Here is a 121,896-nt window from a genome sequence, read left to right on the forward strand (position 1 = left end):
ACTGACATGCCTGGAGTGGGGGATCTGGCTGCTCTGGCCTCCCACCAGCTCAAAGAACAAAGGGACCCATTTGTTGGGAAGGCCTGCATCTCTCTCTCAAACTACTTCATAGATAAGGATTAAGGTTAGGGTCAGGGACAGGGACAAGCCAAAGCAATGCCCTGAATTTTCACAGGCTGAGGTGACTCCCTACTTGCTGCTTCCCAGGAAGCATGTGACTGGCATATGCCAGACATGCCAAGCCCTTCACCCACCACCCAGCAGCACTAGGCCAGGAGTGCTCTGATTTGCGCTCTTTCCCAGGTGTAGAAAAGGAAGCTCAGGTTGGGATGGCAAAACCAGGCAAGCGGGCTCCGGAGCCCACCACCAGGTCCCCCACAGGTGTCTTGGGCCACTGGGTAAAATAATAGGGAAGATTATTCAATCTCGGAAGTCTAAAAACTTGGGGAAAAAAAAGGGAAAGCCCAGGGCAGAGGACCGAGGACCAAGAAAAGGGCTCCGTGTCTGGACCACATCCTCTTCCCACAGGGCCTCGGGAAGGGACATAGCGGCTCCCAGACCTGTCTTCAAGCTACCATCTGAGTCCTCAGACACCCGAAGAAGAAGCAATGTGACTAAATCTAAATTTCCACATTGTTTTTGGGCTGCTGAAAGCTGAGAAGGGTCTGCTTCGGGAAAATTAAAGAGTTTGTCCCTGGACATGAACTTGGTAAGAGAACAGCCGGTCCTCTCTTGGGTGTTGAACTTGCTTCCATCAAGCCAGGACTTCCTGCCATTGCCCCACCTCTGCCACCAATGAAGTCCTCCTTTCTTTTCTCCTGTCTGTCTCCTTTCCTTCTCCTTCTCTACAATTCTTCACTTACTTGACATTTTGAAATATTCCACTGCTTGCGTAGTCATACCATCTAATACTTTCTTGAGCACTTTGATAGATAGACAATTAAATAGTTATTGGCTCAGTAATGAGACTATGTCGGGCTGAAAAAGAAATACTGTTTCAATGCATCTTGCCCCCACAAATCACCACTCTTTCAAGCCTGCAACAAATGTCTATGATTAAATGTTCATTGAATAAATAAAATTTCTAAAAATTAAAAAAGTAATTTTTTTCTAAAACATCTCTAATTTTTAGAGCAATATAAACTATTTATGTTAACAATATCCCTGTAAAACTGTTTTCATTTGTCTTAATATGTATTGCATTCAACTAAATATTCATCGTGGGTTCATTTATGAGATAAGGAGACCTTTAATATCTCCCCTGCCAAAGGTTCCTCTGAGTGATCTTAGGGATAATGTGCATCTCTGGAGAATTTTTCCATTAGCCATGGAGCATCACTGTGATAGCCTAATTTGTGCTAGCCTAATTGACTCCATCTTAGCTTCTCCCTCCCTGCCTCGGCCCCCTCAGGTGCATTACTGGGTCACGCTGCACTCAAAGCTTTGAACCATTAAGAGTGGTTCACACTGTTCACAGCACCTGTAACCACTGAAACCCCATCCTGCTTGGCAAGTCTACCTGCTATTGTGAATACCCCCCTTGGTAATTGATTGTATGGAAAGCTCCCCCTGCTACCCCGCTTGATGATTGTACGGAAATACCCTTAGAAACCAGCAATCCTGGGAACCTCCTGCCTCCTGGTTACCAGCTTCCTTATCTTACTTGCTTGCTCTGCTTCTGTAAAATTCTACTTCAGCTAGGCTTCACCTTCCCTACCTAAATCAAGGTATAAAGGGAAATCAAGGCCCTTCCTCGGGGTTGAGAGAATTTTGAGCATTAGCCATCTCTTGGTCACTGGCAAATAAAGGACTCTTAATTTGGAATTCAGAGTGTGACGCTTTCCTTCTAACTTGCTCAGATGTAACATCATCACCCTCAAAATTTATTGTCTGTCTCTGCATATGACTCTGTAAGTGGGAGCAACATAAGGTCTTTGGCATTAAGGAGGCCTGGGTTCAATCCCTACCCAGCAATTCCACATGCCCACATGTGTGTAAGGGGACATGTACCTGGATGAAGTTTGCAGCATTGCTTTTAATAGAAAAACTTAAGAAACCACCTAAATCTCCATCCCTAAAGAAATGAATGAATATGATGGAAGGTTATGCAAGGGTTAAAAGAAGTAACTGAGATAAAGTCAGTAGCTCACATTTAGCAAGAGCTCACAATGGAATAAATGGACAAATTCCGTTCAGTAGCTAATGATTTCAAGTTCACCTTCATGCACCAATGTTAGTGATGCTTGCTAAAGAACAGAAGAATTCAGTGGAAATGAATATAAACAATTCAACATTTGTCTTACAGACGGACACAGGGCCATCTTTAAAAACAACAGCAAATACCACTTACTGACTGTTTCCTGTGTCAGGCACTGTTCTAACTGTTTTGCATGTTTTTAACTCAATCTGCTCAACAACCCAATAAAGAAGACACAATTAGAATCCACATTTCACAGATAAAAGAATTAAGGCATAGAGAAAACAAGAAATTTGTCCAAAGTCACACGACTAGTAATGGTAGGGCTGGATTCAACCCAGCCAGGAAGTCTGGCTCTAGATCCTGTGATCTTAACCACTTTGTTGTCTGTTTCTCTATATGAATTAACAGGGAGAGATGTCAAAATAAAAATATGAGCAGATAAAAAGCAAGATGCAGAATTTCACATAACTATGAAAACTTTAAGAGCACATGTATGTTAAAATAAAACCATGTATTGTTACTAATGTACAAATATATTATGCAAAAGTATCTGTAAGTGGACTGGAAGGGGAAAAGAAATGACAAAAGAGATATAACTGTCTCTCTAATGTTTTATCCCTTTAAAAAGGAAAGCTAGAAGGCAAATATAAATTAGCACAGTTAATTCTTATTGATAGAAATACAGGTGTCTGGCAGGGCGTGGTGGCTCATGCCTGTAATCCCAACACTCTGGGAGGCCGAGACAGGTGGATTGTGAGGTCAAGAGATCGAGACCATCCTGGCCAACATGGTGAAACCCTGTCTCTACTAAAAATACACAAATTAGCTGGCTGTGGTGGTACGTGCCTATAGTCCCAGCTACTAGGGAGGCTGAGGTTGCAGTGAGCAGAGATCGCTTGAACCTGGGAGGCAGAGGTTGCAGTGAGCAGAGATCATGCCACCGCACTCCAGCTTAGGTAATAAAGTGGTTTCTGTCTCAAAAAGAAAGAAAGAAATACTAGTGTTTATTCTATTTTTCCTTGGACTTTTCTGAATTTTTTTAATTTCTCAAAAATAATTTAAGCGAAAAAATTAACAAAAGGAAAAACGTCACAAATTCCAGCTGCACTGTTCACTAGTTAGGATCTTGAGTCAGCTCTGAGCATCAGGGTCCTAATCTATAAAAGAGAGCTGCTAAGACTATTAAACACCTCCTAGGGCTGTTGCAAAGACTAAACAAGATCATGTGTGTAAAGAACTTTGTTTCAGTGCCAAGGAAATGGTAGCTACTATTTTTGAGACTAAGTCACCCAGATCTAACTACTGTAACATAATAGAGACAAAAGTAGCTGAAAGAGTGTGATGACTTTGGTTTTATGGAATTGCTTTCTTACAATGTTGCAACATGAGAAGCACTTTAAAAAGAGAGGAAAAGGTGAGGTAAGTGCTGGACTGGCTTTATCAGAAAAGAAGAAAGCAAACCTAAAAAAATTTTTTATTTTCATTATAAGTCTAAAAGAGAAGCCAGCCTGCAGCTGACCAGTCATTCAACCAGTATGTATATGGTCCTTGGAGCGACCATCAGCTGTTGTCTTTTTGGCCTCCCAGCATCTCAACCAGCTTCCTGTGCTTGGGAAATTCACCACTGTAGACGTCTTGACAGAAGGCAGGGCCCCAGCTCCCTCCACAGATGCCCAAAGTTGAGGTGCTTGTTCTATGGGACAGCTGACCTCTGGGCCACCGGCAGATAATCTAGGCTGTGACAACTGGGGCCCTCACTCTAGATTAACAGTTGCAAAGAGGCAGAGCAGTTCAGAGTTCACTCTGGCAGTGGCAGCTGCAACACCCGGCATGCAAAGGGACTGGCCAAACATGCAAGGGTGGTGGCGGCAGCACCCTGGGCGGGTGTCCTGGAGCAGGGCCCTCGTGCCTTTCCTGCCACCCGGCCCCCCTTCATTCCTGCCCATCTTTCAAGCCAGGTTCTCACTGCTCTTGTTAATGAACCCGATACCCACTGACTGAGTTGGCTTTCATCATTTGCAATCAAGAACTCTGACGCATGGTGACTATGGCTACTAACAATAGATGGTCTACTTGCAAATTGCTGAAATAGCATATTTTAAATATTCTCAGCGCAAAAAAGGTATGTGAGATAATGCATGGGTTAATTAGCATAAATTAGGTATTCTACAATGTTTACATATAGTCTACAAACTAAAGCCTTTTCAGTGCTCTGACTCCTGAGCTGATGATGCAACTTCAATGGGGAAATGAAGTCAGTGCACTGTTTTTTCAGTTTTCATAATAGTCTTAATTTGCCCAGTTTCCTCCTGTAATACGTATTTTCAAAGCCCAGAATCTAGAAATATGCTTTAATTTTAATCCTACCAATTAACATTTGTATTATTAGTAGAAAGCTTAAATGACATTTACCATTTTTGTTTTTATTATTATTCAATTTTAATATGTGTAATATAAAACTTTTTCCCATAGGCTATTGGGGCACAGGTGGTATTTGGTTACATGGGTAAGTTCTTTAGTGGTGATTTCAGATTTTATGTGAAAGCATAAATCTCACAGGACCTATAAAAAGGTTCTATTATGATGTGTTTCTGGATTTGTTTCAAGATTTACAGCTCCTTTTAGCAGTCTCATAGTGGTGACTTGGTAGTGACAAATTCTCTCAGCATTTATTTGTCTGAAAAAGACTGTATATTTTTCTTCCTATAAGATGCTTAATTTTTCTGAGTACAAAATTCTTGGCTGATAATTGTTTTGTTTTAGGAGGCTGAACATAGGGCCTTAATCCCTTCTAGCTTGTAGGGTTTCTGCTGAGAAATCTGCTGTTAATCTGATAGGTCTTCCTTTATAGGTTACCTTGTGCTTTTGTCTCACCGCTCTTAAAATGATTTCCTTCATCCTGACAATGTGCCTAGGCAATGATCTTTTTGCAGTGAATTTCCCAGGTTTTCTTTGTGCTTCTTGTCTTTGGCTGTCTAGGTCCCTAGCAAGGCCAGCGAAGTTTCCTCAATTATTTCCCCACGTATGTTTTCCAAACTTTTAGATTTCTCTTCTTCCTCAGGAATGCCAATTATTCTTAGGTTTGGTCATTTCACATCATCCTAAACTTCTTGAAGGCTGTATTCATCTTTTCTTATTCTTTCTTCTTTGTCTTTGTTGGATTGTTAATTTAAAGACCTTGTCTTCGAGCTCTGAATTTCTTTCTTCTACTTGATTAATTCTATTGCTGAGACTTTCCAGAGTATTTTGCATTTCTATAAGTGTGTCCAATGATTCCTGACGTTTTTATTGTTTTTTCTTTATGTTATATATTTCCTTGACTATTTCTCCCTTCGTTTCCTGTATCATTTTTTGGATTTCCTTGCATTGGGCTTTGTCTTTCTCTGGTGCCTTCCTGATTAGCTTAATAACTAACTCCCTGAATTTCTTTTCAGGTAATCAGGGATTTCTTCTTGGTTTGGATCCATCGCTGGTGATTTTGGGGGGTTAAAAGCCTTGTTTTGTCATATTATCAGAGTTGGTTTTCTGGTTCCTTCTTATTTGGGTAGGCTCCGTCAGAGGGAAGGTCTAGGCCGAAGGCTGTCATTCGGATCTTCTGTCCCATGGGTGTTCCCTGAGGTAGTACTCTCACCCTTTACCTATGGATGTGGCCTCCTGAGAACCAAGCTGTAGTGATTATTATCTTTCTTCTGGATCTAGCCACCCAGCAAGTCTACCAAGATCCAGGTTGGTACTGGGGGTTGTTTGCACAGAGTCCTGTGATGGGTCTCTCAGTCACCAGCACCTGTTCCAGTGGAGGTGGCAGCAGGGTGAAATGGACTCTGAGAATTTTTAGCTTTGGTGGCTTAATGCTCTATTTTTGTGCTGGTTGGCCACCTGAGGGGAGGTGATGCTTTCCAGAGAGCATCAGCTGTGGTAGTATGGAGAGAAACTAGTGGTGGGTGGGGCCCTAGAACTCCCAAGTATATGCTTTGTGTTCAGATCCCAGGGTGGATAGGGAAGGACCATCAGGTGGGGGCAGGGCTAGGCATGTCTGACCTCAGACTCTCCTTGGCAGGTCTTGATGTGACTGCCCTGGGGGTGGGGGTGAGGTTCCCAGATCAGTGGAGTTCCGTACCTAGAAGGATTGTGGCTGCCTCTGCTGAGTCATGTAGGTTGTCAGGGAAGTGGAAGAAAGCTGGCAGTCACGGGCCTCACCTAGCACCCACACCATCTGAAGGGCGGGTCTCACTCCCACCATGCCCCCTCTAATAGCACCAAGCCTGTTTCCAGGTAGCAGGCAAGCAGGGCTGAGAACTTGCCCCAAACTACCCATCTCCCAGCTGGGAAAAAGTAGGGTTTTAGTTCTTCCCCCATCTCCAGATGCACGCTCTCCCCTGAGATCTCACCAGGAGGCTTCTTGGCCAGTTCAAATTGTTAAAAAGTTCAACTGGAGACTTCCTTCTCCCTGTGACCTTCTTCCTTTCCCCCATGCCTCTGGCCGCCCTCCCAAAAGATTCCTGTGATGCCAGGCAGGAATGGCCTGCTTAGGGACCCAGTGAGCTCATAGAGCCTTTCCCAGTGCTTCCTCTACCCCTGTATTTTGCTGAGTTCTCTAAATTGACTCAGCTCTAGGTAAGGTCAAAATCTTCTCCCATAAGGTAGACCTTCAGTTTCCCCAGTGAGGGTGTGGGGTGGGGGGGCAGACAATCTCCCTTTCCCACTTTTACAGTTTGTGAACTCACAATATTTGAGGTGTCTCCCAGATTCTGTAAGAGAAATCCGCTTCCTTCAGTGGGTCTGTGGTTTCTCTCAGGTTTCCTGATTTATTCCTGCAGTTGTTCTGGAGCTAAAATTCACAACGCGAGCCTCCACACCCTGCTCTGTCCCTCATAGTTAGAGCTGCAGTCTCGTCCTGCCTTCTATCCACCATGACGGAAGCCATACTAAAAAAATTTTCATGAGATAGATTCTCACTCTGTTGCCCAGGCTGGAGCACTATCTTGGCTCACTTCAGCCTCCACCTCCCGGGTTCAAGCAATCCTAGACATTTACTGTTAAGCAAATTTTGTTAAGCTATGCATTTTAATACTGTGAAAGGATTGGAAGAAAAGAAACAAATAGGCTAAAACAAACAAATTATACTTTCTTATTATAATAATGATACAGATTCATTTTAGAAATTTTAGAAAATTCCAATAAGCAAAAAAAGTACTTCACTGATATTTCATTGATTTGCCACTGCTTACATGCCCATGTGTACAGTGTCAAGCTTTTTCTTTCTCTCCTTCTTGGTTTTGGTTGTTGTTGTTTTGAGACAGGGTCTTGCTCTGTCACTCAGGCTGGAGCCCAGTGGCACCACCAGAGTTCACTGCAGCCTCAGTCTCCTGGGCTCAAGCAATCCTCCCACCTCAATCCTACCCTTACCCTACCACCCCCTGAGTAGCCGGAACCACAGGTGCATGCCACCACACCCAGCTATTCTTTGTATTTACGAAAATACAGAAAGAGACGAGAGTTTCACCAAGAGGCAAGGTTTCACCATGTTGCTCAGGCTGGTTTCAAACTTCTGGGCTCAAGTGATCCCCCTGCCTCAGTCTCCCAAAATGCTGGGATTATAGGCATAAGCCACTGCACTTGGCCAGGCTTTTCTATAATTAAATATACTTATATAACTTTTGTAGAAAAAATAGCCTTATACTATATATCCAGCTTCGTAAACTACTGTTTTCTACTTGATGTACAGTAAATGCCTTTAAATATACTTCTGAAATATTATAAACAGTTGCAAATATATATAAAATATTTACAATATTTTAAAATATATAAAATATATACAAAGACATTATATATAATATATAAATATATTGTATTCTATTGACACACATATTGAACCAACTGTTATTGCACCCACGTAAAAAAGAAGATGAAATAAAGACGTTTTCAGAAAAATGAAAGTGGACAGAACTTGTTGCTAGCATATCCACATCGCCAAAAAACAAAAACGCTAAAGGAAGTTCTTTTGGCTGAAGAAAAATTATTCCAGATGGAAACTCAGATCTAAAAAAGGAATGAAGAGCGTCAGATGGCAGCTTTGGGAGTAAATATAAAATGCTTTCTTGTTGTTATTTTATACTTTTTTAATAAGATAATTTAAAGCAAACAATCATCACAAAGAGTTTTGAAGTTTATAACACCTGCAAAATATATGACAATAATAGCCCAAAAGATGGCATGAAACATGGAAACAAGCTATTGTAAGGTTCTTATAGTATTAAGGAGTAGTGTAATATTATTTACAGGAGAATATGAAAGGAACAACTAAAAAATATAACATAAGACAATGAACACATGAGTCAAAGCAAGAACTAGTATTTTAAAAAAGGATCATTGAGAGATGCTGTCAGAGTTCTCCAGGGTTTTCACCTGCTGCTATTCCAGGAATAGAAATGTCCTCTTACAAGCTGACTCTAGTCTAAATCCTTGGACCCACCCTTCAACTGAAAATATGGGGACAACAAAACCCACCTGAGAAAACTCCTAAAGGAAACGGACATAAACAAGTAGTCCGGATAGATCCAAAGAGAGAACTGAACTGTGTGAGAAATCAAGTATCTTCATTATAAGCCCACAACCTAACCAGAAACGCCTGAGTCTACAGCCTTGACACCAACCACCTTTATTTTCACTGGTGAAGAAATATGTTTGGATTTACTTTTTAATAGTTTCAAACACCAATAACCACAGGAAACATGCTGACACTTTCAATACCAAGGGATCATTTTTTAAGGTTCACTTCCTTTTGCATCCGTGTGTCCATAGTGACCAAAAACACAATAGCTTGGATTTGAATGAGCCCTTCAGGGAACACAGAACTCCAGTGACGGAAATCAGACAGACTTTCTGAATCATCTCATCCTGTTGCTTGGATCCAGGCGTAGCTCTGACTCTGTAACAAGTCCTCTTGCTCAGTGAGGTGCAGCTAGTTGTTGCATCCTCTGGCAGCTAAGATCTTTTCAATGGTCCTTGAATCCCAGAATATACAGATTATCACCCAAGCCCCAGCGTAGACTCCCTTGGTGGCTTCAGGCAAGCCACCTGTCCTAAAAACTTGCATGATTCACCTAGTAATTACTATATTAACAATAGCCAACAGTTACATAGGGTTCAGTATGTGCCCTACATGGGTTAAAAGTGATTGTATATAATATGTATATAAAATAAATAACATAATAAAAATGTGATGTAATAATATATTCACCTGATCCTCACAACAGATAAGGAGACCGGGACAAAAAGAGTTTGAGTAACGTGCCCCAAAATTACAAAACTAGAAAGTGATAGAGCTAGGAATTCAAACCCAAGATTCACTCTGGCTCCTTTTTTTTTTTCTTAAGAGACAAGATCTTGCTCTGTCACCCAGACTGGAGTGCAATGGTGCAATATTGGCTCACTGCAGCCTTGACCTCCTGGGCTCAAGTGACTCTCCCCACCTCAGCCTTCCAAGTAGCTGGAACTACAGGTATGCACCACCACACCTGGCTAATTTTTTATTTTTGGTAGAGACCAGGGTCTTACTATGTCACCAGGGTGATCTTGAACTCCTGGGCTCAAGCAGTTCTCCCACCTTGGCCTCCCAAAGTGCTGGGATTACAGGCATGAGACATCACACCCAGCCTTACTACAGCTCTTAACATGCACACCAAATGGCCTCTGGTAAAGAAATGATTGGACTGAGATGTCATAGAATCAACTCACTCCAGCAACAATTCCAAGGTGACAATAGACAAAAACTGGGGCAGAGCACAGTAACCTGACTTCTCGCTCATGTTTCTACCGCCACATCTGCCATCTCAGTCTCTCACTGACTGCTCCAAAGGTCCGTCTTGTAAGCACTTCCCCTAAAGAGTGGCTGGAAATAGACCGCTCTCCTACAGTCACCCCACAGAGGTCAATCTGCATACCAGGTAAGTTCTAGATGCTGGCATGTCCACCTAAACTGGCTTTCTTACCCTTAAGAAATGGATTTATTTGCTCATATAGCAAATATTTGAGCCAGGCCAGGCACTGTGCCAGTGACCGGGAATACAGCGGGAAACAAAGAGGCAGAGACATTGCCCTTGCAGAACATACAGCAACTAAAGGACAGATGTGGAACTCATCCTTACTACCTGCTGAAGAGAGAGAACAACGTAGGAAGAATTTAATAGAAGAGTTACCATTTGACCAGAATTTTGAGGAAAAGGTAAGAAGTTTTTTTGGCCATGAAAGGAGAATGAAATCCCAGGCAAGAGGAGAGCATCTGCAAAAGCTTGAAAGAGGGAAGCAGATTTGAGGGTCCCATGATGGATGGCTTGTGGACAAGAGATGAAATAATAGGAACTTAGGTTAAAGAGATAAGGTGGGCTTTGACTGAAGGCCAAATAAGCACAGCTATATGGTTCCTCACCCTTTCTATATGCCAATAAAATGACAGGAAGAAGCATATACAGAATAAGCTAATGAAAACAGAGCATAGGAGAGAGGTTGTCAGTATATGTACAGAAGAATTCATCAAGCTAGAAAGTGGTGGAAAGGATGTTGACCCACGAAGCAGAGCTGAGGAAGCCTCAATCTATACACAGAGCTCTTGACAGGTGTCCGAGTTTACAGTTTCCCAAAAGCAGACTCAGAAAAAAAGGCTTTTAAACATGTAGTTTATTTGGAAGGTGATCTCAAAAAAACGTAAGAGAATGGACAAAGTGAAATGGGAAAAAAAGGAAGAAAAAGCTAAGAGTCCATGTTAATATGGAGAATATTGCTGTGGGCAACTAGAGCTCAAGACCACTGGAAGACACAGAACACACCTCAGAGTCATCTCACAGCAAGACCAGGGAGGTAGAAGATTTATGCAATGACTTTCGTCTCTCACAGGCTAAGTGTTGCCCCTGGAGGCATTACATGCTTGCAATCCCAGAACTTTGGGAAGCCAAGGTGGGCCAGGAGTTCAAGACTACTCTCGTCAACATGGCGAAAACCCAGCTCTACTAAAAATACAAAAATTGGTCAGGCATGGTAGTGCATGACTGTAATCCCAGCTACCTGGGAGGCTGACACACAAGAATCGCTTGAACTAGGGAGGCGGGGGTTGCAGTGAGCAGAGATCAGCCACTGCACTGCAGCCTAGGAGATGGAACACGATTCTGTCTCAAAAAAAAAAAAAGTTCCCCAAACCTCCAAGCTGCTCTGCATGCTGAGCAAAGCTCTCATGCTGAAGCTGTATTAAATTGCTCCAGTATACATGCCATACCTGGAGAAGCAGGTAGAATGGAAGCTGAGCATAGGAGATAGCCTCCAAGCAGACTCCATGCAGAGAGAGGCAGGTACTTCAGATAAGAAACTGTCGATCTAAAGAGAAATGACCTCATCTCTACAAAAAATATGAAAATTAGCTGGGCATCGTGACCGTAGTCATGGTGACCTGGAGACTAAGGCAGGAGGATTGTCTGAGGCCAGGAGTTCAAGGCTGCAGTAGGCTATGAGCACAGCATTGCTCTCCAGCCTGGGCAAGACAGCAAAACCCTGTCTTTTTCTCTTTCTCTCTCTCTCCCCACAAACACACACACACACACACACACACACACACGCACACACACGCACATACACAGAATGGTGACTGGGGGTAAACTCAGAGGTGGGCTGCACAGATGTGGTGCCAGGCATAATCGTTTCTTCTACAATAGGCTCCAAATTCAGTGACCAGAAGGTGTAAAGAGCAGCAAGGAGATCTGGAACAGGAATCGGTTCACCAAGCAACGCTCTCCCACAACCCTTTACAGACAGACAATTCCCCTATTCTTGCTCTATTACTGAAAGGTTCCAAAAAAAGGTAGAAATAGCATTTTCTATTGTTTCCTCCAAAATCCAAAAAAAGCCTACCAAGTGTTATGCCTCTTCTTGTCAGTAGACACTGAAATGTACAGCAACCTTTCACCTTGCAAGAGGGTGTCCGAACTGAACAGAAAGTTCCCTGAGGAGACTTCGCGGAGGAGACAGACCCCTAAATTCTGATAGCTTCACAGTTGTCTTATTTAAGTATCATGAGTACTTTCTACTTCCTTCTTATCAGGTCTAATTAACATAGTCATCAAAATTAATGTTGTATGGCATGTCAAAATCACCAAGGCTTTTGTGAACTACATTATGACAGAAGCAGGACTCATGGTGTGGTCCTGAGAAAAGACCATGAAAATATAGTTGTTTCTGCCAGTTAAAAGCAAATGGCTTCTGGTGATACTTGCAAACTGGTAAAGAGAAAAAAAGCATTTTCCAGGTCAATATCTGCATACCAGATGCTAGGAGCTGTATTAATTTGCTCCAGTATACATGCCATAGCTGGATAAGCAGGTAGAATGGAAGTTGAGTATAAATGACCATTACCCATGGTTATTCTCCAAGATTCTTCTGCCTTCTGCAAGGGATATTATAACTATATTTGAAGGGAGAATGGAGAGGAGCGGGCGTTGACTGTGTAACTAAGCTCAAATTTTTATTTTTCATAGCAAGAATTAAACAGAAAATTTCTAAATTTGAAAAGCAATGAAATTGTAATATAGACATTCATATAGCGATATTGTAACCACCAAAAGAACAAAATATAGAAATGGTTAAAATTAGGTGTCTCTGAAATGGATTTCAAGACAAAAACTATAAAAAGAGAAAAGGAAGGTCATTATATAATGATAAATGGGTTAATTCAGCAAGAGGTTATAACAATTGTATACATATATGCACCCAATACTGGAGCACCAAGACATATAAAGCAAGAATTATTAGAACTAAAAAGAGAGACCTCAATAAAATAATAGCTGGACACTTCAACACCCTACTTTCAGCACTGGATGGATCATCTAGACAGAAAATCGACAAAGAAACATGAGATTTAACCTGCACTAGAGACTGAATGGAACTAATGGATATTCAGAACACACATTCTTCTCCTCAGTACGTGGATCGTTCTCAAGGACAGACCATATGTTCAGCCACAAAACAAGTCTTTAAACATTTGAAAAGTGGAAATAATATCAAGTATCTGCTCTGACCAAAATGGAATAAAACTAAAAATAAATAACAAGAGGAATTTTGGAAGCTATACAAACACACGGAAATTAAATAATGTGCTCCTGAATGACCAGTGGATCAATAAAGAAATTAAGAAGGAAATTAAAAATTTTATTAAAACAAATGATAATAGAAACACAACATACTAAAACCTATGGAATACAATGAAAGCAGCACTAAAAGGGACGTTTATAGCTATAAGTGTCTACATCAAAAAAGTAGAAAATCTTCATATAACCAACCTATGGTGCACCTTTTATTGTTATTATTATTGAGACAGGGTCTTACTTGTTGCCCAGTGGTACAATCACGGCTCACTGCAGTTTTGACTTCCTGGCTCAGGCAATCCTCCCAAGTAGCTGGGACTGCAGGCACAATCCACCATGCCCAGAAAATTTTTTTTTCTTTGATGTTTTGCTGAAACAGGATCTCACTGTGTGGCCCAGGCTTGTCTTGAACTCCTGAGCTCAAGTAATCCTCCTGCTCAAGTAAACCTCCCAAGTGATAGGATTACAGAAGCAAGCCGCTGTGCCCGGCTTGATGCATCTTAGAGAACTAGAAAAGTCAAGAGCAAACCAAACCCAAAATTGGTAGAAGAAATAATAAAGATCAGAGCATAAATAAATGAAATTGAAATGGAGAAAGCAATACAAAAAATCAACTAGATAAAAAGCTGGTTTTTTGAAAAGGTAAACAAAATTGACAAACCTTTAGGCAGACTAATAAAAAAAGGAGAGAAGACCCAAATAAATTAAATCATAGGGGAAAAAGAGGACATTACAACCAACACCACAGAAATTCAAAGGATTATTAAAGGATATTATGAGCAACTATATGCCAACAAATTAGAAAACTTATAAGAAACGGATAAATTCCTGGACACATACAACCTACCAATATTGAACCATGAAGAAATGCACAACCTGAACAGACCAGTAACAGGTAATTATATCAAAGCCATAATAAAAAATATCCCAACAAAGAAAAGCCTGGGACCCAATGGCTTCACTGCTGCATTTACCAAACATTTAAAGAAGTAGGAATACCAATCCTACTGAAACTATTCCAAAAAATGAAGGACTAGGGGATACTTCCAAACTGATTATACAATGCCAGTATTATCCTGATACCAAAAGTAGACAAAGACACATCAAAAAAAAAAAGAAAGAAAAGAAAACTGGCCAAGTACAATGGTTCACACCTGTAATTTTAGTACTTTGGGAGGCCAAAGCAGGAGGATCACTTGAGTCCAGGAGTTCGAGATCACCCAGGGCAACATAGGGAAGACCTAACCCTATATAGGAAAAAAAAAAAAAAAAAAAAAAGCCACGTTCAGTAGCTCACACCTATAATCCCAGCATTTTGGAAGGTCCAGGTGGGCAGATCACTTGAGGTTGGGAGTTCGAGACCAGCCCAGCCTGACCAAAATGGAGAAATCCCATCTGTACTAAAAAGTACAAAAAATTAGCTGGGCATGACGGCACTTGCCTATAATCCCAGCTACTCGGGAGGCTGAGGCAGGAGAATTGTTTGAACCTGGGAGGCAGAGGTTGCAGTGAGCTGAGATCTCACCATTGCACTCCATCCTGGGCATCAAAGGTGAAACTCCGTTTCAAAACAAACAAACAAACAACAGGAAAAAAAAGAAAAAAAAAAAACCTAAAAATAGAGCTACCATATGGTCTAGAATCCCACTGCTAGGTATATACCCAAAACAAAGGAAATCAGTATGTCAAAGCAATATCTGCACTCCCGTGTTTATTGCAGCACTATTCACAATAACAAGATTTCGTAGCAACCTAAGTATCCATCAACAGATGAATGAATAAAGAAAATTCGGTACATATACACAATGGAGTACTATTCAGCCAGAAAAAGGATGAGATGCTGTCATTTGCAACAACATGGCTGGAACTGGAGGTCATCATGCTAAGTGAAATAAGTCAGGCACAGAAAGTCAAACTTCACATGTTCTCACTTATTTGTGGTAGCTAAAAATTAAAACAAGTGAACTCATGTAGATGAGAGTGAAGGATGTTTACCAGAGACTGGGAAGGGTAGTGGGGTGGGGGGGCACATGGGGAATGGCTAATGGGCATAGAAAAATAAAATGAATACGACCTAGTATTTGCTAGCAAAACAGCGTGCTAGCCTGTTGTGACCGTAGTCACAATAATTTATTATTCAAAATTATTTAGTCAAAATAATTTAATTGCACATTTTAAAATAACTAACAGAGTGTCATTGGATTATGTGTAACACAAAGGATAAATGCCGGAGGGGATGGATATCCCATTTACCCTGATGTGATTAATACACATTGCATGCATGTATCAAAATATCTCATGTAACTCATAAATATATACACCTACTGTGTACCCACAAAAATTAAAAATAAAAAAGTGGGTGTCTGTGGATAAGGGACAATGTGAAATGTGGATTGGGGACTGTTTTGAGCCTCTTTATTTTTTAACCATTGGTAGGTATTATTTGATTTCCTGAAAATTTTATCAAGTTTAAGCCATGCTCAAAACACTCAGGGATGCCAAGGAAAGACATTTAAATTTTATCCTTAAGTGACTGGGAGCTAACAAAAGATTTGGTAGCAACCTAAGTGCTCATCTATTAAGCAAAAGAGAGTGGCATGATCAAAACTCATTTTTAAGAATGCCAGGAGGGTCTGCAATGTGAAGAGAGCATTGAAGGCCCGGGGAGGGGGCGGTGTGGAACACAGGACTGTGAGAGACTGGTCGGGACATGAGCCTCCCACATGCGTGAGTCCCCTCACCGAATGGCTCAGGATCGATTTCACCATGTGATTTCAGTCACCCTTGCTGAAGCTCCAGCAGTGAGGGTATGTAAGTGAATCCCTCAGACTGCTGTCAAGTAGTGGGACAGCTTGCTAACATGGCTTCTTGGATTCACATGCTATAGGTTACCGTCATTGCCTTGGGATATGGAGACGTAAATAACCCCAGATTGCACTGAACTCAATCTGGATGATTAGTGGGGGGAAACAATCTTTCACTAAGAACCAGAGTCCAGGGTGCATGCCTGGGGTTTAACAGCCATGAGATAAATGGGTGAACAGAACAGGTGTGGGGGGGAGCGCCCTTCAAAAGGCCTTCGTTGCTTCCATGCCCCTTCCCTGCTGCCATGCATGGGAAAGGTGTGGACAGGGAGATAATCAGGGGCTAGCAAACTCAGTGTTAAAACTGATCCAACTTGCAAATCATCTTTTAAAATATTCCCCCTCAAATTTTATCCCAAAATGTTTATGTAGAATGTATGGATAAAGCAAGAGAGGCGGGCTGGGCGTGGTGGCTCACACCTGTAATCCCAGCACTTTGGGAGGCTGAGGCAGGTGGGTCACCTGAAATCAGGAGTTCAAGACCGGCCTGACCAACATGGAGAAATCTCGTCTCTACTAAAAATACAAATTTAGCTGAGTGTGGGGGCACATACCTGTAATCCCAGCTACTTGGGAGGCTGAGGCAGGAGAATTGCTTGAACCTGGGAGGCAGAGGTGGCAGTGAGCCACGATCGTGCCATTGTACTCCAGCCTGGGCAACAAAGAGCAAAACTCCATCAAAAAAAAAAAAAAAAAGAGAGAGAGGAAGGAGGAAGAAAGAGAAGGAAAAAGGGAAGAATTTACCAACAGACTAACATAATCCTGAAGTGTTTGTTTTCTATGAGTTGATATGTCCCCAATTATGATAGGCTTACTAACTTTATGTATCACCTCTCCAAAAAATACAGACAGGGCCTGGCTTGGGGGTGGACACATGTAGTCCCGACTACTTGGGAGGCTGATGGGGGAGAACCGCTTGAGCCAAGGAGTTTGAATTCCACCTGGGCAACATCACAAGACCCTGTCTCAGAAAAAGTTTAGAGATATAGATCAAACATATTAGGCATAATACAGGTATATAGACAGTTTCTATTTTAAGAAGGGTTTTAGAGTTAAGTTCTTAAAAACAGCTTTTGAAAAACTTTTTAGAAAGTAGTTCTTTCTTACAAGAGGAGAAATTCTTTCCCCAATTCATTGCGATTACAGAATTTTTTTAAATCCTCCCACTGCTTTTGGGACGTATTGCTGAAAGCAAAGAGACATCAGTATTAGTAACAGTGCTTTTAGCTAAAGTAATAGAGAACACAACTAAAATGGCTCAAACATTGAAGATATGTGTTATTTCATGCAGCGTAAAGTCCAGAGATGCAGCTTCAAGGCTCTGGTTCCATCGCAGGATTAAGGAGACAGATCCCTCATCCTGCTCGGCCTCCTCAATGTTAGCTTCATCCTCCAGGTGGCAGCGACAAGGCTCCACAGACCCCAGAGTCACATCGCCACATGACAAGATCCAGGAGAAGAAAGAGATCCAATTTTCTGGCTTCTCCTTGGGGCAAGAAAATGCCTCCAACCACCCCTCAACAGGCTTCCCTCCATGCCAATCCCAGGGCCAATCCCTGCGAAAGAGAATGGGAAGTTTTCACCAATCAGGCCCACCTGGAGCTGTGGGTTAACTGGCTTCCCAAGCACGTGGATACATTTGTACGTATGAATAACAAAAGAAAAAACAACTGGAGTTCTGCAGGAGAGAAACAGGAACAGATGCTGGGCAGACACCCAGCAGACACCCACTCGATTATGACGCTAAATCCAAAAAATGGCTGTGAGTCCAGGAAATCAAATTATACCCGCTGATAATTTTGATCAAAATATGTAGAGAAAATATTTAGTTCTCAATTGGTGAAGGTGAAGTTAAGAACATGCCAATCATCAAGACATGAGACACACACAAAAAAGGTATTCCCAGTAACCTTACAGAAACCCGGGGAGAGTACCTGGCCCCTGAGAATGCACCATCATGCTCCATGACATTTACAGAGCTCTCGAGAATCCTCCAGGAGCACAGGAGGAGTAGGGAGGGTAGCAGTAGAGAGTTGATGCTTGTTTAAATTAATAACTTAATAAAAATCAATTAACAGCACCTATCTATGCTAAGTACTTTACATACAATAACACAACAAATACTCATATAAAAATCCAGGCACGGTGGTTCATGCCTGTAATTCCAGCATTTTGTGAGGATTGCTTTAGTCCAGGAGTTCAAGACCATTCTGGGCAACATAGCGAGACCCCCAACTCTACAAAGAATTTTAAAACTTAGGCAGGTGTGGTGGTGCACACATCATCCTAGCTACGCAGGAGGCTGAAGCAGGAGGACCACTTGAGCCCAGGAATTTGAGGTTACAGTGATTGTAACTGGGCAACAGAGTGAGACCCAGTCTCTAAAGAAAAAAAATTAAAACCAGTGAGAGGTTATTAAAAATGAGGAAATGAGGCTCAGATGAGTCATTACTTCCTAGCTTCATAATCCTAGTAACGGTGAGGGCAAGGCATAAACTCAAGTTTATTTTATTCTAAAGCTTATGCCCTTATGCTCTTGAACACTCATCTCTAACACCAAGTTTCTAGAAAAATGGAAGAATTAAGCTAATCTAATTAAATGTTCTACCCCAAAAGTTCTGAAGGATTCCTCTCTATCTTCAATTAACTTTGCTGAATACCCTCTCTAACCTGAGAGATCACTGAGGTCATCTGGCCTAAACCAGTATTGGAATCGCCTACTACAGCCTTCTACTAAAGCATAGTCCACAGCCTGGCAGCACTGGCATCACTGAAAGCTCAGTGGAAATGCAGAATCTCAGGCCTTACCCTAAACCTACTAAGTAGAATTTGCATTTTCTTTTCTTTTGAGATGGTGTCTCGCTCTGTCTCCCAGGCTGTAAGTGGCACAATCTTGGCTCACTGCAACCTCTGCCTCCCGGGTTCAAGCAATTCTCCTGCCTTACTGTCCCAAGGACCTGGGATTACAAGTGCACACCACCATTCCCAGCTAATTTTTGTATTTTTAGTAGAGACGAGGTTTCATTATGTTGGCCAGGCTAGTCTTGAACCTCTGACCTCATGATCTGCCCTCCTCAGCCTCCCAAATGTGGGATTCCAGGCATGAGCCACTGCCTAGCCTGAATTTGCATTTTCATCAGATCCCCAGTGAATTCAAGCATTCAAGTTTGAAGTACTTCTCTATAGCATCTCTGATATCTGGGCTCCTCTTTACTCCCAGTATTACTAAATTATTAAGAAAACTTCCCTAAACACCACACCTTTTCCCATTCTGCCATCTTAACTTACAAATAACAGTGCTGCAGAGATTAGAAACGCCCAATTTCATCTCCCCATGTCCTTTCCTTGTAGGCTAAACACACACTTCCTTCAGTATCTTTACCATCATGTCATTTATGTCCTCCAGATCAATGATACCCAATCTAAGATGTGCACTAAAATCACCTGAAAATATCCAGCGGTAGGTCCCAGGAATCTCTGTATTTTATATGCTCCCCTAGTACAGCCACGGTGCATTTCTTGGGCTTCAGAAACACTGCCCCGCATGTCCTCCAGTTGGTTAATATTCTTCTGGGAATATGACTTATAGAGCTGAAGGCAATGAATGATCAGCCCAAAGAATAGGGATTATTATGGCCCATGAGCAGGACACATTAACTGCTATAGTCTAAACTGTGGATAGCTAAGCTGGGTGTGGTGGCGCACACCTGTCAGCTACTCAGGAGGCTGAGGCCCTGAAGTTCAAATCCAGCATGGGCAACATAGTGAGGTTCTGTTTTGAAAAATTTTTTAAAAGGCCTGACGCGGTGTCTCATACTTATAATCCCAGCACTTTGAGGGGCCGAGGCAGCCAGATCACCTAAAGTCGGGAGTTCGAGACCAGCCTGACCAACATGGTGAAACACTGTCTCTACTAAAAATACAAAAATTAGCCAGGTGCCATGGCATGCGCCTGTCATCCCAGCTCTTTGAGAGCCTGAGGCATGCGAATCACTTGAACCCAGGAGGCAGAGGTTGCACAGAGCCGAGATCCAGCCACTGCATTCCAGTCTGGACAACAGAGTGAGACTTTATCTTTTTTTTTTTTAAGGGGGGTCGGGTGCAGTGTCCCATGCCTGTAATCCTAACGCTTCGGGAGGCAGAAGCTGGTGAATCATGAGGTCAAGAGAGCAAGAGCATCCTGGCCAACATGGTGAAACCCTGTCTCTACTAAAAAGTACAAAAAAAAAAATTAGCTGGGTGTGATGGGGCGTGCCTGTAGTCCCAGCTACTCAGGAGGCCAAGGCAGGAGAGTCACTTGAACCCAGGAGGCAGAGGTTGCAGTGATCACGATACTGCACTCCAGCCTGGTGACAGAATGATACTAGGTCTCAAAAAAAAAAAAGAGAAAAGAAATAGAATGAAAAAAAAGAGAAAAAATGGAAAAAGAAAAGAAAAATAAATAACTATCATGAGTCATGTCATCACAGCATTAACCCATGTCAAGCTTGTTGACAAAACTCCAGGATCATTTTATTTTTCCATATGAACTATTGCAAAGCCAGATTTCGCCAGTTCTGTTTGGAAGCTCTTTATTTTCCTAAATTTAGAGGTAGGATTCTGTACGTATTACTCTTAAATTTCATCTTGTTCTGAGCCCTTGATTTAATCTGTCAAGGGTTTTGAATCATCCTTTATTGGGAGGCTGTGAGTGCACTGGGGAAAGTGCGGTTCTGGAGTCAGACATACTTGGGTAAAATCAGATCTGTTTGAGACAGATGGCTCAAGGGGTTATGTGGAAGACGGTAATTGAAGAGACAGGCTCAAGGCCAGATGAGAAATGTTCATGCAGTATTTTTGTTGGATGAATTCATGACTTCAAGCATTCAAGTTTGAAGTACTTCTCTACAGCATCCCTGACATCTGGGTTCCTCTTTCTTCTTTCCTGAGAGAACGTGGTTCATAACCACACAGCTCCCAGTATTACTAAATTCTTATCAAAACTTCCTGGCGGATGACCAGAGAAACTGGTTAGGGAGCTCTGACACTGATCCAAGAGAGAATAAAGGCCTACACTGAGGCTAGTTCAGTGATAATGGAGGAAGACTTAAGGGAGCTTTTGGTGAGGCAGAAGCAGTAAGACTTACTGAGCAATTGGATGTCAGGTTAAGGGAGAGGGAAGAATCACAATGACCCTCATGTTTCTGGACTGAGCAAGTAAGAGGATACAGCTGGCCAGGAGCAGGACTAAATTTGCACGCCACCCCAGCCCATCCCCGGGACTTCCTAAAAGCTCCAGGGAAATAGCTGCTCTCTTCATCACCTGTGTGTTTGTTTAACTGATATGAGACTGACATCTTTATGGACCCAATTTAATTGTGACACAAATATATTTGATCAAAAAATAATCTGTGGCTGAACCTTGATGACATTAAACTAAGTGAAATAAGCCAGACACAAAAGAACAAATACTGTATGATTCCATTCATATGAGGTAGAATAGGCAAATCCACAGAGATCGAGAGTACAACAGTGGTTTCCAGGGTCTGAAGGAACGGCGAGAATGGGGAGTGATTTTTTTATAGGTATGGAGTTGCAGCTTGGGATTAGGAAATAGTTCCGGAGATGGATGGCAGTGATAGTGGCACAACGATGTGAATGTACTGATACTTAATGCCACTGAATTGTACATTTAAAAATGGTTACAAGGATAAGTTTTATGTTATATGTATTTTACCACAATAAAAAAATAATAATATCACGTTATCAGTCATCCATGTTGGTGATTAATATTTCTTATTTTATTTTTCACTGAGTCTCACTCTGTCACCCAGGCTGAAGTGCAGTGGTGTAATCTCAGCTCACTGCAACCTCCTCTTCCCAGGCTAAATGATCTTCCCACCCAGCCTCCCAAGTAGCTGGGACTACAGGTGAGCACCACCCCGCCCAGCTAATTTTCGTATCTTTAGTAGACACGGGGTTTCACCATATTGGCCAGGCTGGTCTCGAACTCCTGAGCTCAAGCCATCCATCCACCTTGGCCTCCCAAAGTGCTAGGATTACAGGTGTGAGCCACTGCACCTGGCCTAATATTCCCTTTTTTAAAAGTCTAGTCATGGTCGGTTGGAAATGAATAGACAAGAATCCTCAGAAACCTAAACCCTCTGTTTAATCCACTAAGAAGTTACAACAAATGCACCAGGGCAGAAATAAATGACTCTGGAGATGATCCTTTGGAAGCAAAATGCCAGCTGCTGTGATGGCCCATTATATAAAATCCTTCTGTCTTTGCTTGTTTTTGCTCTGATCTTATTTTTTCCATCACCGGGGATCTCATTGGAAACGTTTAGCTATTGGTACCCACTTCCAGCAGTTTGCCTGAAATGAGGTAGGTCAAGAAACCAAAATAAGGTCAACTTTTATCTACACTGTGAGCTCTATCTGGAAAAAATATACACAAGGTAAAATTTAAGATTTTAAATTCACAAAAATGTCTTGAAATAAACAGGTGCCCCATTTTGAAATCTGCTGATTTAGCCTTCCTCTCTGAAGTGACTCTCAGCTTCAACTGCACAGCAAAGTCACTTGAGAGCATTCTAAAAACTACTGATAACTCCGTCCTAATCTGAATAGGTCTATTTATTTCACCTGGCATGCAGCCAGGGCATCAGATTTTTTTTTTTTTTTTTTTTTTTTTTTTTTTTTTTTTTTTTTGACAGCGTCTTGCTCTGTTGCCAGGCTAGAGTGCAGTGGCATAGTCTCAACTCACTAAGACCTCTGCCTCCTGGGTTCAAGCAATTCGAGTGACTCAGCCTCCTGAGCAGTTGGAATTACAAGCATGCACCACCACACCCAGCTAATTTGTGTGTGTGTGTGTGTGTGTGTGTGTGTGTGTGTGTGTGTGTATTTTTAGTAGAGACAGGGTTTCACCATCTTGGCCAGGGTGGTCTCAATCTCCTGACCTTGTGATCCACTCACCTAGGCCTCCCAAAGTGCTGGGATTACAAGTGTGAGCCACTGCTCCTGGCCAGGATTTTTCTGACTCCAAGTTTCTCGAGTGATTCTAATGTGCAGCCTGGGCTGTGAATCACTGACCTAAATGAACACTTACTTACTGAGAAGTTAATATGCATTCACCCTTCCCTGAAAATGGGGGAGAGAAATGTACAATTACCTATCAAATATGCAAGAATGATAATATCACCAAAGCAGAAATGTACCTTAGGATCCTAAAATTTTGGAGCTAGGAAAGGATTTAGAGATCGTAGGGAGCAGTGGTCCTCAAATACACAGAGCATTCAAAGGCGGAGGGTTGCAGCTCCTCACCACCATCCCCAGGGAGGATGGAATGAATGTTTATTTTTTAAATTTAATTACTTATTGATTGATTGAGACAGGGGCTTGCTCTATCACTCAGGCTGGAATGCAGCGGCATGATCATAGCTCACTGCAGCCTTGAGCTCCTGGGCTCCAGGGATTCCCCAGACTAGAAGCACCAGTGTCAGCTGGAAACTTGTTAGAAATGCACGTTCCGGGCTGGGCGTGGTACTAGTACTTTGGGAGGCTGAGGTCGGGGGATCACTTGAGCTCAGGAGTTCAAGACCAGCCTGGGCAATAATTTCTTTATCATTCATAAAACCATCTCTGTGGCCTTAAAGCTATCCAAAAGCCACTTACTAACTAAGAAGTCACTACCTTCTGTCTGGATGTCTTTAAACTATTCCCCGTGGAAGACTTTCAGATTTTTAGCCAGATTTCCAATTAAAAGTAACCTAAAATCTTGCTCAGTAATATATTTCAGCGATCAAAACATTGCCATAAATTGAGTTTCCCATGTGACAATGTAAACACTTGATCCAGGAGTCCCACATGATGGCCCATGCCTGTAAGCTACTCAGGAGCCTGGGCAGGAAGATCCCTGGAGCCCAGGAGTTCAAGGCTGCAGTGAGCTATCTCTGATCATGCCAGTGCATTCCAGCCTGGGTGACAGAACAAGCCCCTGTCTCAAACAGTCAATAAACAAGTAAATTAAAAAAATAAACATTTAATCCATCCTCACTGGGGATGGTGGTGAGAAGCCACAACCCTCCTCATTTTGAATGTTCTGTGTATTTGAGGACCAAAACCCTCGGTTTACTCTTCTGGCTATACCATTGTTCTTTCGCCAAGTTTGCAAATACAGAGTGACTTACCGGAACCTCTAACTTGCAGACTGTGCTGTCAGGTAGGGTTGGTTGCTACAAGCATTGAAACATGAGTCCGCTAAATCAATCAATAAATAAGATTGTTGGAAGGATACAGATACCTCTGACTCATAGATTCTCAGTAATCAGGGTTATGCCAGGGAGCCTGGAGCAGAGATGAGAGAACAAACAGCTTCTCTGGGTCTGTTGAACTCAGGGTCATTCGACTTCCATCTGTGTCCCTTTGCTCATGAGTCAAAGCACTTGAGAGAGTCCACCCAGCCAAGCCACAATATGTGTCCAGCTCCTGGTGTCCAGGGCTCTTTGCTGGCCATGCTGGTCAAGACTGCACAGAACAGGAGAAGGGTAGTTCCCAAAGGAGAATGAAAGTACAGTTACCAAAAGAAGACAGAGGGGTTCCAAGAGGGTGAAGATCCCCTCGAGTCACTGTTCAGATGCTGCACCAGGCCAGGAGCCACGTCTTCTTATCTTTGTGTACCATCCCAAAGCCCGACACATAATCAGCCCTCGGTAAATATATGCTCACTTGAACAAAACAAGGTGTGACCCACTGGAGAATGGGTCATCCTGGTAAATGCCAGCACGAGTCCCACCAAGCCCTGCAGCACCTGCTTTCCTGTGGAAGAAGAAAGGCTCTCAGCATACTCTGTCTACTCTTCCCTCCAGTCCTCACCCCTCAGCCCACCTTCCCTAGCACTGTCCACTAGCAGAGAAAGAGGGAATCTGGAGAGGTGGAGAAAAGACTTGGGCACGTAAAAGGAGGGAAGGAAAACAACTTACAGGCCGAAAAAGTTGATCTTAATCCCCTCCCATCCTTCTCAGGTACACACAGTGCATTAGAAGCTGAACTAGAGCAGAACTGGTCCACACCCCAGCCAGTGTGCTCTCCGTGACCGTGACCTCCCATGCATTTATGCCCAGTCTTCACAACTCATTGCTAACATGACATGGTCACTTAGACACAGCTTTTATTTATTTATTTAGAGACAGGGTCTCACTCTGTCACCCAGGCTGGAGTGCAGTGGTGCAATCACAGTTCACTGCAGCCTTGGCCTCCTGGGCTCAAGTGATCCTCCCACCTTAGCCTCCTTTATTTTTATTTTTTTTTGTAGAGACAGGGTTTTACCATGTTGCCCAGGTTGGTCTCAAACTCCTGAGCCTGAGCAATCTGCCCACCTCAGCCTTCCAAATTGCTGGGATTACAGGCATGAACGCTGGTCTAGATACAACTTTTAACTTTTAACAATAAAAGGGAACACTGCTTTATGCTAAACAATTTAATTCTATGGGAAGTTATTTCTGTATCTAAAAACACCAGGTTCAACATTATATCCAGCAATACTTATATCATAATGTACACTTACAGAGCAAAACTTACCAACATGTCTTAAAGGTCTGCATATACTTTAACCTGTACACTTTTATCCAACAATACCATTGCTTAAAACGTATCCTAATAATCACAGATATGTAAAGAAACTAAACAGATGTTCACTGCCTCATTAACTATAATGTGGAAAACCAGAAATAACCTACACATACAATAATAGGGGAGTAGTTAAATCAAAGAGAGCATTCATGTAATGTATTATCATGCAACATCAGAATCACTGCAAAATATTAGGCCGAGCACAGTGACTCACGCCTGTAATCCCACTTCGGAAGACCAAGGCGGGTGGATCACCTGAGGTCAGGAGTTCAAGATCAGCCTGACCAACATGGAGAAACCCCGTCTCTACTAAAAATACAAAAATTACCTGGGCATGGTGGCGGGCACCTATAATCAATCCTAGCTACTCAGGAAGCTGAGGCAGGAGAATTGCTTGATTCCGAGAGGCAGAGGTCACGGTGAGCTGAGATTGCACCACTGCACTCCAGCCTGGGTAACAGAGTGAGACTCTGTCTCAAATAAATAAATAAATAATACATATGTATGGTTTCCTGTATGTCAATTATATATCAATAAAGTTGTTAAACCAAAGAATGTATAAACAAAAAATTATTGCAGAATATTAAATTTCATGTAAACAGTTCAATATATTTACAACACATTGAGTGAAAATGCAGATTACAGAATAACGTGGTACAGCATTTCTGCAAAAAATTCTTAAAGATAGAAAAAGATAGACTAGTATACAAAAAATATTAATAGCACTCTAGGTAGTGAGATTATGAAGCATTTTTTTCACTTTATTTTCTTTCCTTTGTCTTCCACAAATTTTCCACAAGTAACGTTAGATTTTTAAATTCCAAATAATTTTAAGACAAAAATTATTTCTAATTATTCGATAGAAATGGAAATGTCATTAACAGTGCTGTGGCTGAAAATATTGAATACGTTTTCTACAGAAACATTTAAAATTAACCTGAGTATTCTAAAATTCTACCTGTTTTTCTTCTAAGTTCACTTCTTACAATCAACACTTACTGAATTACACTTAAAAAAATTGTTTTCCGGCCGGGCGCGGTGGCTCAGCCTGTAATCCCAGCACTTTGGGAGGCCGAGGCGGGTGGATCACGAGGTCAAGAGATCGAGACCATCCCGGTCAACACGGTGAAACCCCGTCTCTACTAAAAATACAAAAAATTAGCTGGGCGTGGTGGCGTGTGCCTGTAATCCCAGCTACTCAGGAGGCTGAGGCAGGAGAATTGCCTGAACCCAGGAGGCGGAGGTTGCGGTGAGCCGAGATCGCGCCATTGCACTCCAGCCTGGGGTAACAAGAGCGAAACTCCGTCTCAAAAAAAAAAAAAAAAAATTGTTTTCCTCAGTTGAGCACGACAGTTCATGCCTGTAATCCCAGCACTTTGGGAGGCCGAGACAGGTGGGTCACTTGAGTCCAGAAGTTTGAAACCAGCCTGGGCAACATGGTGAAATCCTGTCTCTACTAAAACAAAAATTACAAAATACAAAAATTAGCCAGATGTGGTGGCATGTGCCTGTAGTCCCAGCTACTCAGGAGGCTGAGATTAAAGGATCACTCAAGCCCAAGGGGCAGAGGCTACAGTGAGCCAAGATCATGCCACTGCACTCCAGCCTGCACACTGGAAGGAGACCCTGTCTCAAAAAAAATTTTTTTCTTTCCTCCAGATTACTTCCTAACATCTAGTTCTGGATATATTTTCCCTTTGATAACTTCTCTGTGAAATCACCACCTTCAAAGACCTTATTCTCCCTCAAAGATGCCTCTCTCCCTTACCCTAAAAAGCGGCACAAACCTGTGAGTTGGGTCACCCTTGTGAAAGAGAAAGCTGCCAAACATTGAACCACTGATCTCAGAAAACTAACAGTTGGGAAATAAAGTCATCCCTGCCCTATGGTAAAGTCTCCTCTAGAGTCAATTAAATGTCTCCCTAGAAGGCTAATGCACACATATGACATGACTGGTATCACACTAAAGTCCATATTAAGTCATGAAGCAGGTATCTGAACTGATGGCTTCTAAGAATTCTCAAAAGCTGACATGTAGTCAACGTATTCAGTCATGATGTTACAGGCAGCGATCACACATCCCAGTTCACACTGGGACGAATTGGTCCCAGTTCAGACCTGTTTCCCAATGTAGTCATTACTAAGACCCCCTTTTTCTCACTCTCAAAAGCCCCAATGTGGATAAGTTACACAGTCAACTTGATTACAGGCCTCCCCATCTGGAATGTACATTTGCCTAGAAAGATAAAGGGGCCATAGAGATTTCATTCAACTTAATCCTCAGGATCCTCTGGTTCCAGTTACTAGAAAACTCGAAGCACATAAAATAAAAGCACTATTTATTTATCTATTTATTTATTTATTTAGTAAAGACAGGGTCTTGCTATGTTGCCCAGGCTGTTCTCAAATGGCTGGACTCAAGCAATCCTCCTGCCTCAGCTTCCTAAAGTGCTGATTACAGGTGTAAGCCACGGTGCCCAGCAGAAACCAACTATTTTAAGTGTTTAGTGGAAAGGCACGAAACTTTGTCAAAATGATTAAAATCTATGTCATCATTAAATATTAATTGTACCTTATTGGTAACATTTAAAAATGTTATTAATGACAGCTGGCTGTTATAATCTAGTTCATCTTCTCGCCATTTTTCCATATATGAAACTTCAGAAACAATCATTAAAAGATCACTAAGAAAAAATATCAGTAATACTCTTAGTGGAGATTTGACCTTCCAGAAAACCACCCTCAATGCATTTTAGAGCTAATGTGGCCTCTCAAAAATAATCTTATTAATGAAATCATTCCAAAACCTGCTTTGGTTTATCCCTGTGAAGGAAACATATGGTCTCTCTCTGGAGAGAAATGCACATAAGCTTGTTGGCAAATAATCAAGTGTCACTCAAACATTCAATGGTGCCTTCTGCTGGTGTAGTTTTTGTTGTTGTTGTTGTTGTTGTTGTTGTTTTTAAACAAATTCTATTTGAAAGCACAGTTCTTATAAACTGAAAAAATGGAAGTAATCTTGTCTTTTTCATTCTTTAAGTACCAGCAGGGGCAAATTTAGAGCCTAACTTGCTGCCTATTTCTTCAGATTCCAAGTGGCTCATAAATTCCTTGCTGGAATTCATATTTATGATAATCAAAAGTTTTTTTAAATACTACCTATTTCGGTAAAACAATTACAAATGTTTATTGTTGGATAAAATACACAAAATAGAGCAAAGTGTAGTGGTACGAGCTTGTAATCCCAGCTACTTGGGAGGCTGAAGCAGGAGGATTGCTTGAGCCCATGAGTTTGAGTCTAGCCTCAGCAACATAGCAAGATCCCGCCTTTAGAAACATAAATAAAAAGCCAATTCACTTAAATGTAGTTTTATTGATGACCAGCTTCTTCCCAGAAAGGCAAAAGGGCTCCTAAAATATCCATGAATCCTTGACTTGTTCATGGTTCCTACCAAAGGAATATTACCTAGTCTTGATATAGAAAATTCTTTTTTCTAGGCCGGGCGCAGTGGCTCAAGCCTGTAATCCCAGCACTTTAGGAGGCCGAGGCGGGGGGATCACGAGGTCAAGAGATCGAGACCAACCTGGTCAACATGGTGAAACCCCATCTCTACTAAAAATACAAAAAATTAGCTGGGCATGGTGGCGCGTGCCTGTAATCCCAGCTACTCAGGAGGCTGAGGCAGGAGAATTGCCTGAACCCAGGAGGCGGAGGTTGCGGTGAGCTGAGATCACGCCATTGCACTCCAGCCTGGGTAATAAGAGCGAAACTCCGTCTCAAAAAACAAACAAAAAAAAAAAAAATTTAATATAACTTACTATTTTAAAACACTTAATGTGTTTCTTCTAAAAATGTAACCTACAACTGTATTTGATCATCTATCTGTATACTCCCCAGAAAAAAATAAATTGAGGCCGGCTGCAGTAGCTCACATCTGTAATCCCAGCACTTTGGGAGGCCAAGGCAGGTGGATCACGAGGTCAGGAGTTGGAGACTAGCCTGACCAACATGGTGAAATCCCATCTCTACTAAAAATACAAAAGTTAGCCGGGCATGGTGGTGCATGCCTATAGTCCCAACTACTCAGGAGGCTGAGGCAGGAGTATCGCTTGAACCCAGGAGTTGGAGGTTGCAGTGAGCCTAGATCAAGGCAGTGCACTCCAGCCTGGGTGACAGAGTGAGACTCGGTCTCAAAAAAAGAAAAAAAAAAAAGCTCAGTTTACTTCCTCAAACACACTGAACGTCACTTACAAATGTGTGAAATGTTAAATATCACATACAGATGTTTGAAATATTAAATATCACACACAAACGTTTGAAATATTGATTTTATTAGGAAAACATTCGATAGTGCTATTCAGTCATATAATCAATCACCTAATTTTAAAACTATGTGGCCTGAGGACATCAGTTACAATATGGACTTTTCATTCATTCAACAAATATTTGAGCATCTACAAGTGCTGGGCATTGGAGGTACAGGGTAAACAGGAGAATCCTTGCTCTCATGGAGCTTACATTCTAGCAGGAGGACAATATTAGAGAAATGTTTATAGTAAAATGTTGAGTTTATGACAAAGAAAGTAGATAGTGTTTTTTTGCCGGGGGGTGGGGGGAATAGAGAAAGAGAGAAAGAAAGAGAGAGAGAGAACGGGAGTCTTGCTTTATTGCCCAGGCTAGAATACAGTCTAAAAATGGGTATTGAAAACCTCTTTATGCCAATAATTGTGCTTAACAATGGAGACAGGAAGGAATAAGGGAGGTAAATAACAAACAAGCAGCCAACCAATATTTCACTTGAACCCGTGAAATGCTATGCAGTTACTGAGGAGTGATTTAGATAGTGTTTTATAAGAGCATAGAGTAGGGAAGCTAATCCAGCACAGGGGAGGTCACAGAAATATCCCTAAGGAAGTGGAGTTTAAACTGAGAGATGTGAGTGCTTAAACTGAAGGATATGTTGAAGAAGGGAGGGTAGAACAATTTGGGCAGAGGGAACCTTACAGACCCAAGGTGGGAAGGTTCAAAGAACTGAAGGAGAGCTGGAACAGCTGGAGTCATTCTTCTGTGTAAAGAGGAGACAAAGAGGTAAGATTAAAGATGTGAAGATTAAGATCTTGGTGGCATTCAGGGACTGGCACTTCTATAAGAAATCACTGAAGGGAGTAACGTGACGTTATCGCTTCAGGATGGCCATTCTCACTCCAGCAGGTAGACAGACTGGACTAGGTAAGACTGGAGGCACGCAGACCTCTTCTAAGGCCTGTGACAATTAAAAAATAAGTGAAGAAACTCAGGGGATCATGAAAATCAGTAGGATTTGATGAGCAAGCTACAGGTTCCTCCACGACAACCAGTGCAGATGTCCAGTAGACTTACTGGATATGCAGGTTGCAGCTCAGGGGACAGCTGGGTTAAGAACTGTCAAGGAAGGAATCACCTGCATTTAGATGACAACTGAAGCCATGGCGGGGAGGGGGTGGGGTGCTGAAATGGCCCAGCAAGAATAAATCAAACCAGGAGAAACATATACATTTAAGAATAAGGATATGTGGCTGGGCATGTGGCTCATGCCTGGAATCCCAGCACTTTGGGAGGCCAAGGCAGGTGGATCACTTGAGGTCAGGAGTTCAAGACCAGCCTGAGCAACATGGTGAAACCCCATCTCTAATAAAATACAAAAGGTGGTGCATGCCTGTAATCCCAGCTACTCAGGAGGCTGAGGCATGAGAATCACTTGAACCCAGGAAGTAGAGGCTGCAGTGAGCCAAGATCACGCCACTGCACTTCAGCCTGGGTGACAGAGCAACACTCTGTCTCAAAAAATAGTAATAATACGTCATTCAGAAGCATGTCTAACTAGATTGACAGGGGACAGTGAATGACTGTAGAACTGGAACTAGAAACTACACCTGGACTTTGGGGTCAGATTTTAGTTAATGATGAGCCTGGGAACAGTAATACTAAGGCATCTTCTTTTGTAGGCTTAAGAATTTATCCTAATAGCCGGGCGCAGTGGCTCAAGCCTGTAATCCCAGCACTTTGGGAGGCCGAGGTGGGTGGATCACGAGGTCAAGAGATCGAGACCATCCTGGTCAACATGGTGAAACCCCGTCTCTACTAAAAATACAAAAAATTAGCTGGGCATGGTGGCGCGTGCCTGTAGTCCCAGCTACTCAGGAGGCTGAGGCAGGAGAATTGCCTGAACCCAGGAGGCGGAGGTTGCGGTGAGCCGAGATGGCGCCATTGCACTCCAGCTTGGGTAACAAGAGCGAAACTCCGTCTCAAAAAAAAAAAAAAGAAAAAGAAAAAAAGAAAAAGAATTTATCCTAATGGCCTTTATAGGACCAATGCTGATTTTTTTTTAAAGGTAGTTCCTATTATGTGGTAAAATTTTGTAAATAAATGATTATACAAAACAGTCAAAAAAGAAAATAAGATGTCAGGGGCTCGGAGGAGGGGAAGTGGGGAGCGCTACTGTTTGAATGAGTATAGTTTGAGTTTGGCACTGAGAATGAAGTCTGCAGCTGAATGGTGGTGATGGCTGCACAGCAGCGTGAGGGCACTTCCTACCACTGAAGTAACAGACACCTTCCAAAACTAAGTGCACAAATATCACAAGCAGAATCAGCAAAACAATCATCGCAGTGAAAGTACAACTTTATATTAACCATCTCAGTAATACAGATTACAAGACTGAGTTTACAGATGACAGAACTTTTCATACTTTGTGGGTCAGAAAGGAGCTGTAAATTAGTCTCAACTTTATGGGTGGTGAAACTGAGCCACAGAGAAATTTCTCTAAGAAAATTTAAAAGGAATTGATGTTCGTTAAATAAATACACTCATTGATTTTTGTAAGGTAGAAAAAAGCACAATGCACTGTGTTAAAAAAAAATTACTGTAATAGCCACATGTACAAAAAGTCTAAAATTTTAAGGCTATTACATGTGTTCACTTTTGGTACATGTCCAGCAGAAAACATCCTTTACTCCGGTTACATCCTGAAGATCCCAAAGTCAGTCTTCTTTATTGGTGCATTGAGGGCAGCACTAAAACTGAGACCCAAAACCAGTCTGGTGTCGGCTGGATCAATGATCCCATCATCCCACACCCTGACAAAAGAACAAAAACAGTTATGAACTTACCACCAAACTACCATTTATACATTCCACATGCAAAATGCCAAGGACGTTTTTCTTCAGGTATATGGATCCACTGATGAGCATCCATGTACTATGATCTCACAACAGAAACTATGTTCAAGACAGAGGAAGAAAAGGTGGGAAAAATGACATGACTTTTATCCCAGGCTATCACAGAATGTCATGTCAGGTTTAAGGCTTAAGGAACTGCTTTTACAAGAGATCTCAAAGTAACCCCTGGATGGACAATATGTTTACTTATTTCAGGAAAAACTTTCCTATTCATTTTCTGCCCACACAGATACACAAAACAACTTGGTGTATTCTGTCATTAATATGGAGAACCATATAAACCCAGGTAGTAACCTTAAATTTTACTGGAAAAGGTATCTTTCCCAACTCCCCTCTGAATTCTTAAGAAACTGTGAAAATCACTGAATAGGCTTCAGTAAATTTTGTTATTTATTTTTTTATTTTTTTGAGATGGAATCTTGCTCTGTCACCCAGGCTGGAATGCAATGGCATGATCTCAGCTCACTGCAACCTCCGCCCTCTGGGTTCAAGCAATTCTCCTACCTCAGCCTCCCTAGTAGCTGGAATTATAGGAATGTGCTACCATGCCTGACTGATTTTTGTATTTTTAGAAGAGATGAGGTTTCAACATGTTGACCAAGCTGGTTTCGAACTCCTGATGTCAGGTGATCCACCCGCCTTGGCCTCCCAAAGTGCTTCGATTACAGGCGTGAGCCACCGCACCTGGGCAGCTTCAGTACATTTTATTAATAAAATAGATACCTTCAAATGCAGGTCTTTATATTTTGCTACAATAGGAAAAACAAGTAATAACTTTAAACTGCTTGCAGAAGAAACTGTTAAGTAGAAATCTTAGTTTGCTTTTCATTGACAACCTCAAATGTATACAGAAAAATGACTGAGAAATATTACTTTTTAAAGGTTATTAGTAGGTGGCAGTCTGCTTTTTTTATACAAACTGCCTTTGGTATTTGGACCTGGCATCAATTATTAAACCATTCTTACATTGACAGACAGGAATCAAATCTTTGCTCATAAAACATTCATAAAAGGGACCCTAAAGTATCAACACCCAATAAAAAGAAAGCTACTCTTGTCATCTGCAATCAGGTGAATTGATTACACTCCCTTCTGAAGCCTGCAGCACAGCGAGCATGTGATAAAGGGGCTGCTTAATAATGTTTGTTAAAAAGACTGCCCCAGGTAAGAGGCGCTAATGAAATGCCCAATAAAAGTTTGATTATAAGAACAACTGAGCAGAAGTAAATTGGCACGCTACGTATGTAACCTATTAGGATTACGGAAAACACTGTAGGTTCCAGTAACTGATGATGACAAGCTCTGTCTCTGAAAAGACAGATCTAGCCATGTTCAAACCTAAGCAGCCCAGGGAATTTTATTGTGAAGCTGAGATTTACTAAACCCAAGGAAGGTACTAGAAACTGGCTTGGAAATCCTTTCATCTTTGAAAGAACGCTGCTGTCTCCATGCCACCAAATGTTTCAACAGAAGGGTTAAACATCTACAGATCCTCAGAAAACCTACTGTCTGTTAACATTTATTTCCAAAGATAAGTCTTTCTAAGCCATCTGCTCCCCTGCTTTGAATGTAGTCCATTAAAAAATAATAATAATGTTAGTATGAAAACAATAAAGGATGCAATCTTTCTGAAGACATGATTTATCTTAGCCAGGGCTGAAAAACAAGCTAATGGTTCACACAAAATACACAATTTTCCAAACTTTAATATTTCAGCTGTCCCTATGTGTTTCAATCAAAATCCTATGTGGAAAAAAAAACAGAAAAGCTTAACAATATATATTTTATATTTCATCTTAAACCTCTTATATGGTTTTCTATGGCTTCTTTCCATTTACTGACTATTCTATGTCTGTTACACGATGATAAAATCAGGAACATGTTTAGTTCTCAAATCAAAGACTAAAATATTTTGTTCTTAATTAAATGAATCAACTTACAACAACAAAATATATCCATAAATCTTTGTAAAAATATATATTTAGCAAAGAAAGAAACAGGCCTTTTAAAAATCCCAAATGCTGGCCAGCCACAATTACAGATGGCACATGCCTGTTATTCCAGCACTTTGGGAGGGTGAGGCAGGCTCATTTGAGCTTAGGTGTTCAACACCAGCCTGCAGTTCCAGCTTTGGAGGCTGATGCAAGAGAATCACCTGAGTCGGGAGGTAGACATTGCACCGAGCTGAGACCACATCATTGTACTCCAGCCTGGGCAACAGAGTGAGACTCTATCTTTAAAGAAAACACACACACACAAATGATACTGTCTGCTCAAACTAATTATGTTTTCAAAAAATCAGTATGTTTTGTCTTTGTATCCCCAGTGCCAAGAGCAGTGCCTGCCACCAAGGAAGCATTCAAATGATTGAAATGGACTCTAACTTTTGCTTTTTTTTTTTTTGAGACAGGGCCTTGTTTGTCACCCAGGCTGGAGCACAGCGGCATGATCTCAGCTCACTACAGTCTTAACCTCCCAGGTTCGACTGATCTGTTTGCCTCAGCCTCCTGAGTAGCTGGGACTACAGGTGCATACCACCATGCCTGGCTAATTTTTGTATATTTTCTGTGGAGACCAGGTCTCGCCATGTTGCCCCACTGGTTTCAAACTCCTGGGCTCAAGCAATCTGCCCACCCTGATCCCTCAAAGTGCCGGGATTACAGGTATGAGCCACTGTGCCTGGCCTGATTTTCTTTTCTCTCCCCTCTCCTCTTCAGTTTGCCTTCGCCAGCATAAATTAAAACATAAGCTAATTTTACAAGATGCAGAAAGAGTTACTCTCTTTTTTCCATCTGCCCAAGGGATGAAAAAAAAACATGATGCTTAGATCAGTCTTTGGAATGCAGAACACTGAAGCTGCTGAAGAAAGATGTGAAAGCAGGTACCGGCAGGTCTCCAGCTGGGACAGGCGTGATAATTTATTACTTCATTAAGTGGTATAAGAAACAAACAGAGCCAACAGCAGCAATGGTGTGTGAGGTAATTATTTGGCACTGACACACAGACCCGGTGGTGACTAATCACCTTTCAAACCTACGAGCATACTTGTCAACAAATGCCAGTAAGTGTTCAACCAATCTCATGCTTAAAATGGGGTAAAAACAAAGTGATCCAGGAGAGGGGTTTTTAAGCAAAAACTAGAACTAACTGCTGAAGTAACATAGCGAAGCTTATAACTTATGTTCGGCTCCTAGCATGGCCCACCTCGGGCTACAGGACCCCTCCAGGTCCCAGACACATCAACTAGGGGCAAGACAAGGGAAGGCAGGAATCAGACCAGTGGCGGTGAGTTGACAGCACAGGGACACTAGGAGGAGGGGTGGCATTTCAGCAGCAGCCATTCACATCATAAAGAAACAACAGCCGGGCGCGGTGGCTCAAGCCTGTAATCCCAGCACTTTGGGAGGCCGAGGCGGGTGGATCACGAGGTCGAGAGATCAAGACCATGCTGGTCAACATGGTGAAACCCCGTCTCTACTAAACATACAAAAAACTAGCTGGGTATGGTGGCGTGTGCCTGTAGTCCCAGCTACTTGGGAGACTGAGGCAGGAGAATTGCCTGAACCCAGGAGGCGGAGGTTGTGGTGAGCCGAGATCGCGCCATTGCACTCCAGCCTGGGTAACAAGAGCAAAACTCTGTCTCAAAAAAAAAAAAAAAGAAAGAAACAACAGTACAAAATTCAGTGTGTCCAAATGTTACTTTCCAGTTCCTATGAGTGCTGGACCATTCTGACTACATAGAGCTCTGTAAAGGTGCTCCCTGACCGCCAGATGCACCCATCAGGGAGTTAGTGATGTTCTGGCTCCCACCTTGCACTGGAATAGTAAGGGTTTCCCTCCTCTTCAAACTTCTTCATGATGGGCTCTTTTAAAGCTGCTTCTTCAGCACTGGAGAACTAAAAGAAAAGAGGCCATAAGCAAGTCAGCTTCAGTGAACAACTGGCCCTGTCTAGATCACCTCAACTCAAAAGAAACAACAGATTTCATCAATAATAATGTTACAACTAACATATGCATGGTGCTGTATAAATTACAAGTGATCATTAACATATATGCTCTCATCTAAGACATGCTTATCAAGTTAGTGCCCCATCCCATCTCTCCTAGCTGAGACGACATCCTGATAGTTCACGTAAGGTGAAAATCAAGGCTGCTTCGTATCACAGCAGGGTACAATAATGGATGTGAATTACACAACCTAACAAAAGGGCTGCATTTCACTTGGCAGCCTCTGGTTAAGAACATGAACAAGTATGAGATTTTCACTCAAAACTGGCAAAGTTTAAAACGTAAGCTTAAATGTTTAAGCTTAAAGGGGTAAAATACCAACCAAACCTTGAATAACCTTTTCAGTCAAGTTCCCAGAGAACTGAGAGATATTTTTCCCTAATTAAGAATTTCACAGCCTTCCCATCAGTATTACCAGGATAAAGTGATAATTAATTCAGATGTAAAAATCTTCAGAACTTAATTTGAAACCCTGAAAACTATCTTCAACTTAAAAAGCAACTTGACACCAGAAACAAATGACTTATTTCAAATAAACCCTACCTTCTTTTATGTAAATACATTAATACCGTAATATCATTATCTAGGTCACGAATTCTGAGGGACAACCATTAACACACTGGGCTTTCGTTTAATATATAAAAATGAATGAATTCAGGTACCTGTATATTAAAGTAATCAAAAAACAACTACTTAATAAGACATCACCATGCTAAGCTTCACAGAGTTTCAGACATGTCTTTGAAGTATCAGGTAGAATTTAACACCCCACCTGTCCCGCCCACACTCCCACACCCCAACCAATCGCACAAAAGCAAAGCTATCCTTTTCCTTTGATACTAATAGGTACTAAAGTGAATCTGAAACCTCAGTTTAAGTCTCCAGAGTTCCCAGTGCTTGGAAAACACAACTAGGGGTGTGAGGCATGGGTGGATGCATTGGGGAGGCAGAAACCACCCTCTGGCTTTACGATACTGCATGCCACCATCTAGGTGGAAGACCTGAGGATTCCTGCATGCAGCAGACAGGGCTCCCTCCATTCCATGCCTTCCCATAGTGAGACAAGAGTGCACCTAAGCAACTTCAGGAACTCACATTCGTCATCTTCATGCTTGGTGCTTACGCAAGAGTTAACAGTTAGAACTAATAAAAATTAATGCAAAATTTCAAAACAATCTCCAACAGAGTCAAAAACAAAAGAATTCATTTTAAAAGCAGCCGCTTGCTGATTTGCCTTTCATCAAGTTTCCACTGCCCTTTCCATTTTTCTTCATTTATACACAGGATAATGTCACTCAATTCTCAATAGGTGACGGAAACCTCCCACTCAGAGTATCCTTAACAACAATCTAAAAGTAAAATAGAAAGAACAAAATTCTGCTGCTTTTGGTCATAAAATCAAAATAGTACATCTGACTTATTTAAATCTCACTAAGTACAAATGACTAAGAATCAAACATCTTTATGCCTCAGATATTTACTGGCAGTTTTTTTAAAGTGTTTTCTTGGCTGGGCATGGTGACACACACCTGTAATTCCAGCACTTTGGGAGGTGGGCAGATCACTTGAGGTCAGGAGTTCAAGAGCAGCCTGGCCAACATAGTGAAACCATGTCTCTACTAAAAATACAAAAATTAGCCTGGTATGGTGTCGGGCGCCTATAATCCCAGCTACTCAGGAGGCTGAGGCATGAGAATTGCTTGAACCCTGGAGGCAGAGGCTGCAGTGAGCTGAGACTGCGCCACTGCACTCCAGCCTGGGGCGCACTCCAGCCTGGGGCGCACTCCAGCCTGGGTGACAGAGCAAGATTCTATCTCCAAAATTGAAAAAAAATAGAAATGTTTAAACAAAGTGTTTTCTTGGAAATTCTGAAAAAAATTTAAATGACCACAAAGAAGGTATCCCATATGAAATGGTTATAAAAAGATAAAAGATAGAAAACATGTGAGCCTCAATTGCTGGAATGATTTCCAGGGCAGCACCATCTAAATACGGCCAGGTGGAATGCACCAGGTCCACGAATACCAAGGGTTTCTGGGCACACTGCTCCTTGGATTCAGGGTGTTTACGGTGAGAGGCAAACCCAGAGAGAAGCAAGAGAAAACGGCACTGACCTGCTTTCCTTCCCGGGCTCTTTTGTCCTTTGCTACTGTGGCCAACACATTGGCTGCCTGCTCTCCTCCCATCACTGAAATACGTGCATTTGGCCAAAGGTAGAGAAATCTCGGGCTGGGGGGAAAAAAGAAAGAATAAACAAATTAAGTCAATATACAACCTAGATTTTCAGAGGCCCATGTGTGCCTTTTAAATTAGTGGTTCTTGATTATGGCTGCACATTACAATCATCTGTGGGGCTTTCACAAATATGCAAATAGCTGGAAACCCACCCCCAGACTAGACTCCAGAGGAACGGCCTGAACACAGATGCGATTTCTAAGTTCTCCACGTGATTCTGGGCATGAAAGTGTTCATGATATCCTCTCATGATCTGCGGTCATGTCCTGTTTTCCATTCCTGATAGTGGTTATATGTGCCATCTCTCTTTACTTTTTAGTTTAAGTGTAGGATTATCGACTTTGTTAACCTTTTTTCAAACCAACCAACTTTGGGCCATCCTGATTCTTCTATCTGATGTCTGTTCTTCATTATGTCCTTTCTGTTTGTCATGGGTTTAACATGCTGTTCTTTGACCTTCCCACAGCTGAAGGCTTAGCTCACTGACTTTCAGTCTTACTTCTTTTCCCATGTATGCCTTTAAGGCTTCAAACCTTTCTCAGAGCCAGACTTTAGCTGCATTGCACAGATCTTAATGTGTGGCATTTTCATTATCAACCACTTCAAGCATTTCTTGATTCCCATTGTCGATTTCCTCCAAATAACACCTTTAACATTAAATTTCATTTCACCCCTCCAGATGATACAATTACAGTATAATTGATTGGGATCTGGGGATGCCATTCTGTAACAAATAAACCTGAAATAAACTGACAAGTGTATTTTATACTTGAAGCGTGTCTCTTTGTCTCAGAGAAAATTATAACAACCTACCTATATGCTCTGCCACACATCCCATAGTTTCCAGCTCCATACGAGCCCCCAATGATGAGGGTTATCTTAGGCACTTGGGCACACGCCACAGCAGCCACCAACTTGGCACCATCCTTTGCAATTCCTTCAGCTTCATACTCTCTACCAATCATAAATCCTGAGAGAAAGATCAGAAAGAGAGCCTCTGGGTGACGGGATTAATATGCAGAATACAATTCCACCAAAAGGACATCTTGCTTTACTGATTTTACTAAACGCCTCTCACCTTAAGAAAATGTTTATATATGAAACATACTCTTAAAAAGTTTGCTTTAGGCCAGGCGCGGTGGCTCAAGCCTGTAATGCCAGCACTTTGGGAGGCTGAGGCAGGTGGATCACAAGGTCAAGAGATCGAGACCATCCTGGTCAACATGGTGAAACCCCACCTCTACTAAAAATACAAAAAATTAGCTGGGCATGGTGGCGTGTACCTGTAATCCCAGCTACTCAGGAGGCTGAGGCAGGAGAATTGCCTGAACCCAGGAGGCGGAGGTTGCGGTGAGCCGAGATCGCGCCATTGCACTCCAGCCTGGGTAACAAGAGCGAAACTCCATCTCAAAAAAAAAAAGTTTGCCTTAAAAGGATAAAATAAAATTTTCTCTAATCACTTTCTAAATTTTCTTAAAGCAGGTTATCTGGATGCAGACAGAAACCTTCAAACAATATGAGGCTGCAATCTATCTTCAAGGGATGATCTTGGCTGGATGCGGTGACTCACCCCTATAATATCAACAATTTATGAAGCCTGAGCAGGAAGATCACTTGAGGCCAGGTCTTTGAGACCAGCCTGGGCAACATCGAGAGACTCTACCTCTATTAAAAAAATTAATAAAAATTTTTAAAAAGAGACAACCTCAAAGCAGCAGCTTGATGCTGAAAAAAATGTGACATGGCTGGCTAAGGACAAAGTACTTGTAATGAGCCCAACCATGAGGGCTTCAGCATGCACTGACCTGGTTTAAAAACAGACTGTTCTTTCCAAAGTGATGCTTTGAAACTTTGATGACAAAAAGATGAATGTTTCATAGGGATGCTAATAGGCCCTGCCAGTGACTTAATAGCAAGGTTAAAAAAACTACTTTTTCATTTTAATACAGGATCCTTCTACTTTTTCAAGCCCCTGGCTCTGTGGAGGGTGCTCTGCAGCTTCACTGCCTTCCAGACCTTGGGTTCCTCCTTCTCCACCTTATAACACCGAGTTGGGCTTCGCTTGCCTCCTTCCCCCACCAGTCTCCAGTGAAGGCATTTCTTCCATCTGTGGACCTGCAGACTCACCTGCCTCACTGACTATCCCTGCTTTCCCAAACTCTGGTATCTGGACATCCAATTCAACCCAAACAGTTCCTCCAGAGCACATGTGCCTCCTCCTGCGGTCACCACACGAATGGCAGCACAGCTGCAGCGACCCTACTCAGCCAGGCCCTCAGAAAAGCTCATCTCCCCAGCGTTGACTCCCTGTAACATTCCCACCATATCTACCCCAAATAACAGCTGTCTTCAAGCTCTCACCCACCTCAACCTGACTTACCACCCCTCTATTCCCTGGAGGGGATCCTGCCTTCAAAAAAGAAGAATGAAGCATCTCATCTGGCTTTCTCAAATCCTTTTCCTTCCTAAGAAAACTGCATAATCATGCTCCCCATCTTCCTTTACTCTTGAAAAAAAAAAAAAGGAATAAATAAGAGATACTTGAAGACTGTCATTGAACCTTCTTCTCTTCTCTCAGGGATGTTCTTATCTCTTCCCACGGCTTTATCTCTTCCCACAGCTTTAAAGCCACCTCCATATTCTGATGATGTCTACATTTTCATCTCTAATAAATACCTCTTGTGTGCTGAGACTTATTCACCTGCCTATAATGCCTCCAGGTGAATATCCCACAGGAACCTCAAATGCAGTGCTGAAAAAAATAAACTCAACCTCTGCTCTCTGACCCTAGAGGGCCAAAACAAAACAAAAATATAGGTATCTTCAAACAACAGAGTTTTAATGCCTGGTGGTTAATAATCCAGGAATCATGATTAGAAACAAGAACTCAGGTATAGTTAGGCTCAGAACCCTTTCTATCTGCCCTTTTACATGGGTTGCCACACAGGACCTCCTTCGACTGTCATTTGGATATAACTCCTCTCAACACTCATCTACCCAAATATCATGAACCTAAGTAGCACACGGGATGAAGATGCTTTAGTACCAGTACTATTTCAAGCCCTGTTGACTGTCAAGAGCCTACTTTTCCTTCCCATAGAGGCCTGCCTGATCCCAACAACTACTAAGGGCCTCTCCTCCCTTTGAAGCTAAGGTAGCCTGGGATTGGGGAGGTAGTTTTCTGCTAACCAACACATCTGAGTGCCTTGTATATGTCAGACACTCTGCAACATACAATGAAGGATACCAGAGAACCCTAGAATTCTATGAAAGAGAACTCTCTCGAACCATAACAGATGTTAAAAATCAATTTATCCACCATGTTAAGGTCATCTCTGGAGTATGAAGTCCAGAGAGGTGACATGCTTCACTTTAGTCACACCTTTCTTTGGGGCCAAAACTCAAATCCTCAGACTTTGGTTCAGGGTAGTACACATATATTTTAAAATGCTGTTGCTTCAAGTAGAATTAACTGTACAATAAAAGGGAAGACCATAGCAGGTGCTTGAAATCTCGAGGAGTAACAGAGTCCTGGGAAAAGCGTAGCCCTCTCTGCGGTGATCAGATCGTGCTCCTGCTGCTTTCTGGGCGTATGATGTGCACACACAGGAGTAAAGGGCGGTCACGTGAATGCTGATGATGTACATGACTCAGAAATGGCTTCGCTTAGAAAATAAGGATAACCCGCCAGGGGCGGTGGCTCATGCCTGTAATCCTACCACTTTGGGAGGCCAAGGCAGGCAGATAGCTTGAGCTCAGGAATTTGAGACCAGCCTGGGCAACACGGTCTAATTGAAACTACATCTCTACAAAAATACAAAAATTAGCCAGGCATGGTAGCACATGCCTGTAGGCCAAGCTACTTGGGGGAAAGAAAATATGAGTAATCTCAGAATATTTACCATGCATGGAGAAAAGCGCTAACCCTTAAAGGGACTGCAGAAAGAACATGTCCAGTAGAATTTCCTGCTCTGATGGAAGTGGTCTGCATGTGTGCAAGGCCAATACATGAGCACACTGATGGCACGGCTCTGGAATCAATACAACCAAACTGATTAAGTTATTTTCTTACCAGTAATATTTTGAAGGAACAGCAGAGGAATATTTCTTTGACAGCATAACTGGACAAAGTGAGCACCCTGTAAGTAAATAACATAAAAATCTTTTTAAAAGGGAATTAACTCTAATCATCATGCATTTTACAAACACTACAAGTTCAGCCAAAGACAAGAAAGAATATCCCACTTGAAAAATTGCTCTCTTTTTATTATTATTATTCTAAGAAACATGGTCTCACTCTGTTGCCCATGCTGGAGTGCAGCAGCACATTCATAACTCATTGCAGCCTCAAACCCCTGGACTCAAGCAATCCTTCTGCCTCAGCCTACCAAGTAACTGGGACTACAGGTGTGTACTACCACTCCTGGCTAAGAATATCCTTTGTTTGGCTAGTCTTACCTCATATTAAGAGTAACAATACTAATATAGTAATATAGTGCTACTCCATCATCAATAGGCCATGTAACTGTAGGTTTGAACTATACTTGTTTTGCACAATCACCTGTCTGTATAATCACTAGCACATGGCTGTTAAGACTACTGTTGTGTCAAGGATGACATCAATCACTAACATTCTGAACAGCAAGTGAAACTTAAGTAACAGAAAAGAAAGAACTGATGCCAATGAGAGTTGCTGAACTCTGCTACCAGATAATTCTCTAGTTCTCCACTTGAGAAAAGCCAGAATATAAAAACCCTCCTGGGATATGAAAGCTGACATTTCCATTTTGATGATCATCTGAAATTCTTTCATGAATCGAGATTACAGTACATATATCTTTCTTACCAACATCCCCCAAATAAATGGGATTTTAGATTAGATGAGTGATAGAGATCTTCTAACCTTGAGTTTAGGAAATTATTTAATGATACAAAAATACAACTATTCCTTTCCTAAAGATTATATGAGTAAGGAAGCTCTTATAAACAATTTCCTTTATGTTTTATTCTATTTGAAGATCTCTTTAACCTCTGCTGGAAATGCCTTGTCAGGTACAAAATTGCAAAGTAATTGCTCAACTTCAATATGACTACGTTTACAGGAATGAGAAAATCACATAGACCTTTGGGGCTTATTTCAACAAATGAAATGTCAGGCTGAGGCCAAACATAACTCCTCTGGGGTTTATTTGTGCCAAATTGACAAATAAAATCAGGCAGAGTTTGTTTGGATTCAGTCTGACATTTCCGCTATTGAAATAAGTATATTATATATTCATTAAAAGTCATTATTTCAGGAATATTTACTATTTTAAGAAATACTGACTATAAACTATTAAATGAAAATAAGCAAAACCTATCCATTTACAGCATATCTTTTTTTAAAAAAAAGAAAATATTAAGAAAAAATAATAAAATGTTACTAAAAGCTATTTCTGGTATATAAGGAATCATAAGGGATTTTTTTTTCTTTACTTGTAATTTCGTGTTCTCATTTTAAAATCAAGTTGAAGGAGTAATAATAAATAGCAGAATACCAAAACCAATTTTATTGATAAAAAATTTCACCAAAGACAAATTCTTCCTCAATTAGGGTCTGAAAGAGCTTAAATGCCTGTTACCTGCCTCAATAAAGAGACCTTTTGGCCGGGCACGGTGGCTCATGCCTGTAATCCCAGCACTTTGGGAGGCTGAGGGGGGTGGATCACGAGGTCAAGAGATCGAGACCATCCTGGTCAACATGGTGAAACCCTGTCTCTACTAAAAATATAAAAAATTAGCTGGGCATGGTGGCATGTGCCTGTAATCCCAGCTTCTAAGGAGGCTGAGGCAGAAGAGTGAAACTCCGTCTAAAAAAAAAAAAAAAAAAAGAGAGACGTTTTACCCTGTTATTCCAAGAGAAAATGCAATACTAAACATATTTTTTCTTAAGAAAACACTTTATTTCCTGAAGCAGTTTGATGAATTAAAATTTTTTAAAAAAACATTTTTATATGAATTATATTTATCCAAGTTTAGGTAAATCTGAGACAATCTAGGAAATCAAATAATAACTAAACCAAAAGATATTCAAGAACTCTCTCTTTTTTCTGATGTCTTAGAGGACTGGATTAAATAACAACAAATAAGAACTCCCTCTTTTAAAGCCACAGGTCCAGTAACAAAGACCCACTATTCCCATTTCCAAAAGGCAAAAATACAATAAAGTTAAATTGATAATGGGATAGAAGAGAATAAACAGATCATGTCTCAGAACCACCTGAATCTTTGAACCATGAGACCTCTGAGTCCCTCCAGGACATGAAGCACTTTCAGGACAAGTATTTTCTATCATCTGAGAATATGTGCATGTCCTCTATAGCAATTATAACTCAAGTATTTCATGAGAATTTTTTTTAAATGAGTACTTCTTTTTTTTGACAGAGTCTTACTCTGTCGCCAGGCTGAAGTGCAGTGGAGTGATCTTGGCTCACTGCAACCTCCGCCTCCCAGGTTCAGGCGATTCTCCTGCCTCAGCCTCCAGAGTAGGTGGGACTATAGACATGCGCCATCATGCCCAGCTACTTTTTGTATTTTTAGTAGAGACGGGGTTTTACCAGGTTGGCCAGGATGGTCTCAATTTCTTGACCTCGTGATCCACTTGCCTCGGCCTCCCAAAGTGCTGGGATTACAGGAGTGAGCCACCACACCTGGCCAAAATGAGTACATTTTTAATAGTGCTCCAGATGCTTAATCACAGCACGTTAATGTAAACCACCATAAAAACTGTTTCAAATACTAACATACATGCACATATACACACATGCCTCCCTCACACACACACACACACACACACACACACACACACAAACACACAAACACACATAGTGTTCTGGTTGCTGAGGCACCTGATTAAGCATTTTAATACTTTTATGCAATACATTTTAATTCATTATTTGACCCTCAATGTTAAGTTAAACTAAAACAGAAAATCTTGAATTATTTTTAACAGTACTTGCCTTTTTTGCAGATTCAGAAAAGAGAACTCCGTTGTTTCCAATGATACCTACTGGGTATCCAAATATTCGAGCAAATCCTCAAAGAAAATTCAGAGAAGATTTATGTTATGTGTTTTTCCAAGGGCTTTTAATTCACAAGAAGAGGCATATTTACACATTCTTTAATTTCAGATCCAAGTTTAAAATGTAAATGTCTATGGTATAAAATAGCTCATGTCACGGTCTTCTTATTCCTAAGGTCCCTGAGTCTGGTTTCTTTTGCTTCTAGAAAGGGTCATGATTGTGCAGAGTTATCCTTTTGTCTTGATTGATTTGGTTACATGAGTGGCTTTAGTGTATTATCCATTTATTCATTTAATAATATATCTGAGTGCCCCTATGTACCAGACACTAGGGATATTAGAAAAATGTTTTTTGAATATAAAGTAATTATTGAAGAAAAATTAACAGATAAGGGAGAGCGTCGACACACTGATAAGCCAGAAAACTGAATTTTTTTTTTTTTTTTTTTTTTGAGACAGGGTCTCACTCTGTTGCTAGGCTGGAATGCAGTTAAGACAATCATGGCTCATTGCAGTTTCAAATTCTCGAGCTTCAGGTGATCCTCCTTCTCACCTCGGTTTCCTGAGTAGCTGAGATTACAGGCACTCACCTCCACGTCCAGCTAGTTTTTGCATTTTTTGTAGAGGGGGGTTTTGTTATGTTGCCAAGCTGGTCTCGAACTCCTGGGCTAAAGTGATCCTCCTTCCACTTTGGCCTCCCAAAGTGCTGGGATTATAGGCATAAGCCACCACACCCAGCCTGAATCTTTAAAGATGTGGGTTTTTTTTTTTTTCTTTACTCTGACTTGTCTAGATTTATGACTTTTTAAAAATCATCGTTTTTTTATTTAGAGACAGGGTCCTGTTCTGTCACCAGGCTGGAGTGCAGTGATGAGATCATGGTTCACTGCAGCTCAACCTTCTGGGCTCAAGTGATCCTCCCTACTTAGCCTCCCAAGCAGCTGAGACTACAGGCCCCAGTAGTCACTATGCCTGGCTAATTTATCATGTTTATTTAATGTGATACAATGAAACACTGATTTGATGGCCACCTAGATGTCTCTTTGTCTTTCAGTCCTAAAATCCCAGCCAAAAACCTATGCAGCACATCCTAAATGGCACTGCCACTTACAGAAGCAATTCAGAAAGGGGTAAACTTCCAAAAAGCCCAACAATCCATTCTTAGTCCTGCCTCTCTTACCTCACTGCACAAAGACATGGGAATGTAACACATCACTCACTGGGAAGATGCTACCCCTGCAAATGTGGAACCCTGTTAACCACTTAGATTCAACCCACACTAAGCCCCACTTAGGGATCTCCAGGCGCAGACAGGATATGCTGAGTAGGGCACATGTCCTCACACTATTAGGGACACCCACAGAGGGAGGGCCTTTGCCACCTGCCGGACCCAAACCTGAGTTACAATGGGAAAGCAGTGTCCAAGAAAGGACTAGAGGCTACACATGGCAAGTGGTGAAGCAGGAGGAAACCCTGAGGAGCTTCCAGAGATACCTGAGCTCCGGAAAACTCTGTCCTCCCCTCTCACCTCCTCACACTTTATGCCTCCCACCTTCTCATTCCTCCCACCCTTCTTATCCATCACCCTACCCCCACCCCCCTCTCATTCCCTTCTTCTCCTTCTCACTCCCCTTCTCTGTCCCTAAACATATTTGAACTCCAGCACAGTCAAGAAGAGATGAAGGAAACCAGGTGTGTATTCTAGGGGACAAAAGTACCACACGGCTTTTAGCAAGTACGGGGCAAATCCATAAAAGCAGATGACAAAGACAGTCCATCCATCTTCAGAGAAAGCAGAAACAGCTTTGACTTGCTTTAAACTGCTACACGACCATTACATCCTGAACAATTTGGTGACAAATCCTGTCTATATATCAAACAAAAAGCTTTTAATCACTTAAGCACCTAAGTACAAAAACATAAATTCTACTCTCAGTGTGAACACTTCTTTTGTTCACAAATCAAACTAGGACAAAGCACTGTGGTTTCTGCTTAAGCCTCAATGTATATTTGCAATTTGGATTTCTGCAGCTAGTTTTTCTCCTACTCTGATATCATCTTTGACTAACTACTGTATTTTCAAGCTTTTTATGACCAAGTAAAATTCACAAAATTTGTTCTTCCATTTGTTTTAAATAGATTATTATAGGTCTAGCATCTATCTCAAATACTGTTCTTCAAAGGCCTACAAGCACTTTAGATTTAAAAAATTAACTTTTATAAACATCCTTATTTTGTTTTTCCTGACCTGTTATATTGAATTCTCAATCTAATGTTTGCATGAATCAGCTTAAGACCTACACAGAGGCTGTGAGAATTAACTCATTCTATATTCTTCTGGGAAGCTAAGCACAACATTAATTTCCTTGTTGAATTGGACACTAAAGAATAAAGAAAACGGTGCTAAAATTTTCCAAATATTATAGTTATCCAGAAAAACAAAAATAACTACTAGTATTTTCTGCTAATTTTACTGTAAGAACCTTTTTATACAACTAATGTTACAAAGTCACAGATAGGGACCCACACCACAGCATCTAGCTATTACCATTTTAAACTATTTGGATCCGTGAAGCCATTAAGCTACAAATTGTCTTTATAAAGCAGTTCCTTTTGAAAACTGGCTCACACAGTTGTAGTGCTCTCAATGACAAAGCCCATGCCAAGTGTATCAAAGTCTTGAGACAAGAGATTCCTGATTTTCAAAGCAGCAGAAAACGTTCGTATTTTCAATTCTTCACCTTTATACCTGTAACTAATGTGTCTCCATAAAGGGCTTTGAATTCAGTGAATCTGCTTCCATCCACGATTCTAGCAATGACCTAAGAGGAAAAACAATAGCCCTGAGAAATTATATTACAAAAGAATTTTTATATTAAAGTTACTTATAGGAAAATAATTCACAGTGAAGTTGTCACTTTCACAAAATTTCACACTACACAGCAAATCGCACTAGGATTTTATTTGACACGCCTGGTTAATTCCCTGAAGTCATTCTGGGTTCTGATATTATACTTCACTTTGAAAGCAACAGCACCATGCTGTATGCAAGAAAAGCAGGAAAGGCTCCAAGGGCTGATTGCTAGACTTAGAGCTTCAAAGACCGTTTGAAAGCACCAGCAGAGATTCAGGGATACAATCAGAAAGCCAGTGGAAAGACAGGGTTCAGAGTCAGAAGACTCAGGCTCCAATCTAAGGTATCAGGTATGAATACCCTAGATTGGATCCATGGTGTGCCCTGGAGTAAGTCACTTCACATTTCTGGAAGGATGGAACAGAGCTGTGAAGATACGATCTACTTTTAAGGAAGTAGGAACATATAAACATCATGCTGAGATGAAGAGCCAGCTCTGACTCCTAGCTCTCCCACTGAGAAACTAGAAAATTCTCTAAGCTTCAGTTTCCTCATCTGTTTAAAAAAGGAAAAAAAAAATGTAAACAGTGCTAAACAAAAAAATATAAAAACTGCTATTCCTTCCAGCAAGAATAAATTAGAAAAAATAAAATAAAAGAATAAACAGCACTATTAGTTAACAGTGTACAAAAGAAATTAAAAGGTAAAATAAAATAAAATAATATGCTAACTAAAGCATACTGCCAGACTCTCATTAAAGGGCATATCACACATACGTTTACTGTGGCACTGTTCACAATAGCAAAGACTTAGAACCAACCCAAATGCCCATCAATGATAGACTGGATAAAGAAAATGTGGCATGTATATACCATGGAATACTATGCAGCCATAAAAAGATGAGGTTTTTTTAAAGGATGAAGCTGGAAACCATTCTCAGCAAACTAACATGAGAACAGAAAACCAAACACCGCACGTTCTCACTCATAAGCGGGAGTTGAACAATGAGAACACATGAACACAGGGAGGAGAACATCACACACCAGGACCTGTGGCGGGGAGAGGAACCAGGGGAGGGATAGCATTAGGAGAAATACCTAATATAGATGATGGGTTGATGAGTGCAGCAAACCACCATGGCACGTGTATACCTGTGTAACAAACCTGCACGTTCTGCACATGTACCCCAGAACTTAAAAGTATAATAAAAAAAATGTTTTAATACAAATAAAAATTTTTAAAAAGTATAGCTATGACTGTTATTAAGCCCTTAATAAAGACTCATTGATTCTGAATCTGGTATACTTGAAGGATCATCCACACATGTATAAAGGAGTGTAAATTACTAAGTAGTTTATCCCTGGGGCTTATCACTGTATACCAGGACTACTGCAAGGAGTTCAAAACATGAAACACATTTTCAATTTCAGAAACTGTTTTAAATAATATATACTATTTTTCTACATAGTTTGCACTTCCCTTTTTCTGTTTACCACATCAATCAAAATTGTTTTGTAAGATGCAAGGGCTGAACACTGAGAGAATGCTTCCCAACATCTTTTTCACCATCAGGTAAAAGTTTACTCTAAATTATTTTTTAGTTCTTTTCCTAAAAGATCCAATAATATAATGGAATATAACAGATACCTGTTTTGGGTGCTACATACCTCTAAAAATTGTACGTTTACCAGGCAATCGGCACTTAACAACTATCATTCTTCCACACAGAGATACGGCTGCACAAAGGGCACAAAAATCTAGGGCCATTTCATGTAAAACTATATTGTAGGCCGAGTGCAGTGGCTCATGCCTGTAATCCCAGCACTTTGGGAGGCCAAGGTGGGAGGATCACCTGTGGTCGGGAGTTTAAGACCAACCTAACCAGTACAGAGAAACCCCATCTCTATTAAAAATAAAAAACATTCGCCAAGCATGGTGGTGCATGCCTGTAATCCCAGCTACATGGGAAGCTGAGGCAACAGAATCATTTGAACCCAGGAGGCAGAGGTTGCAGTGAACCGAGATTGCACCATCGCACTCCAGCCTGGGAAACAAGAGTGAAACTCCACCTCAAAAACAAAACAAACAAACAAACAAAAAACTATATTGTATTTGCTTTACACTTAACACCACCTGGCCATATAAAATACATTCACTTATCTTCACAAAAAATCCCTAATGTTAAGAAAGCAAAAACAGCCTTGTTGCTGATATGGAGAAGGTTTGAGTAGTCTGGATAGAAAATCAAGCCATCCACAACATTCCCTTTAATCCAGAGCAAGGTCCTAACTCTCTTCAATTCCCTGAAGGCTTGAATAGTTGAAGAAGTTGCAGAAGAAAAATTCAAAGCTAGCAGAGATTGGTTCTTGGGTTTAAAAAATAAAACAGCTATTTGCATCACAAAAGTATAAGGTAAAGCAGCAAATGCTGATGTATTATAGAAGCTAGAGCAAGTTATCCAGAAGATCTACTTAAGATCATTGATGAAGGTGGCTACATTAAGCAACAGATTTTCAGTGTAGATGAAACAGCCTTCTGGTGGAAGAAGATGCCATCTGGACTTTTGTGGCTAGAGAGAAGTCAGTGCATGGCTTCAGAGGACAGGCTTACTCTCTTACTGAAAGCGAATGCAGGCTGGGTGTGGCAGCTCACACCTATAATCCCAGCACTTTGGGAGGCCCAGGCAGGCAGATCACAAGGTCAGGAGTTCAAGACCAGCCAGACCAAAATAATGAAACCTCACCTCTACTAAAAATACAAAAATTAGCTGGGCACAGTGGTGGGCACCTATAATCTTGGCTACGTAGGAGGTTGAGTGACAGTGTAAGACTCCGTCTGAAAAATAAAAATTAAAAAATAAAAAAAGGCTAATGCAGCTGGTGACTTTAAGTTGCAGAATTATGCTAAATATACTCTGCCTGTGCTCTATCAATGTAACAGCAAACCCTGGATGACAACACATGTATTTGTGGCATGGTTTAATACATTTTTAAGGACACTGTTGAGACTCAGTGCTCAGAAAAAAAGATTTCTTTCAAAATATTACTGCTCATTGACAATATACCAGGTCACTCAAGACTCTAATGGAGATGCACAAAGAGATGAATGTTCTTTTCACGCCAGCTATCATAACATCCACTCTGTAACCCATGGATCAAGGAGTCACTTTTAAGACTTTTAAGTCTTATTATTTAAGAAATACACTTCCAACACTGGGCACAGTGGCTCATGCCTGGAATCTCAGCACTTTGGGAGGCCGAGGTGGGTGGATCACCTGAGGTCAAGAGTTGAAGACCAGCCTGACCAATATGGTGAAACCCTGTCTCTACTAAAAATACAAAAATTAGCTGGGTTTGGTGGTGTTGGCCTGTAATTACAGCTACTTGGGAGGCTGAGACAGGAGAATTGCTTGACCCCAGGAGGCAGAGGTTGCAGTGAGCCAAGATCACACCACTGCACTCCAGCCTGAGCAACACAGTGAGATTCTGTCTCAAAAAAAGAAAAAATAAAGAAAAGAAAAGAAATACATTTCCTAAGTCTATAGCCACCATAGATAGTATTCCTATGACAGATCTGGGCAAAGTAAATCAAAAACCTTTTGGAAAGGATTCGCCATTCTAGATGCCATTGAGAACATTCACAATTCATGCGAGGAGGTCAAAATATCAACATTAAAGATATTTAATTAAATTAAAGATACTGGAAGAAGTTGATTCCAACCTTCATAGGTAACTTTGAGGGGTTCAATATTTCAATGGATGAAGTCATTTCAGATGTGGTGGAATTAGTAAGAGAACCAGAGTTAGAGTTAGAAGTAGATGGAGCCCGAAGATGTAACTGAACTGCTATAATTTCATGTTCAAACTTGAACAGATAAGGAGCTGCTTCTTATGAATCAGCCAAAAAAGCATTTTCTTGAGATAGAATGTACTCCCGCATAAACTAAAGAAAGAACAAAACAAAACAAAACAAAACAAAACAAAAGCAATTAAAAAAAAAAAAAAAAAGAATGTACTCCTGGTGAAAATGCTTTGAACACTGTGAAATGACAACTAAGGATTTAGAATGCTACATAAATTTAGTTAATAACATAGTTGGGTTTAAGAGGACTGACTCATTTTGAAAGTTCTGAGCCAGGTGTGATGCCTCACACCTGTAATCCCAACACTTTGGGAGGCAGAGGTGGGTGGATCACGAGGTCCTGGCGAACATGGTGAAACCCCATCTCTACTAAAAATACAAAAAATTAGCTGAGCGTGGTAGTGCGCACCTGTAGTCCCAGCTACTCAGGAGGCTGAGGCAGGAGAATCACTTGAAACCAGGAGGTGGAGGTTGCAGTGAGCCAGTATCATGCCATTGCACTCCAGCCTGGGTGAGAGTGAGACTGTCTCAAAAAAAAAAAAAAAGAAAAAAAGTTCTACCCTGGATCAAATGCTACTAAACAGTATTGCATGCTACAGAGAAATCTTTTATAAAAGCAAGAGTCAGTCAGCATTGCAGACTTCATCGTTGTCTTATTTTAAGAAATTGCCACAGCCACCTCAACCTTCAGCAACCTCCACCCTGATTAGTCAGCTGTCATCAACATCGAGACCCTCCACCAGCAAAAGATGATTCACTGAAGGTTCAGATGATCGCTAATATTTTTAAAACCAATAAGGTATTTTAAAATTAAAGTATGTACTTTTTAAAGGCAAGGTGCTCCTGCACACTTAATAGACTACAGTATACTGTAAACATAACTTTCATATGCTCTGGAAAACCAAAACAGTCACATGACTCACTCACTTTATTATAACATTAATTTTATTGGACTGGTCTGGAAATGAACCCACAATGTATCTGAGGTATACCTGTACTTGAAAATGTATTTCACACACAAATAGCACACAATTCTAACAATTGTTGACTCTAAAAGGTTCATATACACGTGATCATTGTATTATTCTTTGAACATCTCAGCATATTTGAAAATTTCTTAGGAAGAAGGGGGAAATGTTAAAAATTTCCTAGATTTATACATAGAATAATATATCTTTAGCTGAACTTAAAAGCTATGACTTTAATACATTTTTTTGAAGAATGTAAAGTTTTTAGCTGTTGAATGGGGGGTTAAAGGAAGCAGACAGATAATATGATACTATCCCTATTTCTAGAAGCAGAAAACAATGCTCAGAGAGATTAAATTCCAGGACTACTGACTGGGAGAATGAGAACTGGAACCGAGGTTTTCTAACTCAGATTCCAATACTGTCCCACAGCTTCATATGCTATTAAGACTTCCATATAAGGGGCTGGGCATGGTGGCTCACACCTGTAATCCAGCACTTTGGGAGGCTTTGGCAGGAGGACTCCTTGAGTGGTCTAGCATGGCTGTTTGTGTTGGCACTTTGGGTCTCTGCACAAAAACTCGCACAAATATGGGTGGCCATTTCAACAGGCACCTGGAATGCCTGGGATACAGAGCTGCCCATTCAACTGAAAAAAGGGGGCTGAAACAAAGAGCCAGGTGATCTGGCTAAGTGGGTCCCACCCCCAACAAAGACCAGCAATCTGAAACGCTCTGGATTGACAGTATCACAGCAAGCATAGTTGGACCCAGGACAGTCCAGCTCAGTGGGGGGAAGGGTGTCCACCATTACTGAGGCAGTCCGCCATTCCTGAGGCAGTCCACCATTACCGAAGCCATCTGTCATTACCGAGGCAGTTCTAACAGAAAGTTCACACAGCAGCTGGGCAGAGCCCACAGCAGCTCAGTAATGCCTCTGCTGGCAAACTGTGAGTAGGCTACCTCCTTGCTGGGCAGGACACCTCTGAAAAAAGGCAGCAGCACTTCAGGAACTTATAAATAAAGTCCACCTTCCCAGGACAGAGCACCTGGGGAAAAAGGCGGTTATGACCTCCACTGCAGTAGGCTTAAATGTACCTGCCCAGAAGCTCTAAATGGAACAATGGAGCTCCCAGCTCAGCACCTGCTGAGCTCCTAAAAGGGACAGAGTGTCTCCTGAAGCAGCTCCCTGACCCCTGTATATCCAAAGAGACACTCATAATGGAGAGCTCAGGCTGACATGTGGCAGGTATCCTTCTGGGATGAAAATAACAGAAGAAGAAACTGGCAGGAACCCTTACTGTTCTGCAGCCCTGCTGGTGATCCCCAGGAAAGCAGGGTCTGGAGTGGACCTCCAGCAGGCCCACAGCAGAGGGGCCTGACGGTTACAAGGAAAACTAAAAAACAGAAAGAAATAACTTCACCATCATCAAAAAGGACATCTGCTCAGAGACGCCATCCGAAAGCCACCAACTACAAAGACCACAGGTAGGTAAATCCACAAAGATAGGAAGAAACCAGCACACAAAGGATGAAAACACCAAAAACAAGAATGCCTCCCCTCCTCGAAGGGATCACAACTCCACACCATGAAGGGAATAAAGCTGGATAGAGAATGAGTCTGATGAATTGATAGAAACAGGCTTCAGAAGGTGGGTAATAGTGAACTTCTCTGAGCTAAAAGAACATGTTTTAACCCAATGCAAAGAAACTAAGAACCTTGAAAAAAGGTTAGACGAAATGCTGATGAGAATAAACAGCTTAGAGAAGAATATAAATGACCTGATGGAGCTGAAAAACACAGCAAGTACACAAGTTTCAATAGGTGAATCGATCAAGCAGAAGAAAGAATATCAGAGATTGAAGATAAACTCAGTAAAATAAAACAAGAAGGCAAGATGAGAGAAAAAATAGTGAAAAGAAATTAACAAAGCCTCCACAAAGACCTAATGTACGTTTAATAGGTGGACCTGAATGTGACAGAGAGAATGAATCCAAGCTGGAAAACACTCTTCAGGATATTATCCAGGAAAACTTCCCCAAACTAGCAAGGCAGGCCAACATTCAAGTCCAGGAAATACAGAGAACACCACAAAGATATTCCTCAAGAAGAGCAACCCCAAGGCACATAATCATCAGATTCACCAGGGTTGAAATGAAGGAAAAAATGCTAAGGGTAGCCGGAGTGAAAGGTCGGGTTACCCACAAAGGGAAGCCCATCAGATTCACAGCAGATCTCTCGGCAGAAACCCTACAAGCCAGAAGAGAGTGGAGGCCAATATTCAACACCCTTAAAGAAAAGAACTTTCAACCTAGAATTTCGTATCAAGCCAAACTAAGCTTCATAAGTGAAGGAGAAATAAAATCCCTTACGAACAAGCAATTGCTCAGAGATTTTGTCACCACCAAGCCTGCCTTACAAGAGCTCCTGAAAGAAGCACTTAACATAGAAAGGAACAACCAGTACCAGCCACTGCAAAAACGTACCAAATGGTAAAAAGCATCGACCCAATGAAACTGCGTCAACTAATGGGCAAAACAACCAGCTAGTATCAAAATGAAGGAAACAGATCAACAAAACAGAAAATTAGGGATATCCAGGACTTGAACTCAAATCTGGACCAAGTAAACCCAATATGTTTCTACATAAACATATATAGAACTCTTCAACCCAAATCTACAGAATACACATTCTTCTCAGCAGCACATCACACCTACTCTAAAATTGACCACCTAATTGGAAGGAAATCACGCCTCAGCAATGCAAAAGAATGGAAATCATAATAAACAGTCTCTTAGACCACAGTACAATCAAATTAGAACTCAGGATTGAGAAAACAACTCAGAACCGCACAACTTCATGGAAACTGAACAACTGGCTCTTGAATGTTGACTGGATAAACAATGAAATGAAGGCAGAAATAAAGATGTTCTTCAAAACCAAAAAGAATGAATACACAACATACAGAATCACTGGGACACATTTAAAGCAGTGTCTAGAGGAAAATTTGTAGCAATAAATGCCCACATGAGAAGCAAGGAAAGATCTAAAATCAACACCCTATCACCAAAATTCAAAGAGCTAGATTAAAATTGAGGAGCAAGATTTAAAAAAACTCAAAAGCTAGCAGAAGACAAGAAATAACTAAGATCTGAGCAGAACTGAAGGAGATAGAGACACAAAAATACCCTTCAAAAAATCAACAAATCTAGGAGCTGGTTTTTGAAATGATCAACAAAATAGACAGGCCCCTAGCCAGATTAATAAAAAAGAAAAGAGAGAAGAATCAAATAGATGCAATAAAAAATGATAAAGGAGATGTCACCACCGATTCCACAGAAATACAAACTACCATCAGAGATTACTACAAACAACTCTAGGTACATAAACCAGTAAAACTGGAAGAAATGGATAAATTCCTGGACACTTACACCCTCCCAAGCCTAAACCAGGAAGAAGTTGAAACCATGAAGAGACCAATAACAAGGGCTGAAGTTGAGGCAGCAATTAATAGCCTACCAATCAAAAAAAGCCCAGGTCCAGATGGGTTCACAGTCGAATTCTACCAGACATACAAAGAGAAGCTGGTACCACTCCTTCTGAAACTATTCCAAACAATCCAAAAAGAGGGAATCCTTCCCAAATCATTTTATGAGACCAACATCATCCTGATACCAAAACCCGGCAGAGACGCAACAAAAAAAGAAAACTTCAGGCCAATATCTATGATGAATATAGATGTAAAAATCTTCAATAAAATACTGGCAAATCAAATCTAACAGCACATCAAAAAGCTTATCCATCACAATCAAGTAGGCTTCATCCCGGGGATGCAAGGCTGGTTCAACATACACAAGTCTATAAACATAATCCACCACATAAACAGAACCAAAGACAAACACCACATGATTATCTCAATAGCTGCAGAGAAGGCCTTTGACAAAATTCAACAGCACTTTATGCTAAAAACTCTCAATGAACTAGGTATAGATGGAATGTATCTCAAAATAATAAAAGCTATTTATGACAAACTCACAGCCAATATCATACTGAATGGGCAAAAACTGGAAGCATTCCAATTGAAATCTGGCACTAGACAAGGATACCCTCTCTCACCACTCTTATTCAATACAATATTGGAAGTTCTAGCCAAATCAATCAGGCAAGAAAAAGGAATAGAGGGGATTCAATTAGGAAAGGAGGAAGTCAAATTGTCTCTATTTGCAGATGACATGACTGTATATTTAGAAGACCCCATCGTCTCATCCCAAAATCTCCTTAAACTGATAAGCAACTTCAGCAAAGTCTCAGGATACAAAATCAATGGGCAGAAATCACAAGCATTCCCATACACGAATAACAGACTGAAAGAGAACCAAATCAAGAGCAAACTCCCCTCACAATTGCTACAAAAAGAATAAAATAACCAGGAACACAACTAACAAAGGATGTAAAGGACCTCTTCAAGGAGAACTACGAACTGCTCCTCAAGGAAATAAGAGAGGACATAAACAGATGGAAAAACACTCCATGCTCATGGTTAGGAAGAATCAATATCATGAAAATGGCCACACTGCCCAAAGTAATTTACAGATTCAACACTATCCCCATCAAGCTAACTATGACCCTCTTCACAGAACTGGAAAAAAACACCTTAAACTTCATATGGAACCAAAAGAGAGCCCACATAGCCAAGACAATTCTAAGCAAAAGAACAAAGCTGGAGGCATCATGCTACCTGATTTCAAACTATACTACAAGTCTACAGTAATCAAAACAGCTTGGTACTGGTACTAAAACAGAGATATAGAACAATGGAACAGAACAGAGGCCTCAGAGGCAATGCCACACATCTACAATCATCCGATCCTTGACAAACCTGACAAAAGCTATGGGGAAAGGATTACTTGCTTAAGAAATGGTGTTGGAATAACTGGCTAGCCATGTGCAGAAAACAGAAACTGGATCCCTTCCTGACACCTTACACTAAAAATAACTCCAGATGGATTCAAGACTTAAACATAAGACCTAACACCATAAAAACCCTAGAAGAAAACCTAAGCAAAACCATTCAGGACATAGGCGTAGGCAAGGACTTCATGACTAAAACACCAAAAGCATTGGCAACAAAAGCCAAAATAGACAAATGGGATCTAATTAAACTCCAGAGCTTCTGTACAGCAAAAGAAACAATCATTAGAGTGAACTGGCAACCTACAGAACGGGAAAAAAATTTTGCAATCTACCCATCTGACAAAGGGCTAATAATCAGAATCCACAAAGAACTAAAACAGATTTACAAGAAAAAAACAAACAAAACCATTCAAAAGTGAGTAAAGGACATGAACAGACAGTTTTCAAAAGAAGACATATATGAGGCCAACAAACATATGAAAAAATGCTCATCATCATGGGTCATTAGAGAAATGTAAATCAAAACCACACTGAGATACCATCTCACGCCAGTTAGAATGGCGATCATTAAAAAATCTGGAGACAACAGATGCTGAAGAGGATGTGGAGAAATAGGAAAAATTTTACACTGCTGGTGGGAGTGTAAATTAGTTAAACCATTGTGGAAGACAGTGTGGCGACTCCTTAAGGACCTAGAAATATGAATTCCATTTGACCCAGCAATCTCATTACAGGGTATTTATCCAAAGAATTATAAATCATTCTGTTATAAAGACACACGTACACATATGTTCACTACGACACTGTTTACAATAGCAAAGACCTGGAACCAACCAGATACCCATCAGTCATAGACTGGACAAGAAAAATGTGGCCCATAAACACCATGGAATACTAGGCAGCCATTAAAAATGATGAGTTCGTGTCCTTTGTAGGGACATGGATGAATGTGGAAACCATCATTCTCAGCAAACTAACACAAGAAAAGAAAATCACAGGCCGGACGCGGTGGCTCACGCCTGTAATCCCAGCACTTTGGGAGGCCAGGGAGGGTGGATCACGAGGTCAAGAGATTGAGACCATCTTGGCCAACATGGTGAAACCACGTCTCTACTAAAAATACAAAAAAAATTAGCCAGACGTGGTGGCACATGCCTGTAATCCCAGCTACTTGGGAGGCTGAGACAGGAGAATTACTTGAACCCAGGAGGCGAAGGTTGTGGTGAGCCGAGAATGCGCCATTGCACTCCACCCTGGGCAACAAGAGCGAAACTCCGTCTCAAAAAAAAAAGAAAGAAAATCACACACCGCATGTTCTCACTCATAGGTGGGTGTTGAACAGTGAGAACACATGGACACAGGAAGGGAAGCATCACACACTGGGGTCTGTTGTGGGGGACTAGGGAAGGACAGTGGGGGTAGGGAGGTTGGGGAGGGATAACATGGGGAGAAATGCCAGATACAGGTGACAGGGGGATAGAGGCAGCAAACCACATTGCCATGTATGTACCTATGCAACAATTCTGTATGATCTGCACATGTGCCCCAGAACCTAAAGTACAAAAAAGTATTTATATATATATATATAAAGTGCATACATACACATTAAACTAAAATATCAAAATATAAGCCACCTTCTCTAGATGGTAGCATTACAAGCAATTTGATTACTTTCTTTTCTGTATTTTCTATATTTTTCACAATAAATATATAATAGTTTTATGGTCAAGGGGGAAAAGCAAATTAGAGTATTAAAACTTCCAGCATAGAATTTGATACTAAGATATTTCCTGGCCGGATGCGGTGGCTCATACCTGTAATCCCAGCACTTTGAGGCCACAGTGGGTGGATCACCTGAGGTCAGGAGTTCAAACCAGCCTACCCAATATGGCGAAACCCCATCTCTACCAAAAATGCAAAAATTAGCCAGGTGCTTGTAGAGCATACCTAAAATCCCAGCTATGCGAGAGGCTGAGGCAGGAGAATCACTTGAACCCAGGAGGTGGAGGCTGCAGTGAGCCAAGATCATGCCACTGCACTCCAACCTGAGAGACAGAGCAAGACCCTGCCACACACACAAATAGATAATTTCCTCATTTAAAAACTAATCTGCGGCCGGGCGCAATGGCTCAAGCCTGTAATCCCAGTACTTCGGGAGGCAGAGGTGGGTGGATCACGAGGTCAAGAGATCGAGACCATCCTGGTCAACATGGTGAAACCCCGTCTCTACTAAAAATACAAAAAATTAGCTGGGCATGGTGGCACGTGCCTATAATCCCAGCTACTTAGGAGGCTGAGGCAGGAGAATTGCCTGAACCCAGGAGGCGGAGGTTGCGGTGAGCCGAGATCGAGCCATTGCACTCCAGCCTGGGCAACAAGAGCAAAACTCCATCTCAAAAAAAAAAAAAAAAAAAAAAAAAAACAAATAAAAACTAATCTGCCAACTATGGATACTGAACAAAATAAAAGACTACCTGTTCTAAACCCTAAAAGTTGTCCATCTCAATTACAGAACACTATGTCAACAATGTGTAACCACAGAAATATTTTCAACTATAATCAGGTCTAATCACTGCAAATGCCATACTGATGTAAAAGGGCATATTTTTTCTTCCAACAACTTACTGACATTTCATCCATTTCCCAAAACAAGAACAATGAAAAGAAATAGCTGAAAATTGCTAAGTTGCCTTACATCATTCGTAATGTGCACAGGACATGGAGTCTTACTTGTGACCAAATCACACTTTGTGCAATGAAGACTTCCCAGTCATTGAGGTCCCCCTGTCCCCTCTTTCAGTATTTACTCTGTACCAATGATATCTACAATATGGAAAGGTATCATCGCCGCATACATCACTCCTTACTGAGATCCACATCCATTTTGAGGCATGAACATATCTTAACAAACTTGAGCTTTGAAAATAGACACACATACAAAGAAATCCACACACTTTTTGACCACAGCTGGTCAAAAAGTTCACAGTTCCACTTTCACATACCTCTCGGACATCAAAGGTCCTCTTAAGGTTAGTGCCAACTATCCCATACAATTCATCAGCAGGAAATAAAGGCTCTTCAGAAGGTTCAATGGTGACCTGCAGACATAGAGACCATGTTAACCCGTTTAAAGACTTGATTTCAACGTGCAGTGAGCAAAAATGCATTTCGGGAAAATAAAAGATACAAGAACCTATTGTACTCACATCCAATTTCTTCTGATAATTTAGATTCCTCACAACCTTCCTAGTTAAGTGAAGGGCATGATGATCATCCAAAGCATAGTGGTCACTTACTCCGGACTTTCTAGAGAGGAGGCAAACTAAACACGTCAGAACAGGGAAAAGGAAAATAATTAAATATCTTAAGTCCCAAGTATCTTCTCTCATCTGAGGATGACAGCACTTTTACTTCTAAAACACTTAAAACATTTGTCATCTTTAATAAATGTCCTTTTAAGAACCCTGGCAAAACTGTATTTTCCTTGTTTTACAAACAAGAAAAGCTGAAGTATGCATAAGGACCTTGACCTAAGACCACAAATAGCTGAGTAAGAATGGGGAGAGATGCCAGATACAGGTGACGGGGGAGATGGAGGCAGTAAACCACATTGCCACATACGTACCTATGCAACAATCCTGCATGACCTACACATGCACCCCAGAACCTAAAGTACAATTAAAAATAAAACAAAAAAACCCGGCCAGGTGCAGTGGCTCATGCCTATAATCCCAGCACTTTGGGAGGCCGAGGCGGGTGGATCACGAGGTCACGAGATCAAGACCATCCTGGTCAACAAGGTGAAACCCCGTCTCTACTAAAAATACAAAAATTAGCTGGGCATGGTGGCTCCTGCCTGTAGTCCCACCTACTCGGGAGGCTGAGGCAGGAGAATTGCCTGAACCCAGGAGGTGGAGGTTGTGGTGAGCCAAGATCGCACCATTGCACTCCAGCCTGGGTAACAAGAGCGAAACTCCATCTTAAAAATAAAAATAAAAAAAAACCCAAGCATTCTATTTTCTAACCTTACCCTTCCTCTGCTAGATCAAGGGGCCTTGCTGACGAAGGCGTCTATTAAGTACTTATCCCCTCTACCTTAAGCGGAATTGCATGTGACAATGGCCAACCACAGATGGCACGCTTTCATGATGTAGTTGGTTACAGCATAAACTGTGTACGTAACCGAGCTCCTAATGGAGACGCCAACTCTGGTCTCTCATTTCTGAGAGAACTCTGAGCCCCCTCCCTACAAAGTTACACTGACAATGGCCACAGGCAACAAATGAAAAGGCTTGAATACACTGTCCCTTGGATTATGGGTAAAAATCGGAACTGATAAAATGGTTCTGTGGCAAGGGCCACAGACGTTCCTGTTCAATATCAAGGGCAGTGAATGAAGCACGGGACTGCTCTGGTTATCAGGTCTGTCCCAATTCGATGGTCTGCTATTTCAGATGTGGATAAACTATGACTTTCTAATAAAGTATTTAAAAATTTGTAAAGTCAGGTGAAAAACATATCTAAAAAAAAAAGTGTTAATTTTATGAATAAGGACTCAGCTGCTGCAATCTAAAATTTTATGGCATGCATAGGAAAAAACACCAAACTCCTTGGGAGACGTATCTTAGAGCTAGGCTCTCAGTGATTTCATGACACTGTGCTTCAGTACCAGGAGTTCCAGAGTAAGAGCAGAGACCATGTTTATTCCTTTTCATAGCCCACAGATGCCTTGCAAATGATAGACCTTTTTCAATTTCTTTAATTTAATACATTTTACCATTTTATGACTGACCATATCATTTCAATGCTTCACACATAATATCAGTTATAAATGTTGACTTCTAACTACACTGTCAGAAGTCAAACAGAAGCAGAAGGAACATCTTCTAAACCAGTAAATATTTAAAATAAAATGCTTTCTTATGAAAACTGTCTAGTATTTACCAAAACAGCAGGAAAGGAAAACGTTGAATGAGACACTGTATATGTAAGTCTTTGTGTCAAATTAGCTCTTAAGGATGACTTAAGAGAGGTACAAAGAGAACACAGAGCAACTTATAACTAAGAAATTTCATGGTACCTTCCAAAAACAAAAGTCATCACCCCTAATCATTTCCTCACAATTTTAAACAGGTTATTGTGAATACTATGAATAAGAGCAATAGAGTTATTACTGTTATATGTAGTAGATGCTGCACTATGAGGCAGGCACTAGTCACAATCTGCACTTTATCCATGAGGAAATAGATTCAGGGAGGGTAAGCAGTTTGTCCCAGGGGAGATAAACAGAAGATAAATTCCAGAATCTACATCCTTAACCTAATATATTACCTACAGCTTTACTTTTTAAAAATACTCAAACTGCTTAAATATTTAGGCCAGACACAGCAGCTCACTCCTGTAATCCCAGCCCTTTGGAAGGGCAAGGCAGGAGGATTGCTTGAGGCAAGGAGTTTTAAACTAACCGGAGCGATACAGTGAGACTCCTGTTTCTACAGAACATTTTTTAAAATTGTAAAAAAAACTGAGAACAACAAAAAAAAACAAAAAACTTCTCCTTAATTGTTTCACAATTTCTCAACAACAACAAAAAAAGAGTCTAAAAACGCTATTGAGCAACTATGATGATAAACAAACAGGAAAATAATCATTAATGGCAATCAACATTTATAGCTAACTTATCTAAAGCAGGTATCGTTTCCAGCAACCCACATGTACTGTATCTCATTTACTCCTGACTCTAGGAGGTAGAGGTTCTTACCCTGAACTCTTATCTAACATGGTCAGACCAGTGATGTGATGGAGCCAGCTTGCACGTGACTCACAGGAACCAACCATGTGCATCTGTGTCTGATTCCACAGAGGCATCATGTTGGCAGCTTGAAATCAGCCACGGTGGGGGATCACCTGTACCACAGAAATTGGCAAATGCCACAAATCGCGTGGTTTTTTTCCTCCCCAAAGAACCAGTTACTAAACATTTACCTGCACAAGCCAGGGCAGACCTCTTTCTCTCTTCTCCTTTGTAAGCCTTATCACATATCAGCTACATTTACATAATTCTCTTGCAATTGCCTACCTCCCTGACTAGAATATAAGCTCCTTGAGGTCAAAGACAGTATCTACCTTCTTATCTCAGGCATCCAGAACAGAACAGTGCCTGCTATGTAACAGGTGCTCAATGAATGTTTGTTAAATAAATAAGAAATCTGTTTCTCCAGTCCTTCTTGGCTGATGCTGTAGCTCGGAAATGTAACTCTACAGTTCAAAGAACTGAACATTAAACCGGTAGATCAAGAACAAATAAACTGTGGTTTGGTCTGGCAAGTTTAGCATCAGAAACAAATATGTAACACTTCCTTTAAACAAACAAACAAAATGACACTCAATCCTGTAAAGAAACAACCATTTCTGTTTCACCTGCAATGAATATCAGCACCTCCAAGATCCTCAGCGGATACTTCTTCCCCAGTTGCCGCTTTAACCTACAACAAGGATAGAAGTCATCAGTGAAACCAGCCCATCAGAGATATAAAAACACTTCTCAACATGCACATCGCTTAACCTGACTATACCTACGCTTTTTCCTCCGCAGAACTAAAGAACACTGTGCTTTCTCATTCTATGCACCTAGGAAATCTGGAGACTTAAATTATCTCTACTCTACAGGTGAAAAATCTGAACCCAGAGTCAGAAAGAATTTGCCTATAGTCTATAGCAAGCAATGGAGCCTAATTCAAGCCTGCTCATTTCCAGCTTAAAAGACCCAAAAGGGCATCCTCTTTCCCTACATCATGCTGCCTTGACACACGTGGTCAAGCCTTTGTGCCTGTGTGTGTGTTCCTCCCACTGACTGGGATCTCTTAACTCCCACTTACTCTTCAAGTCTCACCTCAAGTCGCCTGCTCTAGCAGCTTTCCTGACCCACCCATGCCTTCTCCATGACATTAATCAAGGACTGCCTGCCTATCCATGGGCCAAAGGCATTGCACTTACACCTCCAACATGGTATGTGTCAGAATGTAGTTCGGTAATGCGTATGTATGTCTGTCATCTCCTCTATGCTGTGAATTCCTTGATGGCAGGAACTGTGATTTACTCATCTTTGAATACTCAAGAACATGCTGAAAAATTCCATTTACTATCACAAACTCAGCATAGCAAAGAGAGGTAGGAAAAAAATCTCCAAGATGTCCTATAATCTAAGATCTAGCAGTGGCCAAAAAGAAAGAAACCCCAGTAATAAATTAAGAATAACTTAATTATAGCCTGAGAAATTCTACCAGGAACAAGAAAGAAAAATAATTTAGAGCTAAATGCCAATCCAACCCCTTAGGAATTATTTATTGATTCCTACTTCTTTGAAGAAAAAGAAACAAATTCATCAACCTAAATAAGAAAAGCTTTTATTAGTATAATGAACATTAATCTAAAATACAGCACAGAGAGATTAGAGGTAAAGAAAAAGTCTTTCTTGAGGGGAGCTCTAAAAAAAAAAAGAAAATAGAAAAGAAATAAAATACAGCATAGAAACAACTTGTTACTCACCACATCAAAAGCTTCGTCTTAAATAAAATATCCTTCTGCAGAGAGAATTAGTTAAAATTTCCACCTCCAATTATTCCACCCCCAGAACTAAATTATTGCTTCTCTTTCTTCTAAAACATTTAGTGTAAAATAATATTCAGTCCAGACAATAACTAAGAGGTGTCTGGATATTTAAAGTTACAAAAAGGAATAAAAAACAGATAAAATTATATTTATTTTCAGGAATCTAATATCCACCAAAAAAATAAGAATTTGTCATCGGTTAATATTTATTGAACACCCACAACTCTTTATAGTGTGATAGGTACAAAGATGATAGAAGTCAGAGAAAATTAAAACAGCTCATTCGACTAAATGACAAGTTCAAAAGATAAACAAAAGACAGGAGAACAAAAAGCTCCTTCAGAAACCTGTGTTACTATCCATTTTTTTCAGCCATTTAAGCTACTAAAAGCTACAGCAACTAAACCCTACACTGGATCCCATCCAGCAATCTACCTTTAAAAGACCACGTTCAGGAGGAGAAAAAATGCAGCAGTAGCAGCAACTTCATCCTTTAGAGAATTCTAAATTCTGACACGCGTTTTACTGAAAGTTGAGAAAGGGCTTTGGAGGGTTTGCGTGTCAGAATTTAGAACTTTAGGCTTCCCTGGCTGCCAAGCGGCTTCTTTATAATGTACAAGTTAACTGAATGGACATTGTAACTACCGACCCTGAGACAAAAATCTTCTCTCTAAAACCCTTCATGTTATTCCACCATTATGATCTGCCTATATTTCCAAAAAGATGCTTTCAATTTTAATCATATCTTTACTTATTTTCTAGCCAAAAAATAAATAAGAATGGCCCATGAAAGTTTGTGCCTTTTACTAGACAAAGGTAAATTCTGAGTGCATTTTCCTCTCATTAACAAATGACAGCTATCACATACAAGAGATATGTTAAAATAATAATAGCAATAATACTTCAGGCTTTTAAAATAATGCCTTGAGACTTTTACATTTGAAATGGCAGCCCTTCAGGCCTACCTGATCCTCAATAAAAGTTATTAAAAATTAACACTGTCTTGGAAAATATACTTATTTTACACCAAAGGATAAGCTCTATTTAACACATTCTTTCTAGTGAATTTGTATTAGTATTTCATAACCAAAGATGATTCTTGGACAAAGTTTTGAAGCAACAGACTTTTTGAGATAGAATTCACATACCATAAAATTCACTATTTTAAAGCATACAATTCAGTGGTTTTTAGTATATTCACAAAGTTGTGCAACCATCACCACTACCCAATTCCAGAAAATTTCGTCACTCCCAAAAGAAACCCCATCCTCATTAGCGGCACTCCCATTCCACCCTCCTCCCAGTTCCTGGCAACCACTAATCTACTTTGGCCTCTACGGATTTGTCTATTCTCAATATTTCATAGAAGTAGAATCATGTACTTGTCCTTTTCTGTTTCTTTCTTTTTTTTTTTTTTTTTTTTTTTGAGATGGAGTCTTGCTCTGTTGCCTAGGCTAGAGTGCAGTAGCACAATCTCAGCTCCCTGCAATCTCTACCTCCCAGGTTGAAGCAATTCTCCTGCCTCAGCCTCCAGAGTAGCTGAGATTACAGGTGCGCAACACCATGCCAGGCTAATTTTTGTATTTTTAGTAGAGATGGAGTTTCACCATGTTGGCCAGGCTGGTCTCGAACTCCTGACCTCATGTGATCTGCCCACCTCCGCCTCCCAAACTGCTGTTATTACAGGTGTGAGCCACTGCGCCCAGCCTCAGGCTCAAAAAAAATGAAAGGTCCTTCTTCCACTCTGTTTCCTCTCCTCTACATTTTAAGTAGTATTTTTGTAACTTTTCTAGAACTTCTTTATGCATATACAAGCATACAAATGTATATTTCCCTCCATTTTACACAAAAGTTAATATACTGTAGGAAACTTACTGCTTTCTCTTAACAACTTATCAACTTGTTATTGACCTTGAGTCAAACAATAGTATAGCTGAGATAAAAGAAAAAAATAAGTACAACTTTTTTCTGCCAAGACCATTCAATGGGGAAAGGAGAGTCCTTTCAACTAACGATGCTGGAACAACTGCATATCCACATCAGAGCAATGCTAGACCCCTTCTTTATCCCACACCCAAAAACTAACTCAAAATGGATCATGAACCCAAATGCAAGGCTAAAATTATAAAACTCTCAGAAGAAAACAGAGGAGTAAATCTTTATGACCCTGGGTTGAGCAAAGCCTTCTGGGATATGATACCAAAAGCATAAGCAACCAAAGGAAAAAATACATCAACTGGATGTGATCAAAATATAAAGCTTTTATGCTTCAAAGGAAGACATCACTAAGAAAGTGAAAATGACAACCCACAGAATGAGCAAAAATATTTGCAAATCTAATAAGGGACTTGTATTCAGAATATATATAGAATTCTTACAACTAAATAAAAAGACATCTAGCCCAATTTAAAAATGAGCAAAGGACTGGGCACAGTGGCTTAAGCCTGTAATCCCAGCACTTTGGGAGCCCGAGGCGGGTGGATCACGAGGTCAAGAGATCGAGACCATCCTGGTCAACATGGTGAAACCCCGTCTCTACTAAAAATACAAAAAATTAGCTGGGTATGGTGGCGCGTGCCTGTAATCCCAGCTACTCAGGAGGCTGAGGCAGGAGAATTGCCTGAACCCAGGAGGCGGAGGTTGCAGTGAGCCGAGATCACGCCATTGCACTCCAGCCTGGGTAACAAGAGCCAAACTCCGTCTAAAAAAAAAAAAATGAGCAAAGGACCTGAATAGATGTGTCTCCAAGGAAGACATACAAATGGCCAATAGGCACATGAAAAGATGCTTTGGCCGGAGACATACAAATGGCCAATAGGCACATGAAAAGATGCTTTGGCCGGGAACAGTGGCTCACACCTGTAATCCCAGAACTTTGGGAGGCTGAGTCAGGCAGACCACCTGAGGTCAGGAGTTCAAGACCAGCCTGGCCAACATGGTGAAACCTCATCTCTACTAAAAATACAAAAATTAGCTGGGAGTGGTGGCAGGCACCTGTAATCCAGTTACTTGGGAGGCTGAGGCAGGAGAATCACCTGAACCTGGGAGGCGAAGACTGCAGTGAGCTGAGATCACACCACTGCACTCCAGCCTGGGCAACAGTATAAGAGACTCTCTCTCAGAAAAAAAAAAACAAAAACAAAAAACCCAAAAGCAGAAGCAACCCAAATGTCCAATAACTGATGAATGGATAAAGCACAGCACATCCATACAGTGGAACATTATTCAGCCATAAAAAGAAATGAAGTGATTCCTTAAAAAATTAAACATAGAATTTCATATGATCAACAATTTCAGTTCCAGGTATATACCGAAAAGAAATAAAAGCAGGAACTTGAACAGAGATTTGTACACCCATGTTCATAGCAGCATTATGCATAATAGCCCAAGAGTGGAAGCAACCCAAAGATCGATTGATGGATGAATGAATAAACAATATACAGTGTATACATACAATGGAACACTACCCAGCCTTAACAATGAAGGACACTCTGACACCCGCTACAATACAGAAGAACTGTGAAAATGTTTTGCTAAGTGAAATACGTCAATGACAAAAGGACAGATACTAAATGATTCCATGTGAGGTACCTAGAATAGTCAAATTCATAAGGACAGAAAGTAGAACGGTGGTGCTGAGGTGGCAGAGGTGACAGAAATAGGGAGAATTTCAGTTGGGGAAGATGAAAATGTTCTCGAGATAAATGATAGTGATGGTTGCACAACAATATGAATGTATTAAATGTCACCAAGCTGTAGTGAACAACAGTTTAAACGGTTTTATGTTATGCATATTTTATCACAATTTTTTTAAACATCAAAAAAATATTTAAAATGGTGTATTTTATGTTATATATATTTAATTTCTATCAACCAGCGTTCTTATGTTCTTACCAAGGGGGGTCCTCCCAAGAAAATGGTACCCTTCTTGCGTACGATGATGTTTTCATCGGCCATGACAGGCACATAAGCTCCTCCTGCAGTGCAGGAGCCCATGACCACTGCGATCTGGAATCCAAGCACATGACAAACACATGAGATGCGGCTCATGCAGTGACTTGTAAAGTGTTTGATCCAGAATCCCACAAACACTGCAGTGACCAGGGGACATGACTGGTTGGTCCCTGAACATCATTTTAAAAATGAAGTCCTCTAAATGTTTGAAATAGTTTTCTGACTTCTTGTATCAAAACATTTTAAACGGCTTATGTCTCATTTTTACAAAACTTATGGACAATCTTCCTGTCAGAAAGAAGACTGGCCTGATAGACTACTGGTCTGAGAAACTAATGAAGAGAAGAAACCCACAATATACCCATAATTTTGCAAAACTGTATTAAAAGGACAACTTTTGTGTCTAATAATAAGTCCGCTAAACATTCACCACTTACCTCACAGGAACACTGAAATAACTCTTCAAATGGGTATTATTAATATTTTGTGTTACCCTGGATGTAATACTTTCTAAATATAAAACTAATATTAAGACTGTACTTTAAAACCTTGCTCAGGCCGGACGCGGTGGCTCACGCCTGTGATCCCAGCACTTTTGGAGGCTGAGGTGGGCGGATAACGAGGTCAAGATATCGAGATCATGGTGAAACCCTGTCTACACTAAAAAATACAAAAATTAGCTGGGTGTGGTGGCACGCACCTGTGGTCTCAGCTACTCGGGAGGCTGAGGAAGGAGAATTGCTTGAACCCAGGAGATGGAGGTTACAGTGAGCTGAAATCGCGCCATTGCATTTCAGCCTGGCGGCTGGCAACAGAGCAAGACTCTGTCTCAAAACAAACAAACAAACAAAACCTTGCTCAAAAGAAAAGTCGATTGTACTGAAGCTGGGTGATGTGCAGATAGGGTTCACAGTACTACTTTCTCTAGTTTTGTGTGCTTAAAATATTCCATAATAAAAAGCTTTAAAAAATCTTGCTCAGAAATTAGTATGGTACAAATAATAATAAATAGAGGTTTGGCTGATTACTCCTAAATAGGAATAAACAATATCACCAAAGAAAAATAAAGCATATAATGAATATTTTTAAATTATCATATGAAAGCAATTTTTGCTACCAATTCCAATATTCTATCAGTTTTCCTTACAAGCATGCACAAATCTGTTTGGAAAAACAGCATGCCATACTAGTCTTAACGAAAAGATGAAAGGTAACATGAGTTAACACTTTTCCATCCAAATGGCTAACACAAAAAGCATTCTTCCTCATCTAAAGTGTTCATGTATGTTATTAAAAGGGGCTTCAACATTTATTTGTCAACATATTATGGAAGTGTTTATCACTTGATGTTTTGCTTATCAATCACTTATGGTTTTGCTTATCGATCACCCAGAAGTTTGTGTTACAGATATCTATGGCTACATAAACCTGCCTATGAGCGCAGGGAAACACTCACATAGCAGTGTCACAATAGCCAAAATATGTAAATAACCTACATGTCCATCAACACATTTTGAATGGATAAACTCATTAAATGAGTTTGTTCTTTTCAAATCTGTGGCAAAAATAACAAAATGTAATGTTAACACTTAATACATCCGGGTAGTGAGCACACAAGTATTCAGTTCTATTATTCCGTATACTTTCTGCATGTTTGAAGTATTTTATGGGCTTTCTTTTTCAAGTTTCTGTGGGAAGCAAAGGACACAATTTTACCTTAGCATCCTGTTCCCTGTACCAGAACACTGAGTTCAGCTCAAACTATTTCAGTACCCAAATAGAAAAACAATCAAGAAACTTAACCGAAGAGTCACAGCGATGTCAAATCTAAAAGGGAACAGTTTTCAAAAATAATACCTAAAAAAATAAACAGGCATGGCAGAGTCCCATGAAGACAACCAGAGAGCAAAAGGAAGGGAAAGAAAGCAACTATCAGCAAGAATTCAGACAAAGATGAGGGAGGGAAGTGGGGGAGGAAACAGAAGAGGAATTACTGTGTTGAAATGGTAAGACAGGCTGGCTGCGGTGACTCATGCCTATAATCCTAGCACTTTGGGAGGCCAAGGTGGGAGGATCACTTGAGGCCAGAAGTTCAAGAACAGCCTGGCCAACACAGCGAAACCCAGTATCTACTAAAAATAAAAAAATTAGCCGGGCACGGTGACACATGCCTGTAAACCCAGCTACTCAGGAGGCTGAGGTAGTACAATCACTTAATCTGGGAGGCAGAGGATGGAGTGAGCTGAGATCGTGCCACTGCACTTCAGACTGGGCCAACAGGGCAAGACTCCATCAAAAAAAGGGAAGAGAAGGAAGGAGAAGGGAAGAGAAGGGAAGAGAAAGGAAAGGAGGGAGGGAGGGGGAGGGGGAGGGGAAAAGGGGAAGGGGGAGGGGAAAGGGGAAGGAAGGGGAAGAGAGAGAGAGGAAGGGGGAAGGGGAGGGGAGGAGGGGCAGGGAGGAAGACTAGGGAGGGAGGGAGACTGACAAAGTAAGAAAAATGAAACCTGAGCTGGGCATGGTGGTGCACACTTGTAGTCCCAGCTACTACAGAGGCTGAGGCAGGAGAATCGCTTGAACCCAGGAGGCAGAGATTGCAGTGAACTAAGATGACGCCACTGCACTACAGCCTGGGCAACAGTGCAAGACTCCATCTCAAAAAAAAAAGAAATATGAAACCTGTTTTTCTTGAATTTTAGAAAAAAAGAAAATCCAAAGCATTGCTTGATCTTTTAGGCATTTTATATCAGCTGAACCTTAAACTGAAATACGAAGACAAGCTTTATAAATTAGTTTATATGAAGTATACAAATTACATTTGCTTTTTGTGAAGAAGTGAATGAGCTGAATTTGTATTTCACTACTTACTAGATTATACTAATGAGCTAAAGGGGTCATTGCCATCCTGCCTACTCATGAATTTTATGAGTTACTGCTGTACTATCACTCCTTGATTTAATTTTATATGGAATCAGAATTGGAAGAAGGTATTTTTAACTAAACAACTTTTTATTTTTCTTTACTATTATTATTATTTTTTAAAAGATGGGGTTTCACCATGATGGCCAGGCTGGTCTTAAACTCCTGACCTCAGGTGATCCACCCACCTTGGCCTCCCAGAGTGCTAGGATTACAGGTGTGAGCCACAGCGCCCAGCCAATAAACAACTTTTTAACAGGAAAAAAAAAAGAAAAAGAAAAATGAAACCAAATGCCATCATACCGTCTACTATGGACTGAATGTTGGTGTCTCTTCTGAACTCATCTGTTGAAGCCCTGCTCCCCAGTGTGATGGTATGCGAGGTGGAGGTCTTTGGAGAGTAATTTGGTGAGATGAGGTCACAAGGTAGGGCCCCCGGATGGGATTAGTGCCCTCATAACATCAAGAAGAGACAGGAGACCTCTTTGGCCCCCATGTGAGAACATAGTCAGGAACAGGGCCCTGACCAAGAACCAGACCATGCTCATACCCTTATTTCTGGAGACTTTCAGCCTCTAGAATTGTGAGAAATAAATGTTTCTTGTTTAAGACAGCCAGTTGTCTATGATAATTTGGTATAACAGCTGGAAATGCCTAAGATTTGAGTGGGGAAGAAGGATGGAAACGAGATCTAGAAAAGTCTCACAAGGGAACAGCTGACAAATTATTAGCATATCTACTTCAGGGAATTTTGCCATATGGCTAAGGGCACTTCCGACACATTTCTCCACAGTTCCTCAACAGCCAAGGAAATCAGCAATCCACCTCTCTGACACGAGCTACACAAGCTCAGAAAAGGACAGGGGATTCTGGCAAGCAGGCTTTGAAAATGGTCCCCTAAAGCCCCTGACTTGGGTATTCACATTCTGTGCAGTCCCTTCCTCTTGAGTATGTGCTGGGTCCAGTGACTTGCTTATAATAAACAGAATACGCCAAGTGATGGGTTGTCACCTCTGTGGTCAGGCCATAGGAAACTGTCGACCATCCTGCTGGCCCTAAGCCAGCTCTTGCTGGCGCTCTTTCTTGTCTTGTCTCTCTCTTGCCTTGATGAAGCCACGTAACATGCTGTGAGACGCTCTAGGGAGAGGCCATATGGCAAGCAACTGAGGAAGAAACTGAGGCGTGCAAAGAGCTGGACTCTGCCAACAGCCATGGGAGTGAGCCAGGAGGTGGGTCCTTCCTAGTCAAGCCCTGAGATAACTGCAGCCACGTGACAGACCCAGAGCTATGCTGAGCTCAGACTCCCAAACCACAGAAACTGCGAGATAATCAATGTGTCTTGTTTTACACCGCCCAAGTTTTGGGACAATTTGTTTTGCTGCAATAGAACAATTAATACAATGATCAAAAAATATCTATCTTAAGTTTACTACAATTGAAGTACATCTGACGACCTGAGATGACTATTTGGAAGCACTTTTTTATTGATGTTCTTTAAGAATCTGTAAACTATTCAACTATTCCAGAGACGGCAGACCACATACAGAACTTTTTTTTTCATGAACAGTTTATGAAACATAAGCAGGAATATGTACAACTTTCTGTGCCATCCCAGAGAGTGAAGGAAAACCAGGAGCAAGACATCAATTAACCTGGAAACCATTGTGTTAAGTGAAAGAAGCCAGTCACGAAAGACCACTTACCATATAAGATTCCCTTTACATGAAATGTCCAGAACAAGCAAATCTATAGACAGAAAGTAGCTTAGTGGTGGCCTAGGGATGGGGGGACTGGAGAGAAACAGGGAGTGACTGCTAATGGGAAGATAAAAATATTCAAAATTGATTCATTCAACTCTGTGAACATCCTAAAAGCCTTTGAATTGTACACACCACATAGGTAAGTTGCATGATATTTGAAGCTGTTGTAAAAAAATTTTTTTAATAAGAGTCAAAAAAATAAGTAAAGTACCAAGGAGTCAAAATTCTCAAACAAGTATCTAACAGGCAAAATCTTTTTCTTATTTTTAATTTTTGGGGTACATAGTATGTCTATATATTTACGGGATGTGTGAGTTTTGCTTTGTTTTGTGTTTTAGTAGAGATGGGGTTTTGCCATGTTGCATTAATTTGTGGTACAACAAAGACGTTACATGAGGCCACACTGGACAAAGCTCACTGGACGAGTGATCTGAAACCCTAGAAAGAAAAATCTGTGGCATTCTCCACTAAGAGAACACTGAAGGGATCTAAGACATGTGACCAGAAACTTGGCTCAGGCTGGTCCTGAACTCCTGTACTCAAGCAATCCTCCCACCTTGGCCTCCCAAAGTGCTGGGATTACAGGCTTGAGGCACCACACCCAGCCAGAGATGTCTTGATACAGGCTTTCATGTGAGATAAGTACATCATGAAGAATAAACATCTATGCCCTCAAGCATTTATTCATTGAGTTCTAAACAATCCAATTATACACTTTAAGTTACTTTAAATGTGCAGTTATCATTGACTACAGTCATCCAGTTGTGCTGTCAGATAGTAGATCTTATTCATTCTATTGTTTTTGGTTTTTTTTTTTGGACCCGTTAACCATCCTCACATTCCCCCAACCCTCTACTCTCATTCCCAGCCTCTGGTAACCAACAGGCAAAATCTTAATATTGCTAAAAGCAAATTCTGATCACAGAAATAAAAATTAAATTTTAAAAACAGGCTGGGTGCCATTGCTAATGCTTGTAATCCCAGCACTCTGGGAGGCCGAGGTCAGGAGATCAAGACCATCCTGGCTAACATGGCAAAACCCCACCTCTACTAAAAATTCAAAAAATTAGCCAGGCGTGGTGGCACATACCTGTAGTCCTAGCTACTAAGGAGGCTGAGGCAGGAGAATCGCTTGAACCTGGGAGGTGGAGGTTGCAGTGAGCCAGGATCCTGCCACTGCACTCCAGCCTGGGCAACAGAGCAAGACTCCCTCTCAAAAAAAAAAAAAAAAAAAACAAAAAAAAAACGGAGGTAATGATCAGTCATTGTCATGCAATGTCATATAATCTCTTTCTGTTTTGAGACAGGGTCTCACTCTGTCGCCCAGGCTGGAGTGCAGTGGTGCAATCACAGCTCACTGCAACCTTGACTTCCCAGGCTCAAGCGATCCTTCTACCTCAGCCTTCTGAGTAGCTGGGACTACAGGTGCACCACCATGCCCAACTAATAATCCTCATCATTTAGTTCTGAGTCACTCACTTACTCATAAAAGGTGGCAAAGTGAATGAATCAAGAGTTCTGCCACTGTGTTTGCTTCCTTTTTTTTTTTTTTTTTCTTTTTTTGAGATGAAGCCTTCCAATATTGCCCAGGTAGCACTTGTGAGCTCAAGCAATCCTCCTGTCTCAGCATCCTAAGAAGCTGGGAGTACAGGCATAAGCCACTGTGCCCAGCTGAATCTGATTCTTCCTCTCACAAAGTACAGGGGTCTCAGAGCTAAACAGCATGAACAACTTGCCACGTCCCAAAGCATTTATTGGTGGTACCACAAAGACATTACATGAGGCCACACTGGACAAAGCTCATTGGACAAGTGATCTAAAACCCTAGAAGGAAAATTCTGCTGCATTCGCCACTAAGAGGACACTGAAAGGACCTAAGATGCATGAGCAGAAACTTTTCTGACCAGACTCGGAGGTAGAGATTTGGCTTGTGATGTGGTACAACACAGGAACTGTGCAGGGCAGACATCACAGGGACCTGCATCTGCATTGGGACAGAGGTGAACTCCAAAGAACTCCACCGAGGCGACAGTCCACACAGTCACCAGTGAGGTGGGCCTGCTCTGTGACAGGAACAAAGACATCACTCTTGCAAGATATTGTGAGTCTAAGATTTGAACCCAGAGTAAGAAAGTACAAGAAGGATGAGAATGAGACACACCTGACAGTAATACTACTTGTCATCCCCTCCACAGAAGGCACAGGCAAAACTTCTGAGCAGAGGAAATAAGATACTACAAAACAGAGGTAATCATCTGGAAGAGCTTTAGATAGAATTTCATTACCCCCAGGTCTTGTCTGAACTAATAGAGACTGGGTCTCATTGCACCAAAAGCAAATGACACATTGTAGGTCAGCAGCCTGCCCCATGTAAAGGGTCTCTGACAGGGAGCTAAGAGGCTTTTTATCTAAATCTGAAAAGCTAGGTGAACTCTAGACCTCTATTCCTCCCTGCAAAATTGTACAATACTATCCAATCTGTAGAAAAACTGGGATAAACATAATATAACTTGGAGAAAGAAAAAAGTTCCAACGGCTTGATAGAAAAGCCATTAAAAATATAAAGTTTTTTTAAATCTGTCACCTTATTTTTTTTTCAATTCAAAGTGGAAAACAGATACTACTGTCCACATCACATTTTTCCTGCCCCTATCAGAAGAGCCACCATTAAAATATAAAAACCACAAAATATACATCTGAATTCAATAGCTGTCAAGAATTTAAGAACATTATCAACCATACTAACTGATCAATACCACTGATTCTATAGTAGTCACGCTTATCTATGCCAACTGGATAGGCTGAAATGCACACGGAATACAAAAAGTCCGTCTTACCCAGGATGTTCTGTTTCCTCCTCCATCTTTTTGTGGGAGAGCCTCAAAGTAATCAAACAGTGATTTTGTTTCTTCTAGGCCCTATCTATCTCCATCATAGGTTGAAATGCATTTTTTTTTTTTGGAGACAGAGTCTCTCTCTGTCACCCAGGCTGGAGTACAGTGGTGCAATCTCAGCTCACTGAGACCTCTGCTTCCCGGGTTCAAGCGATTCTCCTTCCTCGGCCTCTTGAGTAGCCAGGACTACTGGAGCATGCCACCACACCCAGCTAATTTTTTGTATTTTTAGTAGAGATGGGGTTTCACCATGTTAGTCAGGATGGCCTCGATCTTCTGACCTCATGATCTGCCTGCCTCGGCCTCCCAAAGGATTGGGATTATAGGCATGACCCACCGCACCCCACCTGAAATGCATTTTTAAAACAAGCCAAGTAGAGTAGCACATGCCTGTAATCCCAGCAACGAGGGAGGCCAAGGCAGGAGGATTGCTTGAACCCAGGAGTTGGAGACCAGCCTGGGCAACATAATGAGACCTGTCTCAAAATTAAATAAATAAATAAATAAATAAATAAATAAATAAAACAATGAGAAGGCACATCTGCTCATGTCTGTAAGCCCAGCACTTTGGGAGGCCACAGCAGAAAGATCCCCTGAGCCCAGAAGTGTGAGATCAGCCTGCACAACATAGTGAGATTCCATTTCTACAAAAATGAAAATAAAAATTAACCGGGCATGGTGGTGTGCACCTGAAGTCCCAACCACTTGGAAGCCTGAGGCAGGAGGATCACTTGAACCTGAGAGGTCAAGGCTGCATTGAGCTGTGACTGTGCCACTGCATTCAAGCCTGGGCAACAGAGTGAGACCCTGTCTCAAAAAAAAAAAGAAAAAGGATGTAGAGGGACTAAGTCCCTCAAAACAATTGCCGAGGTCAAACTAGTGAAAACCGACGAGATACATTTCAAAAATAATAACCTGAGGTAAGCAGGGAGCAGGCGGGAAGTAAGGCAAGAGGGAGAAAGGGAAACCTGAGAATAATTTTAAGTATCTCTCCAAAAAGAAGAGCAAATAGGCAGAACATACACAAAGGAAAAGAGAAAGGCCTGAGGGAACTGCAACTAAACATGGCTAGATGATTGATTCCTACTTCAGAAGAAATAAACTGTTCGTTCAAACAAAAACACCTTGTTGCTTATAGTAAAACAAGAAAAAGAACCAATGTACCAGAGCAAAGATCAAGGTACAGCAAACTAGACTATCACTAAATTATAAAAATGAAAAGCAATGTGAGACCTAAAGAAAACAAACATGAAGATCCCACTTCTGGGGAGTTTTCTTTTTTTCGAGACGGAGTTTCGCTCTTGTTACCCAGGCTGGAGTGCAATGGCGCGATCTCGGCTCACCGCAACCTCCGCCTCCTGGGTTCAGGCAATTCTCCTGCCTCAGCCTCCTGAGTAGCTGGGATTACAGGCACGCGCCGCCATGCCCAGCTAATTTTTTGTATTTTTAGTAGAGACGGGGTTTCACCATGCTGACCAGGATGGTCTCGATCTCTTGACCTCGTGATCCACCCGCCTTGGCCTCCCAAAGTGCTGGGATTACAGGCGTGAGCCACCGCACCCGGCCTTCTGGAGAGTTTTCTAAGTCTCACGCTTAAAAAGCTAAACATGAGGCTGGGCACAGTGGCTCACGTCTGTAATTCCAGAACTTCGGGAGGCCAAAGTGGGTGGATCACCTGAGGTTGGGAGTTCGAGACCAGCCTGACCAATATGGAGGAAAGCCTGTCTCTACCAAAAGTATAAAAGTAGCTGGGTGTCGTTGCAGGCTCCTGTAATCCCAGCTACTCGGGAGGCAGGAGAATCACTTGAACCCGGGAGGCAGAGGTTGCGGTGAGCCAAGATCATGCCATTGCCCTCCAGCCTGGGCAACAAGAGCAAGACTCTAGCTCCATAAAAAAAAAAGCCAGACACAAAAACCATAATCGGTGTCTTAGTCTGTTTGCTGCTGCTACAACACAATACCCAAGACTGAGTAATTTATAAAGAAACTTGGCCTGGCATACTGGCTCATGTTTACAATCCAAACGCTTTGGGAAGCTGAGGTGGGAGGATCACTTAAGCCAGGAGTTCGAGACCAGCCTGAGCAACAAGACTTTATCTCTACAAAAATGAAAGAAAGAAAATAAAGAAATTGACTGTTCACAGTTCTAGAAGTTGGGAAATTCAAGAGCATGGCCCTGGCATCTGACAAGGGTCATCCCACGGTGGAAAAGTGGACGGTGGGAGGGCAAGGGTGAGACAGAGGAAAAGAAGGCCAGACTCCCACAGTCATAGCCTTAATCCATCCATAGGGGCAGCGCTCTCATGACCTCATCACCTCCCAAAGGTGCTACCACTTAACACCACCACAATGGCAACCACATTTCCAACGTATGAACTTTTAGAGGGCACATTTAAACCACAGCACTGGGAAAATAAAAGAAGCACATGGCAAAGATCATCATGTCATCAGGCCTCAGACATGGAGAAGGCCCAGACAAGGCATCCTCATGACATGAGATTCAAAGAAAGACCAGCAGACACCAACACACCAACTATTTAAACTCCAGAAACACGTAAGGGGCCTTAAAACCTGCCATGAAGGAAAGATGAAACAGAAAAGAACATAAAGATATGTATCTAGTTTACCTTTCTCCTTGTGAGCCAAAGAAAATGTTGAAACCTGAAAGGTCTATGGAAATCTGTGCACATTTTTATAGCAGCAAAGATACAGCAAACGATAGAGATGTGATTGCCAATAGACATATTCTTCGACATACCTGGGTAAATGCATTTACAAGAGGCAAGGCTAGTAACATTAAATAAAAACTAATCTTGGAGAGAAAAACAACAATTAAATCTGAGTAAGGAAGCTGGTGCTTACTATCGAAATGAATACATAACATAATTGAAGTTAGAAGTGATTCACTTATATAATAAACATAAGGAATTGTTTCATCGGTCTGTCTAAACAAAAGTCTTAACTAAACAATAAAGCAAAAATTAAAATTAGGAAATAGAACCACTCAATATCTATCATGTAACTTCAATAGTTATAAGGAGATTCATCTTTTTAAATTTTTTTTTTATTTTTTGAGACAGAGTTTTGCTCTGCTGCCAGGCTGAAGTGCAGTGGCATGATCTCGGCTCACTGCAACCTGGGTTCAAGCCTCCTGGGTTCAAGCAATTCTCCTGCCTCAGCCTCCCAAGTAGCTGGGACTACAGGCGCACGCCACCACTCCCAGCTAATTTTCTGCATTTTTAATAGAGACAGGATTACCACATTGGCCAGGATGGTCTTGATCTCTTTCTTGACTTTGTGATCCACCCGCCTCAGCCTCCCAAAGTGCTGGGATTACAGGCATGAGCCACTGAGCCCCGCCAGATTCATCTTTTAATAAATATTAAGTAAGTACATCTCAGGAAAATGTGTAAGGATATAAAAATTCATCTGATATTGTCTCTAATCTCAACAAGCTAACAGTCGAATAGGGGAAGTTAGTCCAGATATCCCATTAGTAAGGCACAGAGCAAGAATTATGGGAGCTAGGAGGAGGAAAAGATTACTTCCAGTAAGGGATTCTAGGATTCCCTTAAAAGGGTGGCAAGTGAGATGTGCCTTGGAAGATGGTTTGGAGACTCAGACCCAGAAGGATGAAGGGAAAGAGGACCAGCATGGGCCTGAGCAGATGGTCAAAAAAGGCCATGGTATACATGGAGACCAGTGACTGCATCAGATTGACTGCAGTTTAGGGTCCAGGAGCAGTAAGAAAGTGAGGTTGGAATCCCATCACATGGGGGCTTAAGTATCAGGCTAAGAAGTACAAGCTTTGCTTTGTAGCAAATAATTGGTAACAGGGGAGCCACGTAAGAAACATAAAGAATGACCTTGCAGCTCGTGTACACTGTATGGGAAAGGACAGACAAGGCAGGCAGGGACGCCAGGCAGGCGAGGCTAGAGCCACAGTGCAGTGGTAACAACGGCCTGAGCTACCTCCAGGAGTGACAGTAGGAACGGAGTGGAGAGGACCTACCCAAAGGTGAAACCAACGGGGCTCATCAGCATATTCAGCAAAGGCTTAGGATGTGCTGATTTTATGCCCAGCATTAGTGCAACTAACGGGGGTGTAAAAATGACAAAGATGTGTATGTTTGACCTAAAAGGATTAAGTAAGGGAAAATGCAGAGAAAAGAGCCAAGAATAGCATCAAGTCTCAGGGAAAGGGCAAGGTAGCACTAGCAGTAGATGGGAACTCAGGTGAATGAGTAGGGGAAGTTAATGTGTGTTCAGTGTCTAGTTTGAGCCTAAGTCTGAAAAGACAGAGGAAGAAGTGTTTTCCTACTCTCTGACACAGTCACTCAATACCTCTGACACTAGATATGTGGGGGTATTTCTCCACACTCCAAGCAGTTCTCCAGCAGACACCAGCTGTCCTCTAATCCATTTGCGTTCTTACACTGTCTACCTAGAGGCACATCAGATCCCACAGACTGAGGGCTCAGTCCTACAAGATGGCCCCCACTTCAGATGCCAATCACAAAGAGCAGGTTGTCACCTACATTTCTGACTGACTGTAAACTGGGGCTGCCACTACCCCTCCTTGGGTTTGATTAATTTGCTAGAGTGGCCCATAGAACTCAGAGAAACACTTTACTTACATTTATCCGTTAATAAGGAAATCTAAAGATAGAGACGAACACCCAGATGAAGAGATACATAGGGTGAGTCTAGAAAGGTCTTGAGTACTGGAGCTTCTGTCCCCACAGGGTGGGAATGCACCATCTTCCTGGCACTTGGATGAGTCTGCCAGTTCAAATGCTCTCCGAACGCCACAGTTTAGAGATTTTTACGGAGGCTTCATCACAGAGGCATGGTCAGTTATTAACTCAATCTCCAGCCCCTTTCTCTCCCTGGAGGATAGGGCTGGGACTGAAAGCTCCAAGTTCACAGTCATGGCTTGGTCTTTATGGTGACCAGCACCATCCAGGAGCCCACTAAGAGTCACCTCATTAGAACAAAAGATGTTCCTATCACCCATGAAATTCCAAGGGATTTTGGAGCTCTGTGGCAAGAACGGGTGTCAAAGACCAAATCACAGAACAAAAGATTCTGCTGGCACCCCTATGTACAATGGAATTAGGAACTCTGTCTCAGAAACTGGGGCAGACACCAAATACTGGAACAAAAGAGACTCCTCATACCCCTACTGTTCAGAAACTTGTGAGGGTTTTATGAGCTCTGTTCCTGGAACTGGGGGCAGAGATCAATGTGTCTATCTTTATTATTTCACACTAAGGTACCAGCAGGAAATTGACTGAGAGAGCAGAACCCCTGAGGTTTAGAAAAGGAGAGGGAGACGGTGTCAAGGCTAGAGAAAGATCAGGGAGATGACAGGTAATAACATGAGATCTGGCTAAATCGCTTAAATTAATAAGGGAACCCCAGTGGCATGAAGTATAAGCGGAATTTCAGGAAAAGGGAAAAATGATGATACCAAGAGGCTGTGCAGACTGAGAATCTGTTCTCTACGCTGGTGAAACTCTCATAGGTCACGGAGGTTTGAAGGAGTGAGTGAGCAGTCAGAAATGAAGACCTGTGTCAATCCTCAAGAATGATGGCTGGGCACAGTGGCTCAGGCTTATAATCCTAGCACTCTGGGAGGCCGAGGCAGGTGGATCACCTGAGGTCAGGAGTTCAAGGCCAGAGTGGCCAACATAGTGAAACCTCGCCTCTACTAAAAATATAAAAGAGTTAGTCAGTCATGATGGTGCATACCTGTAGTCCCAGCTACTCAAGAGGCTGAGGCAGGAAAGTTGCTCGAACCCAGGAGGTGGAGACTGCAGTGAGCTGAAATTGTGCCACTGAACTCTAACCTGGACAACAGAGCGAGACTCCATCTCAAAGGGAAAAAAAAAAATGTAGCCACCCCCAAGGAGAGAGAAAAGCTACAAAACAGCAGAAGTTAGAAAAGGTCTTTATCTTTTGGCATCACTTTGGTGCTTTATTTTTCCTATAAAGAAAAGGTATCAAGACGATTTTGGTATGAGAAGATAAACAAGCAGACTAAAAAAATTATTTTTTTCATTTTTAAAAGATGGAGTCTGGGCTGGGCACAGTGGCTCATACCTGTAATCCCAGTACTTTGGGAGACCAATGCGGGCAGATCACTTGACCTCAGGAGTTCAAGACCAGACTGGGCAACATGGTAAAACCTCGTCTCTACTGAAAATACAAAAATTAGCTGGGCCTGGTGACATAGGCCTATAATCCCAGCTACTTGGGAGGCTGAGGCAGGAGAATCCCTTGAGCCTGAGAGGCTGCAGTGACCCAAGAGTGTGCCATTGAACTCTAGCCTGGGTGACAGGAGTGAAATCTTGTGTCAAAAAAAAGAAGAAAAAAAGATGGCCAGGCACACTGGCTTATGCCTGTAATCCCAGCACTTTGGGAGCCCAAGATGGGCAGATCACCTGAGGTCAGGAGTTCAAGACTATCCTGGCCAAAATGGTAAAATCCCATCTCTACTAAAAGTACAAAATTTAGCTGGGCATGGTGGCAGGCCCCTGTAATCCCAGCTACTCGAGAGGCTGAGGCAGAAGAATCGCTTGAACCCAGGAGGTAGAGGCTGCAGTGAGCCAAGATCGCATGTCACTGCACTCCAGCCTGGGCAACAGAGAAAGACTTCATCTAAAAAGAGAGAGAGAGAGAGAGATGGGGGTCTCACTATGCTGGCCAGTTAGGTCTTGAACTCCTGGCCTCAAGCAATCCTCCTGCCTGAGCCTCCCAAAGTGCTAGGATTAGAGGTGTGAACCACCATGCCTGGCCCAGGAAAATATCACAGTAAGAGAAAGGGAATAAATGATAAAGCAAAAAGGAGAGGTTAGTATTAAGATCATAAATGACAGGTTTGGATTTTGAGAAGAGGAGAAACAATTCCTTCTGGGATCAAAGAAGGAAGATGGAGTAAGTATTAGTGTTTACAACAAGAAGAAAAGTGCTCATATGTAGAATGTCATATATAGAATGACATCTTCAGTGCAGAAATCAGGTTGAGGGCTCATATATTCAGGAAAGGGTCAGAAAAGATACTACGGAGACTCAATATAAGATAACAGAAATTTCTTTTTAAATTCCAAGAGATTCACACAAATTTGGGAAGGCAAACCTTAACCCTAAACCTCCTATTCCTATTTAAGGGAAATAGAAAAAAATAAAGACTAAGAGAAGTGGCTCAAATAAACACGCGCGCGCGTGCGCGTGTGTGTGTGTGTGTGTGTGTGTGTGTGTGTGTACATATACATATATGTATTTTTTTTTTCTTTTTTTTCTGAGACAGTGTCTCATTCTGTCACTCAGGCTGGAGTGCAGTGGCACAATCATGGCTCACTGCAGCCTCAAACTCCTGGGCTCAAATAATCTTTCTGCCTCAGCCTCCCAAACAGCTGGGACCACAGGTGTATGCCCAGGCTGGTCTCACCTGGGCTCAGGTAATCCTCCCGCCTTGGCCTCCCCCAGCAGTGGAATTACAGCATGAGCCGCCACGCCCAGCCCTAATATTTAAATTAAAATAAAATAAAATAAGTAAAAGGAAAATAGATAATCAAATGCCCTTCAAGCATTTTGAATTTTTTATCATAAGCAGGTATTGCTTATTCCAAGAAGTACGTACACCTTTAATTTTTAAAAGAGCTGATTTTAAAGCACTTCAAACTTTAAGTTCCACAGGAGTAGAGACCCTACCTGGCAGGAGAAAGACACAGCAAAGAACATGTGAGATGACAGAGGGTTACAGTGCTTACAGAGCAGCCTCCCCCAACAAAAGGTATAGCCGTACCCTAATCCCCAGAATCTGTAAAGGTGGTCTTATTTGAAAAAGGGATCTTTGTAGATAATTAAGAATCTTGAGAGAAGAGCATCCTGGATTACCTGGGTGGTCCCTAAATTCAATGACAAGTGCTCTTATAAGACAGAGAAGGAGAAGACCCAGATACCCAGAAAAGGCCATGTGAAGATGGACACAGACATGGGAGGGATGGAGCCATAAACAGGGGGAATACCTGGAGCCACCAGGAGCTAGGAGAGGCAAGGAAAGGAACAGAATCTCCCCTGGAAGCACAGCCCCTCTGCTATCTTGACTGCAGAGTTACGGCTTCCAGAATAAATTTCTGTTAGCCGAGCATGATGGTTCTCACCTATATTCCCAGCTACTCGCAAGCCTACAGTGGGAGGATCATCTGAGGCCAGGAGTTCAAGACCAGCCTGAGCAACATAACAAGACATTCATCTCTAAATAAATACATAAATTTCTGTTGTTTTAAGCCACCCAGTATATGGTCATTTGTTACAAAAGCAGTAGAAAACCAACACAAGGTAAGTTATAAAATTTACAGTATCAGGCCCAGCATGCTGGCTCAGGCCTGTAATTCCAGAACATTGGGAGGCTGAGGCAGAAGGATTGCTTGAGACCAGGAGTTTGAGACCAGCCTGGCCAACATAGCAAGATCCTGTTTCTCTAAAAGAAAAAACTATAATACCAGATTAAATGGAAACCACAATAAGAATTTCATATAGATAATGCAATGGCCATCTGTGCAAAAGTAAGCAAAGCTGAAGTTTCTATTTAGATAAGTAAAGTATGTAAGTAGGCAAGGTCACTGTGTAACAGTAGAATATACAATAAACAATTACAACCAACTATGTTGATAGAAAAATCAAAAAGATACATAATAATTGCAGGTGCAGATTAATTAGAATATTAAAAATATTCAAAGTTAAGAAATCCAATAAGGAAATGAAAACACAGTAGGAGCATCTGTATTATAAAGTATTTCAACCATGCAAAGAAGATTACAGAATAAGCCGGGCGCAGTGGCTCAAGCCTGTAATCCCAGTACTTTAGGAGGCTGAGGTGGGTGGATCACGAGGTCAGGAGATCGAGACCATCCTGGTCAACACGGTGAAACCCCATCTCTACTAAAAATACAAAAAATTAGCTGGGCATGGTGGTGCATGCCTGTAATCCCAGCTACTCAGGAGGCTGAGGCAGGAGAATTGCCTGAACCCAGGAGGTGGAGGTTGCGGTGAGCCGAGATCGCGCCATTGCACTCCAGCCTGGGTAGCAAGAGCGAAACTCCATCTCAAAAAAAAAAAAAAAAAAAAAGATTACAGAATAACAAACATCCATTCATCTAATACCTAGTATTAATCTCGACATCAGGCAAAATTTACTTCAGATCATTTTTTAAGGAATAAAATATCTGACATATAGTTGAAGCACCTGTCTACCTCCTACCTGGTCCCTGTCTCCTCCACCTCAGAGGCAACCACTGTTCTAAAGCTGAGTTATCATTCCCACACGCGTGTTTATAGACAAATCATACACAGTATGATTTCATGTATTCAACCTTTATATACATAGTAATTAGCTATACATTTATTTGACTATTGTTTTACTCAACCTACTTTCTGAGACTTATGTTGACAGATGCAATTTTAGTTCATTCCTTTTAACAGCTAAAAACAGTATTATTAATCTCCCATTAATTTTCTAACTTTTGCTCTAACAATGCTACAATAAACTTTTCTTTCTTTTTTTTTTTTTTTTTTGGAGACAGGGTCTCATTCTGTTGCCCAGGCTGGAGTGCAGCTGCACAACCACGGCTCACTGTAGCCTCAAACTCCCAGGCTCAAGTGATCCTCCTACCTCAGCCTCCCAAAAGCTGGAGCCACAGGCATGTGCCACACCACACTTACCTAATTTTTTTTTTTTTTTTTTTTTTTTTTTGTAGAGACAGGGTCTCTCTCCCTATGCTGCCCAGGCTGGTCTCTCACTCCTGGACTCTAGTGATCCTCTCATTTCAGCCTCCCAACGTGCTGGGATTGCAGGCACAAGCCACAGTGCCTGGCCATGAACTCTTCTTCTAAGTATCTGTTCATACAGATATTGTAGTTTCTGCAGGGTGGAGCCCTAGAAAAGGAATTACTGGAGCCCTTTCTTTTTAAACTCCGTTTTCCTTTTTGAAACCTGTTTTAATAATCATATTATAATATAGGAGTATTCCTACAGTTAATAAAAGGTTCTAACTGGAGACAACCTTAAGATCTTCTCTGTGGAAAAAGATTAGATTTTGTATTAAACTGTTTCACTTTCAAGCCATCCCAGGGTGCCTAATTAATAACAACATTTGGAGTAAAAAGCACCACTGTATACTTCATTAATGAAAAATTACCTGTGCAATATTTTGAGAAGACATAATTGCCTGATTATAGAATGTACGGCCAAAGTGGTCTCGATCTGCAAACACTTCTGCTTGTCGAGGTAAGTATGCCCCTCCCGAATCAACTGAGGACAAGGAAAATGAGAAAAATAAGCATCTCTATGAACAAAATGTGCTACACAAAGGAAAACTTGTATCAATGACAATATCAGTTTTGATCATATTTACAAAAAACTTGGCCTTTCTAAACTATTACAGAGCCTCGTTTTCCGAACCCCTAATGCAGCCAAAAGAATCCATTGCCCCAAATCCATTAGGCTTTCCTACCTCTGCAAAATTTTCCTTGAAATGTTTATACCATTCTCTCCTTTGAGGGCCAGCTAAAGCCCCAGAAACATCATAAATTCCTGAACAGTGAAAGTGGAAAAGTATCTTTCCTTCTTCTAAACCAATACAAAAGCAATCTACAGAATTCATATGACAATTTATATATATTGGCTTCTGATACTGTTTTTATTGCAAACTGGAGTGGTGGGTACATATATTAGCTGAGTTCAAAGAGTAGCTCATTACTTCATAGCTGTATGATTACAGGTGTGTTTCCTACCTATCCTATGCCTCAGTTTCCTCACCCAAGAAATGAAGATAACAAAAGTAGCCATATCATATATTAGGATGACCTGAAAAATGTATAGAAAGCACTTAGTTCAGAATCTGCAACCATTAAGTCTTTTGTTGGTTGCACATTATATGCTGTCTCCAATTCATTAGGAGCTCACGGAAGACAGAGACAACAAAATCCTCCTCCCTGTGTCCCCTATGGTGACCGGCACAGCACCTGCAAGCAGCTGGGCCTCATTTGCTATTTTCTCTATGTGCAGAGCAGTTCATATTGTGAGGTAATGAGGTAAATCCAATTTCACAGAAAAAAACAAAAACAAAATATACTGCTATATTGTGAGGTAATGAGGTAAATCCAATTTCACAGAAAAAAACAAAAACAAAATATACCGCTACATCAGTACCCATCAAATATCTGCATAAAGGAACAACATATGCTGGAAATTTCCAGACTAACCCAATATCCAGGAAAAGCCTATTTTAAACTGCTTTGCTTTCAGGTTCTTTGATTTAAATGTATTTTAATTTCAGCCGGGCGTGGTGGCTCAAGCCTGTAATCCCAGCACTTTGGGAGGCCGAGGCGGGTGGATCACGAGGTCGAGAGATCGAGACCATCCTGGTCAACATGGTGAAACCCCGTCTCTACTAAAAATACAAAAAATTAGCTGGGCATGGTGGCGCGTGCCTGTAATCCCAGCTACTCAGGAGGCTGAGGCAGGAGAATTGCCTGAACCCAGGAGGCGGAGGTTGCGGTGAGCCGAGATCGCGCCATTGCACTCCAGCCTGGGTAACAAGAGCGAAACTCCTTCTCAAAAAAAAAAAAAAAAAAAAAAATGTATTTTAATTTCAAATATAAATTTACTTTCATTGGAAATTAAATTTACTTTAAATTATATCTGCTCAAATTATAAAATACTTGCACATTTAACACAGTACCTGGCATTCAAGAGACTACAAATATTGGTTATTATTTTTCTCATAGTTTGAATCCAAAACGGTTAAAAGAGAAACAGAATCTAGAGAGCAAAAAAACCACACACAATGTGTAGAGAAAAAACTGGGCATCAACATGTTTGAGTATTATGCACTACTATTTTTTTTTCTTTTATTTGTTTATTTTTTATATATATTTTTATATTTTTATTTTTTTGTTTTTTAAATTTTTTGGTTTTTTTCTTTTACTTGCTTTTTAAATTTTTTTTATATGCACTACTATTACAAACAGTTCTTATTTACTTTCCCCCAGAGTTTTCAGCAAAGAACCTGTGTTTCCTTTATAATTATGGGAGAAATTAACAGGTTTTTAAAATACCCATCCCTAATGTAATACTTACAGCCTTCCAAACTGTCTTGCATTTTACCAGCTAATCAGAGTTTATTTTACAACTTTTGTGACTTGCCCAAGTAGATGCAGGGGAGCCTGTTCTGCATGGCGATTTCTTGTGCCCGTAATTGTTTTTTCACAGTCACTGGGTAGTAGGTACCTCCTTTGACAGTGGGATCGTTGGCAAGAATCATGCATTCTACTCTGAAAGGCAGAAATTTCATTGGAGAGAGAATTTAAAAGATTTCTTCAAAATTAAGTACACTCATTATGAGACACTCCAATACAACCTTCAACTTCTAGTACACATCACTATTCACAACCATTAGCAGACAACAATCTTAGGACATAAATGCACACTTTAATCACAGTTCACATATTCATTTATGTAATACAAAAAGATTACTTTTAACAAGTTTATAAACTCATACTTGACTTTTAAAGAGTCATCAGTCCTAGATTAGTAATAAAAACCTAACAACCTAATCTAAGTGTCATAATGGTTCTTTGAATGAAATGGTCCTAACAAGATGATAATAATGAGAAAAAACTTCAAGTCTCAAGGGAAAATAATTCCCTCATAATAAACCTTCAAAACTTCCTTTTAGGAGGGTAATTTGCAAAAATGGAAACTGACCTGTCAAGAGTATTAAGATTTATTTTTTGTATTTTCCAAAGTTCTTCAACATTACAGCCCAATGGTTTTCTATAAAACTAAAAGCAGTCTAAAATATAGTAACATTTATCTTGCCTTAAGTCACAGTGAATGCAAACTCTAAAACAATATACTAAAAACACATGAAAGGTATAATGAGTCATCAACAGTGCCCTTTCTCACCAAAACCAGTTTATTGGGTATGAGTCACGAAGACCAGGATGGCCGACAACCACGGCTGGCTGGGCAAACTTCACAGCACTGGCAGGAAGACTTAAGGTCAGAGGTTCCCCTGAAATCTCAGATGACAACAGTGTGCTCTTCACAAAATTCAATCTTCTTTATGTTTGTGATGTTTGTGTTACCTCGCTTTATACTGCCTACAACTCTAAAGAGCGACTCATTAAATCCCTGCTGAAAATAAAGTTGAAAACAGCATCTGCGCACCCAGCACAGGGGAGTGTTGGGTTTCTCATATCAGGAAATGTGGCCAGCATGGCTCACCACAAGACAAACAGGACTCTTCTTTGAGCGTCAATTTTATTCCCTAGGTCATATAAAACCTTTTTCTGTACTTCAATGGACATTTTATAGAATAGAAGGCACACTTTTAATGATTTAACAGTAAACAAACTAGACTTCAACAGAAATGTAAGTTTATCGTAGGTTGCTGGGCTATAACCTCTCTCCAGAGTGTGTGCTTGCACTTCCTACCACTGGGGGTGCTATGCTAGAAAGTTTAAGATCAACATGGTGAAGGCCCCTCTCTACTAAAAATACAAAAAAATTAGCTGGGCATGGTGGCGTGTGCCTGTAGCCCCAGCTACTTGGGAGGCTGAGGCAGGAGAATTGCTTGAACCCAGGAGGCGGAGGTTGCGGTGGGCCGAGATCGTGCCATTACACTCCAGCCTGGGTAACAAGACCGAAACTCCGTCTCAAAAAAAAGAAAAAAAAGCAGCTCTGGGACTGGAAAGAGGTCGGGCTGTGAGGTCAGACAAAGTTAGGCTGAAATTCTGGCTCTGCCACTTGCTGGACATGTGACTATGGACAAGAGACATAGCCATACCTGCTTGTGTATTAAAGGTTACAGACGTTACAGAATGAGAAATCAAATGAGCCCACAAAAAGACTAGATTGCCTATCTATTGGTTTTGCCTACCCAGTATTTATTATTTAGGTAACAAAACTAAAGTTTTTTTTTTTTTAAATTATACTTTAAGTTCTGGGATACACGTACCAAACGTGCAGGTTTGTACATAGGTATACATATGCCATGGTGGTTTGCTGCACCCATCAACGTGTCATCTACATTAGGTATTTCTCCTAATGCTATCCCTCCCCTAGGCCCCCATCCCCTGACACTCCCCATTGCGTGTGATGTTCCCCTCCCTGTGTCCATGTGTTCTCATTGTTCAGCTCCCACTTATGAGTGAGAACATACGGTGTTTGGTTTTTCTGTTCCTATGTTAGTTTGCTGAAAATGATGGTTTCCAGCTTCATCCATGTCAATGCAAAGGACATGAACTCATCCTTTGTGGCTGCATAGTATTCCATGGTGTTTATGCGCCACATTTTCTTTATCCAGTCTATCCTTGATGGGCATTTGGGTTGGTTCCAAGTCTCTGTATTGTTTTCAAGTCTTTGCTATTGTGAACAGTGCTGCAATAAACATACATGTGCATGTGTCTTTATAGTAGAATCATTTATAATCCTTTGGGTATATATCTAGTAATGGGATTGTTGGATCAAATGGTATTTCTGGTTCTAGATCCTTGAAGAATTGCCACACTGTCTTCCACAATGGTTGAACTAATTTACAATGCAAAAAGGTTTCCATTTCTCCACATCCTCTCCAGCATCCGTTGTTTCCTTACTTTTTAATGATCGTCATTCTAACTGGCGTGAGATGGTATCTCAATATGGTTTTGATTTGTATTTCTCTAATGACCAGTGTTGATGAGCTGCTTTTCATCTATTGCAATAAAACTAGACTTTACTTCAGAAACTACCTCTTATCTTTAATCCAGGTGGGTCGAGTAGGACTGACCCCAGCGCCCACTTTAAAGAGAGGCACAGGGACCAGGCCTTTCTACTCAGTTCCCAATGAGGCTCAGCAATGGGACAGGCTCTAAGCCTAAGCACTTAGAATCTTGCCTTCCACTGCAGCTGCTAAACTTACAGAACATAAACCAGGAACTGCCTATGACCATCATTGCCTCTGGATTGAGAGCCTGCCTAGGAACAAAGCTGACACACAGCAAGTCAGGGTCAGGAGCAGAAAACAGCCTGGGACCTAATAATACCTAAGATCATTTGAGCTCCCAGATCCAGCCATGCCCAGACTTACCAGATAAGAGAATCAATATATTCTCTTTTTCGCTTAATTTGAGCAAAACTCAGCTCATCTGTCATTTGTCAGGGAAAGAATGGTGATGATATAAACTGTTCAACAAGACTTTTTATGCAAAGGTCACTTTGAACTATAATGAAGGCCAGGGCAATGGCTCATGTTTGTAATCCCAGCACTTCGGGAGGCCAAGGCAGAAGGATCACTTGATGCCAGGAGTTCAAGGCTATGGAAAACTATGATCATGCCACTGTACTTCAGCCTGGGTGACAGAGTAAGACTCCAACTCAAAAAAAAATTATAATGATGTGCTGGCCTATATTCAAGATCATTTGAGCCCAGAAGTTTGAGATTAGCCTAGGCAACAGAGCAGGACACCATCTCTAAAACAACAAAAAAGGAAAAAAGCATTTATAATTAAGTGCTACTTTATACCTATTAAATGACTGAACTTTTTTCAGCCATAATATCCAATACTAGAGCATCTCTAGTGAAAAGATAAAGACTGGTCTCCTTCCTTGCCCTTGTCTCCATGGAAAGAAATCTTTTTTTTTTTTCTTTTGAAACAGAGTCTTGCTCTGTTGCCCAGACTGGAGCACACTGGCATGATCTTGACTCACTGCACCCTCCGCCTCCTGGGTTCAAATGATTCTCCTGCCTCAGCCTCCCCAAGTAGCTGGGATTACAGGCATGTGCCACCATGCCAGCTTATTTTGGTATTTTTAGTAGACATGAGGTTTCACCATGCTGGCCAGTCTGATCTCAAACTCTTGACCTCAGGTTATCCATCTGCCTCGGCCTCCCAAAGTGCTGGGACTACAGGTGTGAGCCACAGCACCCAGCCAGTCCTACATAATATAAATAGCATATAAATTGCATGCTAATATGCAAAGTGAGTGTTGGATGCCTGTGGTTCATCAGTCTTTTTCCTAACCCATATTATGAAACACAGGTAGAATACTCACCCTGATACTCTTCCAATGCCTGTAATAATGCCACCCCCTGGTACCTCCTCCTTGTCATATAACTGGTAACCTGCAAACTGGGATAATTCCAGAAATGGAGACCTGAAGGGAAGAAAGGATGTCGTTTGAATTAATGTCATTAAAAAATACACATTTAGGTCACAGCAAGGACGCTGGCGGAGGGGCACGCGGGTCGTAGCAGGTCCCACACTCCGGCCTCTCAAGGCCAGAGTGTGCTGTCTGCTTGTCCCGGACTGAAGTGCCCATGATCGAGTCATCCAAGGAGGAAAAAAAATCTTTTCCGGGTGAGCCTAGGCCACCCCAGATACGCGATAGCTGAGGAGCAGACACCAGGGACCACGCTGAGGTTGGGTTTCAAACCAAGACACTGGATTCTCCTAGTTAAGAGAAAGAGCTTGACAGTGAAAACGGTGCCTGACAGTGAAAATGGCATAATCTGCGTTAACAGTTCACAGCTTGAAGTCATGACAGTTAAACAACACACATGGACTTGTGGCACATGGAAATGTGTGCACAAAGAAGGGAAATCTATAATTCTTTAAAAGTAGGAAGGCATTCTTCCTTGCCAAAATGGGTACATTCTGTTCAGTTATCAAGTTTGAAAATCTCCAAGAATTAAAGAGACTGTGTCACTGGGGTCCCATCATAGCCCTTGGTGTTATAGCAATATGTTCTACAATGGCCATGATTGACTCTGTGTTGTGGTATTGGCCCTTACATACAACTGGAAGAAGTGTGAATTTCATCATGTTGATAAACTGGACTGTCGTGATTCTTTATAATTACTTCAATGCCATGTTTGTCAGTCCGGGCTTTGTCCCTCTGGGGTGGAAACTGGAAATTTCTCAGGATACCATTTATCTCTAGTATTGTAAAATCTGCCAAGCATACAAGGCACCAGGTTCAGATCACTGCAGAAAGTGTTAACAGATGTGTGATGAAGACGGACCATCACTGTCCCTGGATCAACAACTGTTGTGTTTACCGAAATCATGCTTTGTTCACACTGTTTCTCCTTTTAGCACCACTGGATTGTATCCATGCTGCTTTCATTTTTGTGATGACTATGTACACACAGCTTTATAATCGGCTCTCCTTTGGATGGAACATAGTGAAGATTAACATGAGTACAGCCCGGAGAGATCCTCTTCCAATTGTTCCACTTGGATTAGCTGCATTTCCTGCCACCTTGTTTGCCTTGGGATTAGCTTTAGGAACAACCATAGCTGTCAGGACGTTGTTTGTTATCCAGATGAAAATAATTCTCAGAAACTAAACTTCCATTGAATCATGGATTGAAGAGAAGGCTAAAGATTGAATTCAGTATTATCGACTAGATGAAGTCTTTGTTTTTCCTTATGATATGGGAAGTAGATGGAGAAACTTTAAACAGGTATTTACATGGTCAGGGGTCGCTGAAGGAGATGGACTTGAGTGGCCAGTAAGAGACGGCTGTCACCAATACAGCTTAACAATAGAACAGTTGAAACAAAAAGCAGGTAAGAGAGTCAGAAGTGTTCGCTATAAAGTAATAGAAGATTATAGTGGTGCCTGCTGCCCTTTGAATAAAGTAATCAAAAGCTTCTTCACAAGCCCCTGCACTGAAGAGCATCGAATACAGCTAGAAAAAGGGAATTCATTTTAGCCACAAGAGGTTTACGATACTGGCTATATGAAGACAAAATTCTTGATGATTCTTTTATAGAAGGCGTTTCAAGAATAAGGGGACTCGGCCGGGCGTGGTGGCTCAAGCCTGTAATCCCAGCACTTTGGGAGGCTGAGGTGGGTGGATCACGAGGTCAAGAGATCGAGACCATCCTGGTCAACATGGTGAAACCCCGTCTCTACTAAAAATACAAAAAAAAAATAAAAATAAAAAAATAAGGGGATTGTTCCCTAGAAAATGTGTGGAAAAGTGTCCCTGTGATACTGAAACAGATCAAGCTCCAGAGGGCGAGAAGAAAAATAGATAGCTGCTGTTAAAATGAAATTATCCTTTAAGTCTGCTTAATTACTTGAAAAGTGTACATATTACTAAAGAATTATGCAATGAGCCTACTCTGGTTAAGATGTTCTTTTCCTCAAAGGTGCCCTAGTGCCATGATTTAAATATTTTTATTACCATTTTGAAATGGAGAGGCCATTTTGCATATGCCTTTGAATTCTTGCCCCTCTTTACCACCCCTTCTTTCCCCTCAGAAGAAAAACATTTCACCTGAGTAAGTACATGGCCTTTTCTCTAGGATTTCCTTATGCACTGCACACTCTGGACCTCACCTGCAGATACAGGTCCCCCCTTGCCAGGTGCACCTCCATGTGGTACTTCTCTTTTCCCTCACTTGATATTTCTCATATGATATTCCAGATACTATAGAATTCAATCTGTCAGATTCAGTATAAGCTCAAATTTTGTTACCTGTCTTTTAATAATGCAAATTTTGTCAAACCAAATAAAGATCAATGGATGTTCTGTATAAAAAAAAAAAAATACACACTTAAACAGTTACATATGGAAACGATTTTTTCTTAATGAGAAAATGTGTCAAATATGCATGCTGTACATAAAATCTATTTTCAAAAATCTAAGATGGGTGTGGTGGCTCAAGTTTGTAATCCAACTATTCAGGAGGCTGAGGCAAGAGGCTTGTTTGAGCCCAGGAGTTGGAAGCCAGCCTGGACAACATAGCAAGACCCTGTCTCTCTCTTCTTTTTTTTTTTTTTTTTTTTTTTTTGAGATGGAGTCTTGCTCTGTCACCCAGACTGGAGTGCAGAGGTGTGATCTCAGCTTACTGCAACCTCCACCTCCTGGATTCAAGCAATTCTCCTGCCTCAGCCTCTCGAGTAGCTGGAGTTACAAACACACACCACCATGTTGGGCTAATTTTTTTTGTATTTTAAGTAGAGACAGAGTTTCACCATGTTGGCCAGGCTGGTTTCAAACTCCTGAATTCAGGTGATCTGCCCACCTGAGCCTCCCAAAGTGCTGGGATTACAGGCATGGGCCATCACGCCCAGCTGAGACCCTGTCGTTTAAAACTTTTGGTACTAGGTGCGGTGGCTCATGCCTGTAATCCTAGCGCTTTGTGGGTCTCATGGGGGTGGACTGCTTGAGCCCAGGAGTTCAAGACCAGCATGAGCAATATAGTGAAACCCTGTTTCTACAAAAAAGAATTTTTTTAAAACATAGCTGGTCATGGTGGCACACACCTGTGGTCCCAGCTACTTGGGAGGCTGAGGTGGAAGAATCACATAAGCCCAGGTGATCAAGGCTGTAGTGAGCTGTGACTGTGCTACTACACTCCAGCCTGGGCAATGGAATGAGATGCTGTCTCAAAAAAACAAACAAATGGCCGGGTGCAGTGGCTAACACCTGTAATCAGCACTTCGGAGGGCCGAGACAGGAGGATCACATGAAGTCACGAGTTTGAGACCAGCCTGGATAACGTGGTGAAACCCTGTCCCTACTAAAAATACAAAAAAAAAAAATTAGCCAGGCATGGTGGCACGTGCCCGTAAATCCCAGCTACTCAGGAGGCTGGGGTAGAAGAATCATCTGAATTTGGGAGGCAGAGGGTGCAGTGAGCTGAAATCGTGCCACTGCACTCCAGCCTGGGCAACAGAGCAAAGCTCCATCTCAATAAATAAATAAATAAATCCTTTCCATGTGCCAGGCTCTCTTCTAAGGGCTTTAGAAGCACTCACTCATGACGGGGCACGGTGGCTCACACCTGTAATCCCAGTACTTTGGGAGGCCAAGGCGGGTAGATCATTAGGTCAAGAGATTGCAACCATCCTGTCCAATATGGTGAAACCCTGTCTCTACTAAAAATACAAAAATTAGCTGGGCGTGGTGGCACACACCTGTAGTCCCAGCTACTTGGGAGGCTGAGGCAGAAGAATGGCCTAAACCTGGGAGGCGGGGGTTGCACTGAGCCAAGATTTCGCCACTGCACTCCTGCCTGGGCAATAGAGCAAGACTCTGTCTCAAAAAAAAAAAAAAAAAAAGAAAGAAAGAAACACTCACATATGTCCTGCTTAGAATCACCTTCTGAGATAGATCCTATTATGATCCTCATTTACTGATGAGGAAACTGAAACACACAGAGATCAAGTCACTTGTCTACGGTGACATAGCAAGCAGCAGAGCTGGGAGCTTCATAAGCAATCTACTCCCAGGGACCAGTATCTTAACCATTAGTTTGCCTCTCACTTACTTACATAGTCAAGACACATTAGGAGGGAAAAAAGAGCGCTGGCTACAAAACAGCACATTAGTATGATTTCATTTTTGTTTTTAAAAAAATAGGTGTCTGGTATATATATGCATATACACGGCCTACAAGGATAATATATTAGGTGTTAACAGTGCTTGTCTCCAGGTTGGATGTGGGTGCACCTGTCACAAGAAAAAAGACTTTGGGAGTTTTCACTTAACCCCTCTCCCCCTTGCATCCCATATCCAATCCTTCAGGAAATCCTTTTGGGTTGGCTCTGTCGTAACACATCCAGAACAACGCACTCCTACTGCCACCGCTACCACCACCCTAGGCCGAGTCCCCATCACGTCTGCCTCAAATCCCCGCAATCATCCTCTAACTGGTCACAGGGCTTCCACTCCTGCTGCCCGTCTACTCACGACACATCAGCTGGAATAACTCTTTTAAACTATGTCAGATCATAATCATCTCCTGTTCCAAACCCTACAATAGCACCCCATTTCTCCCATGGTGAAAACCAAAACCTTCACAATAACCCACAAGGCCCTATGGGATCGGACCTATCGCCTACTCTTCTCCCCTCACGCCCTCCAGCACAACCACCCAGCCTCCTGGCTACCCCTTGAGCATACCAGGATATGTGGCACACTCCCACCTCAGGGCCTTGGCACTGGCCGTTCCTGCTGCCTGAAACACTCTTTCCTCAGATAATTGCAACGCTCTCTCTCTTTCCTCCTTCAAATTTTTGCTCAATCGTCACCTTCTCAATGAGGCCTACCTTGGCACCACTCCTTAAAACTGCAACTTGCGGCCGGGTACGGTGGCTCATAACCTTAATCCCAGCACTTTGGGAGGTCAAGGCGGGTGAATCACAAGGTCAGGAGTTCAAGACCAGTCTGGTCAAGATGGCGAAACCCTGTCTCTACTAAAAATACAAAAATTAGCCAAGTGTGGCGGCAGGTGCCTGTATTTCCAGCTGCTCGGGAGGCTGAGGCAGAGAATTGCTTGAACCCAGGACGCGGAGGTTGTAGTGAGCCGAGATCTCACCACTGTACTCCAGACTGAGTGACAGAGTGAGACTCTCTGTCAAAAAAAAAACTGCAACTTGCCCCACATCTTCCTCTCTTTTACACTTGGCTACCTTTTCTTTTTCTGATGACATTTATCACTTACTGCCACACTACATAATTCACAATGTTTACTGTTGTTTTCTGTCTCCCCTTGCTATGATGTAAACTCCAGTACGGCAAAGATCTGTCTGTTTTGGTCACTCATATATCACTAGTACCTGAAACAGTGTTTGACACCTAGTAGGCTCTCAATAAACACATGTTGCTGAATCTTACAGTGAGAACTAGAATTCAAAATAACTAATTTACAAGACTGTCTAATAAAGTACCACGGAATGGAGAACACTCTGAGTTAGCACTTGGCTGTGTACGCACCCTGGGTCTATGAGATTGTCAATTCTTTCTCTAGGCAATAGTTTTCCTCTTGATATGTGAAGTGCTCGGGCTTTCTCACCACCTCCTGTGATGAAAACATGATTAGATTAGATTAGATTAGATTGACACGATAAAAAGGTCTCAATGCCAGTAAAACCTAATACTTAATCCAAACTATAGTACTTTTTAAAAGTTCAACATGTCCTCTGAGAAAAGGCTAATCATTCACTCAATTTACAAGCTGCCAATTTTCTGAAGTAAATTTTAACACTTGTATTAAAAAAAAAAAAAATCAAGTCAGGCGCGGTGGCTCACGCCTGTAATCCCAGCACTTTGGGAGGCTGAGGTGGGTGGATCACAAGGTCAGGAGTTCCAGATCAGCCTGGCCAACACAGTAAAACCCTGTCTCTACTAATAATACAAAAAATTAGCCAGGTGTGGTGGAGGGCACCTGTAATCCCAGCTACTCAGGAGGCTGAGGCAGGAGAATCGCTTGAACCGGGAGGCAGAGGTTGCAGTGAGCCCAGATTGCATCATTGCACTCCAGCCCGGGTGACAGTGTGAGACTCTGTCTCAAAAAAAAAAAAAAATCCATCTATCCCTGATCCTAGAGCATATCCTAGAGTCTATGTTCTTAATTCACTAGTAATTACTTAAATTACAGAGTATTTTCTCTGCAGCTCACATATTGCAAATATCGCCTCATCGCCACCATATTTATTAAATACATGCTATGATAGATCTGGAAAATTCCTATTTTCATTTGTCCCAGGTAAAAATATGATTTTAGAAATTCCATGACAAGCACAGTAAATTTGCCTAAAGATGACATTAGTAATCCATAACTTTTCCAGCTTGCAACTGGAAGAGCTGAACACTTTAGCGATTTACAAGTCCCCTTACTTGACTCAGAGATCGTCTTCCGTGCTTCCCAGCACTGCTCACATCATGACAGACAAAGAAAATTATAACTGAAGAGCTCACTGGAGTATCTGTATTCTTGGGAATATCTATAACCCATTCTCAGCAAACCAAGGTAATGGAGCAAGAACAGAAGTATCAAATTGTACCTCTAATAATTAAAACATTAGTTTATTTTTATTGGTGCCCAAGAATTTCATCTTAATATAGTCTTTGTCTAATGAAATGTTCAGCTCTTTCAGAAAGCTATTTCTTTGTTTATTTGAGCAAGAAAATAATTTCAAACAATCTTCCAAGTGTGACCTTTTTTTTTTTTTTTGAGACAAGATCTCACTGTCACCCAGGCTGGAGTGCAGTGGTGCCATCATGGCTCACTACAGTCTTGAACTCCTAAACTCAAGTGATCCTCTCACCTCAGGCTTCCCAACAACTAGGACTACAGGCATGCACCACCACTCCAGCTGAATTTTTGCCATGTGGTCTCGCTATGTCGCCTAGGCAGGTATCAAACACCTGGCTTCATGCAATTCTCCTGCCTTGACCTTCCAAAGTGCTGGGATTACAGGCATAAGCCACTGCACCCAGCCATTTTTTGTTTTTGTTTTGACACAGGGTCTTGCTTGGTCTCAAGGCTGGTCACAGCTCACTGTAACCTCAAACTCCTGGACTCACGCAGTCTTTCTGCCGCAGCCTCCCAAAGTGTTGGGATTACAAGTGTGGGCCACCACACCCGGCCATGACCTTATTTTTCAAACCAAGACTCTGCTATACCCAAAAGGAATTTTTTTCCCAGAAGGGGTACATAGCATATTTTTAAGATTAAATCTGCCTTTAGTTTGCCAAGAAAATTGTATTACGTCTAATATTCTTTTAAAATGAAAATACTTCTGGGAGGGAAAGACAGACCTCTTTATAAGATAGTGTGAGTTACGTCATACTGCTTTTCTCTTTTCTCCAACTACTGGCTGAGTCCCTGCTGAGATGTACTGAGAGGAGGGAGAAGGAGGGACAAAGGGGTTACAAAGGGCAGAGGAAGCTTTGGGGAATGATATATTCATTATTTTGATTGCCAAGATGGTTTCATGGATGTACAGAAATGTCAAAACTCATCAGACTGCATACTTCAAATAACAGTTTATTATATACAATAAATCTATTTAAAAATATATATGGGCCAGGCGCAGTGGCTCAAGCCTGTAATCCCAGCACTTTGGGAGGCCGAGGCGGGTGGATCATGAGGTCAAGAGATCAAGGCCATCCTGGTCAACATGATGAAACCCCGTCTCTACTAAAAATACAAAAAAAATAGCTGGGCATGGTGGCATGTGCCTGTAATCCCAGCTACTCAGGAGGCTGAGGCAGGAGAATTGCCTGAACCCAGGAGGCGGAGGTTGCGGTGAGCCGAGATCGCGCCATTGCACTCCAGCCTGGGTAACAAGAGCGAAACTCCGTCTCAAAAAAAAAAAAAAAAAGAAAAGAAAAAAAAAAAAATATATATATATATATATATATATATATATATATATGAAGGCCAGGCACGGTGGCTCACACCTGTAATCCCAGCATTTAGAAGGCTGAGGCGGGTGGATCACGAGGTCAGGAGTTGGAGACCAGCCTGGCCAATATGGTGAAACCCCATCTCTACTAAAAACACAAAAATTACCCAGACGTGGTAGCGTGCGCCTGTAATCAGAAGGCTGAGGCAGAAGAACTGCTTGAACCCTGGAGGCGGAGACTGCAGTAAGCTGAGATCACAATGAACTCCAACCTGGGTGACAGAGTGAGACCCACCGCAAACAACAAAAAACAAACAAACAAAAAAACACATACATATATATGGTAGGAGGAAGGTACTAATTCAAAAACTACCCATTGGATATTACGCTGATTACCTGGGAGACAAAATTATCTGAACACAACATGCAATCTACTCATATAGCAAACCTGCACATGTACCCCTGAACCTAATATAAAAGTTGGAAAGAGAAACAAAATACATCTTAAAAGAAAAATGACCTAAGGCACTGTAAGGAAATCCAGACTGGGGTCAAAGTCTTTGGAGAATCAGCGTTAAGTGCCCACTAAGGGGCTAGCAGGAGAAGGGGAGAAGGGGAAGGTGGGGGTGACAGAAAGGTGTGGCAAGACACACTAAAAAAAAGAAGGCCGGGTGCAGTGGCTCACTTCCGTAATCCTGGCACTTTGTAAGGCCGAGGTGGGTGGATTACTCAAGGCCAGGAGTTTGAGACCAGCCTGCACAACAGGATGAAACCCCATCCCTACTAAAAATATGAAAAATTAGCCAGGCCTGGTGGTGCATGTCTGTAGTCCCAGCTACTCAGGAGGCTGAGGCAGGAGAATCATTTGAACCCATGAAGCCGAGGTTGCAGTGAGCCAAGATGGTACCACTACACTACAGCCTGAGCGACAGAACAAGACTCTATCTCAGACAACATCATTCTTCAGCAATTCTGCCTAGAGTGGGGCCTTACAATTTGGAGCAGCTGGTGAATTCTGGTTTTATTAGGAAGAACCAGAAGGAGAGTTATCCTTGATGCAGGATCACAGAGCACAGAATTAAGTTCCCCTGACATTTAATTCTTGCCAAAACTGTGAAGGCCAAGTTGGTCCTTTCCCCCTTCTCCCTACCTCCTTCCCCAGGGAGCCCGGCTCAGTGCTCTCCCCTCCCATGGCCATCAGCCTTCACCATGGTTCCTCAGCACCCACCATCCCCAAAAGGCACCCAGTATCACAAGACAACTCACTCCTTCACTGAGTCAAACCCACCATCTTTTTTTTTTTTTTTTGAGGTGAAGTCTTTCTCTGTCTCCCAGGTTGGAGTGTAATGGCGCAATCTCAGCTTACTGCAACCTCCTCCTCCTGGGTTCAAACGATTCTCCTGCCTCAGCCTCCCAAGTAGCTGGGATTCCAGGCATGAGCCACCACACTCAGCTAATTTTGTATTTTTAGTAAAGATGGAGTTTCACCATGTTGGTCAGGCTGGCCTCAAACCTCTGACCTCATGTAATCCACCCACCTCGGCCTCCCAAAGTGCTGGGATTACAGGCATGAGCCACTACACCCGGCCCCAAAACCCACCATCTTAAATGTCTAAGGGGGACAGTGAGTTCACCAAATCAAACTCTCAACATGGGCATGACAACTGAGTTATCACCCCTAACGATGCGTTTTCATTTCAGCAAGTTTAGATTCTTTTTCTGGAGACAACACCTCAATCTAAAACGGCTTCAAAAGTATGAATTCCATAGCTGGATACAGGGGCACATGTATAGTCTCAGCTACTTGGGAGGCTGAGACAAGAAGATCACTTGAGCTCATGACTTCGAGTCCAGCCTGAGCAACAGGGTGGGGAGACCCTGTCTCTAAATAAATAAGTAAATAAGCAATTCTAGACCAGACTTGCAAATCCAGTCTTCTTCACTATTTTCATACTCCTGAGATCTAGTATTTACACTACTCCACTCTCAATGTAGAATTTTAGATTAAAAATATTATATATTAAGTATTAAGTATTTGTTGATAAAAGAGTTATCTGAAACAGTCTATCAAATATGAAGAATGCTTTCCATCTGAGATTCAGCACTGAGGAAAAATATATTAAACACCTATTAAGAAATCACCGGCTAGGTGTGGTGACTCACACCTGTAATCCCAGCATTTTGGGAGACCAAGACAGGAGGATCACTTGAGCCAGGGGTTCAAAAAAATTTTCTCTTAAAAAAAGATTAATAAAAATAAAAAGTAAATTATTTATTCATAAAATTTATGAATTTGAATCTTTACTTTTTCACCCCAAAAGTGATAGTGTGCTATGAGGAGAAAACCTGGCCAAGGAATAGAAAAAATAAAATTAAATGCCTGCATACCAACAAATGCATAGTCTTAAGAGTCAAAAGCTTGGCCAGGAACAGTGGCTCACGCCTTTAACTGCAGCACTTTGGGAGGCCAAGGTGGATGGATCACTTCTTGTCAGGAGTTCAAGACCAGTGCGAACAACATGGTGAAATCCTGTCTCTTAGAAAAATACAAAAATTAGCCAGGCATGGTGGCAGGTGCCTGTAATCCCAGCTACTTGGGAGGCTGAGGCAGGAGAATCGCTTGAACCAAGGAAGTGGAGGTTGCAGTGAGCCAAGATCGGGCCACTGCAATCCAGCCTGGGCGACAGAGCAAGACTCCATCTCAAAAAACAAAAAGAGTCAAGAGCTTAATTCCACTAGTTTTTCCTAAAACCAATAACTATAAAGGACATCTTAAGTAAAGGGACAAACTGAAGAATAAATGCTGTGTTTACCTAGTTTTATTCGCTGCATTCGTTCATGGAGCTGATTTACCAGTGCTTTCATCTGCTCGTAGTTCTCCTAAAATAGAAATAGAGGAGTGGGGGAGAGAAATATTAGAAAGCAATTCCTTTTTACCAAAATAAAGGTCAAAAAAAAAACAAAACAAAACACTGTTCTGTGCCAACTCTGTGTGACCGTCGCACTGGGCCTCCCCTATCCATGGCAGCCACACTGGGCCACTGGAGTCCATGGAAAAACTCACCCCTTCTTGTCTTGTTCAAGCTCTTCTTCACCACCCCACTTATCCATCTTTCCAAATTTTACCCCTCTGGAAGTCTAATTCATGTTTCATCTCATCTTCAACTCCACTTCTGGCCACTCCTACTCAATTTAACATCTTTCTTCCTTAAACACCTTCTGAACTTAAATTGATTTCTATTTGTTTTCCTGTTTTAAGCTTTTTGAAGATTAAAATACCATCTTATTTTTCCTGTCCCATCAGTCACTATCTGAGATTCCAACCAAGGCTTGCTTACTGACAAATTACACATAAAAACAAATCCCAGAGGGAAAAAAAAAAAAGATCCTTTTTTATTTTTTTGTTTTTTTTTTTTTTTTTTTTTTTTTTTTTTTTTGAGACGGAGTTTCGCTCTTGTTACCCAGGCTGGAGTGCAATGGCGCGATCTCGGCTCACCGCAACCTCTGCCTCCTGGGTTCAGGCAATTCTCCTGCCTCAGCCTCCTGAGTAGCTGGGATTATAGGCACGCACCACCATGCCCAGCTAATTTTTTGTATTTTTAGTAGAGACGGGGTTTCACCATGTTGACCAGGTTGGTCTCGATCTCTCGACCTCGTGATCCACCCGCCTCGGCCTCCCAAAGTGCTGGGATTACAGGCTTGAGCCACCGCGCCCGGCCTTGTATTTTGTATTTTTATTTTTTGGGCCAGAGTCTGGCTCTGTTGCACAGGCTAGAGGGCAATGGCGCAATCTCGGCTCACTGCAACCTCCGCCTCCCAGGTTCAAGCCATTCTCCTGCCTCAGCCTACTGAGTAGCAGGAACTACAGGTGCACACCACCATGCCCAGCTAATTTTTGCATTCTTAATACAGACAGGGTTTCTCCATGTTGGCCAGACTGGTCTCGAACTTCTGAGCTCAAGTGATTCACCCACGTCTGCCTCCCAAAGTGCTGGGATTACAGGTATGAGCCACCGCATCTAGCCAAGGATCCTACTTTATGTTTTAAAAAGCACGGGCTGGGTGTGGTGGCTCACACCTGTAATCCCAGCGCTTCAGGAGGTCGAGGCAGAGGCACTGCTCAAGGCTAGGAGTTTGAGACCAGCCTGAGCAACATAGGAAGACTTCCATCTCTACAAAAAGAATACAAAATAAAAAGAATAAGAATTTTTAAATTATCTGGGCATGGTGGTATGTCCCAGCGACCCAGCAGACTGAGGTGGAAGGATCTCCTGGGCCCAGGAGTTGGAGGCTGCGGTGAACTAGGACCATGACACTGTACTCCAGCCTGCACGACAGAGCAGGACTGTTTCAAATAAATTAATTAATTTAAAAAAAAAAAACCCTATGCTGGGATATATTCAGAAATTTTCTAAGTAATATACTAGGAAATATTGACAGTGAGAAGTAGAAAAAAGGTAGAGGGACTAACTTTTCACCCTTCTGTATTTCTAAACTTTGTTTGGTCAGCATATTACTTTTGAACAACACTTAAGTAGCTAATTACCTTTGAAATTCAGAGTCCGGCCCACTAACACATTTTGCTTCCCATGTGATTAGCATCTCTAGTTATTTAGTTCCTTTTACCTGATAGAACCCTAAGCAACTTCCTAACTGTTCAATCTTAGATGAATATTCAGTCTATAGGATGGCTCCATTATTTCCTATTCTCTACAGCTCCAAGAGCTATGGAGGTCATGATTTCCTCTACATTCTCTTGCTCTGCAAAATCCAGAAAACAAAAGACAAGGAAGCAGCACAGTGTTCAGGAAAGAACCAGCTGGACCTAACACAAATATACACAGAACATGTCACCCTACAACAGCAGAAAAAAGTATGTAACTTTTCTTAAGTGCACAGAGAACATTCTCCAACACAGACTACATGTCAGGCCACAAAACAAATCTTAATAAATGTTAGAAGATTAAAATCATACAAATTATCCTTTTCTTTTCTTTTTTTTTTTAAGAAGGAGTCTGGCGTCTGGCTCTGTAGCTCAGGCTGGAGTACAGTGCTATCATCTGAGTTCACTGCAACCTCCGCCTCCCAAGTTCAAGCATCTCTCCTGCCTCACCCTTCCATGTAGCTGGGATTACAGGAGTCTACCACCATGCCCAGGTAATTTTTGTATTTTTAGTGGAGACAAGGTTTCACCATGTTGGCCAGGCTGGTCTTGAACTCCTGACTTCAGGTGATCCACCTGCCTCAGTCTCCCAAAGTATTAAAGTATTATAGGTGTGAGCCACCTTGCCCAGCCCAAAGTATCCTTTCAATCACAATGTAATGAAACTAGAAATCAATGGCAGAAGGATGACTGGAAAATTCACAAACATCTGGAAATTAAACAACGTGCTCTTAAACAACCAGTGGGTCAAGAAGAAAAGCACCGATCCACTCAGGCTGACGTTTGCCTCCACAGACTAGGCAGTATCTGTGCCAGGCTCAGCCATCAGATTTACATCATAGAAGAGCCAGTATTGGCTACACTTCACCTCCAAGGTAATCCTTTGTCAACCAACCTAGCCTCCTGAGGATGAGGCTCACTAACCAAAAAACAGTGTAATTTAGTGGCACGAGGGCACACTTGGAAGCCAGACAGACCTGAGTTTAACTTTTAGTTTCCCTACATACTGATCTCTCAGGGCCCCAGGTTTGTGTGTTATTGTTTTTCAATCACCTACCAAACAACAGTTTCTACAATCTAATAATTTTCTTGTGAAGTTGAGCAACCAGAGAGGGTAATGCCTGACAGTTAAAATGAATTGGAGCCAAGCCATTGACAAGTTCCCACCCCGTCTTTTCTTTTCTTTTTTTTTTTTTTTTTGAGACGGAGTTTCGCTCTTATTACCCAGGTTGGAGTGCAATGGCGCAATCTCGGCTCACCGCAACCTCCGCCTCTTGGGTTCAGGCAATTCTCCTGCCTCAGCCTCCTGAGTAGCTGGGATTACAGGCACGTGCCACCATGCCCAGCTAATTTTTTGTATTTTTAGTAGAGACGGGGTTTCACCATGTTGACCAGGATGGTCTCAATCTCTTGACCTCGTGATCCACCCGCCTCGGCCTCCCAAAGTGCTGGGATTACAGGCTTGAGCCACCGCGCCTGGCTCCCGTCTTTTCAACCATAGAACCTACCTAGGTAGAGTTGGGTGAGTGAGAAGCATTATAAAGCAACAGTTAAGACCTGGACTCAATAGTTACGAGCCAGACCACCTGACTTCAAATTCAGGCTCTGTGTTATCTCAGACAAATTACCTAGACACTATATATCACAGTCTTCCCATCTATAAAACAGAAATAACAATTGTACCTACTACACAGGATCATTATGATAAATACATGGGTAAAACCATATAAAGCCTTTAGAAAAATGGTGGGCACACTATAAAATTTCTGCCATTAGTATTACTTATTATAGTGCTGTTATTTGCAATTAGGAAACACAGCTAAACTGCATTATTCATCCCATTCTCCCCCACCCTCATGGCCTTGCTTTGTCTAATATGAGCACACATGAATTTCATCATATCCCAGCAAGAACTTTTACTTTGTATTTTTATTTTTATTTTTAAACAGATAGGGGTCTCGCTATGTTGCCCAGGCTGGAAAGCAGTGGCTATTCATAGGTGCAATCCCACTACTGATCAGCACAGGAGTTTTGACCTGCTCCACTTCCAACCTGGGCCAGTTTACCCCTCCTTAGGCAACCTGGTGGTCCCCTGCTTCTGGGAGGTCACCATATTGATGCCCAACTTAGTGCAGACACCTGATCAGCAGAGCACACTACAGCCCAGAACTCCTGGGCTCAGGCAATCCTCCCACCTCAGCCTCCCAAGTAGCTGGAACTACAGGCAGGCAACACCGCGCCCAGCCCAACAAGACCTTTAAATCCAATTTGTGTTCAGCCTCTTGTTTCTGTGCCTTTGAGCATGAGAATGGCATGATTAAATCAGGGCTGCTCCTTCAGCCTCAGTCCAGGAATGGGAAGACACAAGGAGCAGACCTGAACCCACCCTGCAGTGGAACAGTCACAGCAGCTAACTACAAGCCACCGGCACAAATGAGTGAGAGATTAAGAAACAAATATTTCCTGTTGTAAGCTACTGAGATTTTTAGATTGTTTGTTACAAAGCGCAACCTAGCAACAGGTGATTCATACAAAACCCATCACCAAATATCCTATCTCTCATCTGCCAAACCTCACTCTTGGTCCTAAAGACATGTTTGTATTAATGACAGTTCCACCAACCTAAATATTCTGCCCAGTTGGAAACTCCAAAGTCATCATCTTTCCCTTCCACTCAGTTATTAACTCTGTAATCATCATTCCTCAGGTATTGATAACGCCCCTCCCAAATACAAGTCTAATTTGACCCCTTCATCTCAAGACTCAACTCTCCACTGTCACCTAGGTCTAGCCTTTTCCCTACATCAATCCATCCTTCACATTACCACCACACTGATGATTCTACCATATCTACAGGATCATGCCACTTATCTACTTAAATATTCTAATGGACAACCTGCAAAACGGAATCTAAATGTGGCTTTTGCATGCAAGACCCTCCTCTATCTGGCCCCATAATCAATCAATCCCATCACCAGACACTATTCCATAAATTCCAAGCCCTCTTGTTGCCCAGGCTGGAGTGCAATGGCACGATCTCGGCTCACCGCTACATCTGCCTCCCAGGTTCAAACGATTCTTTTGCCTCAGCCTCCTGAGTAGCTGGGATTACAGGCATGCGCCAACATGCCCGGCTAATTTTGTACTTTTAATAGAGACAGGGTTTATCCATGTTGGTCAGGCTGGTCTTGAACTCCCAGCCTCAGGTGATCCACGTGCCTCGGCCTCTGGAGCTGATTACAGGCGTGAGCCATCGCATCTGGCCAGATATTCACTTTCATAACTTGGTACCTATGTTCTTGTAACTCTCCTGGTTTGTATAGTCTTAACTTTCCATCCTGCACCCTGAAGTTGGCCAGCTCTTACCCAAGATTCATCTCACCTATTACTTCCTATCTGTAGTTATTGTAACCACCGTCTCAAGCTTTAAACACCCCTTCTTACACTGTACCAGTTACCTGCTTTCTTGTCCATCTTCCCTACAAATTAGTTCCATTCCTACACATCTATACCAAATATCTAAAATAGTGCCTAGACCACAGTAACCACTTAATAATTCTGAATTAAACATTCTGTTTTGTGTTGTTTGCACTATTAGATGTCATCTGTACAGGCTTAGAAATTATGGGAATGGAATTAAATTTTCCAGCTCTGACATTTCACAAGCTTTAAGTTTTCTGACCTTATGATGCCTCTAATTGCAAGAAAAGCCTCTCAAAGATACTGTGGGATGTTTTCTATTAACCAACATTTTTTTTTTTTTTTTGAGACAGTTTCCCTCGTTACCCAAGCTGGAGTGCAGTGGCACAATCTCAGCTCACTGCAACCTGCGCCTCCCGAATTGAAGCGATTCTCCTGCCTCAGCCTCCTGAGTAGCTGGGATTACAGGCACAAACCACCACGCCCGGCTAATTTTTGTATTTTTAGTAGAGACGGAGTTTCACCCCGTTGGTCAGGTCTCAAACTCCTGACCTCAGGTAATCCACTCGCCAGAACCTCCCAAAGTGCTGGGATTACAGGTGTGAGCCACCGCGCCCGGCCATCATAACCAACTTTTAAACTAATATTTCGTAAGCACAGCGTCCCTGGTTGGGGTGTTCTAGGCCAGTGGTTCCCAAAGCTGGCTGCCAAAAGTACCCTAAGGACTTCACTACAGGGTAAACACCATGGCTCTGAGACCCAGAATGTCAAGAGTGGGGCTCAGGCCGCTATTCAACGAGCTCCCCTGGTGAGAATTCTAAACCCGGCTTTAAGAAGCACTGATTTCAAAGACATAAAGTACAGTGCCAGCTCTAAAAGTGAACTAAAATTTCTTTTATCTGTTAGGCTTTTCTTCTTCAAACTTCACATGGATCCCAGAATCGACTGGGGCTCCCGAGAAGACAGCCGCAGCTGTTGAAGCCTGCCCCTCCTCCACTTGCGTCCTCCACTCGCGGCCAAGCCCCCCGGGGCGCGCAGCCTACCTGGTAGACTGCAGAGTCCGCGTCCGGCTGGGTGCCCAATGCGGCCACCGAATCCCCGTGATAGGCGCGCAGCCCGGCGGGAGCGGCGCGGGCACAAGGCCACAGGGCTAACCTCCGGGCGGCCCACATGGCGGCTGGCACAGAGCGAGCGAGCGAGGAGAGCGAGAGAGCGGCCCGCGCTGGCCCGGAGCCGGTGCTTTCCCCTGCCGCTTCACTCGCTGGGGCTGGGCTCAGGTCCTTGTAGCCCTAGCGAAGGCCTCTCGGATTCTCAGGCGGGCCCGCCCCCGCACGTGCCTAAGCGCCCCGCCCGCGATTGGTCAGGCCGCGCCACGCCCCCTGAGCCAACCAATAAGGAACAGAGGCTCAACCCCACGAGATCGCGTCCGGTCTGCAGCGTAGGAGAGCGGGGCTCCGGGCTGAGCAACCCTCACGTGACCAGCTGGGTGCCCCGAAACGGCGCGGTGCTGAAAGAGCTGCGTTTGGGCTTGGGTTGGTGTTGTGTTGGCTCAGCGAGAGATAATAGCATGATGGTGACACTGTACCTGAGGCAGGAGAATAAGGGTCTGGAGGCAGGGAAACTAAGGCTGTCTCACACTGACTTCATAGAGCTAAACTGAAAGGAAAACCCTAACGTTCTGTGTCTAAGTAACAACAGGATCAGAGGCTACTCCCTTTGCAAACCCCCCAACTTTTCTGCAGGGCAGATAGGAAATTGGCTGTCTGCAACAAATCAGACTGACTGCTGGTGGAGTCTTCCTTTGCAACTTTGTAACTTAACTCCAGCCTCTGAATGGTTGCTGTTCACAACCAGTCAGACTGATTGGGGGCCCAGTCTTCGTTTGCGTAGAAGTATAACTTTGTAACTTCACCTTTGCCTCCGATTGGTTGTTTTTTGCTGTTTGCACAGGAGTGTGACCTTTGTGACTTCACTTCAGCCTCTGGTTGGCTGCTTTCTACAACGAATCAATTAGACTGATTGTGGACTACCACTTCATTTACATGATGGGAAACTTCTAGTGGGTATTTGGACCCGAGAAGAATCTGTATCCGGTCCCTCGAGCTGCTGCTCTGTCTGCTCCCACACTGTGGAGTGTAATTTCGTTTTCAGAAAATCCCTGCTCTCTCGTTCTTTCGTTGCCTCGTTCTTTCTTTGCCTTGCGGGGCGTTTTTTCAAATTATTTGTTCAAAACGTCAAAACCTGGACAACTTGAAGTCACGACCCTCTACCGCTGGCACACCAACAACATGGGTCAATCACATCTAACATGTGCTTGTGTACAGCACAAGTCTCTTGTCCTTTCACTGGAGATCTTAAACACTCTGCTGATTGTTTTCGCTATGTAATTATTTTTCTTTATTTTTTACTTTATTTTATTTCATTTTTTGAAGCACGGTCTCACTCTGTCCCCCAGACTGGAGTGCTTTGGCACGATCACAGCTCGCTGAATCCTTGACCTCCCACCTCAGCCTCTGGAGTAGCTGGGACTACAGGCACGCATGACACCAAGCCCTGCTAATTTTTTATGTTTGTAGCGGTTTCACCGTGTTGGCCATGCTGGTCTTGAACTCCTGCACTTAAGCAATCCACCTGCCATAGCCTCCCAAAGTGCTGGGGGTTACAGGCGTGAGCCACCACACTAGGCACTATTTAATGATAGATTGTGGACATCAACACTGTGATCTTAAAGTCCAAATATACCCATAAAATTAAAACTCTATACAGAAGGTCTTGAACTTAAGGTTTTTTGTTCAAATATGTATTGAGTACTTACTAATTCTACTCCATCGGTTGCTTAGCAGGGCAAAGTAAAGGGGGAGGAGAGGTACAGAAAGGGTTCGTCTACACCTGGAGGTAAACTTAGTTTCAGACTTCAAGGTACTTATGAGAAAATAATACAAATGGCCACATAATTTCTTGCTGGACTGCGTAGGATAGACATTTAAGGAACAAAATGCAATTGTGAAAGGGTTGCAACCGAGTGTTGCAGAAGCATTGAGGGTGGACTGAGCCATGAACACGGCCAGGCTTTGTAAAAATGGAGGAGAGCATGAGCTAAACTGCAAAGGTATGATTTACACTGTGCTTGCCTCCCATGGTAAAAAAAAAAAAAAAAAAAAAAAAAAAAAAGCCAGTAACAACTTACTTTTCATATACAACAAAGTAGCAGGAGAGTATGTTTGATATTTTAATTGCCACATTTTTTCTCCAAATAGTTCTTCGATCATGCAAAGTACTTAAAATCACCACCTGAAGGCAGAAAAGACACAATAGGATATGATTCCTTGCTTTCTTTAAAAGTCATTCGTGTTTCGGCCAGGTGTGGTGGCTCACACCTGTAATCCTAGCTCTTTGGGAGGCCGAGGCGGGCCGATCACCTGAGGTCAGGAGTTTGAGACCAGCCTGGCCAATGTGGTGAAACCCCATCTCTACTAAAAATCCAAAAATTTGCCAAGCACAGTGGTACATGCCTGTAATCCCAGCTACCTGGGAAGCTGAGGCAGGAGAATCACCGGAACCAGGGAGGCAGAGACTTCAATGAGCCGAGATCACAACACTGCACTCCAGCCTGGGTGACAGAGCAAGACTCTGCCTAAAAAAAAAAAAAAAAAAAACAGTCATACATGTTTCTTATTTCTTGTAACTTTCGTTACAAGAAGCTCTTTGGAAATGTGTAATGTTCCCAGAACAGCTAAGTAGAAATATGCAAAAGGTGAAGTGCAAATGCACAGAAGGTCAAAAGCAATGTCACCTAGCATCTATTAGTGTCCAGTGTCTCTTTACCCCACTACTGAGATCATAGAGAGCATAATCTTTGCCACCTCTGATTTTTTAAAATAATGTTTTATTGAGGCCAGTAACTTGAGACTAGCCTAGGCAACATAGTCAGAGTGAGCCCATGTCTCTGAAAAATAAAAATAGCTATGCATGGTGACACATTCCTGGAGTCCTAGCTACTTGGGGAGCTGAGGTGGGAGAATCACTTGGGTCCAGGAGTTTGAGACTGCAGTGCTATGGCACTTCAGCCTGAGTGAAAGAGCTAGACCCCATCTCAAAAAAAAAATAAAAGTAAAGTAAAAATAATGTTTTATGTAATAAAATAAGAGAATAAATTGAAAAATTCAACCGCCAGGGCTGATCTCTGCAGCCTGGTGCGCTGCCTTTCATCTCACCCTCAGTTCTTTCCCGTGAGTTGATCATTCAATTGGCTGCCTTCTTCCACATGCTCTCCTTCATTTAACCACCAATCCAATCCCTCTGCCCAGGGCATCTTCCCACGACCAGACTTGCCCGTTCCATCTTCTCTACCTGGTAAGCCCATACACATCCTTTAGGACTTGGCTCAGGAATCTCCTCCTCCAGAAGCCCTCCCTGACCCCACCTCATTAGCTCTTTCCCCCTTTAGGCCTCTATTGTGGCTCGGGTCAGCACCTGTTGTTAGAACTCATTTTGTTTCTCCAACTTGGGGTCTTGTCAGTGTCATCATCTCTATGGCCTATCCCCGGCATACTACAGATGCTAAATTTGTTGGATGAATACGTGAAAAATAACTGCTGTGGACTCAGAGCAAGAAGACATTCCAGGACACCTGAGGGAGGGTTATTTTAAGGCCGGACAACAAGCTAGGAGGTCAGGATTGGGAGACAGCCTGGCAGGCTCTCCTTTGCTATCAAATCTCTTCAGTAGAAACTTGATGAACTTACCTAGGATATCACATGGCATTAAGTGGAAACTTGATGACTGGCCAGGGGCGGTGGCTCACGCCTGTAATCCTAGCACTGTGGGAGGCCGAGATGGGTGGATCACCTGAGGTCAGGAGTTCAAGACCACCCTGGCCATCATGGTGAAACCCCATCTTATAAAAAAAAAAAAAAGAAAGAAAGAAAGAAACTTGATGACCTTTCCTGGGAAATCACATGGCACTACTTTGGTTGAACTCTGTTGGATTCAAGGGAAGGGGACATAGACCCCACTGCTCAATGAGAGGAGTGTCTAGGCCACTTGCAGAAAAGATGAGAGATATTGTGTGATTATCTTTGGAAAACACTACTGACATACCAGGTACATTCACTCATGTTGATACATTTATCCCAATCCAATCTTATATTTCTTTTCCTTGGTATAACAATCCATTTCCATATTCCCTAACTCTTGCCAATGCAAATTGGCATGAAACTATTTCCTTCTGGACTGTGTTCAGTACTTTTTGGTTTGCACTGGAATAACTAACTTCTGTTAAGATCCAGAAGCAAGGAGGCATGGTAGGATTGGTCCCTCACAAGAACTGGTATCAGCTCGTAAGGCAAATGCTCCAGAGAAAATGACTGAGTGACTTTTACACAGAGAAAGGCTGGTCAGGAATGGGGAGTGGATATGAAGGTAGGTTGCCTGCACCTCTGAGAAAGGCTCAAGGGGCTTTGGGCATTTGCGATCCTGGATCTTGACCACATCTGCCCAAATGTGTCCATCCTATTTCTCAGCTTTCCATTCCTTCCTGTGTAGTGTCCTTAAATCATATTGTACCTTTCATTGACCCCTCAACTCCCTTCTTGTCAAGTCCTGGCTTGATCCTCAGCCAAACTGCCCTGCATTTACAGAAGATAACAGACTCCAAGCTGTGATAAAGGCTTTCTCACTTGTCACTATTATCATAAGAATCTACTCAAGGTAAAAAATTAGTTGTGCATACAAAAACTTGTACAAATATATTTATAACAGCTTTATTTATAATACACAAAATCTCTAAACAACCCAAAGGTCCATTAGCAGGTGAGTGAATAAGCAAATTATGGTAAATCCATATGACACAATACTGTCTGCAATAAAAACTATGTAAGGCATGGTAGCTCAGACCCACAATCCCAGCTACTTGGGAGGCTGAGACCCTTGAGCCCAGGAGTTCAAGACCAGCCTGGGCAACATAGCAAGACCCCACTCTTAAAAAATTAGCCTGATATAATGGGTGTACCTGTAGTTGCAGCTACTTTGGAGGCCAAGGTGGGAGGATCACTTGGGCCTAGGAAGTAGAGGCTGCAGTGTGCTACAGTTGCATTACTATACTCCAGCCTGAGCAACAGAATGAGGCCCCAACTCTTTAAAAAAAAAAAAAAAAAGTTCAGTCATGGTGGCTCACACCTGTAATCCCAGCACTTTGGGAGGCCGAGGTGGGTGAATCATGAGGTCAGGAGTTCAAGACAAGCCTGACCAACCTGGTGAAACCTCATCTCAACTAAAAATACAAAAATTAGCCAGGCATGGTGGTGGGCACCTGTAATTCCAGCTACTCAGGAGACTGAGGTAGGAGAATTGTTTTAATGTGGGAGGCGGAGATTGCACTGAGCCGAGATTGCACCCCTGCACTCCAGCCTGGGTGACAGAGCGAGACTCCATCTCAAAAAACAAACAAACAAACAAAACTAGATTTTATGTAAAAGACAATCTCTAAAGATGATCCAAGACCATTTTAAGTTTATGGTATGTTAAACACTATATTCAATTATGGTTTATTACAGTGAAAGGATACAGTCTTAAATCAGCATAATATTAGCATAAACTATCTGGCATGGCCGAAGGCCTCAGGTATACAAAAACACTCTTAAAAGGCAGGATATTTATTTCAAGGGCTTATAGTTTAAGGAGCTGGTCAAGTGTCAGTTCTTTCTCTGGAATATGCACAACCCAAACCTGCTGAATTAGCCTTTTATTGCACAGTTACATACTGTACGATCCCATTTTAATGAAATGAAAAGCTGTGGGCCCAGCATGGTGGCTCACGCCTGTAATCGCAGCACTTTGGGAGGCCAAGGCAGGAGGGGATCGCCTGAGCCCAGGAGCTAAGAGACCAGCCTGGGCAACATAGCGAAACCTGGTCTTTACAAAAAAAATTTTTTTTAAAAACAGCTGGATATGGTGGCACATGTCTGCGGTCCAGCTGCTTGGGAGGCTGAGGTGGGAGGATTGCTTAAGCATGGGAGGTCAAGGCTGTTGTGAGCTGTGCATTCCAGGCTGGGTGACACAGATAAGTGGTTGCCAAGAGCTAGATAGAGCTGGAGGAGGGAATGACCGTAAGGGACAGCATGAGAACGATTTTGGTGGTGATGGAACAGCTCTGTACCCTGTTACATAAACCCATACGTGGGATGAAATTTCATGGAATTGTATATACACATGCACTACCTGTAAATATGATATACAGTGAGCTTTCTGTATCCCCAGGTCTCACATCTGCAAATTCAACCAACCACAGATGGAAAATATTGGATGGGGAGAGACAATTTAAAAATAACAATACAGGCTGGGCACAGTGGCTCACGCCTGTAATCCCAGCACTTTGGGAGGCCAAGGCAGGAGGGGATCGCCTGAGCCCAGGAGTTAGAGACTAGCCTGGGCAACATAGCGAAACCTGGTCTTTACAAAAAAAACAAAACAAAGCAAAAAAACAGCTGGGTGTGGTGGCACATGTCTGCGGTCCAGCTGCTTGGGAGGCTGAGGTGGGAGGATTGCTCAAGCATGGGAGGTCAAGGCTGTTGTGAGCTGTGCATTCCAGGCTGGGTGATGCAAATAAGTGGTTGCCAAGAGCTAGATAGAGCTGGAGGAGGGAATGACTGTAAGGGACAGCATGAAAGCGATTTTGGTGATGACGGAACAGCTCTGTACCCTGTTACATAAACATATACATGGGATGAAATTTCATGGAATTGTATATACACATGCACTACCTGTAAATGTGATATATAGTGAGCTTTCTGTATCCCCAGGTCTCACATCGGCAAATTTAACCAACCACAGATGGAAAATATTGGATGGGGAGAGACAATTTAAAAATAATAGTACAGGCTGGGCACAGTGGCTCACGCCTGTAATCCCAGCACTTTGGGAGGCCAAGGCAGGTGGATCACTTGAGCCCAGGAGTTTGAGACCAGCCTGGGAAACACGGCTAAAACCTGTATCTATTGAAAATACAAAAATTAGCCAGGCATGATGGCACTTATAATTCTAGCTAATCAGGGGGCTGAGGCAGGAGGAACACCTGAGCCATGGGAGGTTGAGGCCATAGTGAGCTATGATGGCATCATTGTACTGCAGCCTGAATAGTGAGACCCTGTCTCAAAAAAACCATGCAACAATACAATGAAAAATAATATACATTTAAAATGCAGTATGATGACTATTTGCATAGCATTCGCATTTGTATTAGTTATTAGAAATAATCCAGAGATAACTTAAAGTACATGGGAGGATGTGCACAAGTCATATGCTTGTACCAATTTATATAAAGGACTTGAGCATCCCGGGATTTTGGTGGAGGAGGAGAGCTGTGAAACCAGTCCTTGAGGATATTGAGAATTGACTGTAATTTGAACAAAATCTTTAGTTAATAGTATTGTGCACATGTCAATTTCCTGGTTTTCATCGTTATACTAGGGTTACATAAGATGTTGCTGGGAAAATATAATTTAAAACAAAAATTCCTGCCATTCCAAAAACCTCTCCACAAAAGTAGAAGAAAAACAATTTTATTATTTGAAAACTCATCAATCCAGAGTGTGATGTTCATTGCAGGCAATGTGCTAAAGAGATTGCAAAGACAGAACTCTAACCCTCACACCTGGGAGGCAGAGGTTGCAGTGAGCCAAGATCGAGCCACTGCACTCCAGCTTGGGTGACAGAGTCAGACTCTGTCTCAAAATTAAATTAAATTAAAAATACCTTCACCCCCTTATATAACCAGGCAGATGCAAACCATGTCATACATGTTTTCAAGATAAACAACTAGTCCTCAAGTAAGATGACCTGACAGCATCACTTGTCACGTGAGAATCAGGGTAGCCACCTGTGTTTGTTAATTGTCTTTAGCCAAAGGAAAATTGAATTTCTTATGTCTTTATGGTAGGTTTGTAACTTAACAAGTGCCAGCTAAAGTTAGGTTCCTATCCTTCCATAGGACTAGGAAATAGGAATGCTATCACAGGCGTGAGCCACTGCACCAGGCCTAAATCATACTTTTTTTTTTTTTTTTTTTTTTTTTGAGATGGAGTTTCACTCTTGTTGCCCAGGCTGGAGTGCAATGGCGCGATCTTGGCTCACTGTAACCTCCGCCTCCTGGGCTCAGGCAATTCTCCTGCCTCAGCCTCCTGAGTAGCTGGGATTATAGGCACGTGCCACCATGCCCAGCTAATGTTTTGTATTTTTAGTAGAGACGGGGTTTCACCATGTTGACCAGGATGGTCTCGATCTCTCGACCTCGTGATCCACCCGCCTCGGCCTCCCAAAGTGCTGGGATTACAGGCTTGAGCCACCGCGCCCGGCCTAATCATACTTTTTAATTATTGATATATTCAACAAGGTAGATGAATCTCAAAATAATCACGTTAAGGCCAGGTGCAGTGGCTCATGCCTGTAATTCCAGCATTTTGGGAGGCCGTGGTGAGCGATCACCTGAGGTCAGGAGTCCAAGACCAGCCTGACCAACATGGTGAAACCCCATCTCTACTAAAAATACAAAAATTAGCCAGGCATGGTGCCAGGTGCCTGTAATCCCAGTTACTCAGGAGGCTGAGGCAGAAGAATGGCTTGAACCCAAGAAGCAGAGGCTGTAGTGACCCAATATCGCTCCATTGCACTCTGGGCAAGAAGAGCAAAACTGTGTCTCAAAAAAAAAAATTTTAAACATTAAAAACAAAAAACAAAAAAAACCTCATGCTAAAGGGAAGAAGTGAAACCAAAAGGCTATATATGATTTCATTTATATAAAATTCTAGAATATGCAGGCTATCCATTGTGACCAAAAGCAGATTGTTACCTTGGGATCTGGGAGGTGTGTGGGAGAGAGGGAGGAGCAGGAGGCCAGGGGAGAAGCAGCAACTTTGGAAATGAAGGATTATTATCTTTATTGTGGTGATGGTTTATGGGTGTACACATATGTCAAATTTTTTTTTTTTTTTTTTTTTTTTTTTTTTTTTTTTTGAGACGGAGTTTCGCTCTTGCTACCCAGGCTGGAGTGCAATGGCGCGATCTCGGCTCACCGCAACCTCCGCCTCCTGGGTTCAGGCAATTCTCCTGCCTCAGCTTCCTGAGTAGCTGGGATTACAGGCACGTGCCACCATGCCCAGCTAATTTTTAGTATTTTTAGTAGAGACGGGGTTTCACCATGTTGATCAGGATGGTCTCGATCTCTCGACCTCGTGATCCACCCGCCTCGGCCTCCCAAAGAGCTAAGATTACAGGCTTGAGCCACCGCGCCTGGCCACATATGTCAAAATTTAATTGTATTCTAAATATCTGAAGTTTGTTGTGTGTCAAATACAGCCAATAAAGCAATTTAAAGGAATCCCAAGCCAAGCACTCCATACTAGTGAAATGATTATTTCTGATGTTGGAACCTAGGAATGAGTATTCTTTTAAACATCTCAGGTGATTCCAGTCGGCAGTCAAATTTGATAATCCACTATAAAACAGTGATTCTCAAATTGTGCTCAGAGGCCAGCAGCATCAGCCTCAACCTGGGAATTTGTTAGAAATGCTAATTCTTAGGCCCCAGCCTGATCTGCTGAATCACAAACTTTGGGATTGGGGTGTGGTGGGTGTGGTGGCTCACGCCTGTAATCTCAGCACTTTGGAAGGCTGAGTGGGCAGATCACCTGAGGTCAGGAGTTCAAGACCAGGCTGGCCAACATGGTGAAACCCCACATCCACTAAAAATACAAAATTAGCCAGGCATAGCAACACATGACTGTAGTCCCAGTTACTCAGGAGGCTGAGGCAGAAGAATCACTTGAACCCAGGATGCAGAGGTTGCAGTGAGTTGAGATCATGCCATTGCACTCCAGCCTGGGTGCAAGAGCAAAACTCCATCTCAAAAATAAATAAATAAATTAATTAATTAAATAAATAAACATCAGGATCAGGGCCCAACAATCCATGTTTAATAAGCCCTCCAAGGTGATTCTGATGCTCACACTCAAAGAGAAAGCCATGTTTGGGAAGCCACCTGAATACTCAGGAAAATGAGGACATTGGAATGGATTACAGTTGTCCCTGTGTATCTGAGAAAAATTGGTTCCAGGGGCCAGGTGCGGTGGCATAGGCCTGTAATCCCAGAACTTTGGGAGGCCAAGATGGGTGGTTCATTTGAACTCAGGAGTTCAAAACCAGCCTTGGCAACATGGCAAAACTCAGTATCTACAAAAAATATACTCTCCGGGCATGGTGGCATGAACCTGTAGTCCCAGCTACTTGGGAGGCTGAGGCGAGAGGATTCCCTTGAGCCCGGGAGGTCAAAGCTGCAGTGAGCTGAGATTGCACCACTGCACTCCAGCCTGGGCGACAGAGTCAGACTTTGTCTCAAAAAATAATAAAACAAAACGGCATAGTATTTGCATATAACATAGCACTATGCTATATACATTATCTCTAGGTTACTCACAATACCTAATACAATATGAATGCTATGTAAATAGTTGTTATATTGTATTTTTTATTTGTATTAGTTATAGTTGCATTTTTTTGGTT

General features: G+C 42.0%; 1 protein-coding gene and 1 pseudogene across 1 annotated transcript; one reads left to right on the forward strand and one right to left on the reverse strand.

Moving 5' to 3' along the window:
• Positions 1 to 30,117: 30,117 nt before the first annotated feature.
• On the reverse strand, positions 30,118 to 111,671 carry MCCC2 (methylcrotonyl-CoA carboxylase subunit 2). Its single transcript, XM_039470006.2, has 17 exons — positions 111,387 to 111,671; positions 105,074 to 105,140; positions 99,844 to 99,928; positions 94,161 to 94,262; positions 90,270 to 90,397; positions 88,261 to 88,373; positions 70,426 to 70,539; positions 65,341 to 65,405; positions 62,127 to 62,226; positions 61,923 to 62,018; positions 49,073 to 49,145; positions 46,262 to 46,338; positions 43,336 to 43,402; positions 40,077 to 40,233; positions 39,143 to 39,257; positions 36,831 to 36,916; positions 30,118 to 32,918 (listed from the first exon to the last, which is right to left on the reverse strand). Exons 1-17 carry the CDS (start codon positions 111,513 to 111,515, stop codon positions 32,801 to 32,803), a joined length of 1,692 nt encoding a protein of 563 aa, XP_039325940.2. The 5' UTR covers positions 111,516 to 111,671; the 3' UTR covers positions 30,118 to 32,800.
• On the forward strand, positions 94,957 to 96,510 carry LOC101054473 (palmitoyltransferase ZDHHC6-like; annotated as a pseudogene).
• Positions 111,672 to 121,896: the final 10,225 nt, after the last annotated feature.

This window comes from Saimiri boliviensis, chromosome 1, assembly GCF_048565385.1.
Source record: "Saimiri boliviensis isolate mSaiBol1 chromosome 1, mSaiBol1.pri, whole genome shotgun sequence".
NCBI lineage: Eukaryota > Metazoa > Chordata > Mammalia > Primates > Cebidae > Saimiri > Saimiri boliviensis.

Bases quoted from the DNA above. Each gene is read 5' to 3' on its own strand.
- MCCC2 (XM_039470006.2), bottom strand. From the start codon at position 111,515: ATGTGGGCCGCCCGGAGGTTAGCCCTGTGGCCTTGTGCCCGCGCCGCT. The intron at 70,540-88,260 runs GTAATTTTTCAT...CTTGGATTCCAG, and splicing joins CTTCTCAAAATATTGCACAG to ATCGCAGTGGTCATGGGCTC. The intron at 65,406-70,425 runs GTAAGAACATAA...TCCTTGTTGTAG, and splicing joins TCTTGGGAGGACCCCCCTTG to GTTAAAGCGGCAACTGGGGA.